The sequence below is a fragment of the Trichomycterus rosablanca genome, chromosome 26 (assembly GCF_030014385.1).
Source record: "Trichomycterus rosablanca isolate fTriRos1 chromosome 26, fTriRos1.hap1, whole genome shotgun sequence".
Taxonomy (NCBI): Eukaryota; Metazoa; Chordata; class Actinopteri; order Siluriformes; family Trichomycteridae; genus Trichomycterus; species Trichomycterus rosablanca.
In genome coordinates, this window is record NC_086013.1 from 6,865,301 (window position 1) to 7,009,479 (window position 144,179).

Here is a 144,179-nt window from a genome sequence, read left to right on the forward strand (position 1 = left end):
CCCACTTTTTCCACTCAATTCAGTCACAACCAATTGTAGCTTCTCTCGTTGCTGCCGCCACTCCCAACCCCTAATTGAGGAGGGCCGAGGATGTCTCTGACATGCGCATAGCCACTGATCCCTTTTTTACCTGCCAGGGGCAGGGTCTTACAGAGTACAGTATCACATGTGGAGAGCAATGCAATGCCATCCATGATTAGCTACAGCTGTAGGCCAGCACTGGTGAAGTAGAGTGTGCTGTTGGGCTTGCTTAATGTATTGTAACTCAGGGGTTTTAAACCTTTTTAGGCATGCGCCCCCCTTTGTGTGCCAAGCGTGGCTTGCGCCGCCCTCGCGCCACGCCCCCTCCCCTTGGTGAGACAGCGCTCGATTGCGCATGCCACACTCAGCTTCCTTCCGCCGCACCCCCCTCCCCTTGATGAAGCACGGCTCAAACGCGGATACCAAGCGCGGCGGATTCCTCCACGCACCCTTCCCCTTCATGAAGCACGGCTCGGACGCGTATGCCGGGCGCGTATCCCTCCACGCCCCCTTCCCCTTTGTAGGGCACGTCTCACGCCCCCTCCCCTTCGTGACGCGCGGCTCAATCTCGTGTGCCACCGGTTCATAGTAATAATCCACCCCCCCCCAGTCAGCCACTCGCGCACCCCCGGACAAGTACTCGCCCCACAGGTTGAAAACCCTGTTCTAACTTATAGTCAGTGAATACCAAGAAAGAATGACCAGCTCCCTCCGGTCAATAATGCAAATCCTATAAGGCCTAACTTCAAGTAACCCCTGTAACCCATATCGTAGTTCCTTTCAGCTGGAGTAAGCTAGGTATTAGGTAATGGGGTATAACTTTTTAGTGTCCATTTGAACAATCAACAGGTGTGAAGGATCTGTCTGTTGTAGAACAGGAGCTGTGGTAAACTGATGCTTGAGACAGATTAACTTGCATTGGTCAGCAGCAAATGACCAGGTGAGTTGGCATGGAGCTCCCTTGCATTGGCAGTGCTAAGATTTTGAATTAAGCATCTATAGAAATTAGCACACCAAAAGTTCTTGTACAGTATTGTACAGGTTAAGACCATTCCTGAACTGCCTAAAACTTTTTGTCCTCCATTAATACAGTATCTGGGAATAAGTACATATCCATGTAAGGAGGCTATAAATAAATGAAATTGCCACTTGTTCAGCCTTTACATACAGCTGATTGAATAAGAATGGCCTCAGTACCTCCTTAACATGACTAACATTCTCCTCTAGGTTGTGGGAGTACACTAAAATTTCATCACTGTACACCAAAACATTATGAAGCAGGTCATGAAGGATTGGGATGTTAGCAAGACCATAGGGCATACCAATGCATTCATAGTTACCAGAAGTTGTAAAAAACACTGTCTTTTACTTGTCCCTTTTTTGGATGCAGATTAGATTGTACGCAGTCTACAAGTAGAGTTTTATGAAAAATCTAGCTCCACACAGTTGTTCCAGTGTGGCTGGTATCAAGGGCAGGGGTAATGGAATGCTCTGTAATCTATGCATGGTCTTAACCCACCATCCCTTTTGTCTACAAAGACAAAGCCAGCAAAAGTGGAAGACTTGGATGATCAGATTAACACATGCCCAAGTACTTTTTTAAGTTTAGAGAGAATGGGTATACTCTGGATCTGGGAAGAGGAACCCTAGGATAGAGATTTAAAGAAAAATCCCAGTGTCTGTGAGGTGAAAGTTGAGATGGTTTCTACTAGCTGAATACATGAATCTCATGGAGTATTGAGTATTGTTATTTATTGTGGTTCGTTTGATATAATGGTTTCCAATTTGATCTACCTCAATACTTGCAGCGTTTATTGTGTTGTGGTACACAATTAACCTGTTGAGGCTGCTTGGGAACTTAATTCATTACATAAGTAAAATCAGTACCCCCTCTGTTAATGCCAGTGGAATGTGCGACACATCTAAAACATTTGTTCTAAAAAATATTGCGTATATACGAGGGATCTTCAAAAGGTTTCTGCACTTTTATATTTTCGTTGGAAACAGTGAGGGTGGGCGGAGTAGTATTTGGTAGTGTCTGAGAGACTGAGAGAGAGCGTATAGTCTGGATTTAGCTCCATCTGATTTCCACCTTTTTGGACCACTCAAAGAAGCATTAAGGGGAAGAAAATTTTCATGTGATGATGATCTGAAAGCAGCGGTGCAACAGTGGCTATGTGCTCAACCAAAATTATTTTTGCTGATGGCATGAAAAAGTTGGTAACATGCTGGAAAAAATGCATTGGAAGGTGAAGTAGAATAGTGATGTAATTTTTTTTCTTTTCTTAATAAATAGAGTTAAAAAAGTGTGTAAACATTTTGAAGAACCCTTGTATGTTTCTTGAATTACCAACAATGACATCTTATTCTGTTTTAGATATTGCAGACTGAAGACATTTCAAAAGATTAGTAACAAATCCTGGGTTATGGTTACCAAAAAAGAAGCAAACAACCATGTGAGAAAACTAAATACAGTGGGGCCAAAAAGTATTTAGTCAGCCACTGATTGTGCAAGTTCTCCTACTTAGAAAGATGAGAGAGGTCTGTAATTTTCATCATAGGTACACTTCAACCATGAGAGACAAAATGAGACAAAAAAATCCAGGAAATCACATTGTAGGATTTTTAAGAATTTATTTGTAAATTATGGTGGAAAATAAGTATTTGGTCACCCACAAACAAGCAAGATTTCTGGCTCTCACAGACCTGTAACTTCTTCTTTAAGAAGCTCTTCTGTCCTCCACTCGATACCTGTATTAATGGCACCTGTTTGACCTCGTTATCTGTATAAAAGACACCTGTCCACAGCCTCAAACAGTCAGACTCCAAACTCAACCATGGCCAAGACCAAAGAGCTGTCGAAGGACACCAGGAAGAAAATTGTAGACCTGCACCAGGCTGGGAAGAGTGAATCTACAATAGGCAAGCAGGTTGGTGTGAATAAATCAACTGTGGGAGCAATTGTAAGAAAATGGAAGACATACAAGACCATTGATAATCTCCCTCGATCTGGGGCCCCACGCAAGATCTCATCCCGTGGGGTCAAAATGATCATGAGAACAGTGAGCAAAAATACAAGAACTACACGGAGGGACCTGATGAATGACCTGCAGAGAGCTGGAACCAAAGTAACAAAGGCTACCATCAGTAACACACTACTCCGAGAGGGACTAAAATCCTGCAGTGCCAGGTGTGTCCCCCTGCTTAAGCCAGTACATGTCCAGGCCCGTCTGAAGTTTGCCAGAGAGCATATGGATGATCCAGAAGAGGATTGGGAGAATATCATGTGGTCAGATGAAACCAAAATGGAACTTTTTGGTAAAAAGTCAACTCGTCGTGTTTGGAGGAAGAAGAATGCTGAGTTGCATCCCAAGAACACCATACCTACTGTGAAGCATGGGGGTGTAAACATCATGCTTTGGGGCTGTTTTTCTGCAAAGGGGACAGGACGACTTATCCGTGTTAAGGGAAGAATGAACGGGGCCATGTATCGTGAGATTTTAAGCCAAAACCTCCTTCCATCCGTGGCTGGGTCTTCCAGCATGACAATGATCCCAAACACACCGCTCGGGCAACGCAGGAGTGGCTCCGTAAAAAGCATTTCAAGGTCCTGGAGTGGCCTAGCCAGTCTCCAGACCTCAACCCCATAGAAAATTTGTGGAGGGAGTTGAAAGTCTGTGTTGCCCAGCAACAGCCCCAAAACATCACTGCTCTAGAGGAGATCTGCATGGAGGAATGGGCCAAAATACCAGCTACAGTGTGTGCAAACCTGTTGAAGACTTACAGGAAACGTTTGACCTCTGTCATTGCCAACAAAGGTTATGTTACAAAGTATTGAGTTGAACTTTTGTTATTGACCAAATACTTATTTTCCACCATAATTTACAAATAAATTATTTAAAAATCCTACAATGTGATTTCCTGGATATTTTTTCTCATTTTGTCTCTCATCTTTCTATGTAGGAGAACTTGCACAATCAGTGGCTGACTAAATACTTTTTGGCCCCACTGTAGATGCACCTCCACCTGGAGCAGTTAATGCTTAATGAGATGCAGAGATGGTTGGTTAAAGGAACCGATCAGCTGTGCCTAACCAAATTGCAGATGGGCATGATTTTGTAACACAAACCCTTAATGCAGATCTCCAGGGCTTGACCCGTTAGTTATTGTTTTCTTACATCCTCACCCAGATGTTCCAATTATGCAGCAATTTTTACATTGTGTACTCACACAGAGCACCACCTATGTAGTACAGTATTTCTCATGTAATCAGCACCATACAGGTTAGCAAAGGAGTTAATTAAGTTTTTATGCATGAATCCCATGAATGCAAGATAACATAATTATTATGATAATATAATATAATTATAGTTTACTGCACCAAATTTTAATGTAGACAAAAAACAAAACAAATTGTGGAATCTAATATATACTGATAGGCCGAATTACCCAGGAATCCTGGAGTATTCGGGACATTACTGGTCCTTCAACTTCTATATGAGGGGGATCATGCATCCTGGAACAATCTGTTCTGCTGGTAATTGATGCACACATGCCCAATGAGTCTAGGCTGCCCAACCAGTCAACAGTTCTTGACTAGTCCCTACTTGGTGGGTACTTAACCACAGCTGTCCCACCTAACAGCTGTGAACAAATCTTGTTGTTTTTTAAGATACTTCAACCCAGTCGTCTGGCTGTAGTGATTTGGCCCTTATGAATTGTTTTATGTTTATCATGTTTCCTGCCCTCATCTGCTGCATTTAACATGTCAGCCAAACATTTAATATATCCCTAAAGCACTTATTGGTGGGTAGTCCTAATGTTTTGACTGATCAGTGAATATACTGTACAACCCCAAATCAGAAAAAGTTGGGACAGCATTGAAAATGCAAATAATAAAAAACACAGAGTTTCTAACATTTACTTTGACTTTTATTTCATTGCAGACAGTATGAACCTGAGATATTTCATGCTTTGTCCAGTCAACTTCATTTCATTTATTAATAAACATCCATTGCTGCATTTCAGGCCTGCAACACATTCCAAAAAAAGTTGGGACAGTAAAGCATTTACCACTTTGTAATGTTGCCATTCCTTTTCACCACACTTAAAAGAAATTTTGGCACCGAGGACACCAGCGATTTAGTGTTTCAGGTTTTACTTTGTCCCACTCCTCCTGCAAACACGTCTTAAGATGTGCAACAGTACGGGGTCGTCGTTGTCGCATTTTTCATTTCAAAATTCTCCACACGTTCTCTATTGGGGACAGGTCAGGACTGCAGGCAGGCCAGTCCAGTACCCATACCCTCTTCTTCCACAGCCATGCCTTTGTAATGTGTGCAGCATGTGGTTTTGCATTGTCTTGTTGAAAAATGCATGGACGTCCCTGGAAAAGATGACGTCTTGAAGGCAGCATATGTTGCTCCAAGATCTCAATGTACTTTTCTGCATTAATGCTGCCATCACAGAAATGTAAATTACCTTTGCCATGGGCACTAACACAGCCCCATACCATGACCCTGGCTTTTGGACTTGCAGTCTGGATGGTCCTTTTCGTCTTTGGTCGAAGCACACGGCGTCCATTTTTTGCAAAAGAGTTCAAACTGGAGATCCTCTGGCCATCTTTGCTCATCAAAGCAAATACTCAGCCTTTCCTGGATGCTACTGTTGTACCAAACCATAATTACAATCACCAGTTGACATCACCTGTTTGGAATCACATCATTATTTATTTAGTTATTCATTTTTTACCTCATTACTAGCCCTAAATTGCCCCCATCCCAACTTTTTTTTAATGTGTTGCAGGCCTGTAATGCAGAAATATTAATAAATGAAATGAAGTTGAGCAGACAAAACATTAAATATCTTGGGTTCAAACTGTCTGCAATCAAATAAAAGTTGAAGTAAATGAAAGGAACACTGCATTTTTATTTTATTTGCATTTTCCATACTGTCACAATTGTGGTTGTACAATAACTCTCTATTTTATGGAACCAGTTTTAAACACGTTTTTAAAAAGGTTTTAAGATGACTTGCGTATATTATCATGCTCTAAGTAGCCAATATACATTAAGTAAATGGAACCCAGTGGTGTATTCTGTTGTTGTAAGCTATCTATCGCTATATTTGATATTGGTTTTATAAAACCAATAGTTCCGGTCCTAAAATCTGATTGGTTGAGCCTGCCTAGCAACACTGATAACGGACTACCTGATTTCGAGGAAGAATGCTTTTTGTAAGTGTTTTTGTAAATAAAAACATTTATAAATTGAACACTATTGTATTTTATTATATTTTATGTTGACCGCCGTTTTATAAAAGCAATAAGCCACTCGAGACCGTGCGTTACTGCTATGATTTTTATCACCCCTTGATAAAATCGCAGTAACGCACAGTCTCTATTGCTTTAAAAGAAATTCTATTATTCATATCTTTAACCTCTCTCATCAACAAGACATATCTGTTTGCAGAACTGCTACTCAATGGTTTTTCGACCCGGAACAAAGGAACAATTGAATTACACAGAGGAAACGTACGAAACTCCCCACATTGGCCGTCAGCGAGGATTGAACCCAAGGACTTCAGGAATCATGTTTCCTTGCGGCATCAACTTAAATAGATCTTCTTTTGTGCTTCCACATTTTAATGTTTTTGAAATGCAAATAGTATACATTTTATAAGCAGCACATCTCGACCAACATCAGCTTTATGTGTTACAGTCGAATGGGTTAATGCTGCCAACGTCATGGCTTTTGTAGCGTAGCAATCCAGAGCGGAAACCCCTCCCGTATCCCAACTCCGGCAACGGAGCGAAAGAAAAGAGGAATATAAAGACATTTATAAACACGGTGAAACGCTACAACAGCTAGAGTAAGTGTTTAAAATATATTATTGTATCTAACTGTAATCATATTAAACTTGGGTTTTGCTAGATAAAAATTTAGGTTAAGCGTAAAGTTGTTTTGTCCACCGCTTTGCCTGATTTTCCAAAAGGAAAGGCCACACAACATTAGCAGGTCGCTAGTTAGTTGTCTTATCCAAACACTTATCCAAAGTTTATATTGTAGTGAAGTAGTAAAATAATTGTTCAATAGAGTAGCTTACTTAATTTGATTTACATACTATGTCAAAAATGCCAAAATTCCCTTTAGTGTAGTGTACAAAAAAGGAGAGCATTGAGAGTCTTTGTCCGTCACTTTTGTTGATAAACTTCGCCAAGGTACAATACACAGGTGAAATGTTAAAATGGCCAATATTGTTGTTTTATTTTCCCTCCTCGCGCATTTACACCAAAAATACCAGGTGTTATGATTGCTTAACTGTTTATACAGTATACTGTAGTGACATCAGTGATTTCAGAATCAAATAAATTAAACATACTTGGGTAGACTAGCTATATTTTTAAGGTGAAGACATGAAACCTGAAACTCCTTACTGGGACTGAAAGCATGAGTTAGTAACCCCGTTGTTTTGCGGCACCAATTCTACAAATCCCTAAAATGTGTTGATTTTTTTTCAAAACATGATGGAAACATTTTGCATGCAGCTTTGAAGTAAATTCAAAGTAAATGTTTTTTAACCTGATATTCAATACTAAATGTACAACATAAATGTATTATTAAATTTTAGCTTCTTAATATTGCATGTTTTATACATATTTATTTATGTAACCACATTCAGAACCACATGTAACCGCAAGAATTAGAACAGTACTTAATATTTACTAATCAATACATTGTTTTTTATTAGACAGACCTGGCAATAAAACTAACAGTGTCAGCATCAATCATCAAAAAGTACTTTGTTTCATTAAATTATTCTAAAATCAGAAATCAGTATTTTAAAAAACATTAATGACAAATGAAATAGTGGGCCTTTTTTACAGTTTCACAAGCTGATCAGAAATGTAACATTTCCTGTTACTTTAACCAGCAATAAATGGAAAGCTAAATGCTGTAACTTCTGTATGACTAAAGCACAATATACAACCTATTAAACATATCATAATAAAAATGATTGGCAAATCAGGCAGGAGTGTTGAGAAGAACAAAAAATAGTTACAATAACATGACACATCCCCTGCTACCCAGTTTAATACGTCAAAATCTACCCATACTTAAATTGTGCAGGCTTACATTTTAGGGGTATTAAGGTAGTGTATTTCAAACATGTTCTACGTTAATGCATACAGACCTGAGCTTACATGATTTTAAAACTCATAATTTATTACTCATTCCAGCTTGATTCAAAACTACAAAATTTGATGACTGATTACACTAAGTTTGAAGCAGATCTGTTGTGGAAACTTTGAGTTTTGAATAGTTGATGTTAATGTATACAGTAATTATTAATGCATGCTCATGGACCTTATTTGTTCATTGAAGCTGATAATACCTCACAAATAAGTGTCCACACCAAGTTCAAAGCAGATCTATGGTAAATGTTTATTTTGGCAAATTTAACATGCCTCATTTTAGCCTTGTTATGAAAGCATTCATGTACACTATGTTCACAAACATTTCCACACAAAGAAGATCTATGGTGTATGGACACTGAGTTAGGGGGATTTAACACACACACACACACACACACACACACACACACACACACACACACACACACACACACACACACACACACACACAAACACATAAACACATACATACGTACATACAGGTCTGTTAAATCCTCTCCCCCCAACTCACTTGGGGCTGTATCTGTGTTAGTCATTTCAGAATGTTATGGCTGAAATGCATAGCATTAAAACCACCTCCCTGTTTCTATACTCAGTCCATTTTTTCAGCTCCATTTACAATATAGAAGCACTTTGCAGCTCTACAATTACTGACTGTAGTCCATCTGTTTCTCTGCATGCTTTGTTAGCCCCCTTTCATGCTGTTCTTTAATGAGCATGACCCCCACAGGACCACTACAGAGTAGGTATTACTTAAGTGGTGGATCATTTGTGTGTGTTAGTGTGTGTTGTGCTGGTATGAGTGGATTAGATACAGTAGCTCTGCTGGAGTTTTTAAACACCTCACTGTCACTGCTGGACTGAGAATAGTCCACCAACTAAAAATATCCAGCCAACAGCGCTTTGTGGGCAGCATCCTGTGACCACAGCAGCAATAGATGAGTGATCGTCTCTGACTCTGAAAATATTTATTGAAGTAATTTTGTTGTGTAATAAGCTAAGGATACAACATTTGTCCCAAGGATATGTTGCAAACTTGGTAAGGTTAAGTTGGAATAAGTGATGCATCATGAGCTTTAAGAAACATAATGCCCAGGTTTATATGCATGCATTGATAATAACATTATGTATTAGGATGGTTAAATTTCCAAAACTCAACATTTTTACCATAGATATGCTTTAAACATGGTGTGGTCAGTCATCAGATATTGTAAAACCAAATCAAGATGGAATGAGTATGTGCTTTAATTAATATATAACCTCTAGTCTATATGCATGCATTAATGTAGAACATGTTTGCAATGCAATACCATAATATCCCTAACATTTAAGCCATTTAGGTGCAGACTGCTTGAGTGCAGTCGAATATTTCAGGTGACTTTGACGTGATTGAGCTGGTTAGCAGGGGATGCATCATTGTTATTATTATTGTTTTGTTCTTTTTAACAATTCTGCTAGATTTTCTGTCTTTATAATTTTTAACTGCAATGTGTGTAATAAGCCTGTATTGCATACATCAGTCACCATACAGAAGTTATGGCGTTCAGCTTTCAGCTTATTTCCGGAAATATTAAATGTGGATAAATAAAATAAAATCTGTTATTTATGTTCTATTTGTTATTCATTTGTGAAATAAATACATATTTTTTTGTTTTTCAGTAATGTTTTTTGAAATAAAATTAAATGACCACATATTAAATGAATGCATGTTAAACAGCTTCACTGTTTTAGGTTTAAATGTTCTAGATGATTTCTTATTTTTGATTTCACAGTGTCATTGTTCATAAGCTCCACTTGTGTTTTGGATCCTGCTCCATCAAAACTTGTTAAGGGTTGTTTTCCAGTTATCTCATCACTTATCACAAAGATAATCAATTCCTCTCTTAGTTCTGGCTCAGTCCCTCAATCACTCAAATTGGCTGCTGTTACTCCCATACTTAAAAAACCTGGACTTGACTCTAACATTATGAGTAACTTTCGGCCCATTTCCAATCTTCCATTTCTGTCGAAAATACTGGAACGTGTTGTTGCCTCACAGCTCAAAGATCACCTAAATTCCAATAATCTATTTGAATCATTTCAGTCTGGTTTACGCCCCCAGCACAGCACTGAGTCAGCCCTCCTCAAAGTCACAAATGACCTTCTTCTTTCCTCAGACTCTGGACAAATTAATATTCTCGTCCTCCTTGATCTTACTGCAGCTTTTGACACCATTAATCACTCCATTCTTCTGTCCCGCCTTGAATCCTCTGTCAACATCACTGGTACTGCCCTTTTGTGGTTAAGGTCATATCTCGTAAACAGACAACAGTTTGTTAATATCAACAATTAACAATCAACAAGTAGTTCTGCCATTGCTCCACTGTCCCAAGGCGTTCCCCAAGGCTCAGTGTTAGGTCCCCTTTTGTTTATTCTTTATATGCTCCCCCTTGGTGACATCATACGTCGGCATGGTTTACATTTCCACTGCTATGCTGATGATATTCAGCTTTACATCTCCTCCAAATCCATTAATACTGAACTTCACTCCACTCTGACAAATTGCATCACTGAAATGAAATTGTGGATGAAAGCTAATTTCCTCAAATTAAACTGTGAAAAATCTGATATGATCATCGTAGGTCCTACAACCCTGGCAAAAACCACAAAAATTTTTCAAATTACCATTGATAATGACACTTTGTCTTCGTCTTCTAACATCCGAAATCTTGGTGTAATTTTTGATAGCAACCTCTCTTTTGACCTCCATGTAAATCACATCACCAAAACTGCTTTCTTTCATCTAAAAAACATAGCACGTCTACCTCTCCTTTCCTGCCGCCGAAACCTTGATTCATGCTTTTATTACATCCAGAATTGATTATTGCAATAGCATCCTTTATGGTACATCTAACAAAATCCTAAAAAAACTTCAGTATATCCAGAATTCAGCTGCTCGCCTCCTTACTCATACTCGCTCCCGTGATCATATTACACCTGTTCTCCAAAAACTTCATTGGCTTCCCGTTGCTCAACGCATTCAATTCAAAATTCTTCTATTCACTCACAAAGCTCTCCATAATCAGGCCCCATCCTACCTCACCGACCTGCTCCATCAGCACATTCCCTCCCGTAGCCTTCGCTCTTCTGAGGCTAACCGACTGTCCATACCCTCTAGGACCAAGCACCGGACCTGGGGTGACAGGGCCTTTTCCATAGCTGCTCCATCTTTATGGAATGCTCTCCCCAAACACCTACGAGATTGTCCTGACCTGTCCAAATTCAAGTCACTTCTCAAAACTCATCTATTCAAAATGGCATTTAACTTGTAACAACACGAAATAAATGCTTTTATTTTTGCTATTCTTTTTAATAGTTTTTATACTTAGATCACGACAGAAAAGTCCTAGATCCTAAAACTTGTAAAGTTTTCAGTTTCCTGATTGCATGTGAATCTGTCCTGTTTCTGTCTAATTTTAAGAATTTGTTCTATATTTGTTGTTCTCTCTCATAATTTAGCTAATTTTTAATGAATTTTATGCTGCTCTCTTTGTTTTTATCTTAATTATTCTTGATGTTGATGTACTATTTTGATTTTGTACTATGATTTGTATGGTGTATGTATTTGTTTTGATTATTTGTCTTATGTAAAGCGTCTTTGAGTATCTTGAAAAGCGCTATATAAATAAAATGTATTATTATTATTATTATAATTTAATGGACAAATGTAAAAAAGGTTTCATGTTCAAGTTAGAACCGCAGCTGCTCTGAGAGTGAGTGAGGTCAAGTCAGATTTTGACACTGATTGTTTTTGTGGGGAGGCAACTTTTGCCTGTTGAAAATTAATTTAAATGACATCCTAACTGACAGCATGAATTAAACATGCCTTATTTGTTGATTATGGATTATTCGGTCAGTTGTTAACATTGCTATATTAGAAACATTACTCATTGACAATAATTTAGTGATCTTTAATAGAGAAAGACGTTAAAGACATTTAATATTTTGACTGTCCAGCTTGATTGAGTAAATTTTGAATCGTACTGCAACACACTCAAGAAAAGTTGGGACAAGGCAAAATAAAAGTAAAAAGTTACATGGTACACCGTGTTAAACATTCCACAATAAGCAGTTGAATTTGTACGAGGTACGGGTGTCAAGGGTACAGATGCAAAACCCTGCAACACAAAGATTGTGCCAAACTTTCTGAGAGAATTTGTATTTATTTTAAGTCTTTAGCTTTATTGCACTGTTTTTGTCTGTACTGTTTTATATTAAATTGTTTGCACTCATGTTCCGTGTTGCACCATGGTCCAGGAGGAATGTTGTTTCGTTTTAGTATATATTTCTTTATAGCTGAAATGAAAGAGCAATTTAAATTTCATTACGAGTGCTAATTAAACATGATAATCATAATAATGATACAGTCTGTATTAGGGCTTGGCAGTATGACCAAAAATTTGTATCACAGTATTATTTTTTTTTAATGCATTTTTTCCATATTTTCCTCCCGCACTCAATTTTGTCTTCCGCTGCTACCAGAGATACCAGATTGTATCCGAGGAGAGCACGTCACTGTACACGCCTCTTCCGACACATGTACAGCCCTTAGCACAAGTTTAGCACCAGGTTAGACAACTTGTCTCTTGCAGCTTTAGAGCCAACAAGTAAAACCTCAGTTTTATCTGAATTAAGTAAAAGAAAATTACACGACATCCAGTTTTTTATGTCGTTTACACAATCTTCTATCTTACTGATTGTGTCAGTATCATTTGGTTTGGCTGATATATACAGCTGTGTGTCATCTGCATAGCAGTGAAAGTTTATGCCATGTTTATGAATAATTTCACCTAGTGGAAGCATATAGAGTGTAAATAATAGCGGTCCAAGTACCGACCCCTGTGGAACACCACACTTTACTTTTGTAGTTTCTGAGCATTTATTATTTACATAAACGAATTGAGAGCGGTCAGTCAAATATGATTGAAACCAAGAGAGTGCGAGTCCTTTAATACCTACTGTATTTTCTAGCCTCTCCAGTAAAATGTTATGATCGACCGTATCAAACGCTGCACTAAGATCTAATAGAACAAGAAAAGAGACACATCCATTATCAGAAGACATTAACAACTCGTTAACTACTCTAATTAATGCGGTTTCGGTACTATGGTTGGGTCTAAATCCTGATTGAAATTTTTCATGAATACAATTTTCATTCAAATAAGAACATAGCTGTTTGGAAACGACTTTTTCTAATATCTTTGAGACAAAAGGAAGGTTTGAAATTGGCCTATAATTAGATAAAACATGTGGATCAAGATTAGGTTTTTTAATCAGGGGTTTAATAACAGCACTTTTAAACAATTTAGGTACATACCCAAGGCTAAGGGATGCATTGATTAATGTAAGCAGGGGCTCTACAATAGCTGGGAGTAAGTCTTTAAGTAAACGAGTTGGAACAGGATCGAGTATACACGATGATGACTTCGATGATTTAATCAACACAGTTAGTTCATTTTGGGAGATTGGATTAAAGGAATTTAGTTGGATTAACTCGTTACTATTATCACCAATGCTGCTCGGAGTGAGTCCATACTTAACATTGGCAAGTGACACACTCTGACTCTGAAGTCGTATTTTTTCTATCTTGTCATTAAAGAATTTTAAAAAATCATCACTGGTACAGTCAGGCGGTATATTAGATTTAGTTTCATTGACGTTTTTAGTTAATTTGGACACTGTCTCAAAAAGGAATCTAGGATTGTTTTTATTTTTCTCTATTAGGGATGAATAATATACAGATTTAGCTTTTATAAGTGCATGTTTATACTCAGTTAGAGCATCTTTCCAAGCAATCTTATACACCTCCAGTGTAGTGTGACGCCACTTACGTTCTAATTTCCGTGCTGCTTGTTTAAGTGCGCATGTGTGGTCATTGTACCATGGAGCAAGTTTTTTCTCCCTAATCAGTTTAGTTTTGAGTGGGGCTACGTTATCTAAGGTTGTGCGCAGTACGGTCTCTAGGTTTTGAGTTGCCTGATCTAGTTCTTTAGGTTCTGATGCTGATATATTTGGTAATTCTGGTAGGCAGTTTATGAACGCTGCTGCAGTTGCAGATGTAATAGTGCGCTTACATTTAAAACGATTTGGTTGCTGTATATTATTGGACAGGGACACTTCATATATTAGTAGGGAGTGATCAGAGATTAAGTCATTCTGTGGTATAATTTCCAGGTTGTCTATGTTTATACCATAAGTAAGTATTAAATCTAAGGTATGTTTACAGCGGTGAGTGGGTCCTGTTACATTTTGGGTGATGCCTAAGGATTCTAAAATAGAATCAAACGCAATTTTGAGTGGATTACACTTATCCTCATAATGAATATTAAAGTCACCAACAATTAGAGCTTTCTTAGTTGATAAGACTAATTTAGAAAGAAAATCGGCAAATTCGTTAAGAAATTCTGAGTAAGGACCAGGGGGTCGATAAACAGTAACCAGTTTAAACATACTATTTTTATCAGATGAACATTTATTGGTTATGTCAGAGATAAGAACTTCAAACGAGTTTGTTATGGGAGTTGATTTTACAGTAAGACCTATGTCTTTATCATAAATTGCGGCTATTCCTCCACCACGACCGCTAAGACGTGGCTTATGTTCATAACTGTAACCCGGAGGAGATGCTTCATTTAAACCTAGATACTCATCAGGTCTAGCCCAGGTCTCGGTTAAACACAGGGCACTAAGACAATTATCTGTAATTATTTCATTTACAATTACTGTTTTGCATGCAAGTGACCTGATGTTTAGAAGTCCTAACTTTAGTTTAACTTTACTAGGGTTTTCATGATGCTCATTTAGATTAATTTTAATTAAGTTATTATGACATACTTTTTGATTTTGTTTTGGCTTACACCTGCCACGGTAAACAGACACAGTCTCAATGGTTTGTGACCTAAGGATTCCGGGTGACGTCCGATGGCGACTCGCAGACAGTCGGTTAGGCCTGTTAGTCTGCTGCCTGGTCTTGGCTCTGGATAGTCATTTAACACTATCTGCCGCTACACTAACGCGGTGGTAAAGCCTGTCACCTATGCTGCAAGAAATGCGAGCAGCACCCTCCCACGTGGGGTGGACACCATCCCGCTTCAAAAGACCAGGCCTTCCCTCAAAGGTGGACCAGTTATCTACAAAATCGATGCAGTTTTCTGAGCACCATTTAGACATCCAGCGGTTCAGCGACAACAACCTGCTGTAGGTTTCGCCACTGGGTCGAATCGGTAAGGGGCCAGAGCACACTACTGCCTCAGACATCGACCTAGCTAACTCACACACCTCTTTAACATTACTCTTAGTAACCTCAGACTGCCGTAAACGAACATCATTAGTGCCGACGTGGATAACAATCTTCGAAAATCTACGATTAGCATTAGCCAGCACTTTCAGGTTTGCTCTGATGTCGGGCGCCCTGGCCCCCGGAATACAGGTGACTATGGTTGCTGGTGTCTCTATGGGGGTTGCAATACGCACGTGTCGGAGCTGAGAATCTCCTATAACCAGAGCACTTACATTAACAGGCTTCTCAGCGGGTGGCTCACTGAGTGGGGAAAACCTGTTGGACACGTGCAACTGAGATGGTCGGTGCTTTTCCCTACGACTATGTCGCCGAGACGTCACCCAGTCGCCCCGCTGTGAGGACTCTAATGCCGGAGTCTGGGGTTCTGTACCTGAACTGCTGGCATTCGGGACTGCTACAGCTGAATCTAAGCCCTCACTAGTAGTAGTCTGTTCTAACGCCCGAATGCGCCCTTCTAACACTGAGATCTTCTCCGTTAGACTAACCACTAATCTACACTTATCACATGTAAAGTTATCACTAAACACGGAGAAGGAATAACTGAACATATTACACTCGGAACATGGATACAAAGCTCCTGCTGGGGCCATAGTAACAAAGTAATATACTTAGCTTTACAAGATGAGTTGGAGATGATGTTTATGTTGGATTCACCGGCGCTTCTGCTGGTAGTCACAGAAGAACGGCTTTAATTCCGGATGAAACAGGCGATGATAAGCTGGAATACAAAAACCACCAACCAAAGCAACACAAATGCGCTTCGTTCGGACAAAAGCGGCTGTAATTCTAAAGGAAAACGGTGTTATGCGCTGGTGTACAAAACAAATAAACGCGCTTCCTACGAACAGAAACGGTTATAACTCCCCACAAAACAGAGGTGTTTTAAGAGCTGAAATACAGAACACAACCAAACACAAACGCGCTTCGTGCGGACCGAAAACGGTTTTAATTCTGGATAATTATGATGTTTATGCGCTGAAGTACAAAAACAAACAAAACCGGCTTCGTTCGGATGCCGGTAGCAGAAGTTTCCTAGTTTCCAACACAGCACGAATTTACGTTAGTAAACACAAGCGCTTTTTTACGATAAACAAAATAAAACTAAAACTAAAAAACAATTATGCCCGCTAGATGGCGCCCAGCCGACCGGAGGCAACACTGAGTTTCGAACCGAGGAGAAACTCAGTGTTAGTGTGCAAGCGGAATATCCCGCTGTGCCACCTGGGTGCTGTATCACAGTATTTTTTAAGATTCTGACGGTTTCACGGTATATCACTGTATGTTTTTTTTTTTTTTGTATGACTGGGACTTTTTATGTCTTATTCTACTGTCATAAGTACATAAAATATAATAATTTTTAATTTCACTATGTATATAATGAAGGTTTTGAGTACTATAAACTTTACTTGGTTCCACAAAATGACACAATATATGATGAAATCAGTATGTGTGAAACAGTTGCAATAAATAAAATTTTTATTGTTTATTTAATATTTAAGTATTGTACAATTACTTAATTAGAAAAATTGTGTCCTTGTATATGTGGATTGTTACTGCATTTGTAATGACGTTGTTTGTAACAGCCGTGGCTCGACAACACCATACAGTATATAGTGTTTTAGTCTGTTCTAAACTGCTGACACGGCTCATTTCTTCAGCAGGTTCTTCTGGTGCATATTTGGTCTTCCTCTCTTCATTCTCCATCTGTTTTTGTTTATTTTTTTCACCATATAGAGGAAGCCTTTCTCATCTGTAAACACGGTCATGCTAATGCTACCTGGCTAACTCATGAGCTGTATCTAATCTGCACAACACTCCATAGCGCTTTTAGTGGCAAACAATATTATATTAGTATTTGCTGCCTACTGAAGCCTACATCTGTTGTATTAACTAGCTACGGAATGGCGATATTTAAAAAATCAATATACTGAATGTACTGTCATATCGCCCAGCACTAGTCTATATATTAAAGCTTTTTAGCATTTTTAGAGTAAGTGTATTTTTATAGTAGAGTTTTACCTTTAAACTGGACAAAATGCAAAGTATCTACATCAATTCTGTAATAAAAATAATGTTACATACAGATGTTGCTTGTACGCGTGTAGGAATAAGCTATTTATATACTGTACATATACTGTTGTTTGCACTACCACACACACTTGTGTATCAATATACAAATGTATGTAGTAGTGTATATAATGTATGGGAATGCTATTGTAGTGTATTGATGTGATGCAGGGTTTAATAAGTTTTTGGACAAAAACAGGAGTAGCTGTGGGCTAGCATGAGATTACTGCTCAGTTGTTTAGGAGGGTGATGACAATGAATGAAACCACGCCAGTGTCTGGTTGTTCTAGTATACAGAGCTCAGTGGCATCTGCTGGAGGGCAGAAGTTGAAAAAGTTTGTGTTTGCAATACCACATGTTTGCAATGCAATACCATAATATCCCTAACATTAAAACCATTTAGGTGCAGATTGCTTGACTGCAGTCGAATATTTCAGGTGACTTTGACGTGATTGAGCTGGTTAGCAGGGATGCGTCATTGTTATTATTATTAAATTTTATACAAAAAACACTTTGCACTAGGGCTGGGTATCGCCATTAATTTCACAAGGTCCCGATTCGATCTTCGATTTTTGATTTTCGATTCAATTTCGATTCAACACATTTAGGCATATTTGAGTTACATTAACAGGTTTTGTTTAAATATGTACAGATGTTCAGAGAACGAATGTGATAATTGTACAGTACAAAGAACACTCATTATTAAAAATATTTGTGTATTTTGTTTACATAAATAATTAATCCAAAACAGAAAACGGTAACATTCATTTTTTATTATTATTTTATATGTCTGACACGCTACAACATTGTAAATGTAATGTAAACATACACCTGGCTGTTGAACAGCTTATGCCAAGTTTACACTACACGACACTCTGATTAACACCTGGTCGCTGTAATGTTCACACTACACGACTGATCGGCGATGGGGGGTTTTACACTACACCATCTATCACCAGGGGGAATCACAGGCGAGCTTCTCTGGTCTCCAAAACTACATTTTGTCACGAAAACACACGTGAGAAGTGATGAAAGGTTTAATGATACCACGTCCAAACATGCACATCAATAAGTAGCGAGAGATCAAAGTTTGTGCGCTGATGAAATAAATGAATCTGAGTGGATTTGGCAACACGAGCTTGTTCTATAGAGAGTTGGAGGTTAATAAATATTTTGTTTTGTAGAGAACGATCAGGTCAGAAATACTGTAAAACTCGCGTGTGCTGATGTATTCTGATAGAAACTATATTGCGCTCCACCACCTGTTTACAACCTCGCCCCTGTGTTTCCCCTCGCTGTTTCTCACATTGATTGAGAGCCGAGTTTTGATCGCAGAGCGAACACAGAGTTCCTCCCGAATCCAGCACCGTGCAAAAAATTGTGTAGTGGTCATAACTTGAGCTTCTGCCATGCTAAACTGATGTGCAGGTCAGATCTCGTTGCATTAAAAACACACTGGCTGGTCACGAGAAATTAAAGGGGGTAACAGATTTCCGTGTGCACCGTAAAAAGGGGCATATTTAAAAGATCGATCTCGCGTTTATATGAATCGATATCGAATCGTTCAAATAAAGATTGATTAGAATCGAAAAATCGATTTTATAAACCCATTCCTACTTTGCACACATTAATTACTTATCAAAAAAAATTCATTGCAATTTATTTTGCAATCACAAAATAATCTGTATATGTGACTTTGAATAACTCAGTCTATTGTCTCGTCAAAAGGTCTAAAATTCTGTGGCTAATAGATTTTTTGCTGTTGAATTACAAGCATATTTGGCTTTTTTTCCAGGAAATATTACAGAGATTCTTAATTAGAAATGGTTGTTTGAGATACAAACAAAGGACTTAATGTTGGAACTTTTTAACCGCTTTTCAAATTTTTTCCCAAAAGTGTTGCAAACAAGGACTAAAACTCTGGTAGTTAACAGCAGTATCAGCTTTTTATTGTTTTTAGCACAGATTTGGAGATCTATCTAGTGGAACTCGTTCATGTTTAATTTCTGTTTCGTCATTTGTACAAATGGCAGCAGCAAGTATACACTGAAATGTGCATTGTGAGTTTTACAGACATTACTATTGTGATATGTAAAATTGAGCTCATTATCATAAATTACTCTCAAGATTCTTAACACATTGTTTGGCCTCCAAATTCATAGGTTCTAGGTAAGCATTTTATGTCGTTTGTGTCTTTTATCTGTTTAACTGCAGGAAATTGTATGACATCAACTTATTGACAAAGGATTCGTATTCGTATTGATATCACTTATGCAATTGAACAGTGACCTAATAGACTTGCCATCATTTGGTGCTAGGCATACAAAAAACTGAGTATCACCTGCATACTGATGATAACAAATGTTTTGCGTTTAGGCGGTGGTAGCATATACAGGTTAAATATCAATGGCCCCAAGATTGATCCTTGAGCACTCCATAGATAATTGCACAGATGCCCAGTGCATCATGGTAGTTACAGCCACTTAAATATCAAACCAGTCTAAGACAAAGTGAGACCCACCCAGTTTTAAACCTAGTCAGGTTAAATTTCATGATCAACAGTATCAAAAGCATTACTTAAATCCAACAGAACCAAAACAGTGATGCTACTCATGTCTCAGTTGTTTTTTAAAGCTGGTTGGCTAGATTAAAAATTGGCCTGTAATTATTAAGCACAGAGGTGTCAAGACTTCTATTCTTTAATAATGGCCTGATAACTACAGTACTAAGTATTTGTGAAAAGAGTCCCTGCAGTGACTGACTGACATTGTGCACAATATCTGCAGATAATGAGCCTAAACCAGTGAGTAGGCAAGGGATCAAGAGCACAAGTTAAAGGGTTTAGTGATAAAACTACATCTAAAAGTCAATTAGTTTAAAGTGTGACATGTTGCTGTTGGTAGGGCTATTATTTGGATTTTTAATCAGACCAACAGTGTTAGTGCTAAAATATCTTCTTCTTAAAAATCAGTGATCTTATTATTAAAAAATGTTTCAAACTACATTTAGCAGACAAGAGTAATTCTGGTCTAATTGGCTAACCCCCAAATGTCCATGTGTTGACCATGCAGTAACCTAAATGTAGGACCCTTAGAGTGAGCCCAGTTGTAAATTCCAACCATTTGAGTTTTCCAAGTTAAAACTTAATAAACGTGAAATGAAACATATTATTGTATATTTACATTTTTTACATTTTCAGCATTTAGCAGACGCTTTTATCCAAAGCGACTTACACAATGAGCAACTGAGAGTTAAGGGCCTTGCTCAGGGACCCAACAGTGGCAACCTTCTGTTTACTAGTCCAGTACCTTAACCACTGAGCTATCACTGGCCCCACTGGTATATATATTATATTATATATTATATATATATATATTGCAGTGTTTCCTCTAGAATTTTTTTTTAGCAGCGGTGGCAGGCACCCTCAACCCCCCACAAGAATAATGCAGAGCGCTGACATCTAAAGCTGCATGCAAAAATGCAAAAGCAACAAGGAAACAACAAACTTTTATGCTTTACACATCCAGGACTGAAGCAGTCAAGACCAGCTTTGTGATTTCTAAAAAAAAAAATCCAACAATAACAAATAACTGAAAACAGCAAATAAGGTCATTTATACAACAGGTAGTTCCGACCTTACAATCTGATTGGTTGAGAAGCGTTCTAACTGTGCTGATATTTGTGATAACAGCACGGCCTTTTCACACCACAACTGTATTACTCCGCTGACGCGTTGCCAGTAACGACAGCTTCATGCCCACAAACGCGCACGCAGGCGACACAGCCTTTTTTTCCCGATCACGTTTTAAATCCGTAAACTGATATACTAGATTGCGCACTGTGTAAGGATCATAAATCCGCGATCTGATACACAATCTAGCGCACTATGTAGGGAACATAAATCCGCGATCTGATACACAATCTACCGCACTGTGTAGGGAACATAAATCCGCGATCTGATACACAATCTAGCGCACTATGTAGGGAACATAAATCCGCGATCTGATACACAATCTAGCGCACTATGTAGGGAACATAAATCCGCGATCTGATACACAATCTAGTGCACTATGTAGGAAACTTTAATGTGTTTGTAACGCGAACAGTTAGCTTAATAGCCCAGTTAGCAGCTCCTAAGAGTTCTGTTATCACCCATAATCCTTTGGTGTGTGTGAGAGGTTTTTTATTTCTTTTTTTCCCTTCGGAGGTTCTTGCCTTCTTCTTGTTGTTGTTCTTACCTCCCTAAAATGAGTTTTTGCAACTTGGGATGTCTGCTATGTAGTGTTAAACTTTATATTCGTTGTGGAACTACGAACTTTTTGGCGGAAGGTATTGTCAATATTAAAGCATATTTAATATGAAATTCAGGGCTTCTTTGATTTATTTTCTTTCTTTCTTTTGTAAAAACTGTTGTATAAAAGTTTGCCTGCCGGCTCGTGCCTGCGACCGAATCACAGCCGTGATGTTATTCGCGATAACACACTCCCTCTCATGTTCTATTGCTTAATTAAAAAATAGCAATAGCAGTGTAGTGTATTTAAAACCTGCACTTTTTGTTCACACCTATTTTAAAGTTCAAATTATGATTAAATAGTGAAATAATGTTGATGTTTTTACTCTGTCTGCTTCTCATTTTCATTGCCTGATTGTAACATCTACTCTAAACATTGTCTTTTATATTGTTTACGTAATACTCAGTTTTACTGACTGTGTCGATGTTGTCGAGGTTGGCTTATACATATATACAACTGTGTGTCATCTGCATGGAAGTGGAAATTGATGCCATATTTATAAATAATTTGTCCTAATTGTAGTATGGCTGGGCGGTTTGACCAAAATTTTTATTACTGTATTTTTTAAGATTTTGACGGTTTCACGGTATGTTTTATTTTTTGTATGACTGGGACTTCTTATATGTCTGTGGCTGATTTTACTGTCATAAGTACATAGAATTAGGGCTGGCACCGATATTGGCCCAAATCACTGGATTGGATATCGGAAGGAAAAAAATGTGTAATCTGATCCGATACTGTTGCTTAATGTAAATAACACTTAATGTAAATAAGGCCATTCAGAAATTAAAACACACTGATCTACTTAAACTTTTAGCATTTTAAAAAATCATCTACTACTGCCACAACTAAAAACACTGTTTTACGGCATGTCGTCCAAAGTGTCTACAATTGAAAGATGTGGATGTCAATCAAACGCGATGAACCAATTAGAATTGACGCAGTGCTTGGTTGAGATTTTCCATTGAAGTTCTGTCACATTTTTTGATTTTTTTTAAATTAAAAACCAATGCGCGCATATTAAAAAACAGTGCTGGATTTTGAAAAGGACATCTGTGGCTAAACAGGAAACGGTGTAGTTCATAACACTAATGGATTAATTGTTGAGGATGTGAGAGATCTCCAAGCAAGGACAAGATAGATACATTTGTTTATTTTTTATTATTTAATTGTTTCATTTTTATTGTTTATAAATAATATTTTTTATCATTTACATTTACACTTTCAGCATTTAGCAGACGCTTTTATCCATCATTTATTTTATAATTTTTTCGCTGCCTCTTCAAGGTGTAGACTTGGGAGTTGACAGATCATGAATTTTACATTGAAATTATTTATTTATTAAATACAGATAAAGTTGCACTTTAAATTTTATTTTAAATGTTTGTATGGTGCTGTTAAACAAGTCAGAAATACTGCTAAATGTTCTGTGTGTAAAAGTTAAAATAAAAACAGCAGTTTTGCATAACTGATGTTGTAGGTTTTGTATTTATTCCTTTAAAATATTTGTTTCACAGTCTGAGCATTGTTATTTAGATAGCTAGTTTAACCATGGTGCTTTGAGACACGTATTATTACTGCTTAGTTGTTTGAGAGGAGAAATGACGGTATTGGATTGGTATCGGCAGATAATAAATTTGCGGTATCGGACATAAAAAGGGGTATTGAGCCAGCCCTACATAGAATATAAAACATTGTCATTTTGCCATGTATATAGTGAAGGTTTCGAGTACTATAAGGTTTGCTTCGCTGCTGACACAGCTCATTTCTTTGCTGTTTTTGTTTATTTTTTTACACCATATTGAGAAAACCTTTCTCATCTGTTAACACTGTTATGTTGGTGCTAGCTGGTTAACAATTGAGCTGTATCTAATCTGAACAGCGCTCCATAGTGCTTTTAGTGGTGAAGAATATTATATGATTTGCTGCCTATTGAAGCTTACAGCCGTTGTATTAGCTGTGCTACGGTATGGCTGTATTTGAAAAATCCATACCGAACAAGAAAATCAAAGACGGTATACCGAATGTACCATCGTACCACCCAGCTCTAAATTGTAGCATGTATAGTATTAATAATAGAGGTCCCAACACTGTTCCCTGTGGAATTTTCCAGTGGCTATGAGTGGCTCATAGCCTAGCCAATTTTCCAAGTGGCTAGGCTGTGAGACACCTACAATCCTAAATAAGAAAAGGTTGGGACAGTATGGAAAATCAAATAAAAACATTTACTTCAGTGTAGAGGTAATATGTTTTGTAATGTTTTTAATAATAGCTCATTTAAAAGTTCTTTATTAAATCTTTGTAATGTACAGTGGATTGAGAAGGTATTTGAACCCCTTGAGTTTAACACACGTTAATTTGTACTGTTATTTCATTTCTTTAATATAATTGCTATTTTTACCTATTAATTTACATGTAGTTATCCATAAAGATAAAGTAAAAATAAATAATAAAAGTTTTAAAAATTCATGTATTGTTAGTCTAGTTTTTGGTTAGGTTAGATTCTAGTTATTCTTGTTAGTTTTACCTTTATCCAATGGTTGTTTCAACTGACATACTAACTTTTTTCCAACCCTATGCAGCACAAGAAATGCAGACCTGAGGGCACACCCCCTGTGCGTGGAAAATACGGTGTATATTGTGAGATGGGGTTTGGCCGAGACTTGAGGAACTCCCATGAGGTCCTAATCAAGTTGCAGGACTGGGAACTGAAGCTGCTGGAAACAGTGAAGCGCTTCATGACACTTCGTGTAAAGAGTGACAAGGAGTATGCCTCACTCTTGTTCAACATAAGCCAGCAGGTTGACAAGCAAGACAACTGCACGCAGATTCACTACATAAGTACTGTCTCCAAGGTGACCATTTTAATTTTGACTTTTTTATGGTGGTATAAAACTAATTAAAGCATTTGTTACATACAGTGTCACGTGACTGCTATTATTTGACCTAACCATAAATATTTCTTGTTTCCCCTTTATATGTTTACTGTAAAACAATGTTTCTTAGGTGTTTTTAATGATAAAGCTTGGGCAAAAAAACTACCTAAACATGATACACATAAACTAAACTGTTAATAAGTCATGTATTATTTCTTATAAACAAGAAGACATACATGAAGAAATATACACCCTATGTAAGGATGAACACTCTAGACCTAATATATATATGTATTGTTATGGTACTGTATTTTTAGGCATGGAACCATATGGTACAACAGACAGAGCAACTGAGTAAGATCATGAGGTCGCATGCTGAGGAGCTGAACTCTGGCCCACTGCATCGCCTCACAATGATGATTAAAGATAAGCAGCAGGTAAAGAGGAGCTACCAGAGTATCCACCAGCAAATTGAGTCTGAGCTTAATAAGGTAGGTGCAGATATAACTTCTAGTTTTCTGAATATGGAATAGAACTGGACAACATGCACTACAAAGAATTTAGAAAGTATTCAACACCATTGTGCTGTGAATTTGAATGAAATTTTGATTGGACAAAATTTTATCTTTGAGGTAAATATAGTCACATGGGCAGAGGAGTACTTCAAAAAACCATTGTCACTTAACACAGTCTGTCTCTGCATCAAGAAGTGCAACCTGAAGCTCTGGTACACAAAGAAAAAGTCGTACATTAATTTTTTGCAGAAACAAGTAGTGTTCTCTGGCCCAAAGCTCATCTCAGATTGACCAAAGGACAGTAGAAACATGAGGAGATGAGTCCACTGTTCTGGAAAAACAAACGTCTAGTTCACAGTTCCCAAAACATTAAAAAAAAAGTTACATTAATAGTAAAGGAGATGGATCACAGGGGTAAACATGCCTCTTTCCCAAACTTTTTCTGAATGTGTTGCAGGCATTAAATTCTAATTGTGTCTGTGAAATAATTCTTTATTTACAAAATACAATTATGTTGATAAGGAAAAACATCTTTTTTGTACTTATATCAAAGGAATAAATATTCTAGAGAATGAACAAATGACAATTTATTCGCTTTATTGCATTTTCCAGAGCGTCCCAACATTTCTGAAATGGGATTTGTACCTTTACATTTTTGAACATTCATCTTTTTAAGAAGTATTTAGACCATTTGCTGTGGCACTTCAAATTGTGGACGGGGCACCCTATCTGCTTCATGAAGTATCTAAAATTTAGTTGTGTATATTTGTTTCAAATTACATTGACTGGACATGGTATGGATAGGCACATAGCTGGGTTGATAGGGGTCCATTGTCTGAACATAAAACAGGCTTTTAAGTCCAAGGAACTGTCTGGGGATTTTCCTGATCAATTTGTGGTACACCATTGATTAGGTACAGTATATAAAACAGTATCTATGTTTTTGAGTGTTCCCTGGACCACAGTGGCCTCAATAATGATAAAATTGCAAAGACGCTTGGCACAACCTTGGAAGGAACAGAGAGACTTTATAATTAGGGACAAATTAACTCATACAGGACCCTTCTTGAAGAAAACCTTCTCCAGTGTCCAAAACAAACTCTTGGGGTGATTGGTCAAAGACAAAACAACATTGGAGTTGCTTAAGGCCACGTTTCTAAATGTCATTGAGTTGCCCAGCCAAAGCCCAGACCCTTGCAACTGTAATAAATGTCAAAGGAGCTTCCACAAAGTATTCAATAAAGTTTCTAATCGAGTTCAAGTGTTTCAGCCACATCAGTGTAAATAGGTGTATGTGTACACCGATCAGCCATAACATTAAAACCACTTCCTTGTTTCTACATACATTGTCCATTTTATCAGCTTCACTTACCATATAGAAGCACTTTGTAGTTCTACAATTACTGACTGTAGTCCATCTGCGTCTCTGCATGCTTTGTTAGCCCCCTTTCATGCTGTTCTTCAATGGTCAGGACTCTCCCAGGACCACCACAGAGCAGGTAATATTTGGGTGGTGGATCATTCTCAGCACTGCAGTGACACTGACATGGTGGTGGTGTGTTAGTGTGTTTTGTGCTGGTATGAGTGGATAAGACACAGCAATGCTGATGGAGTTTTTAAACACCTCACTGTCACTGCTGGACTGAGAATAGTCCACCAACCAAAAATATCCAGCCAACAGCGCCCTGTGGGCAGCGTCCTGTGACCACTGATGAAGGTCTAGAAGATGACCAACTCAAACAGCCGCAATAGATGAGCGATCATCTTTGACTTTACATCTCAAGGTGGACCAACTAGGTAGGAGTGTCTAATAACTCCAGCAGTGCTGCTGTGTCTGATCCACTCATACCAGCACAATACACACACACCACCACCATGTCATTGTCACTGCAGTGTTGAGAATCATCCACCACCTAAATAATATCTACTCTGTGGTGGTCCTGTGGGGGTCCTGACCGTTGAAGAACAGGGTGAAAGCAGGCTAAAAGGTAGAAAAATAGATGGACTACAGTCAGTAATTGTAGAACTACAAAGTGCTCCTATATGGTAAGTGGAGCTGATAAAATGGACAGTGAGTGTAGAAACAAGGAGGTGGTTTTAATGTTATGGCTGATCAGTGTATATATTTTCTGCTTTATAATTTATATCCTGGCATGTTAAAAGAAGTTATGGACAGATGTCCATATTTTTGACCATATAGTGTATTGTGTTAATATTAAAATTGCATTCTTTCATTCTTTGCTTCTGCAGTGATTACAAAGTTGAGTTAAAACCATCAATACTAAATGAGTATCACTGTACAAATTTTTATCACTAACATTCAAAAAATTTGTGATAAAGTAACTTTTTTTTTTCTTAACTGTATTTACCATGTCATTAATATAATTGCTTTTAGTATCCAGAGGAAACCCTCATGAAAATAGGCAGAACATGCAAACGTTACAGACAGACGACATTTAAATCCAATTAAATCCAAGTATCTCCAATTTACCTTGCTTGCATGTCTTTGGACTGTGGGAGGAAACCAGAGCACCCGGAGTAAACCCACGCAGACACGGGGAGAACATGCAAACTCCACACACAAAGGACCCGGACTGCCCCACCTGGGAATCGAACCCAGGACCTTCTTGCTGTGAGGCGACTGTTCTACCCTCTGAGCCACCGTGCCGCCTGTTTGGTTTGTTTAATGTTGTTTATTGTTGCAGCATGGAGGTGCAGCAAGTGCTGTAGGGATATTTGTTTAATCCTTGTCTCTGGTCACTGTCACAGTAGTTTGGTTATTTGGTTTTTACCAACCCAAAATGCATTAGCTGCTCAAAATTGCCCTTAGGTGTGAGTGAGTGGATGGGTAAGTTGGTGATGCGCTTTGAGGAATTGGTGTCATGTTCAGGATGTATTCCTGCTCTGCAGGGATTTTAGGGTCATCTTCGGACCCACAGCAACCCTGATCAGGAAAAGTTGTTGATTTTTGTTGAGGAAAAAAGAAAGCTTAAAATCTTTTAAATTTTGGAACTTTAATGACACAGTGCATTTTCTTACAAAAGTATATACACTTGTGACTATATTAAAATACAAGTGTTGAATGTTACTGTTACTGTTGGATCGTGATCTAGGTGGGTGCTTTGTTTGCAGGTTACGAAAACTGACCTTGAAAAGCTGAAGACGACTTACAGACAGTTAAGTAAGGAGGCTCATTGTGCCAAAGAAAAATACAAGGAGGCAGTTGTAAAAGGTAAGGACCTCAGATTCATTACTATGAACTATTGGCACAACCTTATATTTATAGCAATTTTTTCAAAAACTTAAAATAAACATTCTTAGAAATCTCTTAAAAGTCTTAAAATAAAAATTCAAAAAAGACATTTGCATTAACCTAAAATTATTTTAACACAAAAATGCAAATATGCCGTATGCATTTTATCACCTACACTTTGATGAGTGCAGTGCAGCTCAGCATAGTGTATGGAGAGGACACACCCTGAGAGCACCCTTTTCTCATCTCTGTGCAGGTGCCACCAATCAGCCAGCAGAGGTTGTAATTGCATTAGTCATGGGAGAGAGACCCCATCCGACTTAATCCCGCCCACATCTGAACAACAGGCCAATCGTTGTTTATGTGGCCACTCAACCTCAGCCGATAGGCAGAGCTGAGATTCGATGCATTTTTTAATATGCAAAGAAAAAGCCAAACATTTGGTACAAAAGCAGCATCCACGAAAGGCTGCGTCTTTGAGGAGCAAAGATGAGCAGAAGATCAAAGTGTTTAAAAACATGAAAAAATGTTACTCGAAGTAAGATTGAAGGGGATTTGCATATTTCTCCTTTTATAGTGCATAATATCATTATGCTTCAAGGAATTTGGAATAGCTTTAATATGTAAAGGGCATGGGAGCAACACCCGTGATCTCTAATCCCTCAGACAACACATATACATAAATACATAAAGAACCAGTATTCATCAGTAGCTAATAAGGGATTACCTTGGGCAAACTTTTTTTAAGTACTACAATACGGAGTTACATTCACACATGCTACTTAAAACTTTACTGTGCAAAAAAGTCCAGAAGCAGCATTGAGGTTTTGGGATTGGGATTGACTGTCACACAGTGGAAACCTGTATTGCGGCCAGACATAATAATAATAATACATTTTATTTATAACGCACTTGAACATTTGAAAACAAATCTCAAAGTGCTACAGAAAAAAAGTAATATAAATCATCATGAAATATAAAACAAATATAAACATCATAGCATCATGAGACATACATCATAAAATCAGCAGTTAATTAAGAGTCATCAAATCTGGTAAAAAGAAACGTTTTTAGACCCTTTTTAAAATTCTCAATCGTCTGTGGTGCCCTCAGATGGTCGGGAAGGGCATTCCATAGATGAGGAGCAGCAGAACAGATTTATTCCTTAGAATAAACAAGCTTTCTCCGGGAGCCCCTGTGAATATAACGAGGACGGCGAAGGAGTCCAAGCTGTTTGATGACTAGAATACACGATGGAGTAGTGTAATTGTTGAACTTCATCAGCTGGTCAACGAAATAGTTCAACATTGTGCCGATCCCAGGAAAACTCACCCACCGTTCGCCACCAGCCGCAGACGCGATGCACAGTAGAAAGAACAAAAGTATCAAAAGAATAAATGAAAGTATCAAAAGTAACATAAAATGTATCATAAAGCTTAATACAACTTCAGTAAGCTTCAATAAGAGTCAGTAAGAAATTAAAACATTGATAAAAACACTGATAAAAACAGGTGGACTTGGATAAACTTGGAAAAGCGGCGAACAGACCACTCCAGCGTCCTCTCCTCTTTCTAAGTTTCAGTTCTGAGTTTTAGATAACTCGATGTAAGTACAAAGCCGATGGCGGCTCGGGGGAGGGAAGTCGGGGTTTAAGCATTACCATAGCTGTATATTGTAATCCAGAAATCACCGTTTCAGTATGTGAAGAGAAAAAAAAAAAAAAAAACAGACTAAAAACCGACCACATTGCAACACAAAAGTTAAAGATTAAGAATTATGAAGGTAGAGCAGCGGCCAAACGTGCCAGCGTCCGCATCTTTTAAAATTATCCAACACACGCCATAGTCATTTAGTATCCAACAGGGCGCTGAGATCATCTGATAAAAAAAAGAAATAGAGCAACAGGAGCGGTAGTGATCACAGGAGTGATCAGAAGATGAAAATTAAAAGAAAATTATGATACAAAATACAATAAAATATGGTAAAATACGTTAAAATACGGTAACGGTAGCGGCAGCCAAATGCACCTGCGTTCACCATCACCATGATAACCTAAAAATTATCAGTATTTCAGGTCTTTTTTGGAAGAAATGGATTGTGTGCTCTGGACGAAAAGGTCCACCCAGAGTATTATAAGTCCAAAACCAGGGTCTATCATGGTATGGGGTTGTGTCAGTGCTTTTTTAAATAATAGAAGGTAATTTACACTTCTGTGATGCAGCATTAATGCAAGAAGTACAGTACCAGTCAAAAGTTTGGACACACCTTCTTATTTAGTGGTTTTTCTTGATTTTTTAATTTTTTAATTTTTTTTAAATATGATTAAAAAAATTTGATGGTTTAAGTGGCTATAGCTGCAGATACATGTTCTGGTGCATCAGCTGGTGAGAATAGAATTATCATACACTTTGACCAGTTGATGGCCGTAGGTGGTTATACGATGTGTACAGGAGCTACCTTGACCTACCCCCACTTGATTGCGATGTGCGGGTAGTCAACAGCTAGTCAACAACGGCTGTTGTACCCTAGTCCAGCGGTCCCCAACCTTTTTTGCACCATGGACCGGTTTCATATAAGATATAATTTCACGGACTGGCGGGGGAGGGAGGATTTAATTATACTGCTCACAAATAATGTAGAATTAGCTTTTTTTCGCTGCAACGAGATGCTGCTTCCACCTAGTGGTGATATGAGACAATAACACCCGAAATATTAGCAGTGAAAACTGCTTTTCTAGCGATCTCTTTATTTATTCTTTCTGTGCGGCCCGGTAATAAATGACCCACGGATCGGTAGTTAGGGACCACTGCCCTAGTCGACACAGGGTACGTTGCATGGTCATGGCCGAAGTTGGCTTGGTCAGTGTTGCCCTCACATGGCTGATAGGTGTCAAGTCAAGTCAAATTTATTTGTATAGCGCTTTTTATAATGAACATTGTCTCAAAACAACTTTACAGAATCCAGGACCAACAGACCAAAAACCCCTGTTGAGCAAGCCGAGGGCAACAGTGGCAAGGAAAAACTCCCTTAAAAATAAAGGAAGAAAACTTGAGAGGGACTAGACTCAGGAGGGATCCATCTTTCTTGTGTGACCTGGAGGATAATTTGAATAAATAGGATTTACACAAATCATACATACACAAAATTAAACAAAAAGTTATAACTAGTAAAAAATAATTGGAGTTCTTCATCATTTGTCTGTGATAAAGTCCGTAGTGAGTTCTTGACATTTTTGGTGCAAATAAGCCAGGTTTCCATCACATCTAGCAGGAGCAGCATTGTTGACACAGCAGTCTCGACGTGCAGTCTTTAACCTTGGGGTAAAACAACAGAAGATGTAGTTAAAATGTGAAATCATTAAGATTAAAATGTCAGTTTTGCAGAGAGTAGCTTTAGACTATGGCACCCCTAATTATTACAGAATAACTAAAAGGAAGAGCGAGCAGGTAGTGGGCAGCTCCGGTCCTAGAGGTCATAAATCAGGCGCAGCCAGAAGTCAACACGCAGCGCCAGCAGGAGGTGTAAATTAAGATAACAGAAATATCACAAATGATTGGCACAGCCTTACTGTACGTGTTCCAAAATGTAGCTATCATTTATATACAACCCCAAATCAGAAAAAGTTGGGACAGCATGGAAAATGCAAATAATAAAAAAACAGAGTTTCTTACCTTTACTTTTACTTTTATTTCATTGAAGACAGGATGAACCTGAGATATTTCATGTTTTGTCTGGTCAACTTTATTTCATTTATTAATAAACATCCATTTTTTGCTGGGACTAAAAGTTTGGACAGTAAAGCATTTACCACTTTGTAATGTTGCCATTCCTTTTCGCCACACTTAAAAGATGTTTTGGCACAGAGAATACCAAGCGATTAAGTGTTTCAGCTTTTATTTTGGCCCATTCTTCCTGCAAACACGTCTTAAGATGTGCAGCATTACAGGGTCGTCGTTGTCGCATTTTTTTGTTTGAAAATTCTCCACACATTCTCTATTGTGGACAGGTCAGGACTACAGGCAGGAAAAGTCCAGTACCCATGCCCTCTTCTTCCGCAGCCATACCTTTGTAATGTGTGCAGCATGTGGTTTTGCATTGTCTTGTTGAAAAATGCATGGACGTCCCTGGAAAAGATGACGTCTTGAAGGCAGCATATGTTGCTCCAAAATCTCAATGTACTTTTCTGCATTAATGCTGCCATCACAGAAGTGTAAATGACCTTTGCCAAGGGCACTGGCACAGCCCCATACCATACCATGACCCTGGCTTTTGGACTTGTTGCTGATAACAGTCTGGATGGTCCTTTTTGATGGTCTATCTCCCCAGTAGTCTCACCCCCTGCGCCCCTAAGCCCCGCCCCTGCAGCTACAGGTACAGATCAGTTTTGCAACACGCTGACTGAGATATTTGTTGCAAAACTCGTGGCGGGCAGATTTGAAACTGCTGCAAAGTTTTTATTCTCACATCAAAAATAAAAGTACAAATTTATTTTTTACAGGTACAAATCTTTTTTACAGTTACAGATTTATTTTTTACAGGTACAAATCTTTATTACAGTTACAGATTTATTTTTTACAGGTACAAATCTTTTTTGCAGTTACAGATTTTATTTTTACAGATAAAAATTTTACGGATTTTTTTTACAGGTACAAATCTTTTTCACAGTTACAGATTTTTTTTTTACAGGTGCAAATTTTACAGATTTCGTTTTCACAGGTGCAAAACTTTTGCTACATATTTACCTCCATAGTTTATTAACAAATGAAATGAAGTTACAAAACATGACATGACAAAACATGAAATATCTTGTGTTCAAACTGTCTGCAATTAAATAAAAAGCAAAGTAAATGTAGGGAACACTGCATTTGTATTTTATTTGCATTTTCCACACTCTTCCAACTTTTTCTGATTTGGGGTTGTACAATGGGCATAGCAGGGCCAATGGACCCATGTGAAAAAGCCATATCTTTGTGGGGGTCCCATGCTGACACATTGGACAGACGACTGGGTGTCATTTTGTCCCAGGTGGTGGAGAAAAAGAATATTCTGGTGCTCTCCAGTACTACCTGCTGTGACACTTGTTCACCCTCTGTTAGCGGTAGGTAGGTCTGGGGAATTAATTGAATGATAATGAGTGAGTGGGTACACCTGAGGTACTATGTCTTACCAGGTACTTACTCCTGTGTTTTCTTCCTTGTTTATTTATACCCCTGCGGTCATGCTCAAAGCCCTTTTCACAGATAGGCTATTTCTTTGAAATGTAAAAGTATTCATTGAAATATCATAGCCAACCAGTCTAACTGCATAAATTAGATTCTTTTAACATTCCAGATTAACCCCATAGGTTTTAAAGATGGTCTTTACCCATATGATTCTCTTTTCAGGTAAAGAGCCAGAAAAGGCTCGTGAGCGCTATGACAAAGCCAACATGAAACTGCACAATCTTCACAACCAGTATGTGCTGGCAGTGCACAGTGCACAGCTACACCAGGAACACTATCATGAGAGCACACTACCTTTACTGCTTGATTCACTACAACAGATGCAGGAGGAGATGGTCAGCTCCTTGTAAGTCTTATGCATCATCTTTTTTTTTTTATTTGCAATTAATTACGATTTCTTGATTTGTTGTCATATTACCAGTTTGCAAGGTTTAAATCAAAAGTCTTTAGGTTCTTAGTTGCTTCTGACATTTTATATTTATCTTTAATAAACCAAAGGTTGCTGTTGATACATGGAAAGATATCCTGGCTTAGTACCATTGCCATTATAGAAACAATTTATTCTTAAATTGAAAATAATAAGTGTCCAAACTTACTAAGAATGTCACAGAAACAGAATCTAATATTCCACTTGTTTGTATTAGATAAGATTTTCTTATATTCTTTAATGATAAGATATACAGCTTCAAATTGTGCTACGTCTCCCTATTAAGCAGCAGCTTGGAGCAGCATAAGTGCTGATGCGGCAATGTTATCCAACCAATTCTTTAATCCAGTCTCCCAAATTAAGCAGACTTTATTGATTAAATCATCAATGACGCTTACTTAAAGAATTACTCTCTTCATAGAGCCCTTGTTTGCCATCATTTATACATCCCTTAGTCCTGGTTGTGTACCTAAATCTTTTAGGTGCATTTATTAAGCCCCTGATTTAGAAATTTAATCTTGATCCATATGTGCTCTTATTATAGGCCAAAATCAAACCTTCCTTTTGTCTACAGGATTCCAGTAAAAGCCGATTCCCAACAATTTTGCTGTCATCTGCACAGAAACAGTATTAAAAATGTCGGCCAGGATTTACCCATAGTACTAAAACAGCATTAATTAGCGTAGTTAATGATCTAATGTCCACTAATAGTAAATGCGTCTTTTCCCTTGTTCTTTTGTATCTTAGTGTAGTGTTTGATACTACAGATCATAATATTTTACTAGGCTAGAAAATACAGTAGGTGTTAAAGCACTGGGACCCTCTAGGTTTCAATCCTATCTGACTGACTGCTTCCAATATCTCCATGTAAATAATAAATGCTCTAAAACTACAAAAGTAAAGTACAGTGCCATCAGAAAGTATTCACACCCCTTCACTTTTTCCACATTTTGTTACGTTACAGACATATTCAAAATCCGATTTGAGTATAGTTTTCTTTTTAGTTTTTAGACATTTTTGTAAATCTTTTAAAAATGTAAACATTTAAACATAATAGGTACATAAGTATTCACACCCTTTGCTATGACGCTCAAAATTGAGCTCAGGTGCATCCAGTTTACACTGATCATCCTTGAGATGCTTCTACAACTTGATTGGAGACCACCTGTGGTAAATTCAGTTGATTGAACATAATTTGGAATGGCACACACTTGTCTATAAAAGGTCTCACAGTTGACAGTGCATATCAGAGCAGAAACCAAGCAATGATGTCAAAGGAATTGTCTTTAGACCTTCGAGACCGGATTGTGTCAAGGCACAAATCTGGGGAAGGATACAAAAAAATTTCGGCAGCATTGAAGGTCCCGAAAAGCACTGTGGTCTCCATTATTCGGAAATGGAAGAAGTTTGGAACCACCAAAACCCTGGTGACCAAGAACCCAATGGTCACTAAGGCAGAGCTCCAGTGTTCCATTGTGGAGATAGGACAACCATCCAGTAGGTCAACCATCCAGTAGGTCAACCATTGCTAACACACTTTACCAATCAGGCCTTTATGGTAGAGTGGCCAGATGGAAGCCACTCCTCACTAAAAGGCACATGGCAGCCCGCTTGGAGTTTGCCAAAAAGCACCTTAAGGATTCTCAGACCAGAGGAATAAAAATTCTCTGGTCTGATGAAACCAAAATCGAACTTTTTGGCCTGAACTACCAGCGTCATGTCTAGAGAAAAACAGGCACTGCTCATTGCCTGGCTAACACCATCCCTACTGTCAAGCATGGTGGTGGCAGCATGGAAAGAAAGACCTAAAAATGGCTGTTTACAGACGCTGCCCATCCAACCTGACTGAGCTTGAGAGGATCTGCAGAGAAGAATGGGAGAAAATGCCCAAAAACAGGTGTGCCAAGCTTGTACAGACATACCCAAGAAGACTTGAGGCTGTAATTGCTGCCAAAGGTGCTTCAACAAAATATTAAGCCATGGGTGTGAATACTTATGTACCATTTATGTTTAAATGTTTACATTTTTAATAAATTTACAAAAATGTCTGAAAACATCCTTTCACTTTGTCATTATGGGCTATTTCATGTAGATTTTTTTTAAAGAAATCGGTTTTCAAAAATGTCTGTAACGTAACAAAATGTGGAAAAAGTGAGGGGGTGTGAATACTTTCTGATGGCACTTTATGTCAGTGTTGGGACATTTATTATTTACGCTGAACATGCTATTATTCATAAATATGGCATTATTTTCCACTGTAATGCAGACCACACACAGTTGTATAAATCAGCCAAACCTAACAACATACACACAATTAGTAAGATCAAGGACTGTCTAACCTTGTGCTAAACCTTAATGTTTTCTCTATGCCGCTTAGTGGTAAAGAACTTGGGCATCACAATAAATTCAGACCTCTCCTTTGAGGCACATGTTAATACTATTACCAGAGTTGCTTCCCTTCTATCTGCAGAAAGGAATTCATATCCTTCCAGAACACATGAACCCCACCAAAACACATGCATTGTTTGTGGTCGTTGCTATTTTTTTAATTTTTTGTATATATGTTACAAATGACTTGAGCTGCTGCTGCTACATATTGCGAAATTTCGGGTATTTTAAATAATAATTTTTGTTTTCAAAAAGTGTGAAAAATCATCACTAAACTAAATTACAGTCATTAATTGACGCTTTAATATCATCTTTGGTCAACTTTATTACCTAACTTTATTTTAAATGAATTTGGATGTAAAGCTCATAGACTGTACACGGAACATTACAAACACTGCTGTTAAATGGATCACAATGGACTGTATAAACGCTTTAACATAGTGAACTATGTGGGTTGACAGGACGTTATACGTTTTGCACAGGGGCGTAACTACAGGGGGAGGGGAGGGGGTCCCATGGCAGGGGCCCATGGCGGGGAAGGGAGGGGGTCCTCCATGACATGAACTCAAGTACTCACCTCACTGCCCCCCCCCCCCCCCCCATTGGCTGCACTTGCCAGGTCGTTATTATTATATTACAGTATTTTTTGTTAGGTAAAATTAAAATAACTAAAACTGCATTAAAAATACCAGAGGCAGGAATTTGGACTTGAGTACTTTTAATTCATTCTGATCAGCTATATGCATATGCAATTTGTTGAGGGGGCCCAATTTGTTTTTTCGCACTGGGGCCCATGAGCTCCTAGTTACATCACTAGTATTTTGAAATGTTTTCAGTGGCAGGATTATGAACTTTTGTCAGATAATGTGAACAGACATTTTAAATAACTGGCTGTAAGATGGGTAACAACTCTATATAGGCATTGGCTGGCTTTCTAAAAATAATTTAGATTTAATAATTTCACCATAATTGTATTAATTTTTTATTGGTAAACATGTTCTTGCAATAAAAATGTGCATAACTGTTCAAAATGTGCTGTTATTTTTGCATGCGATTAATTGCGATTAAGTTGGTTCTTTAATCTTGATTAAAATTATTAATCGCGTGACAGCCATTTTTTTGGTACTTGGAACACCCTATTTGTCTTTCATGGGTGAAAGACAAATAGGGTGTTCCAAGTACCAAAAAAATAAAATGGTTAAATTGTATAATTTTTTCATTTAATATTGTGCACAAATATATATATATAGATATAGATATAGATATAGATATATATGGGTGAAAGACAAATAGGGTGTTCCAAGTACCAAAAAAATAAAATGGTTAAATTGTATAATTTTTTCATTTAATATTGTGCACAAATGTGTCACCTATGTAAATATGTATTTTTTTTCTCAGCATTTTGCTTATTTGATAGTTTTAGTGTTGTTGACACACAACAAGGGCACAAAAATGTCATTCAGTGCAACGACTAATTTATGAAAAAATACACACACAAGGAACAATCTTAGCCATTTCAAATTTATAAGTTTAGTATATCTCTTACAAAAGATTTAAACCCTCAGAAGAAACTATACTTACTCTGTTTTGAATTTTCTGTGCATTGTTTGTACTCTAATGCGTCTTGGGATTTTGTTTATTTGTATACAAGACGTTTTTGCTACACATTCTATTCTATTTGAAACCTAATCAAACTCCGTTTTCTATGAAGCAGGCCTGGATTCTCTTGCATTTACATGAAAAAAAATATATAATAATTACTTGTTACAGTTATTTTAAGCAAATCTTTTTGTTGCACTGTATGATGATTTTATGCTGCACTGAATGACATACTCCAAATTATCCTGTTACATCAGAATATTCATGACTTAATTTGTTTTTAAGTTCTTTATTGATTAAAGAAGCAGTAGTAGAATGAAATTATGCCACACCAGTGGCAAGTATGTGTTATAATATTACTACATCATGAGTTTGCATGTTCTCCCCGTGTCTGTGTGGGTTTACTCCGAGAGCTCCGGTTTCCTCCCACAGTCCAAAAACATGCAAGTGAGGTGAATTGGACATGCTAAATTGTCCATGACTGTGTTTGATATAACCTTGTGAACTAATGAACCTTGTGTGAAGATAAAGTACCGTTTCTGTCATGAATGTAACCGAAAGTGTAAAACATGACGTTAAAATCCTAATAAACAAACAAACAAACTACATCATGAAAAAAGTAAGGCAATCAAAAACGTTAACTTTATTCTGAAATAAAACAAGAAACTTGCATAAAAGTGATGAAGTGATAAGATCATTTGAAGTCCTGTCATAGCATGAAAAAATGGTTGCTGTTAAAGCATTTCAATATATTCATAAAGCATTTTAATATTAAAACATAGCTAATGAAGCCATCATAACAACTTGTAAGGCACCAGAACAGTGTGGAAGTGTGGAATTTGTGTCATAACACGTGAAAAAGTTGCTGCAGTAAATCTAAATTCATTCAGCAGTGAAAACCATTTGAAGTCACATTTTATCTTTTGTTGTTAACCTTGAGGTTCTTGCTGTACATGGCTTTGGTTCTGCGATTATGATTTTGACATCAGACTTAAGGTAGTAAATTTCATCAGGTGGATTTGGCCACACAAAGGAATTTCTGTTTCAATTTTGCTTTAAAAAATAATTTTAAAACATTAAAAAGTCAGTATAACAATGTCATTGTCAATTTAGTGCAACAGTTAAATTCTGTTGCACTGAATGACTGTTGTTGTACTGAATGACAGAAATTTTACTTTAGCACATTTTGCAGTTATCCCAGTGGTTAGCCAAAGCTAACATTGACCTTAACTCAAAGACATTTCTACACATATTCACATTTAAATGTTAATAACCTTGTTTGTTTACAAGAGTAACCGTAATATTACATTTTCTGTGTTGTACTGAATGACACTCAGTTTTGTTCTTTAATGTACTATGTCAGTAAAAGACATTTTTATCAAATAATGTTAAAATGCATTGACCTTGTGTGTGCGCTGAAGGGTCCCCAGGTGTCTTCTTTTGTTGTTATAATTGGTCACATGACTGCAGTAACTTGATCAAATATTAAAATAATGCTTTTTATTAACGTTGTACTGAATGACAACTGAAGATTGGGAAAATGGGGACTGAAAGTGTCCTGAATATTATTAATATTAAAAAAACACATCTGATTGAATATTATTTAATATGTCACACATGACATTTGTACAATTATGCCAAAGCAGTAAATTTTAAGTTTTACTTAAGATTAATTAGTTTTTTCTTAATGTTTTATTACTTAAAGAGGTAGGGGGACCATTGCACTAAATGACATTTTGGGGGTTTCAAGGGTTATTTTTTCAAAAATCATACATTTTCTGTAAAAATTACTTCAAGTTTCAGTAAACATGTACAAATGAAGTAGATTGAATGTATATCCACTTATATTAATATAATTGTATATTATTTTATTTATTATTATTTATTATTTATTATATATATATATACATATACACAGTATATATATTAGGGCTGTCATGCGATAACAATTTTTAATCGAGAGTAATTGCGATTAAAGAGCCAAATTAATCGCGATTATTTGCAATTAATTGCAAACTTAATAATTAAGCAAAATTTGAACAGTTATGCACATTTTTATTGCAAGAACCATTTCTAGATGCAACACCAGTGGTGTAACTAGGAGCTCATGGGCCCCAGTAAAAAAAAAAAAAAAAAAAAAGTTGGGCCCCCTCAACAAATTGCATATGCTGATGGCTGAACAGAATGAATTAAAAGTCACTCAGAAGTTACAATTCCTGCCTCTGGTATTTTTAATGCACAGTTTTAGTTTTTTTTAGTTGTACTTAACGAAAAAATTGTAATATAATACAAATGACTTGGTGAGTGCAGCCAGGGGGGAGGTGGGGGGGTTGGGGGGGTGTTTAGTGAGGTGAGTGGTTGAGTTCATGTCGTGGAGGACCCCAGAACCCCCCCCCCCCCCCCCCCCTTCCCTGGGCCCTGGTGCTTAAGCTTTCTGGCTAACCCAGAAATCATGCTTTCAAAATATTTTAATCTAATATTATGCATCAATAACAAAAAACAGATATGATTATTTCATAGATCTATTAAGAAAAGCTTTTAATACTGTGTTGTGCGGAAACATGACTGGGAAATATTGTTCTAAATTACCATTTAAACACCTACAGTGGGGCCAAAAAGTATTTAGTCAGCCACTGATTGTGCAAGTTCTCCTATTTAGAAAGATGCGAGAGGTCTGTAATTTTCATCATAGGTACACTTCAACTATGAGAGACAAAATGAGAAAAAAAAATCCAGGAAATCACATTGTAGGATTTTTAAAGAATTTATTCGTAAATTATGGTGGAAAATAAGTATTTGGTCAATAACAAAAGTTCAGCTCAATACTTTGTAACATAACCTTTGTTGGCAATGACAGAGGTCAAACGTTTCCTGTAAGTCTTCACCAGGTTTGCACACACTGTAGCTGGTATTTTGGCCCATTCCTCCATGCAGATCTCCTCTAGAGCAGTGATGTTTTGGGGCTGTCGCTGGGCAACACGGACTCCAAAAATTTTCTATGGGGTTGAGGTCTGGAGACTGGCTAGGCCACTCCAGGACTTTGAAATGCTTTTTACGGAGCCACTCCTTCGTTGCCTGAGCGGTGTGTTTGGGAACATTGTCATGCTGGAAGACCCAGCCACGTTCCATCTTCAATGCTCTCACTGATGGAAGGAGGTTTTGGCTTAAAATCTCACGATACATGGCCCCGTTCATTCTTCCCTTAACACGAATCAGTCGTACTGTCCCCTCCTCCAAACACGACGAGTTGACTTTTTACCAAAAAGTTCCATTTTGGTTTCATCTGACCACATGATATTCTCCCAATCCTCTTCTGGATCATCCATATGCTCTCTGGCAAACTTCAGATGGGCCTGGACATGTACTGGCTTAAGCAGGGGGACACGCCCGGCACTGCAGGATTTGAGTCCCTCTCGGCGTAGTGTGTTACTGATGGTAGCCTTTGTTGCTTTGGTCCCAGCTCTCTGCAGGTCATTCATCAGGTCCCTCCGTGTAGTTCTGGGATTTTTGCTCACCGTTCTCATGATCATTTTGACCCCACGGGATGAGATCTTGACCCCAAGGGAGATTATCAATGGTCTTGTATGTCTTGCATTTTCTTACAATTGCTCCCACAGTTGATTTATTCACACCAACCTGCTTGCCTATTGTAGATTCACTCTTCCCAGCCTGGTGCAGGTCTACAATTTTCTTCCTGGTGTCCTTCAACAGCTCCTTGGTCTTGTCCATGGTTGAGTTTGGAGTCTGACTGTTTGAGGCTGTGGACAGGTGTCTTTTATACAGATAACGAGGTCAAACAGGTGCCATTAATACAGGTAACGAGTGGAGGACAGAAGAGCTTCTTAAAGAAGAAGTTACAGGTCTGTGAGAGCCAGAAATCTTGCTTGTTTGTTATTGACCAAATACTTATTTTCCACCATAATTTTCAAATAAATTCTTTAAAAATCCTACAATGTGATTTCCTGGATTTTTTTGTCTCATTTTGTCTCTCATAGTTGAAGTGTACCTATGATGAAAATTACAGACCTCTCTCATCTTTCTAAGTAGGAGAACCTGCACAATCAGTGGCTGACTAAATACTTTTTGACCCCACTGTATAAATACCTAAAACAATCAAGTTACCAGACATTATATATAAGTTATTGACTGTAGCTATAAAAAGTGTTAATTAATACAGTCCATGTAAACGCTTAGTCCATATAAATATAAGATACAAATGTGTTTTTTTAAAACTACAAACATCACAAATATAAATCATGTTTATAGCCATGTGATAGAATAACCTAAATAAACTGTAGAGATAAAGCATTTCGCAGTTTCACTTCTGTCTCAAACAGTACAGAGGTAAAGGAGGTGGAGATATGAGGTTTTGATGGACAGGTCTAGCAGGCAATGGAAATACTCGTTACAAAGATTGCGTGATTTCATTCATCTTTTCATCAACACGTAAAAATAGTGAAAACCGCTAAAAATAGTTTTTCATCGGACAGCGACGATAATTTATTACTTTTTTCTGTTTGACTGTGCTGGCGGGTCACAAGTACTGCAGTTTAAAACAGAAGATGCGGGCCGTATAAAACCAGATCCGGTGTCGACAGAACACTCCGGACTTTGGACATACTGCTTTATACAGTCCAGTGTGATCCATTTAACAGCAGTGTTTGTAAAGTTTTGTGTACAGTTCATGCGCTTTACATCCAAATTCATCTGAAATACAGTTCATTACCACAGAGACACAGATGCACGTGGCACAAACAGCCAAATAAAAATAGTTAGATAAAAAATTGTAATCTTAATAAAAAAATTTTTATCGCGTTTAAAATTTTTACGCGTTAATCGCGTTAATTAACGCATTAAATGACAGCCCTAATATATATATATGTATATATATATATATATATATATTTATACAGTGTATCACAAAAGTGAGTACACCCCTCACATTTCTGCAGATATTTAAGTATATCTTTTCATGGGACAACACTGACAAAATGACACTTTGACACAATGAAAAGTAGTCTGTGTGCAGCTTATATAACAGTGTAAATTTATTCTTCCCTCAAAATAACTCAATATACAGCCATTAATGTCTAAACCACCGGCAACAGAAGTGAGTACACCCCTAAGTGAAAGTTCCTGAAGTGTCAATATTTTGTGTGGCCACCATTATTTCCCAGAACTGCCTTAACTCTCCTGGGCATGGAGTTTACCAGAGCTTCACAGGTTGCCACTGGAATGCTTTTCCACTCCTCCATGACGACATCATGGAGCTGGCGGATATTCGAGACTTTGCGCTCCTCCACCTTCTGTTTGAGGATGCCCCAAAGATGTTCTATTGGGTTTAGGTCTGGAGACATGCTTGGCCAGTCAATCACCTTTACCCTCAGCCTCTTCAATAAAGCAGTGGTCGTCTTAGAGGTGTGTTTGGGGTCATTATCATGCTGGAACACTGCCCTGCGACCCAGTTTCCGGAGGGAGGGGATCATGCTTTGCTTCAGTATTTCACAGTACATATTGGAGTTCATGAGTCCCTCAATGAAATGTAACTCCCCAACACCTGCTGCACTCATGCAGCCCCAGACCATGGCATTCCCACCACCATGCTTGACTGTAGGCATGACACACTTATCTTTGTACTCCTCACCTGATTGCCGCCACACATGCTTGAGACCATCTGAACCAAACAAATTAATCTTGGTCTCATCAGACCATAGGACATGGTTCCAGTAATCCATGTCCTTTGTTGACATGTCTTCAGCAAACTGTTTGTGGGCTTTCTTGTGTAGAGACTTCAGAAGAGGCTTCCTTTTGGGGTGACAGCCATGCAGACCAATATGATGTAGTGTGCGGCGTATGGTCTGAGCACTGACAGGCTGACCCCCCACCTTTTCAATCTCTGCAGCAATGCTGACAGCACTCCTGCGCCTATCTTTCAAAGACAGCAGTTGGATGTGACGCTGAGCACGTGCACTCAGCTTCTTTGGACGACCAACGCGAGGTCTGTTCTGAGTGGACCCTGCTCTTTTAAAACGCTGGATGATCTTGGCCACTGTGCTGCAGCTCAGTTTCAGGGTGTTGGCAATCTTCTTGTAGCCTTGGCCATCTTCATGTAGCGCAACAATTCATCTTTTAAGATCCTCAGAGAGTTCTTTGCCATGAGGTGCCATGTTGGAACTTTCAGTGACCAGTATGAGAGAGTGTGAGAGCTGTACTACTAAATTGAACACACCTGCTCCCTATGCACACCTGAGACCTAGTAACACTAACGAGTCACATGACATTTTGGAGTTAAAATGACAAGCATTGCTCAATTTGGACATTTAGTGGTGTAGTCTCTAAGGGGTGTACTCACTTTTGTTGCTGGTTGTTTAGACATTAATGGCTGTATATTGAGTTATTTTGAGGGAAGAATAAATTTACACTGTTATATAAGCTGCACACAGACTACTTTTCATTGTGTCAAAGTGTCATTTTGTCAGTGTTGTCCCATGAAAAGATATACTTAAATATCTGCAGAAATGTGAGGGGTGTACTCACTTTTGTGATACACTGTATATATATATATATATACAGCGGTTGGACAATGAAACTGAAACACCTGTCATTTTAGTGTGGGAGGTTTCATGGCTAAATTGGACCAGTCTGGTGGCCAATCTTCATTAATTGCACATTGCACCAGTAAGAGCAGAGTGTGAAGGTTCAATTAGCAGGGTAAGAGCACAGTTTTGCTCAAAATATTGCAATGCACACAACATTATGGGTGACATACCAGAGTTCAAAAGAGGACAAATTGTTGGTGCACGTCTTGCTGGCGCATCTGTGACCAAGACAGCAAGTCTTTGTGATGTATCAAGAGCCACGGTATCCAGGGTAATGTCAGCATACCACCAAGAAGGACAAACCACATCCAACAGGATTAACTGTGGACGCAAGAGGAAGCTGTCTGAAAGGGATGTTCGGGTGCTAACCTGGATTGTATCCAAAAAACATAAAACCACGGCTGCCCAAATCACGGCAGAATTAAATGTGCACCTCAACTCTCCTGTTTCCACCAGAACTGTCCGTCGGGAGCTCCACAGGGTCAATATACACGGCCGGGCTGCTATAGCCAAACCTTTGGTCACTCGTGCCAATGCCAAACGTCGGTTTCAATGGTGCAAGGAGCGCAAATCTTGGGCTGTGGACAATGTGAAACATGTATTGTTCTCTGATGAGTCCACCTTTACTGTTTTCCCCACATCCGGGAGAGTTACGGTGTGGAGAAGCCCCAAAGAAGCGTACCACCCAGACTGTTGCATGCCCAGAGTGAAGCATGGGGGTGGATCAGTGATGGTTTGGGCTGCCATATCATGGCATTCCCTTGGCCCAATACTTGTGCTAGATGGGCGCGTCACTGCCAAGGACTACCGAACCATTCTGGAGGACCATGTGCATCCAATGGTTCAAACATTGTATCCTGAAGGTGGTGCCGTGTATCAGGATGACAATGCACCAATACACACAGCAAGACTGGTGAAAGATTGGTTTGATGAACATGAAAGTGAAGTTGAACATCTCCCATGGCCTGCACCAGATCTAAATATTATTGAGCCACTTTGGGGTGTTTTGGAGAAGCGAGTCAGGAAACGTTTTCCTCCACCAGCATCACGTAGTGACCTGGCCACTATCCTGCAAGAAGAATGGCTTAAAATCCCTCTGACCACTGTGCAGGACTTGTATATGTCATTTCCAAGACGAATTGACGCTGTATTGGCCGCAAAAGGAGGCCCTACACCATACTAATAAATTATTGTGGTCTAAAACCAGGTGTTTCAGTTTCATTGTCCAACCCCTGTATATATATATATATATATATATATATATATATATATATATATATACAGTGTATCACAAAAGTGAGTACACCCCTCACATTTCTGCAAATATTTTATTATATCTTTTCATGGGACAACACGATAGACATGAAACTTGGATATAACTTAGAGTAGTCAGTGTACAACTTGTATAGCAGTGTAGATTTACTCTCTTCTGAAAATAACTCAACACACAGCCATTAATGTCTAAATGGCTGGCAACATAAGTGAGTACACCCCACAGTGAACATGTCCAAATTGTGCCCAAAGTGTCAATATTTTGTGTGACCACCATTATTATCCAGCACTGCCTTAACCCTCCTGGGCATGGAATTCACCAGAGCTGCACAGGTTGCTACTGGAATCCTCTTCCACTCCTCCATGATGACATCACGGAGCTGGTGGATGTTAGACACCTTGAACTCCTCCACCTTCCACTTGAGGATGCCCCACAGTGCTCAATTGGGTTTAGTCCATCACCTTTACCTTCAGCTTCCTCAGAAGGGCAGTTGTCATCTTGGAGGTTGTGTTTGGGGTCGTTATCCTGTTGGAAAACTGCCATGAGGCCCAGTTTTCGAAGGGAGGGGATCATGCTCTGTTTCAGAATGTCACAGTACATGTTGGAATTCATGTTTCCCTCAATGAACTGCAGCTCCCCAGTGCCAGCAACACTTATGCAGCCCAAGACCATGATGCTACCACCTAGGGCTGGGCGATATGGATCAAAAATAATATCTCTATATATTTTAGCTGAACGGCGATATACGATATATATCTCGATATTTTTTCATCCCATAAGGTAATAACAAAAAGACACTTCTGAGACAAAGTATATGTTCCAAATGTTATACAGGCACTTTTATTAACATTCAGCTGTAGATGAACATGAGAAATTCCTCAAAAATAAACTATTGGCATATATTAAATCAGGGGTCACCAACCTTTTTGAAACAGAGGGCTACTTTAAGGGTACTGAGTAAGCCAAAGGGCTACTTGTAGGATACAAACTTGCTGAATAACAAAGTTGCATGGTTCACCTTCAATGATAATATTATGATTAATAATAATAATAATAATAATAATAATAAATATTCATATGTGAAGAGACTGTCTGATCACATGTTAATTATTTCTTGCAATAATTATTAACAATGATTTACCATGGCAGGAAACACAGACATATTTAAACAATATTTCTGTTCATCTCAATCAGTTTCAATATTTGAAAGTCAGTGATCACATCTCTGATATTTTTGTAAATATTGTTCCTGACGGTTTTGTATGAATGAGCATATTTGTAGCATTTTGATCAAAATCACAAAATTTTTATTTATTTTTACAAATTATGACTTCTGTAGCATTTTTTTTTAGGAAATCATTAACAGTCCCATCTTCAAATAATGTCCCGTTTGTACTGATCACTACTTTTGTTTTAGAACAAATCATGAACTCTGTCCCATGTTTATACAAATGATCAGTTAAGTAAGATTTTTTTAAAGCTACGATTTAAATGGACGTTTCAGTGACACGTACTGAAGCCACTCTCCACATTGTGCCGCTCTCTGTCGTCGTCCCGCGAATGAAACACTTTTCCTCCCAATCATTGTGAAAATATTAAGTTCTCTTTTGCTTTTCTTGTGTGTGTTTTCATTATTATTTTTTCGGGGTAAAACCCGCATTTCGCTCCCCCCATCTCGCTCCCCCCATAGTAGCTGCGCTCGCTCGCTCGTCTCAGCGTTCTGCGCCCGATATAAAACTCCGCACCCAGACCAGATCACAGTTTTGTTCTTGAAATGTTATATTCAGTATTGTCATTTTCAAATCTACAGCAATGCAAGTGTTATAGATTCAAAGAGATCAACAACGAAAATATCATTTTTAGACGGAGCTCTGTAGTCACTAGAGCTGTTTAGAACATGCCCTGCGGGGGAGTCACGTGGTGGGGAGGGAGGGGGGAGTTGTGTTCAGTGAGGGAGAGGGGCGGGGCAGGTGAACATGTGCAGAGAAACTGGGAGAAGAGAAAGACGAACTGTCGGATCTAACTGGAACGCAACATCTATATCGATATATGCGATATTGTCTTATCTTATATCGCGTATGAAAATATATCGATATATTATAAAATCTCGATATATCGCCCAGCCCTACTACCACCACCATGCTTGACTGTAGGCAAGATACAGTTGTCTTGGTACTTCTCACCAGGGCGCCGCCACACATGCTGGACACCATCTGAGCCAAACAAGTTTGTCTTGGTCTCGTCAGACCACAGGGCATTCCAGTAATCCATGTTCCTGGACTGCTTGTCTTCAGCAAACTGTTTGCGGGCTTTCTTGTGCGTCAGCTTCCTTCTGGGATGACGACCATGCAGACCGAGTTGATGCAGTGTGCGGCGTATGGTCTGAGCACTGACAGGCTGACCTCCCACGTCTTCAACCTCTGCAGCAATGCTGGCAGCACTCGTGTCTATTTTTTAAAGCCAACCTCTGGATATGACGCCGAACACGTGGACTCAACTTCTTTGGTCGACCCTGGCGAAGCCTGTTCCGAGTGGAACCTGTCCTGGAAAACCGCTGTATGACCTTGGCCACCATGCTGTAGCTCAGTTTCAGGGTGTTAGCAATCTTCTTATAGCCCAGGCCATCTTTGTGGAGAGCAACAATTCTATTTCTCACATCCTCAGAGAGTTCTTTGCCATGAGGTGCCATTTTGAATATCCAGTGGCCAGTATGAGAGAATTGTACCCAAAACACCAAATTTAACAGCCCTTCTCCACATTTACACCTGGGACCTTGACACATGACACCAGGGAGGGACAACGACACATTTGGGCACAATTTGGACATGTTCACTGTGGGGTGTACTCACTTATGTTGCCAGCTATTTAGACATTAATGGCTGTGTGTTGAGTTATTTTCAGAAGACAGTAAATCTACACTGCTATACAAGCTGTAAACTGACTACTCTAAGTTATATCCAAGTTTCATGTCTATAGTGTTGTCCCATGAAAAGATATAATAAAATATTTGCAGAAATGTGAGGGGTGTACTCACTTTTGTGATACACTGTATATATATTGAAGATGGAACGTGGCTGGGTCTTCCAGCATGACAATGATCCCAAACACACCGCTCGGGCAACTAAGGAGTGGCTCCGTAAAAAGCATTTCAAGGTCCTGGAGTGGCCTAGCCAGTCTCCAGACCTCAACCCCATAGAAAATTTGTGGAGTCCGTGTTGCCCAGCGACAGCCCCAAAACATCACTGCTCTAGAGGAGATCTGCATGGAGGAATGGGCCAAAATACCAGCTACAGTGTGTGCAAACCTGGTGAAGACTTACAGGAAACGTTTGACCTCTGTCATTGCCAACAAAGGTTATGTTACAAAGTATTGAGTTGAACTTTTGTTATTGACCAAATACTTATTTTCCACCATAATTTACAAATACATTCTTTAAAAATCCTACAATGTGATTTCCTGGATTTTTTTTTCTCATTTTGTCTCTCATAGTTGAAGTGTACCTATGATGAAAATTACAGACCTCTCTCATCTTTCTAAGTAGGAGAACCTGCACAGTCAGTGGCTGACTAAATACTTTTTGACCCCACTGTATATACAGTGTATCACAAAAGTGAGTACACCCCTCACATTTCTGCAGATATTTCAGTATATCTTTTCATGGGACAACACTGACAAAATGACACTTTGACACAATGAAAAGTAGTCTGTGTGCAGCTTATATAACAGTGTAAATTTATTCTTCCCTAAAATAACTCAATATACAGCCATTAATGTCTAAACCACCGGCAACAAAAGTGAGTACACCCCTTAGTGAAAGTTCCTGAAGTGTCAATATTTTGTGTGGCCACCATTATTTCCCAGAACTGCCTTAACTCTCCTGGGCATGGAGTTTACCAGAGCTTCACAGGTTGCCACTGGAATGCTTTTCCACTCCTCCATGACGACATCACGGAGCTGGCGGATATTCGAGACTTTGCGCTCCTCCACCTTCCGCTTGAGGATGCCCCAAAGATGTTCTATTGGGTTTAGGTCTGGAGACATGCTTGGCCAGTCCATCACCTTTACCTTCAGCCTCTTTAATAAAGCAGTGGTCGTCTTAGAGGTGTGTTTGGGGTCATTATCATGCTGGAACACTGCCCTGCGACCCAGTTTCCGGAGGAAGGGGATCATGCTCTGCTTCAGTATTTCACAGTACATATTGGAGTTCATGCGTCCCTCAATGAAATGTAACTCCCCAACACCTGCTGCACTCATGCAGCCCCAGACCATGGCATTCCCACCACCATGCTTGACTGTAGGCATGACACACTTATCTTTGTACTCCTCACCTGATTGCCGCCACACATGCTTGAGAACATCTGAACCAAACAAATTAATCTTGGTCTCATCAGACCATAGGACATGGTTCCAGTAATCCATGTCCTTTGTTGAGATGTCTTCAGCAAACTGTTTGCGGGCTTTCTTGTGTAGAGACTTCAGAAGAGGCTTCCTTCTGGGGTGACAGCCATGCAGACCAATTTGATGTAGTGTGCGGCGTATGGTCTGAGCACTGACAGGCTGACCCCCCACCTTTTCAATCTCTGCAGCAATGCTGACAGCACTCCTGCGCCTATCTTTCAAAGACAGCAGTTGGATGTGACGCTGAGCACGTGCACTCAGCTTCTTTGGACGACCAACGCGAGGTCTGTTCTGAGTGGACCCTGCTCTTTTAAAACGCTGGATGATCTTGGCCACTGTGCTGCAGCTCAGTTTCAGGGTGTTGGCAATCTTCTTGTAGCCTTGGCCATCTTCATGTAGCGCAACAATTCGTCTTTTAAGATCCTCAGAGAGTTCTTTGCCATGAGGTGCCATGTTGGAACTTTCAGTGACCAGTATGAGAGAGTGTGAGAGCTGTACTACTAAATTGAACACACCTGCTCCCTATGCACACCTGAGACCTAGTAACACTAACAAATCACATGACATTTTGGAGGGAAAATGACAAGCAGTGCTCAGTTTGGACATTTAGGGGTGTAGTCTCTTAGTGGTGTACTCACTTTTGTTGCCGGTGGTTTAGACATTAATGGCTGTATATTGAGTTATTTTGAGGGAAGAATAAATTTACACTGTTATATAAGCTGCACACAGACTACTTTTCATTGTGTCAAAGTGTCATTTTGTCAGTGTTGTCCCATGAAAAGATATACTTAAATATCTGCAGAAATGTGAGGGGTGTACTCACTTTTGTGATACACTGTATATATATATATATATATACAGTGTCTAGCAAAAGTATTCGGCCCCTTTGAACTTTTCAACCTTTTGCTACATTTCAGGCTTCAAACATAAAGATATGAAATTGTAATTTTTTGTGAAGAATCAACAACAAGTGCGACACAATCGGGAAGTGGAACGAAATTTATTGGATATTTAAAACTTTTTTTAGAAATAAAAAACTGAAAAGTGGGGCGTGCAATATTATTCGGCCCCTTTACTTTCAGTGCAGCAAACTCACTCCAGAAGTTCAGTGAGGATCTCTGAATGATCCAATGTTGACCTAAATGACTGATGGTGATAAATAGAATCCACCTGTGTGTAATCAAGTCTCCGTATAAATGCACCTGCTCTGTGATAGTCTCAGAGTTCTTTTTAAAGCGCAGAGAGCATCATGAAGACCAAGGAACACACCAGGCAGGTCTGAGATACTGTTGTGGAGAAGTTTAAAGCCGGATTTGGATACAAAAAGATTTCCCAAGCTTTAAACATCTCAAGGAGCACTGTGCAAGCGATCATATTGAAATGGAAGGAGTATCAGACCACTGCAAATCTACCAAGACCCGGCCGTCCCTCTAAACTTTCAGCTCAAACAAGGAGAAGACTGATCAGAGATGCAGCCAAGAGGCCCATGATCACTCTGAATGAACTGCAGAGATCTACAGCTGAGGTGGGAGAATCTGTCTATAGGACAACAATCAGTCGTACACTGCACAAATCTGGCCTTTATGGAAGAGTGGCAAGAAGAAAGCCATTTCTCAAAGATATCCATAAAAAGTCTCGTTTAAAGTTTTCCACAAGCCACCTGGGAGACACACCAAACATGTGGAAGAAGGTGCTCTGGTCAGATGAAAATTACAATTTCATATCGTTATGTTTGAAGCCTAAAATGTGGCAAAAGGTTGAAAAGTTCAAGGGGGCCGAATACTTTTGCTAGGCACTGTATATATATATATATATATATATATATATATATATATATATATATATATATATATATATATATATATATTACAGTCATATGAAAAATTGAGACACCCCATTGTCTTTTTAAAGATATTTAAACATATGGACATTTGACCTTCATTTCAACAGTATTGAGAGATGGAGCTTATATCATTAAACAAATAAAACTGAAAAAGTATTGTGAGGAAAAAGTTAGGACACCCTATGCCCTAATAGCTGGTGTTTCCCCCTTTGGCTGAAATAATCTCAATTAGACGTTTCCTATAATCATCTACCAGTTTCTGACAAATGGGAGAAAGTTTTTCTTACTCCTCCATGCAGAATTTCTTCAGCTGTGTGAGGTTTGAGGGGTTTCTTGCATGCACAGCCTGTTTCAAATCACCCCACAGCATCTCAATAGGATTAAGATCTGGGCTTTGACTTGGCCGTTCCAGAACTCTCCATTTCTTTCTTTTGAGCCATTCCTTGGTTGATTAACTGGAATGTTTTGCGTCGTTGTCATGCTGCATGGTCCACTTCTACTTCAGCCTGAAAACACTAGTTTTCACACAAAGGAGCAGAATCTTCTCCATTACTTGGGCTTGTACACAAAAAAGTAAAAAAAAAACTGCTTTTCATTTAAAACATGGCTTCTTGTCTTTTGTGTTGTTTTTAATTACAGGAAGGGTATTCTCGAAGAATACAGTGAAATCACAAGCCTCTTAACAGATGAAATAGTGAAGGTCCATAAAGAAATACACACTTCGATTGACCAAATCGATCCTTCTGCAGAGTATGATAACTTCATTGAAGTGTATGGGTATGTAAAAAGACACAAGGGGTAATTTTTTATAAAAAGTCATGTTTTTTTCAATAATTATTTCTATTATTTCTGTAGGTCACCTGAAACCAAAGAACAAAATGTAGAATTTGATGTTTTGCTTTTGGAAGAAACAGAGAATCTTCAAGCCAATGAGATTCTGTGGAATAAACTGACAGAAGACAGTTTACAAGTGTTGTGAGTCCAACTTTGTTCTTAATAAAAAAAATTTTTATGTAGATCCACATGTTTTATTTTTGCATGATATGTCATAATATACTGCACATAACACTATCTAGCAAATTGGTTCCCAAACTTTTCATAGTCACTGAATAATTTTCATGTTTATGGCACCTTAAAATGTTTGTCATAACAAAATAATTAAGTTGAACAGCAATAGTAGTAATATTACAACAATAGCTAATAATAATTATACAAATCCAATTCTAAAATAGCTAATTGTTGTTTCTATTAATATTGTTGTCATTTTCAATTTAGTCATATTCATCACAATTAAATAATTATTACTTTAGTAAAATTATTTTTTAATTTATATATTGTTTTATTATTGTTATTATTATTAGTAGTAGTAGTAGTAGCAGTAGTGGAGTGACGTTGCAGCCTCCACTTACAAAACCACCTTTTTTTTACTGTTCAACAGATCAACAGTTTCACACTTGTGGTCCTACAGTGCATCCGGAAAGTATTCACAGCGCTTCACTTTTTCCACATTTTGTTATGTTACAGCCTTATTCCAAAATGGATTAAATTTTTTTCCCTCAAAATTCTACACACAATACCCCATGATGACAAAGTGGAAAAAAGTTTGTTTGAAATTTTTGCAAATTTATTAAAAATAAAACACAAAAATATTATGTACATAAGTATTCACAGCCTTTGCTCAATACTTTGTTGAAGCACCTTTGGCAGCAATTACAGCCTCAAGCATTTTTGAGTATGATGCTACAAGCTTGGCACACCTATTTTTGGGCAGTTTCTCCCATTCTTCTTTGCAGAACCTCTTAAGCTCCATCAGGTTGGATGGGGAGCATCTGTGCACAGCCATTTTCAGATCTCTCCAGAGATGTTCAATCAGGTTCTGGGCTCTGGCTGGGCCACTCAAGGACATTCACAGAGTTGTCCCCAAGCCACTCCTTTGTTATCTTGGCTGTGTAGTTGTGTGGCTGGGAAGGTTCTCCTCTCTCCACAGAGCAACACTGGAGCTCTGTCAGAGTGACCATAGGGTTCTTGGTCACCTCCCTGTCTAAGGCCCTTCTATTCCGATCGCTCAGATTGGCCGGGCGGCCAGGTCTAGGAAGAGTCCTGGTGGTTCCAAACTTCTTCCATTTACGGATGATGGAGGCCACCGGGACTGGGATGGCGCTCATTGGGACCTTCAGTGCTGCAGAAATTTTTCTGTACCCTTCCCCAGATCTGTGCCTCGATACAATCCGGTCTTGGAGGTCTACAGACAATTCCTTGGACTTCATTGCTTGGTTTGTGCTCTGACATGCACTGTCTACTATGGGACCTTATATAAATAGGTGTGTGCCTTTCCAAATCATGTCCAATCAACTGAATTTACCACAAGTGGACTCCAATCAAGTTATAGAAACATCTGAAGGATGATCAGTGGAAACAGGATGTACCTGAGCTCAATTTTGAGTGTCATGGTAAAGGCTGTGAATACTTATGTACATGTTTTATTTTTAATACAGTTGCAAAAATTTTAAACAAACATTTTTCACTTTGTCATCATGGGGTATTGTGTGTAGAATTCTGAGGGAAAAATGAATTTGATCCATTTTGGAATAAGGCTGTAACATAACAAAATGTGGAAAAGTGAAGCGCTGTGAATACCTTCTGGATGCATGGTAAATGAATGTTTTGGAAGACAAGTACAGTCATGTGAAAAAGACGACAGATGGTCTTACATTTTCCTCTGTTACAGTGTAGAATTCATCGTGGATTCTATAATGGAGAGCTTGCCAGGCCCTGCTGCTGCAAAGCAGCCCCAAACCATGACATTTCCACCTCCATGCTTCACAGTTCTTGTGCTTAAATGCTGTGTTTGGTTTGCACCAAACTTGTCTTCTGTTACTGTGCCCAGATAATTCAGCTTTGGATTAATCTGTCCAAAGCACATTGTTCCAGAAGTCCTGGTCCTTGTCTAGGTGTTGTCTGGCAAACTTTAGTCTTGCCCTGGTGTTTTTTTTGATAGCAAGGGTTTTCTCCTTGCAGACCTCCCAGGAAAATCAAACTTGTGCAGTCTCTTTCTGATGGTAGATGCATGTACCTTACAATGAGAAAAACAGTAGTAGCTTAAATAACTTTTTCAAATAAACTTATCCGTAAATATTTAGTGCAAACAGTAATTCAAAATAAAATATAGCAGCTAAACATGAGTAATAAACATGTTGCCATCGAACTTGTTAGCATAGCAAGCATGAAATACCTCCATGCAGCTGACTCTTTGGCTCGCTCCATGTTGCTCTTTTTGTTTGTGTTATACGCCATACGTCAGCAGCGCGTCCTGTATGGGCTTAGCATGCGTTGCAAACGAACTAAAGTGAACGTATCGGACCCATGGATCGGCCTGATTATCCGATATCCAATCCATCTCATTTTGGTAATATCGGGACCGATATCCGATCTTAATATCGGATCGGTGCATCCCTATTCATTACGCATCTTGCGGTCTGCTCTTGGGCTGAACTTGCTAGGACGGCCTGACCTGACCATGTTGGGAGTTGTTTTAAATGTTCACCACTTGGAAATTATTTTCCTGAAAGTGGAATGACTGATTCCTAATTGTTTTGAGATCTTTTTAAATCCCTTCCCAGACTCATATGCATCTAAAACCTAATGTCTGAGGTTTAAATAGGCTCCATCTCTCAATACTGTTCAAATGAAGCTCAAATGTTCATATGTTTAAATATGTTCAAAAAGACAAAGGTTTTAATGGGGTGTCCTAACTTTTTCACGTGACTGTATTATGTTATTAAAATGTTAGTATTAACATTTTAAAGCATGTTAATGTCCAAATACTAAGGTTATCTGTGAATGTTAACTGTTCTAAGGTTAAAGTCGACAACAGAGGAGCTTTTGTTGACCCAAAAAAGTCTCAGAAGTAAAGAAGACCTCATGCTAGACCTGCAAAGCAAAATTGAGGAATACACCAAAAGTTGCCAGAAGAAGTCTGAGTACGTAGAACACCAAACTCAAAATGCTATTTGATCGCCATTTTGTACAAACCTTTGTGTATATTTACACATGATGGCCAAAATATCAGAAATAGGTAATGCTTAAATCTGGTAATTAGTTAAGCTGACTTTATTCTGATGTTTATCAAACAGCCAAAAAGTATTTTTAGCAGTATGTATGAGCATTATCATACTGGATAATGTAATGATTTGTTTGGGAAGAGAATTTGCACGATGGGGAGAATCTGGTTTTGTTAAATTGCCTTATTTCTTGACAGTTAAACGACAATGGAAAGAAATTAGTTAGCCTTGTTAGAACTCTGTGTTAGTTGCTTCATGTTGCGTAAAAGTCTTTCATATTATAATGATAATTGTGAAAGCTGTTGAATTTGGTAATAATTAATTTGTCCTGGTCAGGTGTACAATCCAAGAACTATCTGTATGGGAAGCTATGGATTTCTGTTGCCTTCTTCTGCCAAATTTAACTTGCATTTGCAGTTAAAGTTAAATGGTACATTTACATATTTACCTGCTTTGTAAAATTTGACTTTAAAAGTCATCACTTCAAGCCCTTCTTTAGTTAGCAAGGGCATCTCACTTTACAATTCTTTTTTAGCCTTAATTCTTTTGTTCTTGATTTTTATTTTTGCTTCTTCTTCACATTTTCAAAAGGAGGAGTTAAAAATCGGAGTAAGGATAGTACAAACTCCATTTTCTGAAATGGTTAGGAAAAAGTTGGGGAAAGTTGTCTGTACTTCATTTATTTTTTCCAGAAAACAAGTTGAAATGTGGACTCATCTGACCACAGAGCATATTTATCACAGTAGCATGATGGTTTCTCACGCAATGTCATTTGAAGGCTTGAAGGTCACGCACATTCAGTAGTGATTTCCATTTTTTGCCCTACACAGACTGAGATTTCCCCAGTTTCTGTAAATCTTTTTACAATATTACATAAGGTTCATGGTGAAAGACCTAAATTATTTGCATTCAGAAATGTTCTTTTTGAACTGATCAACCATTGCTTGCACAAACTAAGTGAATATTTTTGTTATACACAATCATGATTCCATCAGCTGTTACCAATTAATCTGTTTATTGTGGAATGTTTCAAAACACTGTACCTTTAATATATAACTTTTCACTCTTATTTTGCCTCTGTTCCAACTTTTTTGGAAGGTGTTGCAGGCATCAAATTCTAAATGTGTTTGTATTTACAAAATACGTGAAGTTCAAATGCCAGGACTCTCAATCAAATCTTTTTGCTGTCAGTTAAATACTCAAATGAATGAACATATCACTGATTCTTCTTTTTATTGCATTTTATAATATGTCCCAACTTTTCTTAAAATGGGCTTTGTAAATGAGGAAATCACATACAGTGGGGCCAAAAAGTATTTAGTCAGCCACTGATTGTGCAAGTTCTCCTACTTAGAAAGATGAGAGAGGTCTGTAATTTTCATCATAGGTACACTTCAACTATGAGAGACAAAATGAGACAAAAAAAATCCAGGAAATCACATTGTAGGATTTTTAAATAATTTATTTGTAAATTATGGTGGAAAATAAGTATTTGGTCACCCACAAACAAGCAAGATTTCTGGCTCTCACAGACCTGTAACAACTTATTTAAGAAGCTCGTCTGTCCTCCACTCGTTACCTGTATTAATGGCACCTGTTTGACCTCGTTATCTGTATAAAAGACACCTGTCCACAGCCTCAAACAGTCAGACTCCAAACTCAACCATGGCCAAGACCAAAGAGCTGTCGAAGGACACCAGGAAGAAAATTGTAGACCTGCACCAGGCTGGGAAGAGTGAATCTACAATAGGCAAGCAGGTTGGTGTGAATAAATCAACTGTGGGAGCAATTGTAAGACAATGGAAGACATACAAGACCATTGATAATCTCCCTCGATCTGGGGCCCCACGCAAGATCTCATCCCGTGGGGTCAAAATGATCATGAGAATGGTGAGCAAAAATCCCAGAACTACACGGAGGGACCTGATGAATGACCTGCAGAGAGCTGGGACCAAAGTAACAAAGGCTACCATCAGTAACACACTACGCCAAGAGGGACTCAAATCCTGCAGTGCCAGGTATGTCCCCCTGCTTAAGCCAGTACATGTCCAGGCCCGTCTGAAGTTTGCCAGAGAGCATATGGATGATCCAGAAGAGGATTGGGAGAATATCATGTGGTCAGATGAAACCAAAATGGAACTTTTTGGTAAAAAGTCAACTCATCGTGTTTGGAGGAAGAAGAATGCTGAGTTGCATCCCAAGAACACCATACTTACTGTGAAGCATGGGGGTGTAAACATCATGCTTTGGGGCTGTTTTTCTGCAAAGGGGACAGGACGACTGATCCGTGTTAAGGGAAGAATGAACGGGGCCATGTATCGTGAGATTTTAAGCCAAAACCTCCTTCCATCAGTGAGAGCATTGAAGATGGAACGTGGCTGGGTCTTTCAGCATGACAATGATCCAAAACACACAGCTTGGGCAACGAAGGAGTTGCTCCGTAAAAAGCATTTCAAGGTCCTGGAGTGGCCTAGCCAGTCTCCAGACCTCAACCCCATAGAAAATTTGTGAAAGTTGAAAGTCCGTGTTGCCCAGCGACAGCCCCAAAACATCACTGCTCTAGAGGAGATCTGCATGGAGGAATGGGCTAAAATACCAGCTACAGTGTGTGCAAACCTGGTGAAGACTTACAGGAAACGTTTGACCTCTGTCATTGCCAACATGGGTTATGTTACAAAGTATTGAGTTAAACTTTTGTTATTGACCAAATACTTATTTTCCACCATAATTTACAAATAAATTCTTTAAAAATCCCACAATGTGCCGCTCAGGTGGCGCAGCGGTAAAAGAGACGCGCTGCAACCAGGGCTGGATTCAGATACCTGGTATCGAATCCAGCTTTGCTTTGCCGGTTTGAAGCTGAGTGGCTATATGAGCAACGATTGGCCGGTTGCTCATGAGGGGGGTGGGACAAAGAACCGGATGTGGGTCTCTCTCTGTCAGAATGCGATTACGTTCTCTGCCGGCTGATTGGAGGCGCTTGCACAGGGATGGGAGAGGGTGCCCTTAGGGTGTGTCTCTCCGCATGCAACGCTAGGTGGCGCCAAACTCATCAATGTGTGGGTGGCAAAGATGCATCTGGCTGCTGGTCGTGTTACGGAGGGGATACGGGTTAGCTTCAATCACCTCCGTCAGGGCAGGGTTCGGCATAGACAGAGAGAAAGCATGATGCTAATTGAACAATTGGATGCGCTAAAAGGGGAGAAAAGGGGTTAAAAAAAAAATAAACATTATAAAAAAAAAAAATCCCACAATGTGATTTCCTGGATTTTTTTTTCTCATTTTGTCTCTCATAGTTGAAGTGTACCTATGATGAAAATTACAGACCTCTCTCATCTTTCTAAGTAGGAGAACTTGCACAATCAGTGGCTGACTACATACTTTTTGGCCCTACTGTATGTGATTTGAGTATTATTCTTTGATTTTTAACTAATGTTTAATTCAGTTTTGAGTGGTAACAATTACTTCAAGTATTAGTTCTCAATTTGTCATACCAACATTTACCCTACCTACCTACTTTCTTTTTTCATTATTGTTTTGCCAGCTAAAAGTTTGCTTGTATTCTGTGTAAGTTAAGATAAATATCCACAAAGGCAGGCATTTTACAATGTGACTTTTTTATAGCATGGTGTTGTTGCTGGGTCAGAAGCAGTCTCTAGAAGATTTAAAGCAGATGGTACAATTTCTGCGCTGCTCAGAGACCAAACTTGGCTTCCAGAAAGAGATATTGGAGAAGAAAATGCAGGAGAATGAAGGCAAAGAGCCTTTATCTGTGATCAACTATGAAGAGGATGCACGATCTATAAATTCAGTGGTTAGTACTTTTACTTTCGATAAAAAACACATGGGGATTCTAAAATGTTGTATGCACGTATATTTCTTATGTTTCTTACATTTCATACATTTACTTTGTCTTTTGTTTAGTTGCAGACAGTATGAATCCAAGATATTTTATGTTTTGTCTGGTGAACTTTTTATTTGTCAATATACATCCAATCCTGCAGTTTAGGCCTGCAACACATTCCACACACAGGAATGTTGCCATTTCTTCTCACAGCACGTAGAAGATTTGACACCAAGGATACCAAGCAATAAAGTGTTTTAAGTGTTATTTTTTCCCAATGTTCCTGCAAACACATCTTAAGGTGTGCAGCAGTATGAGGTTGTCGTGGTCACATTTTTTGTTTTAAAGTTCTCCACACATTCTCGGTTTTTCTGTTTGAGAAAAAAATTCAGGACTGCAGACAAGCCAGTCCAGTACTTTTCCCATTCACTTCCCTTTAATTATATTGCCGCACCACCTGAGTGCCAATAATACATTTATCATTTACTTTAATTCATGTTGCAGGATAAAGGTAAAGACAGGATATCAAAGTTTGACACCCTACGCCATTCTATTGCTGGCATCATCCGCTCACCAAAGTCTGTGCTGGGCTCCTCTGCAGTAAGTGCTATGTTTTGGTTCTTGACTTTTTAAACTGGTTGTGATTTACAGTAAATTACATTTTATAATACATTATAGTAATAACTGTAATGAGCCCACCTGCCATGGAGATTGGCAGCATGGCTCGTTTATGGAATCATGTTTTTTGTCAGATTGATGTCTAAGTTCCTCTGCAGCATCCACAGCGTGCAGCAGAGAAAGGTTATAGAAAAGGGATAGTGCATTAATTAAAATGATTAATTAAATTAATTAAAATTAAAATTGTCACATCATGGCAAGATACCTAGAGTACCTGCGACAACACAGTTCTTGAAAAAATGGAAAAAAGAACAAGCCAGGAGCAGCAATGCACGAGTAGCACCCCATCCTACTGGTGCGGCCTAGGGCTTACTCCAGAAAAGGACAGACACCTTTCCTTTGGTTCAATTTACTTGGTGGTTTCCTTGACTAGAGAAAAGCAGGTTGTTAACAGAGGAACTGTCAAATTATGAGAAAGAAATCATGATAAATAGAAACTTCTGCCTGAAGTGAAATAATGCCCAACAAGGCACATTGAGAAAGCAGAAGAAAGTGATTCCATAATTGAGCCCTGCAGCCGATCTCTATGGCAGGAGGGCTTGTTACAATAACAAATATATTGATGATGAATACTAATATGGTAGGTGTTCATAATGAGGTACTTGACTGGATATATCCGCTTCCCCTATTCTCTAGTTTTTTGATGTGATTTCCACCAGTGAAAAGCCGCTAAGTGAACAGGAATGGTATCATGGGGCAATACCCCGCACAGAAGCCCAGGAGCTGCTTAAGCAGCAGGGAGACTTCTTGGTACGGGAGAGTCATGGCAAACCCGGCGAGTATGTGCTCTCTGTCTTCTCAGATGGCCAGCGCAGACACTTCATTATTCAGTTTGCTGACGTAAGTACTGCCTCAGAAGTGTAGTAGAATATGTTCTACAAAATCTAAAAAGTAATAGGGTCATTCGTTTTTTTTCACTGGTCTTACAAACCCGATCTTCGAAAAAGTTGGGACATTGTATAAAAAATGGTGGTCCTTAGCCCGTCGACGGGCTAGGAATTTATATTATTGTGTTTCTCTGTATACTGTTACACCGTCAAATTATCATCGCTGCTAAACAAGGTACCTTTTGATAGCTTAAAATCTCTACTTTTTAGCAACGTAAACATTGAGCTTATTTTGTTTATAAGTTCTTTTAAAAACACAAAATAATTGTAGGTCTGATAAATTTCTGCCAGAAGTACAGCGTTTATATTTTGTAATATTATACTGCGGTACTTACATTAAAACCGACAGCATTTATACCAAACAAGTCAGTACAATCTCACCATCACATTTCTGCTGTTTGTTTTACTTCAAATACATCAGCATCCAAAATATCCCGGAAAAGTTTCATATCTGATAAAGCTCTGCCATCAATGCATAGCATGCAATGCATCAAAGCACTCGGTAAACAACACCACCGCGACAAATTTATAACAAACAAAAGCATGAGAGCTAAACCAGCGCATACCTGGATCTTTTATCTTCAATCTGAGTCCAAATTTATGTTCATTAGTCCTTCCATTCGAGATAAAATCCACTTTTTGTAAATGTTTACAAACACCGGTGGCCATTTTGGATTGTGGCAAGCATGTTTTATAACTTATAAAGTCAATAACACGCAAATATCGGCTTGTTTTGTAATGAGAAAGCACTCACAGTACTCAAAAACCCTCCATCTAACTGATACTGCTCAGTGTTTGGCTGTTATGTTGCGTAATACCTTTACAGCCAATGTAAAGACAGTATTCATCACACCACAAAATACTTGTTTTTCATTGGAGAAATGCAAAAATATTAGCATATTTTGCTTTTGATTGGAGGACCAGCTTATATCCCGCACATCTTTTTGCATTTAGCCTGTCGGATTAGTCTAAACAGCTGTACTTCACCAGCCGTCACCATGGATACAGATTACGCACGATTGAATGTGAACTACTGAGTCAGTAAAAGAGTCATTCTTCCCTCTTAGGGCTGATAATACAGTGTGATTCAATTCAAACGACTCAGGTCGTGAACAGTTCAACCGGCTGCCTGAATCATGTTACAAATGTTTCAGTTTATGTGTGTGTGCGCGCGGGGGGAAGGGAGGGGGGACTGGCTGCCTGTGAGAGAGTTCATCACTCCAAAAAACACTCAAATGTTATAAATAATGACTTTATAAAGTATAAATAATGCATTTTGCACATTTTATCTGCAGTATAATCTGTTTATTCTGAGTTGGAAAGCTTTGGAGAGATTTGGAGAGCAGCGGAGTGTGATGCCACTCCAGGTGCAATAACTCGAGATCAGAATGAGTTAGAGGTTTAAAATCTGGGCTGGTGACAGAAAACCCCTTTGGCTACAACTCTATAGTGTTGTGTAGGTGGTCTGCAGACCTCTGCAGTCCTACTTATACTCACTGAAACTTTGGATTTTCAAAAAAAATTTAAAAAGCGCCTACATTTTGGGGGGGGTTTTGTCATCATTTGATCATTGTAACATAACATCATGGCATTTGGCTGTGTTTTTCTGATACTTTAAAGGGTTTTCTATAACACTGAAGTATAATTTTTGTGTTATCTTATAAACTTTCTGAATGAGAAGCCTTAGAAACTAGGTATGTCTTTCAGGCGAAAAATGCACAAAAATAGGCTGGACTACCAAGGGGTTAAAAGAAGAATGTAATTTGTAAATTTTCTTAAATCTTTATTGAACTGACAAAATTAGAAATAAGATTTCGAAGTGTTTTCACTGATAAACTTCATTGCATTTTGTAAATAGAAACACATTTAGAATTTGATGCCTGCAACTCCACATTTTCAAGTTGAAAAGTTTATTGAACTTTAAAAAAACTGAATGTGTTTGCTTGACTGGCCTGCCTGCAGTCTAGTTTTGTCTCTTATTGAAAATGTATGGTGCAGCATGAAGAAACTGCAACCACGGACTGCAACCATGGAGAACTGCAACAATAAGTGTCCTCAGTTCCCAAATTATTAAAAAGTCTCATTAATAGCGAAGGTGATGGAACACTGGGGCAAACACACATCTGTCCCAACTTTTTTGTTGCAGGCATTCAATTCTAAATGTGTTTATATTTACACAATGCACTAAAGTTGATCACTGAAAACACTGGAAGTCTTTGGTAGATTCTTCTTTTGATTGTGTTTTACGAAACATCCCAACTTTTTGAAAATGGGGTTTGTAAATTTGTCTACATTTGATTGCGTCAGTACTTCTCAGAATACCTTTTTTACTCTCTTATTTTACAGAATCAGTATCGATTTGAGGGCACAGGATTTCCCACTATTCCCCAGTTGATTGAGCACCATTATGCTACAAAACAAGTTATTACCAAGAAGTCTGGGGTTGTTCTCTTAAATCCTGTCTTAAAGGTAAAAACACTCTACGATGAACTATGATGTTTTCTTGAAAAAAATGCTTTACATGTTCCCTACTCACTCTTTAGACCCAGGTGTTCAGATTTCTCTTTAAAGTGGTACAATATCCATATATTGCAGAAACTGTGAAAAGGTCAAAATGATTAACCACAATAGGGCTGCCGTGATTAGTTGACATAGTCGATGACGTTGACGCAAAAAATGTTTTGGAATACTTAAAACTGGCACAAAACAAAAAGGTGGTTTGTACACTGCAAAGCTTTGATGGTACCACAGGAGCACTAGCGCGATGTTGCACGTCTATATTGTTTTATTAAACATTTTAATCGCGGAGATCCTAGAATACCATATTCCCTAGCAAGTTCAGTTATGGTGCATGTTTACTTCTATATTGTTTTATTAAGCTTCTTAATCGTGGAGATTTTGGAATACTGTATTTCTTAGCGAGTTCAGTTAGGGCGCATTCACTTGCGCTGTGCACTTGCAGCGTTGGGCTCGCTATTTCTGCGGTTGCCGCAATGATCAATGTGCAAAAAACTTATCATATGAATTTGCTGTAATGCCGTAACGCTTATCACTTTGTTTACATCGCTTAGAATTTGAAGTAAGTTTTGAGTGAATGTGTAGTTTAGAATCTGGGTTCATTCTGTCTTTACCGTACGTTGGATTTAATGAGATGTGCCCACCTCTATTTTATTTCTGCTATAAGTGTAAGCACTTTGCTTTCTGTATGAAATGCCATAAACACATGTTGCACTTAATATGGAGCACTTGAGAATTTGATAATATGGACATAAACCCTGTGTACATTTAGTTTTGTGCCATATTATTATGCCATACAGTTTGTTGTTAAAATAAAAGAAGCTAAAATGAGATTCTGAATGAAAGTTTTTGAAGGAAAATTAATCGTTTGATTAATCGACTAATATAATAACAATATAATATAATATAATATAATATAATTAATATAATATAATATAATTAATATAATATAATATAATATAATATAATATAATATAATATAATAAATATAATATAATTAATATGATATGATATGATATGATATGATATGATATAATCGATAGAAAAATAGTCGTTAGTGGCAGCCCTAAACCACAATCAGTCTACTTACAGGTTTACTTTGTAATGTGGAAGTTCTTAAATCTGCAACAACCAACTAATAAATTTTTGTGCACAGGTTTTAAAAAACCCATGTCCTGAAAAGATGGGACATTTTGTAAAATGGAGTAAAAACAAGAACGGATGGTTTGCTGTTTCTTTAAAACATATATTTGTATTTTTTAAATCAAAACAAATTTTGAATTTCATGTCTGCAACAACAATACAAATTGGGGAAAGGTGGAAAAATAAAAGTGACAATTTTCCAAATATTCAAGTTACACTATTTTAAAACATTTCACAATAAAAATGGTGCATTGGGAGTGTCATTATTGGGTATAAAAGAAGGAACCATCGTCTTAGCCAGCAAAGTCGTGGCTCAGTACTTTTTTGCTGAAATTTAAGAAAAAATCTCAATGTGTTTAGGGCAAGGCCAGAAGCCATTGTTGAATGTGCCTGGCTTTTGAGAACTCAGTTGGCAATTGCATGTAAAACTGTCATGGCACTGTGATAAATATAATCACATGGGTTTGGGAAAATCATTGTCACTTAACACTGCTGCATCAAAAAATGCTACTTGAAACTTAATTATTCAAAGCCATAGAGAGCTGTGAAAAAGTATTTGCCCCTTCCCAATTGCTTCCATTTTGGCTTCTTTGCCACACTTATGTTTTAGATCATCACACTACTTTTAATATTAGACAAACATAACCCAAGTAAGGTAATTTTTTAAGATGATCTAATTTATTGAAGCTAAAAGTTATCCGAATATAGATGCAAAACAGTCATTGAGCATAAAGCATTGGGACTCCATTGAGAGACATTATTCATGAATGGAGAAAGCTTGGAATTGTGGTAAACCTGATGACACAATCAGGTCATCCTAAAAGAATACAGACAAACATCTAAAGAACTGCTGGCCACACTTGCCTCAGTTATGCTTCCACAGTAAGAAAGACACTGGGAAAAATGGCATCCATAAGAGAGTTACAAGTTGCATAACGCTGCTGACCAAAAAGAACAAAAAGGCTTGTCTCGCACTTGCCTAAAAACATCGAGATGACCTTGAAGACCAATATGTAAATTTTGTGTATGTTTGGTGCTGCTTTGTCTCTGCAGAACCTGGATGGCCTGTCATAATTAAGGTAACCATGAATTCGGCTCTCTGTCAGAAAATCCTGTAGGAGAAAGTCTGCCTGTTAGATCATAACCTAAAGCTTAAGCGCAGTTGAGTTATGCAGCAGAACAATGATCTTAAGCACACAAGCAGGTTCACTTCTAAAATTAAGGTTTAAGAGTGGCCACAGCAAATTCCTGACTTAAATCCCATTAAGATGCTGTGGCAGGTCCTTAAACTGGTAGTTCATGCTCAATAACCCCAAAAGATGACGTCTTGAGGGCAGCTTATGTTGCTCTAAAATCTCCATGTACTTTTCTTTATTAATGCTGCTATCACAGAAGTGTAAAGTAATCTTTAACAAGGGCCCTGGCACAACCCCATACCCTGGCTTTTGCTAATAACAGTTTGGATGGTCCTTTTCGTCTTTGGTCTGGAACAAATGGCATCTATTTCTTCCAAAAAAGAAAAAATCAGGAATACTGATTCGTCTGACCACAATACAGATTTACACTGTGTGATGGTCTGTTCCAGATGCCTCTAGAGTCCAGAGAACCAGACGCCAAATTTAGACCTGGTTGACATAAGGCTTCTTTTCTTCTTTAATTCTTTTTTATTCTTAGCATAAGGTTTGCCAAAGTAATACCCTACCCATGTGATTATATCAGCTATTGATGAATTACTGTTCTTGATGAAGTTCTGTCTGAGGTATTGCACATCATGGGTTTTCAGCTTAGGCCTCCTTCCTTGCCTTTTCACACTGAAGTTACTCCAGATTCCTTAAATCAATTAATCTAATCAATTAATAATTTCAATAATTTGTGTACCACGAACCTTAAATTGCTTCTGTCCCAACTTTTTGGAATGCGTTGCAGGTGTGAAATTAAGGAATGGATGATATTAACAAATTAAATCAGGTCGACCAGATAAAGGAATAGGTAAAATGATTAAAAATTAAAAGTTTAATTCTTGAATGCTTCAAAAAAGTTGTGTGTGTAAACTGTCTATTTCAGATCATTAAAACAAATAACACACAGCACAAATAACATATACTTAATGTTTTATTTTTGTAACATTACAAATTTGATGCCTCAGCATGAACTGAGACAGGACCAAATTAACATTTTACGCCCTAATTAAAATCCTAAAAAGATCTTATGCAAATAGCAAATTGTTTTAACTGAAACTAAAACTAATGGATGTTATGATGCTTATCAGTGTATGTGTGTATGTCTTTTTAGGACAAAAAATGGATTCTTAATCATGAGGATGTCATTCTTGGGGACCTGTTAGGAAAAGTAAGTCATTTTTTGTTATTTAATTAAATATATACTTCTTGCAGCATTTGCCTCTAAGGTTTTTATCTAATAATTTACATTGTTGTCCAATTCAGTCAGTCCAAAGTCAGTTTGGATAAAAATGCCTGTTAAATGTTATAAATGTCAAATGTAACTTTTATAAACTTTGTGTAGGGCAACTTTGGTGAAGTCTTTAAAGGAATGTTGAGAGATAAGACTTCTGTGGCTGTGAAGACTTGTAAAGAAGATCTTCCACAAGACCTTAAGATCAAGTTTCTTTCAGAGGCTAGGTAAATGTACATTGTGCAAAAGTTTTGGGCAGGTATGCTGCAAAGTAAGAATGCTTTTAAAAATAGAAGTGTTTGTAGAAGTATTTAACAAAATGCAAAGTGAAGGAGCTTAATTTAAAAGTTAATTTTATATATAATGTGTCTGAATGAAACACCTAAATACAATGATTAGGAGTGTGTTTATAGTTGTCAGCTTTGGTTTGATTAACTCTGTGCGATTACTGCTACTACTGATTAGTGCAGCTTGTTACAGTAAGTGTAAACACTTCCTTTTAAACTCACTTTCTCAAGAGGTCTCAATCCGCTTGTTTGGTGCGCACCAGTGTTTCTAAACGGATTCTGGTGCCATTTGTTCCAGGTATGAACACAATATGAACCAAAGGCATCTAAACAAACCAAACACAGGACATAATGTCACAAGATGTAAGACTAAACATGCCAGGACTGAAATGTTTCAGTGTATAATTTTTCTGTTTGGTCCAGAACAAGGAAACTGATTTACAATTATAGACACACCCTGTCCATATAGTGTAAGTGTGTGTATGTATACACACATACAGCGGGGACCAAAAATGTATACACACTTCAATAAAAGACAAACCTATATAAATACATTTAGGGAAGGTGCTAAGGTGGGGCAGCGGTAAAACACGCTAGCAGACCAGAGCTGATATCTCGAACTCGTGACTTCAAATCTCAGCTCTGGTACTGGCAGACTGGGCGCCTACATGAACAATGATTGGCTTGTTTGTAGGGAGGGTGCTGGAGAGGATTCCTCATAGCTAATGCAAATACTATCTCTGCTGGCTGATTGATGGCGCCTGCACAGAGATATGGGATAAGGGTGTGACTCTTCATGCACAAAGCTGATCCACATATGAACCCGCCTCGTGCAGAAAAAAAGATGCAGTTGCCTACTGCACACATGTCGGAGGGGGTCACGGCTTTCCTTGAAGTCAGCATCAGTACAGAGAAAGTGTAATGCAATCGGGTAATTGGATACGACTAGATTGGGAGGGGAAAAAAAGGGATAATGTTCCAAGTCACCTTCAAACATCATATCAGATATAGCTACCATACTTTGATTCAACTTTGAAGAAGTCCATATATAACATCTGTAAGTGTGTATACCTTTTTTGTTTCCCAGTGTGTGTGTATTTACACATCTACATTCATTTATTGTTTTTATTTTATTTTATATGGAGCCTGTCTGAAAATTTTTGGTGTCTTAAAATTCTGTATGCTTTTCTGGATTTTTATGTTTGCCACATTTTAATTCTTTTTTAGGATCCTTAAGCAATATGATCATCCCAACATTGTGAAGCTAATAGGTATCTGCACACAAAGACAGCCAATTTATATAGTGATGGAACTTGTCCCAGGTACACTATCATCTCTAAGATAAACATTTTACATGTGTTGTATACAACTTTTAATGATACAGTGAAGTTTAGTTTTTTTTTTTCTTTATGAACAGGGGGTGACTTTCTGTCCTTTTTGAGAAAGAAGAAGGAAGACCTCAAGACAAAGCAATTGGTAAAATTTGCTCTAGATGCTGCTGCAGGAATGGCCTACTTGGAGCTTAAAAACTGTATCCATAGGTAAGAAGCCCTATAGTGAATCATTACAAACCCATTTCTGTATGTTGTCGTCAGCTGTAAATGCCTTTAATAGCAATAATGAACATTGGAAAAATTATAACTAGGTGAAATTAAAATAAAACATGGGATGTTAGCTAATTGCACTGCAGGGGCTGCAGGATATGTGTAGAGGACTCCAGCCTTTGTTTTATTTAGTGTTAATTTTTTTTGCTGAAAAATTCTGACATTGTTTTAGAAGGTTTTTAAATCTTGTCTACAGGGCTGTCTTAGTAACCATAATACCCCAAAATTTGTCACAACAGATTGTTAATACTAATTCTAAACGAACAGCTGTTTTTAACAGATGAATAATAAGTAGTTAATTATATTTATGAACTGCTGTGAAGTAAAAAGAATAAAGGTCTTTGTCCCAAGTCCCTCAAAAGCTTATATATACACTGATCAGCTATAACATTAAAACCACCTCCTTGTTTCTACACTCACTGTCCACCACTTACCATATAGGAGCACTTTGTAGTTCTACAATTACTGACTGTAGTCCATCTGTTTCTCTGCATAATTTTTGCTTTCACCCTGTTCTTTAATGGTCAGGACTCTCCCAGGACCCACGTAGAGCAGGTATTATTTAGGTGGTGGAACATTCTCAGCACTGCAATGACATGGTGGTGGTGTGTTAGTGTGTGTTGTGCTGGTGTGAGTGGATAAGACACAGCAGCGCTGCTGGAGTTTTTAAATACTGTGTCCACTCATTGTCCACTCTATTAGACACTCCTACCTAGTTGGTCCACCTTGTAGATGTAAAGTCAGAGACGATTGCTCATCTATTGCCGCTGTTTGAGTTGGTCATCTTTGAGACCTTCATCAGTGGTCATAGGAAGCTGCCCATGGGGCGCTGTTGTCTGGATGTTTTTGGTTGGTGGACTATTCTTAGTCCAGAATTGACAGTGAGGTGTTTAAAAACTCCATCAGCATTACTGTGTCTTATGAACTTATACCAGCACAACACACACTAACACACCACCACCATGTCACTGCAGTGCTGAGAATGATCCACCATCCAAATAATACCTGCCCTGTAGTGGTCCTGTGGGGGTCCTGACCATTAAAGAACATCATGAAAGGGGGATAACAAAGTATATAGAGAAACAGATGGACTACAGTCACTAATTGTAAAACTACAAAGTGCTTCTATATGGTAAGTGGAGCTGATAAAATAGTAAGTGTAGAAACAAGGATTTAATGTTATGGCTGATTATTTAGTGGTTTTAATGTTATGGCTGATCAGTGTGTGTGTATGTATATATATATATATATATATATATATATATATATATATATATATATATATATATATATATATATATTAGGGCTGTCGAAGTTAACGCGATAATAACGCATTAACGCGATTTCAATTTAACGCGATTAAAAATAATAGTGCCGTTAACGCAAATTCTAGTTAATGTTGAGACTTGACTGGTAGAACTACAACGCTCGGATACATTATGTTAACATTATGTTAAAACAAACGTTTTAATGTCGGACTTGCCACCGTTTTTCATTTGCGGTTTGTTAGCATAATGTAACCGAGCGTTGTAGTGATGCACTTATAAAGAAATAAATACACGCTATATTCACAAGTTGTCGGGAGCAGAACACTTTTATTAACTTATTCTGTTAAGGTACCAAATACCGGAAAGCTGAGTCAAGCACGTTAGTCCATGAACTATGGAAGCCCCAAAGGGTCAAAACACACTCACTTCGTGTAGAAACGGCCATCAAACCATTGTCACAATACAACCACAGAAAAGTCTGTTACAATAACTACGCCTTATCCCACCTAAAGCACCGCTGATCTACAATGTTTGCTGATGGAGAAATTCTAAACTACAATCTGACATTTACTGCCTAGTATGTGAGTGAATAAAACTCCCTTACAGTTTTCTCTTGTCCCAGCAGTTTTTAACATCAGTACATTTAGCATAAAATGTGTTCACCATTTTAATTGTAACATTTCACATAAAAATCCTTGTTTTCTATAACATTTACACAGATTTTTTTAAATGCGATTAATCGCGATTAACTATATGAAATTCTGAGATTAATCGCGATTAAAAATTTTAATCGTTTGACAGCCCTAATATATATACAGGGGTTGGACAATGAAACTGAAACACCTGGTTTTAGACCACAATAATTTATTAGTATGGTGTAGGGCCTCCTTTTGCGGCCAATACAGCGTCAATTCGTCTTGGAAATGACATATACAAGTCCTGCACAGTGGTCAAAGGGATTTTAAGCCATTCTTCTTGCAGGATAGTGGCCAGGTCACTACGTGATGCTGGTGGAGGAAAACGTTTCCTGACTCGCTTTTCACCCTGTTCTTTAATGGTCAGGACTCTCCCAGGACCCACGTAGAGCAGGTATTATTTAGGTGGTGGAACATTCTCAGCACTGCAATGACATGGTGGTGGTGTGTTAGTGTGTGTTGTGCTGGTGTGAGTGGATAAGACACAGCAGCGCTGCTGGAGTTTTTAAATACTGTGTCCACTCATTGTCCACTCTATTAGACACTCCTACCTAGTTGGTCCACCTTGTAGATGTAAAGTCAGAGACGATTGCTCATCTATTGCCGCTGTTTGAGTTGGTCATCTTTGAGACCTTCATCAGTGGTCATAGGAAGCTGCCCATGGGGCGCTGTTGTCTGGATGTTTTTGGTTGGTGGACTATTCTTAGTCCAGAATTGACAGTGAGGTGTTTAAAAACTCCATCAGCATTACTGTGTCTTATGAACTTATACCAGCACAACACACACTAACACACCACCACCATGTCACTGCAGTGCTGAGAATGATCCACCATCCAAATAATACCTGCCCTGTAGTGGTCCTGTGGGGGTCCTGACCATTAAAGAACATCATGAAAGGGGGATAACAAAGTATATAGAGAAACAGATGGACTACAGTCACTAATTGTAAAACTACAAAGTGCTTCTATATGGTAAGTGGAGCTGATAAAATAGTAAGTGTAGAAACAAGGATTTAATGTTATGGCTGATTATTTAGTGGTTTTAATGTTATGGCTGATCAGTGTGTGTGTATGTATATATATATATATATATATATATATATATATATATATATATATATATATATATATATATATTAGGGCTGTCGAAGTTAACGCGATAATAACGCATTAACGCGATTTCAATTTAACGCGATTAAAAATAATAGTGCCGTTAACGCAAATTCTAGTTAATGTTGAGACTTGACTGGTAGAACTACAACGCTCGGATACATTATGTTAACATTATGTTAAAACAAACGTTTTAATGTCGGACTTGCCACCGTTTTTCATTTGCGGTTTGTTAGCATAATGTAACCGAGCGTTGTAGTGATGCACTTATAAAGAAATAAATACACGCTATATTCACAAGTTGTCGGGAGCAGAACACTTTTATTAACTTATTCTGTTAAGGTACCAAATACCGGAAAGCTGAGTCAAGCACGTTAGTCCATGAACTATGGAAGCCCCAAAGGGTCAAAACACACTCACTTCGTGTAGAAACGGCCATCAAACCATTGTCACAATACAACCACAGAAAAGTCTGTTACAATAACTACGCCTTATCCCACCTAAAGCACCGCTGATCTACAATGTTTGCTGATGGAGAAATTCTAAACTACAATCTGACATTTACTGCCTAGTATGTGAGTGAATAAAACTCCCTTACAGTTTTCTCTTGTCCCAGCAGTTTTTAACATCAGTACATTTAGCATAAAATGTGTTCACCATTTTAATTGTAACATTTCACATAAAAATCCTTGTTTTCTATAACATTTACACAGATTTTTTTAAATGCGATTAATCGCGATTAACTATATGAAATTCTGAGATTAATCGCGATTAAAAATTTTAATCGTTTGACAGCCCTAATATATATACAGGGGTTGGACAATGAAACTGAAACACCTGGTTTTAGACCACAATAATTTATTAGTATGGTGTAGGGCCTCCTTTTGCGGCCAATACAGCGTCAATTCGTCTTGGAAATGACATATACAAGTCCTGCACAGTGGTCAAAGGGATTTTAAGCCATTCTTCTTGCAGGATAGTGGCCAGGTCACTACGTGATGCTGGTGGAGGAAAACGTTTCCTGACTCGCTTCTCCAAAACACCCCAAAGTGGCTCAATAATATTTAGATCTGGTGCAGGCCATGGGAGATGTTCAACTTCACTTTCATGTTCATCAAACCAATCTTTCACCAGTCTTGCTGTGTGTATTGGTGCATTGTCATCCTGATACACGGCACCGCCTTCAGGATACAATGTTTGAACCATTGGATGCACATGGTCCTCCAGAATGGTTCGGTAGTCCTTGGCAGTGACGCGCCCATCTAGCACAAGTATTGGGCCAAGGGAATGCCATGATATGGCAGCCCAAACCATCACTGATCCACCCCCATGCTTCACTCTGGGCATGCAACAGTCTGGGTGGTACGCTTCTTTGGGGCTTCTCCACACCGTAACTCTCCCGGATGTGGGGAAAACAGTAAAGGTGGACTCATCAGAGAACAATACATGTTTCACATTGTCCACAGCCCAAGATTTGCGCTCCTTGCACCATTGAAACCGACGTTTGGCATTGGCACGAGTGACCAAAGGTTTGGCTATAGCAGCCCGGCCGTGTATATTGACCCTGTGGAGCTCCCGACGGACAGTTCTGGTGGAAACAGTAGAGTTGAGGTGCACATTTAATTCTGCCGTGATTTGGGCAGCCGTGGTTTTATGTTTTTTGGATACAATCCGGGTTAGCACCCGAACATCCCTTTCAGACAGCTTCCTCTTGCGTCCACAGTTAATCCTGTTGGATGTGGTTTGTCCTTCTTGGTGGTATGCTGACATTACCCTGGATACCATGGCTCTTGATACATCACAAAGACTTGCTGTCTTGGTCACAGATGCTCCAGCAAGACGTGCACCAACAATTTGTCCTCTTTTGAACTCTGGTATGTCACCCATAATGTTGTGTGCATTGCAATATTTTGAGCAAAACTGTGCTCTTACCCTGCTAATTGAACCTTCACACTCTGCTCTTACTGGTGCAATGTGCAATTAATGAAGATTGGCCACCAGACTGGTCCAATTTAGCCATGAAACCTCCCACACTAAAATGACAGGTGTTTCAGTTATTTTGTCCAACCCCTGTATATATACAGTGTATCACAAAAGTGAGTACACCCCTCACATTTCTGCAAATATTTCATTATATCTTTTCATGGGACAACACTATAGACATGAAACTTGGATATAACTTAGAGTAGTCAGTGTACAGCTTGTATAGCAGTGTAGATTCACTGTCTTCTGAAAATAACTCAACACAGCCATTAATGTCTAAATAGCTGGCAACATAAGTGAGTACACCCCACTGTGAACATGTCCAAATTGTGCCCAAATGTGTCGTTGTCCCTCCCTGGTGTCATGTGTCAAGGTCCCAGGTGTAAATGGGGAGCATGGCTGTTAAATTTGGTGTTTTGGGTACAATTCTCTCATACTGGCCACTAGATATTCAACATGGCACCTCATGGCAAAGAACTCTCTGAGGATGTGAGAAATAAAATTGTTGCTCTCCACAAAGATGGCCTGGGCTATAAGAAGATTGCTAACACCCTGAAACTGAGCTACAGCATGGTGGCCAAGGTCATACAGCGGTTTTCCAGGACAGGTTCCACTCGGAACAGGCTTCGCCAGGGTCGACCAAAGAAGTTGAGTCCACGTGTTCGGCGTCATATCCAGAGGTTGGCTTTAAAAAATAGACACATGAATGCTGCCAGCATTGCTGCAGAGGTTGAAGACGTGGGAGGTCAGCCTGTCAGTGCTCAGACCATACGCCGCACACTGCATCAACTCGGTCTGCATGGTCGTCATCCCAGAAGGAAGCTGACGCACAAGAAAGCCCGCAAACAGTTTGCTGAAGACAAGCAGTCCAAGAACATGGATTACTGGAATGCCCTGTGGTCTGACGAGACCAAGATAAACTTGTTTGGCTCAGATGGTGTCCAGCATGTGTGGCGGCGCCCTGGTGAGAAGTACCAAGACAACTGTATCTTGCCTACAGTCAAGCATGGTGGTGGTAGCATCATGGTCTTGGGCTGCATGAGTGTTGCTGGCACTGGGGAGCTGCAGTTCATTGAGGGAAACATGAATTCCAACATGTACTGTGACATTCTGAAACAGAGCATGATCCCCTCCCTTCGAAAACTGGGCCTCATGGCAGTTTTCCAACAGGATAACGACCCCAAACACAACCTCCAAGATGACAACTGCCTTTCTGAGGAAGCTGAAGGTAAAGGTGATGGACTAAACCCAATTGAGCACCTGTGGCGCATCCTCAAGTGGAAGGTGGAGGAGTTCAAGGTGTCTAACATCCACCAGCTCCGTGATGTCATCATGGAGGAGTGGAAGAGGATTCCAGTAGCAACCTGTGCAGCTCTGGTGAATTCCATGCCCAGGAGGGTTAAGGCAGTGCTGGATAATAATGGTGGTCACACAAAATATTGACACTTTGGGCACAATTTGGACATGTTCACTGTGGGGTGTACTCACTTATGTTGCCAGCCATTTAGACATTAATGGCTGTGTGTTGAGTTATTTTCAGAAGAGAGTAAATCTACACTGCTATACAAGTTGTACACTGACTACTCTAAGTTATATCCAAGTTTTATTTCTATAGTGTTGTCCCATGAAAAGATATAATAAAATATTTGCAGAAATGTGAGGGGTGTACTCACTTTTGTGATACACTGTATATATATATATATATATATATATATATATATACTGTATATATATATATATACAGTATATGTGTATATTTACATTTTCAGCATTTAGCAGACGCTTTTTATCCAAAGCGACTTACACACTGAGCGGAACACAATGAGCAATTGAGGGTTAAGGGCCTTGCTCAGGGACCCAACAGTGGCAACTTGGTGGTGGCGGGGCTTGAACCGGCAACCTTCTGTTTACTAGTCCAGTACCTTAACCACTGAGCTATCACTGGCCCTATATATTTATATTTATATATATATCTATATATTTATATATATATGTATATATATACAGTGTATCACAAAAGTGAGTACACCCCTCACATTTCTGCAGATATTTAAGTATATCTTTTCATGGGACAACACTGACAAAATGACACTTTGACACAATGAAAAGTAGTCTGTGTGCAGCTTATATAACAGTGTAAATTTATTCTTCCCTCAAAATAACTCAATATACAGCCATTAATGTCTAAACCACCGGCAACAAAAGTGAGTACACCCCTTAGTGAAAGTTCCTGAAGTGTCAATATTTTGTGTGGCCACCATTATTTCTTAGAACTGCCTTAACTCTCCTGGGCATGGAGTTTACCAGAGCTTCACAGGTTGCCACTGGAATGCTTTTCCACTCCTCCATGACGACATCACGGAGCTGGCGGATATTCGAGACTTTGCGCTCCTCCACCTTCCGTTTGAGGATGCCCCAAAGATGTTCTATTGGGTTTAGGTCTGGAGACATGCTTGGCCAGTCCATCACCTTTACTCTCAGCCTCTTCAATAAAGCAGTGGTCGTCTTAGAGGTGTGTTTGGGGTCATTATCATGCTGGAACACTGCCCTGCGACCCAGTTTCCGGAGGGAGGGGATCATTCTCTGCTTCAGTATTTCACAGTACATATTGGAGTTCATGTGTCCCTCAATGAAATGTAACTCCCCAACACCTGCTGCACTCATGCAGCCCCAGACCATGGCATTCCCACCACCATGCTTGACTGTAGGCATGACACACTTATCTTTGTACTCCTCACCTGATTGCCGCCACACATGCTTGAGACCATCTGAACCAAACAAATTAATCTTGGTCTCATCAGACCATAGGACATGGTTCCAGTAATCCATGTCCTTTGTTGACATGTCTTCAGCAAACTGTTTGTGGGCTTTCTTGTGTAGAGACTTCAGAAGAGGCTTCCTTCTGGGGTTACAGCCATGCAGACCAGTTTGATGGAGTGTGTGGCGTATGGTCTGAGCACTGACAGGCTGACCCCCCACCTTTTCAATCTCTGCAGCAATGCTGACAGCACTCCTGCGCCTATCTTTCAAAGACAGCAGTTGGATGTGACGCTGAGCACGTGCACTCAGCTTCTTTGGACGACCAACGCGAGGTCTGTTCTAAGTGGACCCTGCTCTTTTAAAACGCTGGATGATCTTGGCCACTGTGCTGCAGCTCAGTTTCAGGGTGTTGGCATCTTCTTGTAGCCTTGGCCATCTTCATGTAGCGCAACAATTCGTCTTTTAAGATCCTCAGAGAGTTCTTTGCCATGAGGTGCCATGTTGGAACTTTCAGTGACCAGTATGAGAGAGTGTGAGAGCTGTACTACTAAATTGAACACACCTGCTCCCTATGCACACCTGAGACCTAGTAACACTAACAAATCACATGACATTTTGGAGGGAAAATGACAAGCAGTGCTCAATTTGGACATTTAGGGGTGTAGTCTCTTAGGGGTGTACTCACTTTTGTTGCCGGTGGTTTAGACATTAATGGCTGTATATTGAGTTATTTTGAGGGAAGAATAAATTTACACTGTTATATAAGCTGCACACAGACTACTTTTCATTGTGTCAAAGTGTCATTTTGTCAGTGTTGTCCCATGAAAAGATATACTTAAATATCTGCAGAAATGTGAGGGGTGTACTCACTTTTGTGATACACTGTATATATGTGTGTGTGTATATACATATGTGTGTGTGTCTGTGTGTTCAAGCACATACAGTATATGGTGAAGGTGTGTATAGGTTGCCAACGTTTAGCTCCAGTGCACTTTTTTTATTACATTTTACGTCCTGTACAGAGCTTTGTTACAATACAGTCTTTAGTTTATATCTTAGCTCAGTTTGCATTGTTTTCTACTTTTACATAAAATGTCTTTTAGATGTCTTTAGATAAATCATGTGTAACCTGAAACTACCTGCCTTGTAATAAATGTAACCAAAGTGTAAAACATGACTATACAATCCTAATAAACAAACAAATACAAACACTGATTTATGCCTGTGCCCTGAATAGTGTGAAATGAAACCATTTAAAATAGATTTGCCTTAGTGAAATAACAACTTCAATAAAAAAAAAATTCTACAGGGACCTGGCTGCACGGAACTGCTTGGTGGGAGAAAACAACTTGTTAAAGATCAGTGACTTTGGGATGTCAAGACAGGAGGATGACGGGATTTACTCATCATCTGGCCTCAAGCAGATTCCTATAAAGTGGACTGCACCAGAAGCGCTTAATTATGGTAAATTTGTTTGCATAAATCCTCTAAAGCTAAAGATCTACAGTACTTAGGAGTTTTTTTGTTAATATTCAGTAATAGCATATTTTCTATTTACGGAGGCTAATTAAGCAGATAAGTGTTTTTGGTTACATGTACAAACCTAATTTTCAGAAGAATTGGCGTAGTTTGCAAAACTTTATTTTTCTAATAAAACTACAAAGAAATTACTTTAAATGTTTTGGCTGACCTAATTGATTGTATTTTGTAAATATAAACAAATTATAAATCAGATGCCTGCAACACACACTCACACACAATAGTTGGGACTGGGTTAAAAAAAGAGTGAAAAGTTCAGAGAATATTCACACTAGACCATTTTGAAACATTTTAATAAAAAGGTTCATTAGTGACAGATGAAGGTATCACTATCGCTTATTAAAGCTGAGCTTTTAGTGGATCCTTATTTTATACATAAGGATGGGTTGTGGCTTGCCACGCCAAATGTGAAAGAATTATCAATCAGTTCAAAAAGAAAATTTCTCAACACAAGATAATTCAGGTCTACTGTACATAATGTTCTGAAAGGATTCAGGGAATCTAAAGAAATCTCTGTGTAGGGCAAGACTGGAATGACTGTTACATGTGCATGTGCATTTCAGATGACAGTGCATGAGAAACCGTGATGCTACTGTGATGAACATAGCCCCATGGACTCAGGAGTATTTCAGAAAGCTGTTGTCACTTGCTCCTGCTGCATCAAAAAATGCAACCTGAAGCTTTATTGTAAATATAAAAAAACATAAATCAGTTCTCTGGGCCTAAGCTAATCTCAGAAAGAATGTGAAAACGTATGCTGTGTTTCAGCTTGTTTTCAAGGAAAAACAGATGTTGAGTTTTTTTGTGCCAAACCGTCCAGTCTTTTACTAGCAAAAGGTGTTGGGTATTATGGTGATGTGTCTAAAATAAAAATATACAACTAGAGTTCTCAATAAACAGAGATAGAATATTAATAGAGGCATACAAACAATTTTGATAATGAAAAAAATTTAGTTCTCTAGTTTTTTTAGTTTAAATGAAAAACGTCTAGTTTTCTTGGTAAATAAAATAATTTAACGCCCTTTTTTTGTGAAAAAGCTTTCAGCTTTTTTATATGATCAAATAACTTTCACACTTCACAGAGCTATGTCCCAGAACTCTGCTGGCTTATACAGATACCTTATAGGAGTGGTTAAGTTGTTTAAAATGTACTTATACCTATTGCCCTTTTGGTGCAATAAAAGAGTCTCCTCTCTCAGATACGGTGACAGTTCCTTAGTTCGATACAACCAGTTCCATATATTGAAACCTACTTCCAAATATATTGAAACCTACTGCTAGTCTGATGCAAGTTGGGTCAGCAATTTTATGTAGGGTTTGAATAAATGTGCAATGGCAGTATTAACAAAATGTACTACTTTTAAATTCTACTTTAAACTATCTAAACTAAATTGTTCTGAATTGCTTGCTCCTCACTTGCATGTTCTCCCCGTGTCCGGTTTCCACCGGGTGCTCCGGTTTCCTCCCACAGTCCAAAGACATGCAAGTGAGGTGAATTGGAAAAACAAAATTGTCCAAGACTGTGTTCGATATAACTTTGTGAACTGATTAATCTTGTGTAATGCGTAACTGCCGTTCCTGTCATGAATGTAACCAAAGTGTAAAGACATGACGACATGAAAATCCTAATAAACAAACAAATAATTTGAGTTTTGACATGGATGTCAATTTTCTACAGGGAGATACAGCTCAGAAAGTGATGTGTGGAGCTATGGGATCCTGCTGTGGGAGACATTCAGTTTGGGGGTGTGTCCTTATCCAGGCATGACCAACCAGCAAGCCCGTGAACAAGTTGAAAAAGGTATATGGGGTTTTGTTCAGCCTTTTCAGACACCTTTACATGCAATGGCTTATTTTGGAAAGGCAAATTTCTAAAACTTTAATTTTATCTTGGTGTTTCTTTTGATGTATAGGTTTGATAGTGTTCATCTATAATTTCTGTTTAAAAATGTTTATAATGTTTATGCTGAAAACTTAAAGTGGATTTCAAAAGTCAAGTCAAAATTCAAGCAAACTTTCTGTTGAAAATGTTGTGATGCAGGTTACAGAATGACATGCCCCCAAAAGTGCCCAGAAGAGGTCTACAGGGTCATGCAGAGGTGCTGGGATTACAAGCCTGAAAATCGGCCAAAGTTTGCTGAAATTCACAGGGAACTGTCTTTAATCAAGAAAAAATAGCTGCAATTTTATTAATGGTTAAAAAAGCCACAAGCATACATTTCATCTAAGTGGTTTGCCACTTACTAACAAAGATTCTGTTCTTTTATGTCAGTTTATACCCCTTTAGATTTAACTGTGTGGATATCTTATAATATTACTAAATTACCTTTGCATCTGTGACCTATGGAACAGTTATTTTTAAGCCATTACTCTTAAAATATTGGCTTTTCTGTTCATGTAAAAAAATGTCAGTATTTCTACCAAATACTATCAGCTACATCTTTCTTAATAAATAAATGTGACCTGCCATGTGGGTAATAATTATGGCACTAGAGAACCGCAAAGAAAATGTACAGTTCAGATTGTTTCCAAGTGATTAAGTTACTATCATTTCGGGACACCAAATTGCTTTGTTTAAGCCACTTGGATTTCAATCAACTCACCCTTACTTGTAGTTTTGCTAATACGTTAATTAGTTGACTGAATAATAATAGTGTTTAAACTCAACAAACCACTCTTAACTTAAAAAGACAACCAAGTGTAGTCATTATTTTGAGTTATACTTGCTGCACATACACACATACTAATGCATACCTAAAAGCCCAGTCAGAAATAATGTGGTACAAATGTATGTGGATATCTTATCATACATCCCACATCCAAAAGTGTGTCTGGAACTTTGTTCTCATTTAATCAAAATAGCATTTTTAAGGTCTGAAAAGATGGTGCACAACAAGCTAGACATTCTAGTTTATCTGGGAATTTCATTTCTTTTATATGAAACCACGTCTTGCACACAGGGGCATTGTTATGCAAAGGGTCTTTTCCAAACTGTTGACACAAAGAAACAGTCGCTATTACACACATGTAATTGGGCGATGCTATATGACTAAATTGGGAGTAAAGTTGGGGGAAAATGCAAAAAATAAATATATAAATAAATTTAATAATATAAGGGTTGTCCACATATGTTTGACCATAAAACTTTTGGTATTTTCTTTGTTTTTACTCAAGGTTAATTTTTTAAGGCTGAAGCATACTATTTGAAATATGCAAGTGCTGCCTGACACTTTAGCCAATGTTGAATGCATTTGAGAGCTCAATCTTTGGAAGCCAAAGATTCAGGTTGATTGTATAAACCTAGTAGCTTGTTTGTATTATTTTTACTGCAGTACTGTTCTTTAGGTCCCCTGGTTTTATTTGAAAGGCATTTAACTACATCGATCAACCACAACATTAAAACCACCTCCTTGTTTCTACACTCACTGTCCATTTTATTAGCTACACTTACCATATAGAAACACACCATGTAGTCCATCTGTTTCTCTGCATGCTTTGTTAGCCCCCTTTCACCCTGTTCTTCAATGGTCAGGACTCTCCCAGGACCACTACAGAGCAGGTAAATAATATCCAGCCAACAGCGCCCCGTCGGCACCATCCTGTGACTACTGATGAAGGTCTAGAAGATGACCAACTCAAACAGCAGCAATAGATGAGCGATCGTCTCTGACTTTACATCTACAAGGTGGACCAACTAGGTAGGAGTGTCTAATAGGACTGTGAGTGGACACGGTATTAACAAAAAATCCAGCATCGCTGCTGTGTCTGATCCACTCATAACAGCACAACACACACTAACACACGACCACCATGTCATTGTCACTGCAGTGCTGAGAATGATCCACCACCTAAATAATACCTGCTCTGTGGTGGTCTTGTGGGGGTCCTGACCAGGCTAACAAAGCATGCAGAGAAACAGATGGACTACAGTCAGTAATTGTAGAACTACAAAGTGTTTCTATATGATAAGTGGAGCTGAAAAAATAGTGTTGAAACAAGGAGGTGGTTTTAATGTTATGGCTGATTGGTGTATATATAATAACATTTTAAACAAATTACCAAAACCAACCATTTTGTGTGTGTATAAGAAACACAATAAAACAATGATCTTACAGGGGTGGGCATTTAAAATTTCTAATAGTAATTAAATATTTAATTAGAATCACTTATCATCATTACTATTTTGACAGTTAGATTATCTGTTTTTGGAGCATCCAGCAAAAACACCCAACAGAATGAAAAATAATGTATAGTGAAAATTATTGATGCATATCAAACAATAACTACTAAGAATTTGAAAGAAGAATTTTAATAATATAATAAATTGCCAGTAGGTTCCAAAGAGACTACCACTTCTACCACATTTGCATGGTTGTATGCAAAAGTTTAGGCACCCCATACGTAGTTGTTTTTGACCAGGTAAATAATAGAAAAGATTATGAAAATAATTTAAATAAAACTTAAATGAAAAAAATTGTATGTACAAGTTTACAAGTTGGGGCTTGTTAGACAGGTGAAGAATTGTCATTAATAATTGTTAGGTGATGACAACTTCGAAGCCTAATACGTTTTTTGACTCTAGTATGCAAAGTATGCAAAACTTTTAGATAAACCTAGAGTGTTTGTTGTTAAGTGCTGTTAAATGTGGGGTGGGTCTGTTATTGTTTGGGGTTGTATAACGGTCGATGGTACAGAAAAAAATGTACAGGTGAATAAAAAAGTGACAGGAAAAAATGGTGGCTCCCACACTGACAGTAATCCAAGTATATATCTCAAAATGTAAACTGCTTCAACAAAAGCACCTTCTGACCTAAGCATTATTAAAACCACTGGATAGATAATAAATATGCTGTGCATATAATATTGCCCAATAATATGCGTTCAGACTGGACTGCTGGGTGTAAATTTTTAAACTAAAAATAGAAAGACTTGGCTACAAAAAGCGTTTGCAAGCTGTGTAATCTGCCCAGTGGGTGTTACTAAACGAGTAAATTGTTTGCTACAGAGTTTTTGTTTACATCTTTTCACTTAATTACAATAAATATGTAATTTGAAAAGTGCATCTAAACTTTTGCATACAAGTGTGTTAGGCAAAACATCAGAGTTGAAAACACTTTCTGTATTGGTGGGAATCTGCTGGTGATGTCTTGAGCTGGTATATTTTTTGTAACACCTTTTGTACAAACATTATAACAGAACTATATCAAAGCAGACAAATTACTAGTTCACTAGTACAATTTCTCTTTGCTCTTTGAGCAGCATTGAAATTATTTTAAGCGGAGTACTGATGTCAGAGGTGTTTCAATCTCAGTGTGCCTCACCACTCCTATTTTCTACTGACTGCACTGAGCATCACTGAATGTTGACACTATGTTGTGCTGTGATCTTTGCCTCCAATCAAAAGTGACTGCAATGTTAAACCAGACTGTGATTTTATTTATTTAATATTAGTTGATTTAAGCTCCACATCAGTAAATATAGGTGCCAATGTTAATAAATTGCCTATTTCTTATGCCCATCCCTACTTTCTTGTTTATTTAAATAGTTTTTTGCTTAGCCAGTTCCTGATGGCCATTATTGCTACTTGGTCAAACAGTGCCTTACAATACATTTTCAGTAAATTCTGTATTACATAAATATTTATTATTGTTTGTCTAAGAAAAACATTGAATTGAACAGTTTTGAGTTTTACTCTAAATTCATTTTTATTATTTAAATTGTTTTTGTAGATTTTTTAAAACAGTAATTTAAAGTGTTTCCCCCCCCATTGTAAAAAGTATTTCTCTGGTGTCCTATGTGTCCAGGCTTTAATGTATCTCCTTATAAATCAATGTATTCATTTTTAAAAGACAAATATGTACCTGGTTCATTTTTCTTTCCAATTATTCCAAGTTGTGTAAAAGGATTGGTCATATTGTGAAATACACTCACCAGCCACTTCATCTACCTTGTTTGTACGAACCCCATTTCCAGAAATGTTGGGACATTTTTGTCTGTGAGTCTGTGATGTGTTAATTCTCTTTAAAATTGATTAACTCATAAAAGTACAAAGAAATGTCCAACTTGATTGTTTTTGTATGTATAATCAGATTTTGAATTTGATGCTGGAAACACACTCAGAAAAAGTTGGGACGGAACAAATAAGAGTGAAATGTTTATTGAATATTCAGTTCAGTCTTTTTTGAAACATTGCTCAATATGCAGGTGAATTTGTAACAGGTGAGGTTGTCATGTAAGGGTACAAAAGGAGGATACATCAAAAGCTCATTCTTTGCCAGTAAAAATGGGTCATGGCTTACCACTTTGTGTGAAACTTTATTAGAGAACTAATCAGTTCTAAAAGTACATTTCTCAACGTAAGATTGCAAAAATTTAGTTCCTTCACCATCTACCATATATAATACTGTGAACAGATTCAGGGAGTTCAGAGAAATCTGTCTGTGTAGAGCAAGGCTGAAAACACTGTTAAATGTGCATTTTTTTCAAGTTTTCTGACAGCTTCAGGCCTAGTTGTGTCTACAGTGCTATGTGCTTGCCTCTCCTGCTTGCAGTCCAGATATCTTATATTGCATCAGAATGAGCAGCTGAAGTTCTGTATCAAGCAAGCAAAATACTCTTGGTAAATGAAAACATTGGAAATCTTAGGTTTTTTTTGTTTGTTTGTTAAAATAATATTGAATAAAACTAAGAAATCACGTTTTTTTTTTTTTTTTTTTTTTTTTTTTTTTTACAAATTGTCCCAACTTTTCCAGAAATGGGGTCTGTATATTGATTGGTCATTTTACCAAGTAGTAGTTTCACCTACAATACAGAAGTATTTTGTGGGTATACAATTACTGATTATACCCCATCTGTTGCTTTTTACATTTTATCACCTCCCCCTAGGCCATTAATCAAAACTATATTTTGCAGTATATTATTACTGCAAAAGAGATCCCCACTGACCAGATATTATTTGGGTTCTCAGCACTGCAATAACACTAACATTTGTATTAAGATGGATGTGTGTTGTACGGTATCCAGCAGTGTTGTTACAATGTTTCCATGTCGATGCTGATGGGAGAAAAGTGCTCCAGTCAAAATAAAAAGCCAAGACCATCATATGATCAGAAATTGTTCACTACAAAAGGCTATAGGATAATTAACATGCCAATTGCTAGCTACAGGATAATTAACATAACAGTTGCCAATTTTCTTTTACCAATATCCATAGATGACAGTCATAAACGGACGTCATTAATAACTGACAACCATAAACTAAGCTTACAGCGTATCAAAAAAAATACTAAAGGATTAATAAATAAAATGCTCTTCAAAAATTTATCTAAAATTGACGGTTCTAAAAATTAAGGTACTTATTATGACTTACTGTATCTAATACACTAATACCAGTACAACGCCCCCTGCGATGGCAAAACCATGTTTGTGTTTTACAATTAATGACTGTAGCCAACTGACGAGATGTTATTTGGTTGGTACATTAATCCCTTGGTCTGCAATGCCACTAAGTGTATCAATATTTTAGGTGTACATCTTAAAAGGCTAATATGTACCAGGTAGCATTGGTGTTATTGGTCATTTCTTACTTATTCAAATATCCATCCATTATTTAAAGCTACTGTAGTTTATAGTTCCAGGTTCTTCACTCTTAAGATGTTACTAGTCATAGGGAATTATGTTTTTTGTTAAAGCTGAGCTTGCATTATAAAAACTACTGCCAATTAAGCTCCTAAGTTTTTTTCCTTTCTTAACTTTGAAACATGTCATTTTATTTATTTAATATGCTGATTTTTTTTTTATTTAAAAAAATCTTCAACTTTTTAAACCATTTGTCACAAGTCATACTGTCTATATTTTTGTTGACCAGTATTGTTACACAACATATTGATATTGGTTTTAATTGACTGACCTACAACCTCAATTCCAAAAGAGATGGGGAAAAGTAAAATGCAAATAAAAACATTTACAATTAACATTAAATATATATTGTTTAATAAAGGCTATTTCCTAATTAGATCCCTGCAGCACACTCCAAAAAAGTTGAGAGGGGCAGTGTAAGACAGGTGTTTGTGGAATAATCAAAGCACTTGTTTTGGAACTTTACATAGGTGAAAAGGTAACAGGTTATGCTATTATGACTGGGTATTAAAATTAGCTAATGACTTAGTTGTTTACTAGCATGATGTTGACTAGGCTGAGTCAAGGTTTTGCATCTTTGTTGTAAAAACAGATTGACTATTTGCTCATACAGTTTTTACCAAGATTTCTTGAAGTTTTGTAATGGAATTTAGAGATTTTGTGATCCTTATTAGAAATATTTAGAGAATGTAGAGAAATGTCTTCATGTAAAGATTATGACCAAACAATAATATTTAAAACTTGCAACATTTTATTCTTCAGATGGCACTGCATTTTAAGAAATTGCATATTGAATATAACCACATGGGCTTAAAATACTTGAGAAACTCTTTTTAGTAAACATAGCTTATTACTTTGTCTACAAAGGCAAGTTTAGATTTCACCAGACAAAGCAGAAGCCAAATATTTTCAACAATTAGAAATGCAGTTACTATACAGATTTACCATAGATGGACTGATGCATACTGTTACCAACTTAAAGTTTAAAAGCCAGGATCTGTCATGTTATGGGGGTGGGTTAATGCAAACAAATGGATGTGTAACAAGACTCGGGCAGATGTTGGACTCCAGGCAGTCCAGGAATGTCTCCTATTGAAAATGACTGGTGCATTGTGAAGCCATCAAATTTAAAAAGTGCAAATATACAGTATTATGGATGCAAATTTTCTTTTAACTGGCAATCGACTGTAATTAGTCAACACTGGTAACTGACTACGTTATTATGTTTTATATCAACAGGTCACATATGCCTTGTGTTAGACCTGAACACCTAACAATACAGGCGTTTAGGTCTAACAGAAGGGAAAATCATCTCTGTTTTTATTTCCATTTTCCCTCACTGTCTCAGCTTTTTTGGAATTTTTTTTTTTTTTTAATTATTCAAATGTTACTCTTGCACCATGTGACTACAAAAAATACAAGTATTAAGGTGTTTCAAAGCTGTTTAATCCAATATACACAGTAAATAATTTCAACATTCTTTGTTATATAAACCTATGAAATCTACATATTTTATAAATATTATCTATCTTATCATTCCTATTTTATATGTTCCCATACTGCGTTCACAATTGAACTAGAATATTGTAGAATAGAATTATGTAATTTATGTACAAATTGGTTATCTGTAACATTAAGTCTGTGCAAGAATCTCAAACTTTTATAAACAATTTCTAAATAAAAAAAACATTGTGCATGGGTTGTAAATACTTAAATGTTTATGAAGATTTTTTTATTTTAATTGTATGCTTTTTCTCAGCACATTTTTACAAAGGTTTTTATTCTTTGGGCTGATTACTCTAAAGTATTTATGGATGCATGCTAAATAGTCATGATCAAAATGTATCAAATTCTGAAAAAAGCAAATGACAGGAAGGAGTGAGTTAAAGCATTTTATTATTAGGCTGAAAAGTAACTACATAGTGAAACAATTTGTCTTGTTAGTCATTTTCCTTCTGCATACACACATTTACAAAACACATGGCAGCACCAACCAGTACCAGAGCTATGGAAATCTTTTACTCCTGTTACTGTTGCTAATTATCCTAAAATGAACTTTTATAAAACAGTGTACATTATGTCAAATGAATAGATAAGGCCAACAATTTAAAGGCATTTTAACAATTTACTAAAAACAGCAAGACACATTCCTTAAATAAAGTGAATTGATGCACTGGGGGAAAATATTTTTTGGAAGAACTTTTATTTTAAAGATATTACATGTATTATAAAAAGAGCATTAGATCATGTATTACCAGGGAGTAGTGCTGTTGGATGAATAAAGTAAAATTTAAAGGGTGTATTGCATATGCGTTCTGGTGCTCTGTAAGCCCTTGAGTGCAAGACCATAAATAGATGAGGGTAGGGGTAGAGCTCCACATTTTAGAACTGAAAGGTGTAGGGACAGGTATTTAAATAAATTTAATAAAATTTTCAATTGCATGGTACCCTTAGATACAGTACTTTTTAAATCAGGGATCCCACATTTAGTAGTTGTTTCCATTGGCAAGTGAACCATACTATACCCAATTACCCATGCAAAATTTCTCTGCAACTGGAATAATTTTATTTTGGCATTTTTGTAGTTAGATTTGCAAAAAAATATGCCTCTCTTTGATTGGTCTGTTTTAACCTAATAACGAGCTTTTGTAGAGCAACCTACAACCTAGTCTCTGTTGGATCCAGGTTTTTTTTTTTTTTTTTTTTTTACTTTTAACAAAACCAACTGTCTGCTGGATGCACTTTAATCAGTTAAGAGAGAACAGTTGGAGAGTGTGCCAGAGAGCATTCCTAAAGTTCTGTGGACTGACTAAGGACATCAAAAAAGCTGTTCCACAGATTGGCAATAGCACCATGCAAAGTCTGTTTAATTGTGTGTAAAATGTCTTACTTAATGTATTTGTTTGCCAAAACAAAACTTCAGTTTCTGGTATATATGTACTGTTACAATAAAACTGTATAGACTAAACGTGTATGAATGTTTATTTCTATTACTCATGACCAAAACTTTTGGATATATGTTCTAAACAGAAAATAAAGTTACAACTACAACTTAACCGATAAAATAGTTTTCACAGTCTTCATGCAGCACATTTACACATTATAAATGCTTTTACTGACTCATCCACATAGATGTTATATGTGTACTCATGGCCCAAGTTTACATGATGTATGTATGTATTCACAAAGCATTGTAATGTAAATACAAGTATTTACGGAAATAGAATGCTCACACAGCCTCACCTTCAGTAAAAAAAAATACAGTTTTCAACTGGAAAACGACAAGAGCATATTAGGGATAACATGGATCATTTTAAAATTGGATGCATACTGTTTTGTACTCTAAGATTCCATACAATGGAAAAGGAACATTGGTTTGAGAAAAATTTAATGACTAATAAAATGAATTTAATGAGGCTTATGTGATGTGTTAGATCATCATAGGCTTATTTTACAAATTAATGAGAGTTTTAACTGGGACAAATGTGGATGTCCAAAAAGCAAAATGATGGAAAAAAAATATTTAATTTTTAAATGAAACAGTTTTATAAAGCACAGCAGTATTAAACATGGCATCAGCAAAGAACAAATAGTGGTTAAAATGAAAGCTTACTGACAAAAATAACAGAGCCCTAACAGGATAGTTGCTAAATTCACCAAATGTATTGAAATTGAAACTGATGGTATTGGTGTCATTCATTAATACTTGAGATCCATACTCCACCTGAAAACAACAGCAGCAAAAACTGGTCTTTGGGAGCTTCAGTGATTTGGGTCTGGGTTTAAAAAGCTGTACATACTTTCTTGGGTGCCAACTCAGTAGTAATCCCAATGGAATCAGATCTGAAGTTTGATTTTAAGTGTCCACCAGAAGTATTTTTCTTTGTCTATGTGATCAACAACAACTTTAGTGCTTCTTTTTTAGGCATGTGATACACATCTCACAGTAACACCTATTTTTTTAGTAGTTTGAAGTTTTCTCCTGACTATGGCAAAGAGACCACTGTTCCAAGCCATCTAACTCCATACGAGCGCAAATAAATTACCAGCTGTATTCAATCTAAATAACTAACTACAATTAAGAGGCTGCCCATGCTGCAAAATAAACTAAAAACTTACTCCACCACCAAAATAAACAAAGTCAATATGTGTATTTTCAGCAACGAGCAGATTTTGTCATCACAGCTCAGACTTGCATATGGTAACGTAAAAGTCAACATGTAATTTTGTGTTAGAACTGTAATTGTGAAAATAAAGTAGAAACAAACATGCTTTGGTTAAAATTGGCCAATTTGTGAGTGCTAATTAATCAACTATCCCTAACATTAGCTATCATAACTAAGTTACCTGGAACGTTGTTAACCACACATTGCAGCGACCAACAAGTCACATGTGTATTCAACTAAAGTTAATCTCTTAACATTATATTTATTAGAAAACCCAAGTCTCAGTGATGCATGTGTAAAGTAGTAGAAAGGTAGTACCCTTCATTTATTGCATATTTGTACAGGATAGTGTGTGATTGTACTTGCTTATGATAAATATCAGCATTGGTTTTTACTTAAAGTGCAAGTATTTTATCTTTTACTACATACAGCTTTCATTCACAGTGAGTCATTATGAGCAAGAGGATGGGTTGCTGTTTTTTCAGCAGTCTCTGAAGAAAAAGAAAAGTAATTTGAGAGCAGCAGACAATAAGTATTAGTCAGAAAAGTAGTATGTACAAAACATGTTTCTTGATATGATAATTGGCAGTCAAATCAGTTAGGGTCAATTTTACATTCGTGAACATCATGGTAAGAAATATTAGTTATTTACTGATGATATTTGTTTCATGTTCACCCCTGTGCATTTGGGAGGAGAGCAGAACAGAGCAGTTGGTCCTGCTGCCCATCCAAATATTTGTACATTAATAAAAACAACAATTTCCTGAATTTTGGTCACAATAGCTGCACTTGGCTTCATATAACAACACAGATTTCTGTTTATATAATTATGGTTATGGATGTACTTTATTAAATGTAAGTTCATCTAATGTGTTATTGTTTTTGTTTTTTTAAGTTTTAGAATTGCAGAAAGCCAATACTCCCCCCTTCCCCAGAGTTTGTCCTCTCCAATGTTCAATTCATGGCTTCAGCCTTGCATCAATTCTCACCTGATCATCCAATTATGGCAAAATAAAACATACTTTAAAAGTTTAAAAAACTTAAAAAAACAAATATCTCTAATTTACAAAGTATACATACTTTTTATAGAAGACACTTTGGCAGCAGTTACAGTTGCAATATGTCTGCAGGCTTTGCATACCTGGATTTTAGCAGTTAGTCCATTTCTTATGACAAATCCTTTCAAGGTCTTTCAGTTTGGATATGTGAACTCCCACCTTCTGATCTCTTCACAGATGGTGTGTAAATCTGGGTTTTGTCCAAGCGATAAGCATTGCCTATTTTAAAAAGACAGTGCTTACTATTGTGTGCAATCTGTTTAATTTTAAATAAATCAGACCAGGTAATATTTTTCCTCGTGTTCCTCATGATGGACTGGCATATGCCTTTTACTCTGGATGACATAATTCTCTATGATTAAGTGTAGTTTGATGAGTAAAAATGGCAAGCCAGCACTTGCATGGAAAGTACAGGTGTACTCAGTTTACATGATGTCGACAGCCCCCACTATTTGTGGTCACTGCCACCTGCAGAATCTGCTCTGTCAGCCTAGCAATGAGGAGGCAGCTTTAGTGTTCAGCTTTTGAGTTTGCATGTCTGCCCCACAACAAAACCAAACCAAATCAAGAACTGTCATTCATCTATAGTTGATACAACCACATGGGCTAGGGATTACTTTGGCAATCCTTTGGCAAGCACTATGATCTGGCGTCACATTCACAAATGCCACTTAAAACTTTATTGTGCAAAAAAGAAGCCTTATGTAAATTGTGTCTGGAGGTGGCGTCAAGTTTCCTTGTTTCAAAGGCATTTGAGATGAACAATCACACAGTGGAAACATGTATTGTACTACCTTCAAGACATCTTTTTCAGGGATGTACATGCTTTTTTCAACAAGACAATGCAAGTCCACACACATTACAAAGGCATTGCTGCAGAGTAAGAAGGTACAGGTACTGGACTGTGAATGTTTGAAGAATTTTAAAACAAAAAATGCAAAAATAACAACCCTGTACTGTTGCACACCTTAAGACACGTTTGCAGAAAGAATGGGACAAATCACACCTGAAATACTTTATCGCTTGGTATCCTCTGACCAAAACGTCTTTTGCTGTAAGAAGAAATGGCAACATTGCAAAGTAAAACTTTTTTTCAAATGTGTTACAGGCCTGAAATGCAGAAAAGCTGACCAGACAAAACATTAAATATCTTGGGGTCATACTGTTCGCAATGAAATAAAAGTCAATCTTTCCATACTGTCATAACCTTTTCTGATTTAGGGTTGTGTATATCTAGAGTTTAGTAGAAGTCCATAAGAGTTCTATGTACATTTTCTAATGTTTAGCTGTTTATGGTTGTAACTGCATGTAGGAAGAAGCTTCTCTGTTTGTCTGGCTGTCTTGATCCTTATTTGGCTAAAAATGCCAGCCTGAGGGAAGGCACTGGAACAAGCAATGCATAAGGTGTGATCCTCTCTTTTGATGATGGAGCTGATGTTGCAGTCCCACTTGAGAGCCCTGGTAATTGTAGGACCCAGGAACTTGAAGGACTGCACAGCTGAGAGATGTCAGGGTTTTCACATTTCACATTTTGCCTTTGAAACAATATTTAAGTAATGAGAAAAAAAACTTATATGAAAAGAATTGTAAAAAAATGAACAACTTTGTTGTGCAATTTTGTTGTGACCAGCAATGCACTGCTATCTTTAAGTGTAACCTAAAACATGCTAGTCCTTTTACCACCTAAAGTATTTTTCAGCCTATCCAGTAAAATATTATGATCTACAGTATCAAACTGCACTAAGAGCTAGAACTAGAAAAGAGACATGCATACTAGGTAATGATGACCCATAGCTATACACTTTGGCTATCTCAAATTATTAATTAAAAGGTAACAAAGTACATAATTCTTTCATATTTATTGTACTGACATGGAAAAACATTCTTCAGCTGTGTGGAAAAAAAGGAAACAATATCAACAGTAAGGTATACTAATTAAATACAATAGGCAAGTACAACAAACTGAGTGGGTCTCAAGAATCACTCAAGAGCTGGTTCACAAGTGCATTTTTATACCATCCTCTGTATGAGGGGTACCCAATGTTAATTATCTGACCCTTATTTGCTCCTCTTAAATTGTCAGCACAACATATTTTTTACCTTTATTAGTCACAATTGTTTTTCTTCTCCCCTAAATTTTGCTTGTTTTTATATCAATAAGGACACTTACTTGAATTATCTGACCTTTACTCAGTTCATTTCATCTGAGACAAAAAAACTTACTAGTTACTAACATACTTAGTTATGACTTACAGACATACTTACAAACTTACTAACACATTTTATCTGTTCCCCATATTATTTCATCTTGCTCTTAGCTGACCTTATACATGTCATACACACATCATGTGGTTATTATTTGTTTAACTTATTGTTTATTCTTTTACCACAGTATCCCAAGTGTATGTCAGAAGTTCAAACCTACTTTTACAAGCCCACCTACTCTAACAGTTCTGTTCATTCTAACTTTTCATGCGTTTTTTTCTATTTCCGTTTTTTTTTTTTTAACCACAACACATGTGGCGGTATGAATATCTTAAAATAGTTCACAACCCGTCAAAATAAACATCGAATTAGAAGATTGTGACTCCAAAGAAGAAGATATTAGCCAATAGAGCGATAAAACGTCAGAGCGTACGCAATCGCGGAAATCACCACAATGTGTTTAGCTACTGTTAGCTATGGCGTTTAACTGTATAACATTTTTGCAGCTATAATAAAATGAGCTACTTTACTTTAGCTATGTTAACCGATGATCTTACTCAACCTGAATATTAAAAAAAAAAAAAAAAAACGACGGAGGTATACATAAAGGTAATGTTGGTTAATTTACGACCTCTTAGCGCACACAAGCAACAGTGCTCACATCTGTATTTGTCTAGCATTGTGAGAAGCTAGCCACTGTCTTGTGTTGGTGAGGTTAAGCTTGTTTAATGGGTGAGTTAGCAAATTTATTATGATTATGATTATTCTGTTAATTGTGATGTTATTCTAGGTGTGTTTATGTTGCTTAAGAAAGTTATATTAATGACAAAGCGTCTATTTTAACATGTTCTCTCTTTTTTCGTATGTTATTAAAGGAGCAGTCAGATTTTTGAATTTTGGTCCATACTGTTTCAAAGTTGTTAATTATAAAAAACGTATATAAATAAAATATGGTGTATGGTATGTACGTATGTATGTACGTATGTATGTATGTAACTTTAAATGTAAGAAAGCAATTGTGTTGGCGTGTGGCTTTGAAGTAAAATATATTAAGTATGGGTAACAACCATAGATTTTAAAAAGACTAAGTATATTTCTAAGGTTTTTAAGTAAAAAAACAAAAACTTAAATCCTTTAGAGATTCTGTGACATGACGTTAACATGCAGTTAATGGCAGACAACAACATAACCTACAGCAGAAAATAGTGGTCTCAAGTTCAAGTAAATTCGGTTAGTTAATGGAACAATTACTTACTTACTTAAGTAACTGAAAATGTACATACCTGTTTCTTCCTGGAAAACTGTTTGTTGCTTAACACTGAAATACACTGGTAAGGAAGATGTTATTCACAAACATGGATGTTATTAATGAAAACTTTTATATTTTAAACTAACAATGGCTATCTTGTGTTACAACATAGTCATTGGTTGATGTGCATGAAATTGTTTACCTGTTTCTGGAAAGAGGTTGGCAGCCTAGTAACTAGATACTGACCTTGAGTGATGGCAACCTTAATGATTACTGCTTTTGTTGTGCTTCTTTGTTCATTTATCAAATTCATATCAACTCGACGGATATTGTCTTTTAATAATTTTAAATATGTTGTGAAATGTCTTAAATGTCTTCATGTCGTTGGGAAAAAAATTAACAGTGCAGATTATTAGCATGGTATGAGCACTGAGCAAAGAATAAAATAATAACTCAAAAACTAATGTCACATTTTTAACAGAAAGCACAAATACCCACTACAGAGGAAAGAAAACAAATCTAAAAATAAGAGGACTTTACTGGTGAGGAAACATCAAACATTCAAGTGCCAAAACCTCACAAAAAAGTGGAATGTGACAGGAAAGGACCTGGAAGTTTTACAAAGCAGTTGGAAGTACCACTTAAAATGGCGTTTCTTGACAACCCTACTATCATACTGGCCCACATTCGGCAGTCCCATGTCACAAGTGATGACTCTGGAATGTGTGAGAATGTACTGATTGATCATGATGTGGACTTGGAGAAATGCCATGTTACCAAGTCTGCTGGGTGTGGTCTAGTGGGTGATTTGTTAGTGGATGGCAGTGTTGGAGAAGTACAGACCTGTGACCTCTCTCAATCTGTGGACATCACTTCCAGTTGGGACTTTGACATTCGGCGCCGCTCCAACACTGGTAAGTGACTTTATGACTCTTGAAGATAGTTTCAGTGCAGCTCAGCTGTTATGTTACGTTTAATCTTAGTGATCTCCATGTAATTAAACATATATTTAACAGGTATTACAGTTTTGTAGATTTAAAAGTATAAATATGTGTATTTACATGCACACAAGCATTTCATTTATCAAGTACTTACTGTATTATGATCTTTTTTTTTTTGCAAGCAGGAATACACACTTGATAGGGCTGTGCTAACTTTGTGCTGTGTATGACTTAACCTATAGACTGTGAAAATTATTTTGTTTACTTGTTAGGAGGCCATGACTGCTGTTTTATAATTGAGATGTACCGGTTAGTTACTGTTTGGTATACATTTCTTGATTTTGGTTTAATATTTTGTTGACTAAACATAGTTATAATAATTGATATGGTGCATGCTTACAAAGTTGTAGTTTTAGGTTTCTAGTGTGCTATTGTGGTGGAAATTAACATGTTTTTGCACTCACAAGTCCAGGTAGTTACTCTTATTAATGCCTACAAAATCACACAAGCAAATAAATTATTAAACATTTAATTATTTTTAATAATTTCTTTATTAAGAAAAAACAAAGGCGATGGTGTCAAGGTTGCTGGTTTTACACAGATATCTCCCCAGAACACTTTTAATAACAATAATAATAGTGAATTTGAAACAACCAAGCGTCCAACAGGGTTCTTAAGTGACAAAGTGGTCTGTTATGCTAGACCATTTTTATGTGGAAATGGGAAAATAAAGATCACACTTAAACAATGAATTGCTGTAGAACAGTATCACCATAGTTAGATAATTTTGGGAATATGGCTTTTGGGTCAATAAGTATTTCTGAGTAAAACTAAAGGAATACTTGGATTATTACAATTATTAGATTAGATTATTACAATGCATCCAATCCTTAAAATTAGAATCACATTAGACTAGGTGGTGGCTAAATAAAGACAGCAAAAAATAGCCACAAATTCCATGTTAAATAGCTTGGAAAACTCCAGAAAGTATTTGAGGCATATGTCTTTGCTTGAAATCATGGGAAAATCAAGAGGAATCAGCCAAGAAATCAGAAAAAGAATTGTATAGCTCCTCAAGTCTGGTAAATCACTGGTAGCAGTTTTTAAACACCTAAAGGTACTGTATTCAACTGGTTAAATGATTTGCAAGTTTAAACACAATGGCAGCTATCATACTGTTGTGGAAGGAGTTGCATTCTTTCTCCTATAATTGGATGTATTTTTTTTAGGGCTGTCAAACGATAAAATTTTTTAATCGCGATTAATCTCAGAATTTCATATAGTTAATCGCGATTAATTGCATTTTTTTTTTAAAAAGGAGGTGGTTTTATTGTTATGGCTGTTCGGTGTACATACACTAACATACACAAAAACTCATTCGCAATTAACAGTCTTCCACAAAGTTTGAATCAGTTCATCTGGACACAAGTTTGTTGTAGAGATACGTATCTCTACAACAAACTTGTGTCCAGATGAACTGATTCAAACGTATCTCTACAACAAACTTGTGTCCAGATGAACTGATTCAAACTTTGTGGATTTGTGTACCTGGATTATTGAGCATGCATCAACAGGTAACACAGTCTTGTTCCCTGGGTTCTGACAACTCATACTAGTGACTATATTACTTGCATCTTTGCACAATATTGCATTGTTTTTGCACCTTATTCTCACCTTATTCTCAACTTATTCTACCTGCTGCTATATAAACCCTACGCTGCTAACTGGATATCAGAATACGTTTTTATTAGGGCTGTCGAAGTTAACGCGATAATAATAACGCGTTCCAGTGTTGCCAGATAGCATTTAAATAACACTTCTGTTTAAAAAAAAAATATTCCGTTTTAAGAAGCACCAGCATTGTAGAAGGCTATTAAAAGTAAAGTCAATTTTCAATGCTGATTTGGCTTAATAGTGTTGGTCAGTCTGTATCATATTTTTGAAATGATAAAGTATTGCAAAGGAATATCTTTGTAATTCTTCCTCATAATGTTAAGGTTGCTATATTTTGGTTTTTCACTTGTCATGGAAAATTAAGAGAGAAAAAAGCTTATTATTATCATGCGTGTGATATATCATTTACGTGATCTGCGTATCACGTTACCACTGTGTGTTGTACGTCACTGAGCTGATATGTGTATCAGGTGACCAGCGGGTAACGGCGTGTTATGTTTAAGTGTGATGCTCAAAGTTGTGGATTAAGCAATAAAGACAACACGTTCTCCACATAACTAGTGTCATTTGTATTTCGTGGTTAAGTACAAAACATAACAATGCGGGTCTTCGTGATGTAATTCTACATGGCACTCACTGCCTGTATAAGTAAATTTTTCCTGTATAGAATTTGCGTTAACGGCACTATTTTTTTTAATCGCGTAAAATTGAGATCGCGTTAATGCGTTATTATCACGTTAACTTCGACAGCCCTAATTTTTTTTTATTATTTTACTTTTAATCTAGAGTAGTTTTTGTCAGTATTTCAGTGAAATAGCAAACTGATTAGCAAATACTGTAAGTGTTGGTTTTCCCATTTATGGTTAAACATTCTACTGATTAGTATTTTCCAACAAGTTCATCCAACAAGTCTGTTTATTGATTCTTTAGTTAATCTTTAACATCTCTTATTTGAAACAATGTATAAACATTAAACTATTTTAATAATGTTGTATATTGTATAATTATGAATATCTCCTATGTTTTAAAGCTCAAAGGCTGGAAAGGTTAAGGAAGGAACGACAGAACCAGATAAAATGTAAAAACGTTCAGTGGAAGGAGAGGACATCTTTTCAAACAGGTAAATTTTTTATCTTGTGTGTGGGGTCATTTGTTTTATTTGAATACATTACTGTTTTCTCTCTTTTTATATTACTCTCTAACTTTATATATTACTAAGTATTTTACTTTTAAACCTAAATCTCTGCAGCAGAAGACTTGAGCTCTCTTTTTGAAAAGAAAGACTTTAAGGACAGGACTCGAGGCACAGCTACCAAATCCACCCTCAGTCTGCGCCTAGAACAATGTCCCCAACAGCTCAACAACCCCTTTAATGAGTACTCAAAATTTGATGGCAAGGTATGACATAACACTTTTAATATATTAAAGCTTGTACTTGGCAGAGGGCTTTTAAATACTAACTTAACTATCAATATAACCATGCATATAAAGTTATATCCAGAATCAAAGACTAATACTTTTCAATTCAAAAATTCATAATATATGCTATAACTGCACATCTATAAATCTTGTCAATCTAATGGCAGACAAAGGCAGAGATGCCTAGCATTGTGTGTAGTCTCAAATCTGTGATGCATCTCTGGTTCTTCAGAGAATTTCCAGCACTCCCCTCTGTGTAAAATTAGGCCTCGGTTGTGGCTAGTAACAGCTAGCATAGTCACTCACACCAAATTGGGGGTGGCCTGGTGGCTCAGTGGGTAGCACTGTCACCTCACAGCAAGAAGGTCCTGGGTTCGATTCTTGGGTGGAGTGGTCCGGGTACTTTTCTGTGTGGAGTTTGTATGTTCTCCTCATGTCTGCGTGGGTTTTCTCCCACAGTCCAAAGACATGCTTGTGAGGTGAATTATAAATACAAAATTGTCTGTGACTGTGTTTGACAATGAAACTTGAACTGATGAGTCTTGTGTAACCAGTAACTACCTGTCCTGTCATGAATGTGGTGTGGAAAACATGATGTTAAAATCCTAATAAAGTAAATTAAAATAAATAACTTGCACTAAATTATTTTAGGATAAAACTTGGTTGGGAATACATTCAGATTTCAACTAAAGCTACTAGTACAGTCTTTGAAAATCCTTTTGTTGGCACCCCTAGAAATTTGTGGGAGATAACAAAGATTGTCCTATTTATTTTTTATTTTATATTTTAGAGGTTCACATAAGTGATTAGGAACATGTTAATGATCAGCCATGGCATTAATCAAATGCCACCTACATAACAAGATATTGTTTGGCAGGGTTGCCAGCAAATAAAGCCTTTGCTGTCCAGGACCAACAAAGTCTCGTTATTGGAAAAAAGACAATTATAAAATATGTTGTAACACGAGGTCCCTGTAACAGGATAGTAATGATCACAGAGATATTTCATGTTTTGTCTTGTCAACTTCATTTCATTTATTTATTAAACCTCCATTCCTGCATTTCAGGAAGCGATTTAGTGTTTCAGGTTCTATTTTGTCCCATTGTTTCTGCAAATATGTCTTAAGATGTGCAACACTATGGTGTTGTCATTGTCGCATTTTTTGTATTAAAATTCTCCACACATTCTCTATTGGGGACAGGTCAGGACTGCAAGCAGGCCAGTCCAGTACCCGTACCCTTTTCTTCCTCAGCCATGCCTTTGTAATGTGTGCAGCACGTGGTTTTGCATAAAAACTTGGGTGTCCCAGTTTTGCATTGACGTCCCTGGAAAAGATGACGTCTTGGAGGCAGCATATGTTGCTCTAAAATCTCAATGTACTTTTCTGCATTAATGCTGCCATCACAAAAGTGTAAATGACCTTTGCCAAGGGCACTGACACAGCCCCATACCATGACCCTGGCTTTTGGACTTGTTGCTGATAACAGTCTGGATGGTCTTTTTCGTCTTTGGTTCGGAGTTTTTTTTCCCAAAAAAGACTTGAAATGCTGATTCATCTATTTCATCCCTAACCCAATACACATTTCCACTGTGTGATGGTCCATCATAGATGCCTCCGAGCCCAGAGAATTTGATGCCGCTTCTGGACAGGGTTAACATAAGGCTTCTTTTTTGCACAGTAAAGCTTTAGGTGGCATTTGTTCATGTAATTCTGTATTGTAGTGCTTGACAAAGATTTGTCAAAGTAATCCCTTGCCCATGTGGTTATATCAGCTATTGTTGAGTGGTGGTTCTTGATGCAGTGCCGTGTGAGGGATCGAAGATCACAGGCGTTCAGCTTAAGCTTGCGCCCTTGGCCTTTACGCACTGAAATTCCTCCCGATTCCTTGAATCGTTTAATGATATTATGCACTTTAGAGGGGGAAATATGCAAATCCCTTCCAATCTTTCTTTGAGCTACATTGTTTTTAAACATTTCAATAATTTTCCCATTCATTTGATGACACTGGAGATCCTCTGATCATCTTTGCTCATCAAAGACTCAGCCTTTCCTGGATTCTGCTTTTGTACCAAACCATGATTACAATCACCTGTTGACATCACCTGTTTGGAATCACATTATTTTTAGTTGAAATGGAATTTTAGCTTGAAATGGAGTTATATTAAATGAATGGAGGTATATTGACAAATGAAATGAAGTTGAGCAGACAAAACATGAAATATCTTGTGTTCAGACTGTGTGCAATCAAATGAAAGTCAAAGTAAATGTAAGTAAACAAATTATTGTATAGGTCAAATGTCAGCCTGTCCCACTGTTTAATAAACAGCGAAGAAGGAGTCAGAGAATTGACTTTTCTCCTACAGAGATTCGTTTGCCCGCCTATCCACAGCTTAAGAGACAAAGCACTAACCACTGTCAGCAAATTAGCTACTTGGTCCACCAGTTAACTGACATGCAGTTGAAGCTTCAGTGCTTCCCTTCTTAATGGGCAACAAAAAAGGAAACCAAGAGAGAATTGTGAAGGGGTCTACTACAAGTTAGCAATAGCTGTCAAGGTAACATAGAAAGTTCTGTTCTTAATTTAAAAAAGCAAGGGAGTAAGCACACCGGTCAACTACTTTACCAACTGAGTGTCGACAATGATTCAACCCAGCACTGATCTTTGGGCTTTCCTTAAGTAGCCCCAGAATCAGGTGTGGTTTATTAGCGCTAAAGCCCCTGGTATTTGTCTGGGTGTGATGTGCGCTTTCAGCAGCATGACTGAGCGGAAAGCAATCTAAAAGCAGGGAATTACTTTTCACAGCACTGTAGATTTAAGTTTTAACTGATACAAAAATAAAATGATTTGTTCTATTAAGTTTTTATTTTAATACAAGTTTATTTTTAGTGTAACTATATTGAACTGTATGTGTTGTTCTTTACAGGGTCACGTAGGTACAACAAAAACCAAAAAAATTGATGTCTACCTATCAATACAGTTTTCTCAGGAGAAGTTACAGCCAATGATGGTGGTAACAATGGCCAATGCACGAGTTCATGATCTCATTGGCCTAATCTGCTGGCAATACACCAGCGAGGGGCGTGAGCCAAAACTGAAGTAAGTATAAAAATTAAGAGTAATGTATTAAATAAATCTTCAAATCAGGTAATTGTCATTTGACCACTTGTGGTCAAACGTTTAAAACGTGCACATGAGGTGCACAACTACAATTTTGTACACAAGCATTTTGACAGTTCAGAACAGCTGGAATTATTTATAAACATGTCATCAATTTCCACTGTTATGTAGGTGACAGTTGAATATACCAGCCAAACCAAACCTCATCAAAACAATCAGTGTGATTTGATTATTGTGTACACAATGTAAAAGACTGGATGTCGTGTAACTTTTTTCTTTTTAATTAGGATAAAACAGAGGTATTACTTGTTGGATCTAAGGCTGTGATGGACAAGTTGTCTTACCTATTGCTAAACCTTAATGCATTCTCTGTGACTCCCAGCTAAAAAACTTGGGTGTCCCAGTAGATTCAGACCTCTCACTTGATGCAAACATTCTTTCATCTGTGTAATATATCTAAAAATCTTTAACGCTAAGGTTAGACTATTGCAATGCTCTTCTTACTGGATGTTTTGGTAGATCCATAAACAAGCTCCAATTTGTTTCAAAATGCTAAAAGGTTCGAGAGCTACACCTACAACTACACCTAGAAAGTTTGATCAAATTAGTTCTATAATTTCTGCACTGGCTGCCAATGAAATTCTGCATTAATTACAAAACACTATAAACCTATAAAACACTACAATCACTGAGCACTACAACCTAGCATGTTTATTTCGTTCTCAACTGGCAGGGTTACTTACATTTCCTTGAATTAAACAGGGAGAACAGCATTTTTTTACATAGTCCCACAACTGAATCCTGAACAGAGGTGAGAAGATTATTCCAGTCTCACTTGTCAAGTCCAGATTGAATACTTAATTACTTAGGCTTTTGATTAGTCTTTACAAACCAGACTCCACACCAACTATAGACAGGAATGTTGGGTTGCTGTCATTCAGCCCCTCTCGTGTGATCACTCAGGTTAGTTGACGATGGGGGAGGTAGGCACTGATGCCTTATGAAAGCCCTCATGGCTGTGTTACCTTTTAGTTATGCTGTAATAATTAGGTGTGCCAGAGTCTCATGCACAAATGATCAACATTAGAATTGTTAAAAATATGTAATTTTTTGTTAACCAAACTGACCTAACTATAAAAGGTTGTTATTGCAAAGAAAATATCTTAGTATTCTAAAATTCCTTGCCTCCGCTGTACAGGAGCAGTCACAAGAGCTTCTACCAGCTGTTAATTACAACAGTCCATGTACTGTTTTTAGTTTGGACAGTTTTTTCACTTGTATGTATAAAGAATACAATGAGTACAAAATTAAAAGCCCTTTCTAGTTTTCTGTTTTTTTGTTTTTTTCTTGTTTCTTGTGCATAAGTAGAATAGTGATTGGTCATGGCAGTCTAGGTTGCATGTTTAACCAGGATGATAATGGCTACCAGTTTGAAACTGTATAAGAAGGTTAATGATTTTGGTTCTGGAAGCAAATCAAATGTACGCTGTACATTAGCAGCGTAAAATTGGCAATGCCGATAAGGCACCTTATCGGCATTGCCAATTTTACGCTGCTAATGTACATGTCACTACCTCATGAACCATTGTACCATCTATTCACCATCATGTACTAACACTTGTCTTTAGTCCTGTCTTCGAATTACTTGTTTATATTAGGGATAATTAGGAATATCTTTTGTAGTTATTTATTATAGGATTTTTTGTATTTATTGTTGTATTTTACACTGTTTTGTATTGTCTTGCACTTTTTGTACCGTGTTACACCGTGATCCTAGAGGAACGCTGTTTCGTTTCAATATGTACTTGTATGTAGCTGAAATGACAATAAAACCTCTCTGACTCTGACTGAAATGAGTTTGGCTTTGTCATTTCAGCTATATACAAGGACATATTGGAACGAAACAATGTTTTTTTCAAGGACCAGAGTGCAACACAGAACAAAAGTGCAAAACAACACAATATACACAGTGCAGATAAAAACAGTACAATAAATATGAAGACCTACAAAAAAAATGGGACATTTCTAATCTAGAAGTAATTTAGGGGGATGGGACCAAAAACAAGTGTATGGTTGGCCGGTACATGGTACTGAGTAAATGATAAGTAAAAAAAAACAACATATTCTAATATACATTTAACAGTGTAAGGTATTTGTAGCAGCAGAGATATTAAGAATAATGTGCAAAAACTGATGTTCAAGATGTTAAACAAAGTAATACCTAATAATCTCACCAGTGATTTTAAGTAATTTCTTCATTCTTGTTTTCTTTGTTCTTGCCTTTACAGTGAGAATGTCAATACATATTGCCTCCACATAGCAGAGGATGATGGAGAGGTTGACACAGACTTTCCCCCTCTTGATTCCAATGAGCCCATCCATAAGTTTGGCTTCAGTACTCTTGCTCTGGTGGAAAAGTATGCATCTGCAGGACTGGGGCCCAAACAATCACTTTTTGTCAGAATGTGAGTTGTTTTCATGCTTTTTTGCACCTTGTTTGGTATAAACAGTTATGTTATAGGGAACACATTTTATACTTTTAACAGAGCGAGCAGAAATTTGGCGTTCCAGAAATAATGATCATTAAAAGTCTGGCATTTTTTTTTTTCCTTAATTCTTTTTTGTTTTAATTTTCTTTATTTTTTTCTTTCTACTTATTCCCCACTTTATCATTTCCCACATTTTTTCTTTGCCTTTTCTTTCTCATTGGTTTTAACCTCTTACAGCCTTCCTCCTCATTTTTGTTTCACGTTGTTCTTCTCCAATATTTTTCTTTTATCAACTTTTATCGTTCTTACTTCCTTCCTTATTTTTATCTTGTCTATTTCACCATTTTCTGTTTCTATTTCCCCCAACCAAGGGGATAAACAATATAGGGGGAAATGTATAAAAAAAGAATATGTGGCCTTTTGTGGGCTAGAGCATCTATAACCACTGGTGCACTTTGGTTCCATAGACAGCCATCAGATCTACCGATGTCCTTCCAAATCTGTTCCATCACCTTCGCACTGAGTATCTATTACCCATAAAGGGAATTGCCCCTTGATAGCATGTCTGCCCCTCGATTCAACACTCTCAAAACTTGTGTGGCTTTCTGGGTAAGGAAGTGGTCACTGTTCCATACGAGCAGCTTGCATGTTCTTGTGTGCAAGGGACAGAGTTGAAGCCCTTTCTTCTGATTGATGTAGGCTACCACCATGATTGTGTCTATTCCCAACTGGACAAGCTGGTTCTTTGAATGTGGGTGGAAATGCCTTAGTGTTAGATGAATTGCTTGCGTTTCAAGGCAGTTCATTTGTATTTGGCTCTTCTGTTTGACATTTACTGTTCTGCAGTTGTAGTGATGCATCTGTTGTTACCACATTCTGGGTAACAAGAAAAGGGCATTTCCTCTGTCACAGCTGTCTGTGTCCCTTTTCTCCGTTGTGAGTGACACAGCAGGTCCAACGGGATAACCTGTATGGCTGAAGCCATCAGTCTCGAGAGACAGGTGAAATAGGATTACACTGCCCATCTAAAATGTCCTTTTCCTCACACATTCTGTCAATAGGCCAGGGCTTAGAGACACCAAGTTTAGTGACAAACACAGCTAAGAAACAGCCATGTTGAAATCAACATGCTTTTTTGGTGTTTAATTTAAAACCCCTTTTTTTTTTACCAATGCTTTATAATCTTGGATGTATGCACTGACACTGTGTAATGTGACGTGCATTTTCTGTAAGGCGGGTATATACACATAAAATACGCATCTTTTAGGTTGATAGATCTGAACTAATCACCTGGATGCACAGGTGGATTGAATGGATGAACATTCTATACGTTTAGTTTCTCAAAAGTGTGTGAATCCAATTTAAGATGAAGAGCTTGAGTTCTCATCTTCAGAATGAGTAAGTACAGTTAAAACCCCTTTGTGATTTAGCTCGAGTGGTACTATCCTTACTGCTTTTTTCATCAGCATTGAGGAAATTTCCTTTTGAAGAATATGGGATGCCTCCACTTGTGCTAAGGAAATGAGTTATTCCCCTGCACACTGGACTCTCACTGCTGGATGGCATCACTCAAACTGAACCTGCTGTGTCACTTATAGCGCTTTTCCACCAAAAGAACCATGGTTCTTGAACCAGTTCTGTTCAGGTTTCTTAGAACCTTGGTAGTCTGTAGAGAACCGACGCGCGTTTCCACCAGTTTTTGAGAACCAAGCAGCGGCATCAACGGTGGGGCGTTGCTTAACGAAAGTTAAGAGTAGTAATATCATGGCGGAGCATGTAGATTATGTGCGAGCATTTGTGCTGTTGTTACAGATGTTTGTTTTTATGCTAAAAGCATCGATCGGCTGTTGGTGATAAGAAGACGTAGACGTGTTTGTCGCAGTTGTTGTTTTCTTTAGTTCATTGACTTGAGAAGCGTTTTGCGCTTCGCTTTCACTGCGACTCTCGGCTCAAATAGCAATTTGCTCAGCGCTCGGCTTGAGTGGTGAAACATCACTAAAGTTCCACAACACTAACATCCATTTGTGTTAAATAACCATCAAATCCACTCTACAATACAACATGTATCTATGTTTAGCTGGATTTACTTCACGTGTGGTGTTTATGCAGCTCAGGGTTCTGAATCTTCTCAGGAGAGTTGAAAAAGCTTAACGTAAAAAATAAAGCGTTTTGGGGGTAAAGTGCTTGAAAATGCTTGAAATCGTAACAGTATTTCTTTCACTACAAATAGCTATCTGACCGAATAGTTCGCTTATTAGAAAAATAAAATAAAAAGCCGCAGAGCCTAAAATGAAAACTGCTCTGCCTGCGCCTTGCTTGTGCCTGTGTGTAAGAGTGATGCGAATTCCGTCTCTTTTTGGTGAGCCATTTGGCTCAGCTCACTGAGAAGAGCCGGCTCTTTCTGCTTCAATTTTACCACTTCCGCCTGTGGAGTGCCTGCCCGTGCCGCGGAGAAGATCACCCTAACATTCTGCCTTGTTTTAAGTTACAAAAGGAAATAAAGAAAGTAATGGCTCTTGGACGGGAGTCGGCTCCCATTGTTCATGTAAAAAAATAGTTAGCTCAAAGAGCTTGTTCGCGACCGACAGCTAGTGTGTGACTGCGATCTTCCAGTCTGTTTTCATGTGTGACCCGTCCCCCGAAGAGACAGTGGGTGTTAGTGATGGGTCGCTCGCGAACGACCCGATTCTATTGAACGAGCCACTGGGAGCCGTTACGTGTATTTTTTTTTTTTTTTGCGCAGTTCTTAACGACTGTAATCCACCCATTCAGCTTCACATCAGTAGAGGGAATTAATCAGTCATAATGAGGGTCATAATAAAGAGCGAGCGAGAGACACACACACACACACACACACACACACAGAGAAAGCCGTAATGGAGCTACAGTTAGAACATGCAGAAAAGAAGCAGTGCTCTTAGTGTACCTGCTGTACACTAGGCACCCTGCCGCCAGCAAATATATATACAGTAGACCCTTGAGTTACGAACGGTTTACCATACAAACAAGAGCAAGAGGAAGCTGTCTGAAAGGGATGTTCGGGTGCTAACCCGGATTGTATCAAAAAACATAAAACCACGGCTGCCCAAATCACGGCAGAATTAAATGTGCACCTCAACTCTCCTGTTTCCACCAGAACTGTCCGTCGGGAGCTCCACAGGGTCAATATACACGGCCGGGCTGCTATAGCCAAACCTTTGGTCACTCGTGCCAATGCCAAACGTCGGTTTCAATGGTGCAAGGAGCGCAAATCTTGGGCTGTGGACAATGTGAAACATGTATTGTTCTCTGATGAGTCCACCTTTACTGTTTTCCCCACATCCGGGAGAGTTACGGTGTGGAGAAGCCCCAAAGAAGCGTACCACCCAGACTGTTGCATGCCCAGAGTGAAGCATGGGGGTGGATCAGTGATGGTTTGGGCTGCCATATCATGGCATTCCCTTGGCCCAATACTTGTGCTAGAGGGGCGCGTCACTGCCAAGGACTACCGAACCATTCTGGAGGACCATGTGCATCCAATGGTTCAAACATTGTATCCTGAAGGCGGTGCCGTGTATCAGGATGACAATGCACCAATACACACAGCAAGACTGGTGAAAGATTGGTTTGATGAACATGAAAGTGAAGTTGAACATCTCCCATGGCCTGCACAGTCACCAGATCTAAATATTATTGAGCCACTTTGGGGTGTTTTGGAGAAGCGAGTCAGGAAACGTTTTCCTCCACCAGCATCACGTAGTGACCTGGCCACTATCCTGCAAGAAGAATGGCTTAAAATCCCTCTGACCACTGTGCAGGACTTGTATATGTCATTTCCAAGACGAATTGACACTGTATTGGCCGCAAAAGGAGGCCCTACACCATACTAATAAATTATTGTGGTCTAAAACCAGGTGTTTCAGTTTCATTGTCCAACCCCTGTATATACAGTGAGTGAACATTCAAAGAAGGTGCAGAGGAAGCGCAGTGGTGAGAAAATGAAAAAAAATCACTATTTGTTGTGTTGTATAATTACTCATGCCAGTAGCTGTCACTGTGTATCAGACAGAGGGGACAATGAGTGAGAGAGAAGAAGGAATTCGCTGAGTAAAGTATTCTTTCTTTTGTGCAATTACACCTACAAAATTCAATACTATTGAAATAAAGAAGGAAATTCGTAAGTCAAGGGTCTACTGTATTTAAAAACTCCAGCAGCACTGCTGTCTAATCCACTCATACCAGCACAACATACACTAACACACAGTAATTGTAGAACTACAAAGTGCTCCTATATGGTAAGTGGAGCTGATAAAATGGACAGTGAGTGTAGAAACAAGAAGGTGGTTTTGATGTTATGGCTGATCAGTGAGTGTATAATGCCGTAACGGTGACAAGTTTTGTGAGGTATCCATGGTTATTACAGCACGACAATGTCAGGCCTCATTCTGCACATGCTATAATAGTGTGGGTTTGTCCAGATCAATCTCCTGTTAAAATGTACGGGCCATCATAAGGAGGAGAATCAGTTGATGGTGATCACAGACCAAAGCAGCTTGACTTGTATCAAGCAGAAATGGTCAAAGTTTGTATACAGATTTTACAATGATGTTTTTTATGGCCTGTGTTGTTTTTCTCCATAGAAATGCAGCTCATGGTTTCTCCCTGATTCCAGTGGACAGTTTAAAGGTAACCATGAAGGAGATTTTGCAGAAGGCACTAAAGAGAAGAAAAGGTTCACAGAAGGGATCTGGTATTTACTATTTAAGTTTTAGTATGCTTATTAGAGACAATTGTTTAAAGGTGTAAAAGTAGAAAAGTAATGAAAAAGTTAAACATATGATTTATTCTAGCAGATGCCTGCATTTTTTTTGCAGAAAGTCTTTCTCTATTTCTAGTTTTATTCTGCTTCAAGTACATGTGAATCAGTTGTATATCTGCTCCACATACAGTAAGGGTAAACAAGAAGACTTTTGTTTACGATATTTATTATAATTCCAGTGCATATACCCCTTTTAAATTTACATATAAAATGTATTTGACTATATATATTTAAACTTGAAAATATACTTGGAAACTATACTAAAATATTTATAATTTAAGGTTACATAATAAAAGTTTTAATTAGTATTAAAACCCTCTGGCCATCGGGATTTTCCAATTTTCATAGACTTAATTACTAATTAATTGTTTTATAGTATATAGTAAGTGGGTCCTCTATCTCTGCTAAAAAGTTCAGTGTAATATTATTCCCATTTACAAAAAGGAGTCTAATATTAAAGGGTCAAAGGGAGATTTTGAGACATCCAGGTTGAAATTAAATGCTAAGAAATGTTTATTTTAAATTGATCACTAATAGAAATGGATTCTAAATTGATTCTGATCTGAGTAAACATATGACTGGCAGATACATGTCTGTGATGTTGAGCCAATGCTTTAGTGGTGTTGTCTGTATGCTGCTGAGTATCCTACGGGTGGTTCGTTAGTGTGTGACACCAGCTCTGATAGACCAAAGCAGCCTTTAAACTTAATCCATTTGGTTTGGGATGAACCAGAAAGAAGGGTGAAAGCAAAGCAACCTACGAGTGCATCACTTCTGCAACAGTGTTGACAAAAAAACTTTTTGAACAGTGATTTGTTTCTATTGTGGAATGAATACCTCAAGTGTGTTCAGCTTTCATAACAAACAAAATTTTCAAGTCATCAAAGTTAAAAAATTATCCTGTCTTCTTCTTTTGGCTGCTCCAGTTAGGGGTCGGGATAGGAGTTTCACATTGACTTTTATTTTATTGCAGACAGCATGAACCCAAGATGTTTCTTATTTTGTCTGGTCAACTTCAGTTTATTTGTTAGTATACATTCATTCCTGCATTTCATGCCTGCAACGCATTAAAAAAAAATTGAGATGGTAGAGCATTTACTGCTTTGTAATGTTGCCATTCCTTCTCATAACACTTAAAAGATGTTTTGGCACTGAGGTTACCAAGCGATAAAGTGTTTTAGGAGTTATTTTGTTTATCCTAAGGTATGCAACAGTACAGAATTGTCTTTGTTGCACTTTTTATTTCAAAATTCTCCACACATTCTCTATTGTGAACAGGTCAGGACTGCAGGAAGGTCTTGTACCCATACTCTCTTCTTCTGCAGCCATGCCTTTGTAATGCATAGGATACAGTCGACCTTCACCCCACTCTAATACGCCACTATGTAATTGTAATACCTATTCTGCATTTACACGTATAATATTTAGCAGATTTTTATCCAGAGTGACTTACTGACTTACTTGCTTCCTCAGTAAACATAGCCTTAGAAAAAAAAACTATAAGAGAGAAAGTGATGATGACACTGAGGTCAGAAGCTGAAGCTGTTCAGAAGATTATCTTTTTGTTTGTCAGCTGTTGTTCCAGATTTGGTCAAAAAAGAAAGAGAAAACAGGAAGACTGGAACTTGTCATCAGAAAGGATAGTCTCCAAAGTCTCCAAAAAGTCTCTTAGGGAGCCAGGTGGCCTAGAAATCTGGTTTCTTTTTCATCTCATAACCCACTTTTTGAGCATATGCACTGATGACATTCATCAGCAACCCTGTGGGGACCCGGGTTAGAATAGGTCCCCAGCCTCCTCAGGCAGCTCGTAAGAGGCGAGCAAATGAGGCGCCTTGTTTGCCGTGAGGTGCAACCCTTGTCTGCGGAGAAAGGGATCCTGGTGCTTGAGGGGAGTTGTGGTTGCGACTACCATTTCCCCAACACAGCACTTTGGCCCTGACTTCGCATAGACGGGAGGTTGGAGAGGCCCGCTCCAATCAATCGGCTGGTCAGGACATGCCCTAGGTTAGGCTAACCTAGGTTAGGTTATACTCAGCTGGAAGCTTGAGTATATCACCCCTGTATCCCTGATGCACAACCGCTGGAGATCCGCGGCTCTGTGCATCCCCCTGGTTGGGCTTCAAGGAGGGTGGGGAGCACGGGTGATGAACCTTAAACTAATCAAATATGAGTACCAAACAAAATCCAAAAAGAAGAATGATCGAGAATGACCTAGATATAGACATTGAATTAGACACTTATTCTATAGTGGAAAATTGGCCAAGATTTATAATAATGTAATCTACACAAGCAGAAATACCATTGACAAAATTATCCCCATTTGCAATTCATAAAGGCATCATGGGAATTGCAGGAACTGTCAAAGATGCCAAAAAATTAAGATCAGGGCAAATACTGGTGGAATGTCAAAAAAAAAAATACAAGCAGAAAATTTAATGAGCATTAACAACTTTTTTGGAATCAGCACAAAGACCTTCCCTCACCCCTCGCTAAATAGCAGCAAAGGAGTTATTAGATGTAGAGACTTAGAAGGGATGGAAGATGATGAAATTACCACAGAACTAACCGCCCAAGACGTTACTTACACTAGACGCATTATAATAGAGACAGGACAGGCTGATAAAAACAAACACCTTCATCATAACCTTTAACAAAGCAACTCCTCCAGGAAAACTATTTATTGGGTATCAACGGGTGGATGTAGAGCCATATATACCTAATCCAATTAGATGCTTTAAGTGCCAAAAAATACGGACATGGTTCAGCTGTGTGCAAGAGCCCCTCAGTTTGCTGCAATTGTGGCAAAGAAGGACACGAAATACCCTGCCCAAATCCACCCCATTGCAGAAACTGTGGAGGCATACACACAGCATCTGGCAAATCATGTCCTACCTGGATCAAAGAGAAAGAGATTCAAAGAATTAAATGCGTAAAGAAGATTAGCCATAATGAAGCAAGGAAACTGGTTAATGACTACCCCAGTTTTAAACTAACAAGAACCTTTGCAGCAACAGTAAAATCTAATCGGGAAATGGCTTGCCAGATTGATTTCACATGGTTAAAAAAGAGAAACCACAACTAATCACCACTCTGAAAGAAACCTCGCTTCAAAACACAAAAAGCACAGCTGTTCATTGTCTACCCATGTGTGAACAACCCCCCCACAGGATAAATAAAACCAAAGAAGAACAAAATTGTGCTGATACCAAAGAACCAAACAAACCTGAAACTATACAGCATCAACCAAAACCCATACCAGAACCAAGGAAATCAGACACGTCAAAAGATAGAAATGAAGGAAGACAGGGTACCACGAAATCGAAGCATATCACCCAAACACAAGAATAAACCCCGAAACAACTCGGCCAAAACAAAATGACAAAAAACCCAATACTACAGTGGAACTGTCGTGGACTAAGGGCGAACCTCAATGAACTACAATGCCTAGTTACAACACAAAACCCCAAAATAATATGCCTACAAGAAATCCAAGTATCAGAAGGCAGCAAGGTTACCATGAAGAACTATGTCACCTATCTTAAAAACAGACCAAATACAGGCAGGCCATCGGGAGGAACGGCCATACTTGTGAGAAATAACCTTCCACATAACCAGATACCACTCAATACAAACCTCCAAGCAACAGCAGTTTGTGTATCCAATATCACCACAAAGTCTATAACCCTGTGCAATATTTATATTCCGCCTGATACTTCCCTAACCATTACAGACCTAGACAGACTAACAGAACAGCTTCCCCCACCATACATATTACTTGGGTACTTTAATGGGCATAATCAAATGTGGGGGAGTCGAAATACAAATGCAAAGGGAAAAATAATTGAAGAGTTCATAAACAACCGTGGACTCTGCCTAATGAACAAGGAGGCACATACATATCTTCACCCAGGTCATGGCACCTACTCAACAATTGATCTAACGTTATGTGAACCAAATCTACTGCTAGAATTCAACTGGAGAATCTGGAATGATCTGTGCGGAAGTGATCACTTTCCGATACTTATAACCCCAGTGACAAATCAACCATCACCAACAATACAACGGTGGAAGTTGGAAAGGGCTGACTGCAACTCTTTTCAAAAATTATGCCTGAAAAAACTAAATAAAATACCAGAAAACATCAAGGATGGTTCACTGGCACACTAAAAGAAATAGCAGAACAAACCATACCAAGAACACGATCGGGACCGAGGAGAAAATGGAACCCCTAGTTCAACAATGAGTGCAAAAAGGCAGTAAATGAGCGCAAGCTGACCGAAAAGAAATTTAATCTGCAACCAACCTCTGAAAACCTGAACAAATTGAGGGTTACCAGGGCTGTAGCCTGAAGAACCATCAATGAGACAAAGAAACAAAGCTGGAAGCACTTTGTCAACAATATCACGTCAAGCACTCCGACTACAAAAATTTTGAATCTGCTTCAAAGAATGAAAGGAAAAGGAAACCAACAAAGACTCCATTATATAAAGCAAGGGGATATACTGGCTACAACTGAAGAGGAGATTGCAGAATGCCTAGCAACTGCCTTTGAGAAGGTGTCCACCAGTAACAACTCCTCACTAGTTTTCTGAAACATTCGAAAACAGGCTGAAAAGAAAGGGATCAACTTCCAAACAAATGACCTAGAACCCTACAACCAGGACTTTACCCAGGAAGAACTTCAGATAGCTATACAAAAAGCGCATAACACCGCAACGGGACCCGATGATATACATTATCAAATGATAGAACACCTTCCCTCAACCTCCAAAACGCTCTTACTTAAAATTTACAATCAAATATGGGACTCCGGGGATTTCCCAGAACAGTGGAGAGAGGCAACGGTCATCCCATTTCCCAAACCAGGAAAATATCACAGTGACCCAACTAACTATAGGCCAGTAGCACTAACTAGCTGCTTGTGCAAAACAATGGAAAGAATAGTCAACAATAGACTGGTTTGGCACCTTGAACACAACCACATTATAAACGAATCCCAGAGTGGATTTCGCAAGGGGAGAAGCACTCTAGATAACCTAATGAAGATTGAATCCTTCATCCGAGATGCCTACTTTAGGAAAGAACATGCTGTGGTAGTTTGCTTTGATGTAGAAAAAGCATACGACACAACCTGGAGGCATGGCATTCTGGAGGATATGAAACAGGCTGGACTTAAAGGCAGACTACCAACTTTTATAGCGGCTTTTATAGCAAAGAGAGTTTTTAGAGTAAGAGTCAACAATACACTCAAAATACCATCCCCAGTTGATGGGGGTTCCACAGGGGAGCATACTATCAGTCACCCTATTTAACCTCAAAATGAATGGAGTGGCCAAAGAGATCCCGCGGGACACCCTCTGCAGCCTATATGTAGACGACCTATGTATTGGATATAGAGGAAGTTATATGCCTATTATTGAACGGTGACTTCAATTGAGTATAAATAAAATACAACACTGGGCAGAAACTAATGGCTTTAAACTGTCCAGCAACAAAACATCAAACACACATTTCTGCCGAAGGAGAAATCTACATCCTGAACCGGACCTATATCTAAATGGCACCCCAATAAAAAAAAACAGAAACAACAAAAATACTAGGACTAACACTAGATAACAAACTCTCTTTCGTCCCACATATAAAATCACTTAGGAAAAACTGCTTCCAAAAACTGAATATAATAAAAGTTCTAGCCAGCACAAAATGGGGTGCAGAATTTTCTCCCTTAATTAAAATATATAGAGCAACAGTTCGTTCAAACTTAGATTATGGATGTGTGGTTTATGGGGCAGCAAGAAAGTCATACCTAAAATGCCTAGACTCCATACATCACCAAGGCATCAGAGTGGCACTGGGTGCTTTTCGCACATCCCCAGTGGAAAGCATGTATGTGGAGGCCCAGGAGCTCGCCCTAGAATACAGACGATTGAAACTTACTCTTCAATATGCCATCAAACTCTGCGGAAACCCACTCAACCCTGCATATGAGGCCACTTTCTCCCCCCCCATACACTCATCTATACAACACCAGACCAAACAATATACAACCCTTTAGTCAAAGAATCAAACACCATCTCAACGACCTAAAAATAGAACCAAATAGCATAATCCTCCCACACTCAAATACCCCTCCCCCGTGGAAACTCAAAAAAACAAATATAATAATGGATATGTCTAAACTTCGGAAAATAAATACACATCCTAACGACTATCTAAAGAAATTCCTTGACATCAGAGAAAAATTTCACACCCACACACTACTTTTTACGGACGGCTCTAAAACAGAAAACTTAGTATCATCAGCAATAGTAGCCAAACGACATAAAGAAAAGGAAACACTCCCATTAAACAGTTCAAGCTACACAGCAGAAGCACACGCTCTACAAATGGCGATAACATACATTGAACGATCAGATTTACAAAAAACACTAATCTGCACTGACTCTCAGTCCTGCCTCCAAGAAATGGAAACACTATCACTCCATCATCCAATCCTGAATGAAATACAAAAAAAACTAAAAGAACTTCATAACCAGAATTATGACATCAGACTGTGCTGGATCCCAGGACACTGCAGCATTGAGGGAAAGGAAAAAGCAGATCGCTTAGCAAAAGAAACAACAGGAGGAAAAGCTGTAAACCGCAAAATACCCCCATCAGATATAAAACAAACAATCACTACCTATATTAAAAATATGTGGCAAAAAGAGTGGGAAAAGCAAAAACAGAACAAACTTTACAACATCCACACCAACATACAAACACGACCACAACTACCGACTGGGAAGAGATTGGAACAGACAACATATATAAGATTCGTATTGGGCACGCTCGCCTAACACATACACACCTGTTGAAGGGAGAAAAGCCACCGATATGTGAACAATGCAATACACAAATAACCATTGAACATGTATTGACAAAATGTACTAAATATAACCTAGAACGACAAAGACTTGCAATGCCAAATACAATGACAGAAATTTTTAACAAAACCAAAACAGAGACTGATCAATTTTTTGAAAAATACAGGACTGATAGTACACATCTAGAACTAAACCCAGAAAGGACAGCAAACAAAGAACATTAATAAATAAACTGTACCACTGTTGGGTACCTATCCTGCCATGAGAATAACCAATGTGTAAACATGGCGTTAAACAACAAACAAACAAACAAACAAAACATTCATCAGCATACGTTTTTACCATAATCACTCTGTCTTCACCTCCCCTACATTCTTGATGTACTTTTTCATTCAGGACTACCCCTACCCAATTTCTCCTCTCTTCACCTTGGTAGAAAGTTTTGAAACCACATTCAATGCTCCCTTCCACTTAGTCTTTTGTACACATAATATGTATTCCCTTCTACTTATCATATCAGCTAGGTCTCTGATACCATTCATAGTGCCTACATTCAGTTTCAACTCTCACATCCACCTTGCTACCTTTCTGCCTCAGAATATTTTTTCCTCATTTCCTTCTCATCCTTGGCACAACAGTAGCATTGTTTCCACTTGTACTCTACCCTATCTGGTGTGTAACTCCGATGTATGAGTTGCATATTCTTTTGGTACAGTTTTAATGCTGGATGGACCTCCCTGGACATGGACAGAAAAGAAAAATTGAAGATTGCAACAAAGGATTATTTGAATGGTGGATAAAAGTTCTTCAATCAATCTCCAAACAAGCTGACCTTGCAGAAGCAGGGTGCAACAGTATCAGCTTGCACTATCCATCATCATCTAAATGAAATGGTGCACTATAGTGGGAGACCCAGAGGATCTGATACAGAGACATGAAAAAGCCAGATTAGAGTTTGCTAGAACATACCTGAGGAAACCAGGTGGACAGATAAAACCAAAATGAAATCTAAAGATCACCAAAGAATTTTGGAGCACAATGCAGGGCCCAGTGTCAAAAAGCTGGGACACTGTTACGTCCCTTCTATTTGGCTCTTGGTTTAGGGGTATAGTAGGGACAGTAACTATTGAGTGTAGGTGGACAAAAAGTAATAGGTGAGGCAGTGCACAAACTCAAACAAGTCCAGTATATATAATAATATGCATTTAATCAGAATACCCGTACTGTACAAAACTGTAACTAAGTGTATATACAACAAATCAGTGTATGTACAATAAGTAGTCTGGGGGACAAACCTGAAGAGGGAGAACATGGACAGTACCAAAGAAAAGAAATTAGTAAAACAAGTCTACTCTAAACTGTGAACAAATACCCTAAATTACAGCTAATGAAAATACATGGGGTGGTACCTGCCCTCTTACCTAGTGTTTTTAATACAGGGATAAATACTTACGTGTGCACAGTGTATACACGCCTTACCTGTTCTACCCTCCCGGGAAAGAAAGACCAACACGAACTGGAGTGACATGTACAAAGGGAATTAAAAATCCCTTCAAAGAACTAACAAGACTACTAGACTTACTAGTCTACAAGACAACTAGACTAAACACTAACAAACAGGTGACTAAAGCAAACCAAATAAACTCTGAAGGACAAGGAGATAATAACTAAAGAAACACAAAGGTCTAAATAACCAGAGACAAATCTGAACAAGGCATCAAAACAGCAACCTAGCTTCTATTAGCAGCATTTACAAACATCCAAACAATGGAGCCCCAAAATGGCTGCCATGCAGATCTCAGGAGCAGCTTATAAGTCTTAGGCCTCTCCTCTTCCTGGTCAATAGGCTGCTGTGGCAAGAGTTGATTGGCTGAGGCTGTCTGGAATGCCAACAGGGTCAATGATGAATGACAAACTCCTGCACCTATAGAGAGGCAGAGTGAGAGCAAGAGAGAGAGCAGGTAGAAAAACGACAAAAAAACACACCACTTCTGGTATACATGCTCACATGTAACAGACACCATCAGAGAACATGGGTCTTTTAGCAGAACAATGCACCAAAGCATACATCAAAAAGCACCCAGAATCAAGAATGGATCAGGACAATGTTCTGGAGAGTTCTGAATTGACTTGTGAATACCAAATCATTAGGTATGTTTTATGTAAAGGTACATTTTCTAAAGGAAGTGCCATTATTTTGCTGAAAAAAATTGTCAGTAAAAATTTTAACACGTACTGAAACAACTTTTAAATATCATGTGTAGTGACTACAAAGCTATTTAGAAATCAAGATATTTGTAGTTGGGGCTGCTGCAGCAATCGCTATTAAGCAGTTATTGGTTGTGTCATGAAGGGCATCTGGCTTAAAAACTCAAAAAAAACTTTAAAAAAAAACTGTCAAATCAGGCCTTAACATGGGAGCAGCCAAAAAAATTAATTTAAATTTTTTAAAATCATATATTGATTAAATAATTGTTAAGAAAGTGTATTGTTTGAACAGTAGATAGGCCAATCAAAGTCACAGTTGGATACAAAGTGTTGCATTCACATACAAGAAGTTGCTGCATGGAGGGCAATTTAAAACTTGGTTGTAAAGCACTATGATCCAAAAGCTGCAACAAAATGGCAGGTAGGTTATGAGATTGCTGATATGATGTGCTATCTATTTCATTGTGTGTACATATCATTTTGAATTTCTTAGCTTTAACAAAAAAAAAACATTTGTAAAACAACAAAAACTCTTGTATCACAGAGAACTCTCTGTTCATTTTTCACAAAAACAAGTTGAACCATGGACTCACTTGACCACAGCTGTCCATCTTAGCATTTCTGCATAGAAAGATTTCCTCAATCTTTACAATATTATAAATAACAGATGGTGAAAGACTAAATTGAGAATTTTCTCTTGCATTGAGAAATGTTCTTTTTGAACAGATTCTCTTGCAAAGTCTGGCCCAAATTTGAGCCATGACCCACTATTGTTTGTAATGACTCATCCTTTGGTGGATCTTTCTTTTGTCCCCTCACCTGTTCTCAATTCACCAGCATATCATGGGACACTGTAACTTTTTCTATAAACATTATTCTTAATGTGTTTGTATTTACAGAATTCAATCAATCTGATCAGTAAAAACATTGGAAATCTTTTCTTTCTACTGCTATCAGTTAAACTAAAAGTTAAAACATTCAGTAGAATTGACAAATCACAGATTCTTCTTTTTGTTGTGTTGTACAAAATGTTCAAATTTTTCTGAAAATGGGGTTTGTATTATATTCATTTGACAGCACCCTGTCATCATCCCGCATGCCTGTGGATAAAAACAAACACGTTTCAGAAGCATTTTAAAGTTTCAGCAAATATTGCTAACAGAAATATCAAGTAACTTAGAAATACTGCATGAATCACCTGAAATTGTAGACAAATGTAGACACTCACCAAAGACATGCTTTGAAAAAATACTTGCACCACCTGTTTGATCACCCCCCACACACAACTTGACCTCCACTTGTCAGATGTGTTTGGCTGCAGTTGTTGCTAAAGGTGGAACAACCATTTATTAAGTTTAGGGGGCAATAACATATTCACACCTGGCTAGCTGTTGTTGGATAACTTTTTTTTTTATTATTATTTGTATTTGTGTTAGCTTACTGAAGGCTGACATACAGTGGTGTTCAAAAAAAATTTAAAAAAAGTGAATAAAGCGCAAAATCATTATAATAACTTTTATTTCCATAAATGCAAATGCACTGAAAATACTACACTTTCAATTCTAAATCAAAACATTAACAAAATGTAGCCAGTTTCTGTTAATCCTTTACAGAAAGTTAAGAAAAATGAATATTAGGCTGTTCAAAAAAAATAGCAGTGCCAGCATTTTTCTTTAAAAACTCAAAACATTTATCTACAGTATAAACTGAACAAAATGTTTGAGGTTTCACTTTACTTTAAATTACTGAACTAATATTTAGTGGCAGAACAATTGTTTCTGAGATCTGTGTTGCATGGAGTCGACCAACTTCTGGCACCTCTGAACAGGTATTCCAGTCCAGGATGATTAGACTACATTCCACAGTTCTTCTGCAATTTTGGGTTTTGCCTAAAAAAAAACACACTTCAGATGTCAGAACACAAGTTCTCTCGGGGATTGAAGTCAGGGGATTGGGCAGGCCACTCTATTACCTTAATCTTGTTTGTCTGTAACCAAGATGTTTTGGGTCATTGTCATGTTGAAACACCCATTTTAAGGACATTTCTTCTTCGACATAGGGCATAATCTGCTCAAGTATTCTGATATATTTAAACTGATCCATGATCCCTCGTATGTGATAAATAGGCGTAACACCATGGTATGAAAAACATCCTCATATCATCATTTTGTACCACCATGCTTTACTACCTTCACAGTGAACTTTGGCTTGAATTCAGTGCTCGAGGGTCGTCTGACATACTGTCTATGGCCACTAGACCCAAAAAGAACAATTTTGCTTTCATCAGTTCACAAAATGTTGAGCCATTTCTCTTTGGACCAGTCAATGTGTTCCTTGGCAAATGTTAACCTATTCAGGAAACGTCTTTTTCTTAACAACGGGACTTTGCAATCATCAGAATCAGAATACAAGGAGTTCTTGCTGGTAAATTGGCTTCACTTAATCATCTTCTGTACTCACTGGTAACTCCAGATGTTCCTTGATCTTTCTGGAGGTGATCACTGGCTGAGCCTTTGCCATTTTGGCTATTCTTCAATCCATTTGAACAGTAGTTCCACGCTTCCTTCCGCGTCTTTCAGGTTTTGGTTGTAACTTCAAGGCATTTGAGATCATTTTAGCTGAACAGACTATAATTTGCTGCACTTCTCTGTATGTTTTTTCCCCTCTACAATCAACTTTTTAATCAAAGTACGCTGTTCATCAGTACAATGTCTGGAACAACCCATTTTACCCAGTATTTCAAAAGGAAATGTGCTATGACCAACCTGTGCAACATTTGCCACCCTCCTACATTAAATAAGGGCCAAAATTGACACCCGTTCTTCTGCAGAATGAATGACTTCACCAATTGAACTCCTCACTGCTATTATTTTGAACAACCCCCTTTCAATCAATGCTTCGATTACTCAGAATGAGCGACATGCATGTCCTAATTGTTGGGTTTGTTTTGTTTTCAATACTCTACTACACTTTCAAGTGAATTATTTGCAATGTAGAAATATCTTTTCTACTAAAAACAGTGATTTATCAGGTTAATGGTGTTGGACTGCTATTTTTTTGAACACCACTGTACACTAGATGGACAAAAATATGTCTCATCCCATTTTAACCCCCTAGCTATTAACCTACACTGTTCTATGTATGTGGAAATTTGTGCCTACCAAGTTAATGGACCATTTGTAAAGTCACCCCCGTCTGTTTGGGAAGGCCTGGCATGCAATCCCTGTCCACTTAATGTACAAAAATAAGTTGTTCATCAGATCAGATCAGAGCTCTGTGCAGGCCACTGGAGTTCCTACACACCAAACAGTTTCTCCACACTGTTTTAGTTCTTTGTATAGCTAGTTTTGTGCATACAAGCATTATCAGGAAAGCAGCATTGGAAAGGGTGCCTAACCTAAAATTTTAATTGAAAGCACACCATTTTTATTATTTATTTGTTTTTTTAACCTTTTAGATATTGCTGAGGCTGAAACATCTGCACTTGGAAATGGGTAGCAGCCAGTGGCACAGAAAACATTTATACAAATAATAAGAGTTCAATCAGGTAGCAAATCAGACAGCCATTAAAGCTATATAAACTGCATTTTACAACAGGACAATAAATTTAACCATACATCAAAATCTACCTTTATGCAAGCTCACAATATGTCCTTAGATTGATTTTACACAAACATCATGAAAAATATTTGGGTTTAATTTAAAACATGATGTGCATCTACCAATCCAAAAGAACGTTCTGAACAGGTAGTCCTCTACTAGAAAAAAAAAAGGATAAAATTCCTCTAGCTAAATGCAAAAAGTATTTGCTTGTACTATATTATTTGCGATCTGTGATATTAACTTTTAGGTGTGCCATCGTATTTAATTTTCTCTAGTTTTAGACACCATTTAACATTAACATTATTTGTAAATCATTTTAACTAACTTTGGGTTTGAAAATTACTATCTAACTATATTTTTTATTCTATTTAGGTTTTATTTTAGCCTTCTTTTTTACAATTAAGTTGGTCAGCCAAAACATTAACATTGTTTTTATTGCATTTTATAAACATGTTCCAACTTTTTATTATATGTTTTTTTTATATAATTATTATGCATTTTATTATATAATTTTGTCCCAGGTCATCCCACTTTCCAAGAACATCCAAAGGATTGATTGGGTTTTTTTATTGATTGGGATTTGAGTGAGCTTAAGTAAGTAGGTCAGTGAATAAATCTGTATGTGGTAACCTAAAATGCATTAAATACAGTCAAGCCGGAAAGTCTTCACACCCCTTTCACCTTCTCCATGTTTTATTACATTACAGACTTCTTCTATAATAGATTGACTTGATTTTTTTGTCACACAATTCTACACAAAATAGCCCACAATGACAAAGTGAAAGCAGGTTTTTAGACATTTGTGCTAATTTACTCAAAATTTAAAATATCATACGTACATAAGTGTGCACACCCTTTGATATGACGCCCAAAAGTGAGCTGAGGTGCATTTTGTTTTCACTGATGCTGCTTAAGATGTTTCTACAATTTAATTGGAGTCCACCTGTGGTAAATTCAATTGATTGGACATAGTTGGGGATTACCAAGACCTGCCTATATAAGGTCCCACAGTTGATAGTGCATATCAGAGCAAACTCCAAGCCATGGGGCCAAAAGGAATTATCTGCAGACCTCAGAAACAGGATTGTGTCAAGGCATAGATCTGGAGATGGGTACAGAAAAATTGCTGCAGCTTTACAGGTCCTAAAGAGCACAGTGGCCACCATAATTCGTAAATGAAAGAAGTTTGACACTACCAAAAATCTTCCTAGACCTGGCCGCCCGGCCAAACTGAGCGATCGGGGAAGACGGGCCTTGGCCAGGGAGGTGAGCAGGAACCCGTGGATCACTTTGAAAGAGCTCCAGTGTATCCTTGTGGAGATGAGAGAACCTATCAGAAGATCAACCATCTAGGCAGCACGCCACAAATCACGCCTTTATGGCCAGGACGGCACATGACAGCCTGCTTGGAGTTTGCCAAAAGGCACCTAGAGGACTCTACCTAGAGGAAACTTTTTGGCCTAAATACCAAGTGTCACGTCTGGAGGAAAACAGGCACCACTCATCACCTGGCTAATGCCATTCCTACAGTGAAGCATCATGGTGGCAGCATCATGATGTGGGGATGTTTTTCAGCAGCGGGACCGGGGCAACTAGTCCTGATAGAGGGAAAGATTAATACAGCCCATAAGTACACCGAGATCCTTGAAGAAAACCTGCTGCAGATCGCTCTGGACCTCAGACTGGGGTGAAGGTTTATTTTCCAACATGACAACGACCCGAAGCACACAGCCAAGAGAACAAAGGAGTGTCTTCGGAGAAAGTCTGTGAATGTCCTTGAGTGGCCCAGCCAGAGCCCAGACCTGAATTCAATCGAACATCTGTGGAAAGAGCTGAAAATGGCTGTGTACCGACGCTCCCCATCCAACCTGACGGAGCTTGCAAGGATATGCCAAGAGGAATGGGCAAAAATGTCCAGAAACAAGTGTGCCAAGCTCGAAGCTGTAATTGCTGCCAAAGGTACATCAACCAAGTATTAGGCAAAGGGTGTGTACAGATATATAACCCCTACATTTTTGTCAGTAAAATAAAATTGCATATTTTCTAAACCCTGTTTTCACTTTGTAATTATTGCTGATTGTGTGTAGATGTTTGAGGCAAAAAAAAAGAGCTCAATCTATTCAGTCTGTAACGTAATAAAATGTGGAGAAGGTGAAAGCGGTGTGCAGAATTTCGGGCTAGACTGAAAACCTTTTAAATGCCCAAAACAATTTAAAAAGCAATGTACAAAAATAAATATTAATACTAATCTGAATACTAATGTTAAATCCTACAGTTTTAGGGGAAACCGGGTTTTGTGTTCAGTTTAGACTAAAATAGGGCAATGACATTTAGTGTAAAATGTGGTTAAGGTTCTTTGATTTTTTGAGCTGTCTAAATACGCTGGGGACCTTTTTGGATATATGACATAATAAACTTTATAAAGTGGGTCTGGCACCACCTGAAAACACTATACAAAGGTAAAATTTACAACCTTGACAGGAGCCAATCCACCACACTACCACATTTAATCATTTACCTTCTGTGTGATACCATAGTATGTGGTGGAATCTTTCACAGAGATGTCAAGAATTACTTACAAACATTAAGCAGAGGTGAGAATCGAACCCATATTTTTTGTGGCACCCACTATACCAAAAGCACCACAGTTCCACCCAGTATCAGCCTATTTAAAATACTAAATCTGTCTGTCTTTGTCAAAAAGCTAAAATATGGTCTTGGATTACACTTTCACAAGAGTGTGACAAAAATCCACACAAAATGTTTGGATGAATTATGTTTTTGCCATGACCATGATATGACATTTTTTTTAAATGTAGACTTCCCGTCAAAAGTAAGATGTAAAAAAAATGTTTTATGGTGTTTTAGGTCCTATGTATCGTCTGGAAAAACAAATGGAACCAAATGTGGCTGTTGACCTGGACAGTACACTGGAGGCTCAAAACACACTGGAGTTTTGTCTAGTCCGAGAAAACAGTGAGTATTCACAGTACTTTGCGTTGTAAAGTGTCAAAACAGAGTGCCTTACATATACTTCATTCTCACAAATTTGCCTAACCTTTTTGTTCGCTGTGAGGTTTGGTGTGTGTATGTACTGTATATGTGTATATTAGGGCTGGCTCGATACGACTTTTTCGTCCGATACCGATACTGCAAATTGAGTATCTGCCGATACTGATACCAATCCGATATCATCATTTCTCCTCTCAAACAACTAAGCAGTAATAAAACATGTCTCAGTGCACCATGGTTAAACTAGCTATCTAAATAACAATGCTCAGACTGTAAAACAAATATTTCACAGGAATAAATACATAACCTACAACATCACACTTATACAAAACTGCTGTTTTTATTTTAACTTTTACACACAGAACATTTAGCAGTATTTTTGTCTTGTTTAACAGCTCCATACAAACATTCTCTTCAAAATCCAGCAGGGTTTTTTAATATGCACGCTTTGGTTTTTAATAATCTAAAAACGTGACAGAACTTTAACGGAAAATTTCAACCAAACACTGTGTCAATTCTAATTGGTCCATCGCATTTGATTGACACCCACATCTTCCAATTGTAGACACTTTATACGACACGCCGTAAAACAGTGTTTTTAGTTGTGGCAGTAGTAGATGATTTCTTAAAATGCTAAAAGTAGTTCAGTGTGTTTTAATTTCTTAATGGCCTTATTTACATAAAGTGTTATTTACATTAAGCAACAGTATCGGATCGGATTACACTTTTTTTTTTTTTCCTTCCGATATCCGATCCAGTGATTTGGGCCAATATCGGTGCCAGCCCTAATGTGTGTGTGTGTGTGTGTTTTTATTTCTTTTTTTATATACTGATCAGCCATAACATTAAAACCAAACATTTTGTCCACACTCACTGTCTATTTTATCAGCTCCACTTGCCATATTGCACTTTGAAGTTCTACAATTACGGACTGTAGTCCATCTGTTTCTCTGCACACTTTTTTAGCTTGCTTTCACCCTGTTCTTTAATGGTCAGGACTCTCCCAGAACCACTACAGAGTAGGTATTATTTGGGGGTTAGATCATTTTCAGCAGTGACAATGACATGATGGTGGTGTGTTACTGTGTGTTGTGCTGGTATGAGTGGATCAGACACAGCCATGCTGCTAGAGTTTTTAAATACTGTGTCCACTCACTGTCCACTCTATTAGACACTCCTACCTAGTTGGTCCACCTTGTAGATGTAAAGTCAGAGACGATCGCTCATCTATTGCTGCTGTTTGTCAGTGGTCACAGGACGCTGCCCGCGGGGCGCTGTTGGCTGGATATATTTTGGTTTGGTGGACTACTCTGTCCAGCAGTGACAGTGAGGTGTTTAAAAACTCCAGCAGCGCTGCTGTGTCTGATCCACTCATACCAACACACCACACACTAACACACCACCACCATGTCATTGTCACTGCAGTGCTGAGAATCATCCACCACCTAAATAATACCTGCTCTGTAGTGGTCATTTGGGGTCCTGACTACTGAAGAACAGCATGAAAGCAGGCTAGAAAATTGTAGAGAAACGGATGGTCTACAGTCAGTAATTGTAGAACTACAAAATGGTTCTATATGGTAAGTGTAGTTGATAAAATGGACAGTGAGTGTAGAAACAAGGAGGTGGTTTTAATGTTATGGCTGACCGGTGTATATATAAATATGGTGTACATATATATTTAACACACACACTTATGTACATACATACATACATACACACACACACACAGATCAGGCATAACATTATAACAAAACAGCCCTGACCCATCGAGGCATGGATTCCACTAGATCCCTGAAGGTGTGCTGTGGTATCTGGCACCAAGATGTTAGAAGCAGATCCTTTAACTCCTGTAAATTGCAAGGTGAGGCCATGGATTGGACTTGTTTGTCCAGCACATCCCACAGATGCTCGATTGGATTAAGATCTGGGGAATTTGAAGGCCAAGTCAACACCTCAAACTCGTTCTTGTGCTCCTTAAAGCATTCCTGAACCATTTTTGCTTTGTGGCAGGGCACATTATCCTGCTGAAAGAGGCCACAGCCATCAGGGAATACTGTTTACATGACAGGGTGTATATGGTCTGCAACAATGCTTAGGTGGGTGGTACGTGTCAAAGTAACATCCACATGGATGGCCGGACCCAAGGTTTTCCAGCAGAACATTGCCCAAAACATCACACTGCCTCCGCATGCTTGCCTTCTTCCCATAGTGCATCCTGGTGCCATGTTCATAGGCACCCTGACTGGTCTGCGGCTATGCAACCCCATAGGCAACAAACTGTGATGCTCTGTGTATTCTGACATCTTTCTATCAGAACCAGAATTAACTTCTTCAGCAATTTGAGCTACAGTAGCTCGTCTGTTGGATCGGAACACACGGGCCAGCCTCTGCTCCCCACGTTTATTAATTAGACTTGGCCGCCCATGACTCTGTCGCAGTTTACCACTGTTCTTTACTTGGACCACTTTTGATAGATACTGACCACTGCAGACTGGTAACACTCCACGAGAGCTGTAGTTTTGGAGATGCTCTGACCCAGTCGTCTAGCCATCACAATTTGGCCCTTGTCAAACTCGCTCAAATCCTTACGCTTGCCATTGTTCCTGCTTTTAACACATCAACTTTGAGGATAAAATATTTACTTGCTGCCTAATATATCCCACCCACTAGCAGGTGCGGTGATGAAGAGATAATCAGTGTTATTCAATTCACCTTTCAGTGGTCATAATGTTATGCCTTGTCGGTGTGTATACATATACAATCCCAAATCCGAAAAAGTTGGGACAGCATGTAATAATAAAATAATTAAAAAAAAAAAAATTTTAATAAAAAAGATTTTTCATGTTTTGTCTGGTCAACTTAATTTCTATTTCTGCATTGCAGGCCTGCAACACATTCCAAATAAAGTTGGGACAGTAAAGCATTTACCACTTTAATGTTGCCATTTCTTTTCACCACACTTAAAAGATGTTTTGGCACCGAGGACACCAAGCGATTAAGGGTTTCAGGTTTTATTTTGTCCCATTCTTCCTGCAAACACGTCTTAAGATGCGCAACAGTATGGGGTCGTTTTCGCATTTTTTGTTTCAAAATTCTCCACACATTCTCTATTGGGGACAGGTCAGGACTGCAGGCAGGCCAGAACTGCCATGTAACTCCCTATTGTAGTGCTTGACAAAGGTTTGCCAAAGTAATCCCTTGCCCATGTGGTTATAACAGCTATCGTTGAGTGGCGATGCAGTGTCGAATATTAGGGCGTTCAGCTTAAGCTTGCGCCCCTGGCCTTTACGCACTGAAATTCCTCCTAATTCCTTGAATTGTTTAATGATATTGTGTACTTTAGAAGGGAAATATGCAAATTCCTGCTTCTTTTGTCACCTGTTGACATCACCTGTTTTGAATCACATCATTATTTAGTTTCTTCACCTCATTACTAGCCCTAAATTGCCCTCATCCTTAACTTTTTTTGGAATATGTTGAAGGCCTGAAATGCAGGAATGGAGGTATATTAACAAATAAGTTGAGCAGACAAAACATGAAATATTTTGGGTTCAAACTGTCTGCAATCAAATGAAAGTCAAAGTAAGTGTAAGGAACACTGCATTTTTATTTTATTTGCATTTTCCATGCTGAATTTTCCAGAAACTTTTTTTTGATTTGGTGTTGTATATAGTCAAGTCAAGTCAAGTCAACTTTATTTATATAGCGCTTTTTACAATAGACATTGTCTCAAAGCAACTTTACAAAATCCAGGACCAACAGATACAAAAACCCCTGTTGAGCAAGCCGAGGGCAACTGTGGCAAGGAAAAACTCCCTGAAAATTACAGGAAGAAACCTTGAGAGGAACCAGACTCAGCAGGGCCCATCCTTCTTGGGTGGCCTGGAGGATACTTTAAATAAATACACGATTTACACATCATACAAACACAGAATTAAATGATCTAAAAGTCATAACTGGTAATAAATAGATAAATAAACAATTAAATAATAATAGAGTTGTTATCCGCTCTAGTCTTCAATAAAGTCTGTAGTGATTTCTTGTCGTTGCAATTACTCCAGACCAGTCACATCTGACAGGAGCAGCATCGTTGTCCCGGCAGTCTCGACTTCAATCCTTAACCTCGGCGGGTAAACAGGTTTCCATCAGAATGCCCTCGGGGTAAAACAACAGAGAATGTAGTTAATAATGTACAATGCTAGTTGACAAACAGTTTTACAGAGAGTTTTAGACTCCGGCAGCCCTAATTATTACAGCATAACTAAAAGGGAGAGCAAGCAGGTAACAAGGTCATGAAGGCTTTCACAGGACATCAGCGCCCATCTCCCCACCGTCACCAAACCTGAGTGATCGGACAAGAGAGGCAGAACGACAGCAACCCAACATCCCTGATCACCACAAGTTTCTATGACCAAGAACCCCCAAGCTCTGCGCCTTTGTCTATACTAATCAAAAGCCTGAGAAAATAAATATGTTTTCAGTCTAGACTTAAACATTGAGACTGTGTCCGAATCCCGAATAGAGGCAGGAAGATTATTCCAGAGTTGTGGAGCTTTGTAGGAAAACGCTCTTCCACCAGCCGTGATCTTTTTAATTTTAGGAACTATAAGTAACCCTGCATCTTGTGAACGAAGTGGACGCGCTGGGCTGTAGTGATTAATAAGTTCACTCAGATACTGTGGAGCCAGACCATGTAGCGCTTTATAAGTTAGTAAAAGTATTTTGTAATCAATGCGAAATTTAACTGGCAGCCAGTGAGTATATATACTGTGTATACAGTATATATACACACACAAGGGTTCAGTACTTTTTAAAACTCTATTTATTAAGGGTTTTTTAAAAACAAATCACATCACGTTACCGTACGATATATTTTTCCCAGCGTTGTACCAACTTTTTTATGCCATCAGCAAAAAATGTTTTTGGTTAAGTGTGTAGCCACTGATGCACCACATCATCATCACATGAAAATCTTCTTCCCCTTAAAGCTCCAAAAAAGTGATAATCAGATGGTGCTAAATCCAGACTACCTCTTTCAGACATGACCAATTACTACTTCTCCTGCGCTCACCGTTTCCAACGACAATATAAAAGTGTGGAAACTTTTTGAAGATCCCCTGTGTATTTTTTTTAAATTTTTTTATTTTTATATTTCTTGTTCTAGACTTTGTCCCTCTCTCTTTTTTCACCCACCCCTTTTCTTCTCTTTACAGGCTCCAGAGGAGAGGAAAGCTCAGAGGAGGATCCACCCATAGACATCAGTGCTGTACAAGATATGTTAAACAGTCACCACTACAAATCGTTTAAGATAAGCATGATTCACAAGCTCCGCTTCACCACTGATGTTCAGCTAGGTATGTTACCCTCTGAGAAATTGTGTAAAATACTGCCCCAGCACTGACATGTTGTTATCTATTATATATATTATATATTTATTTAGATTGTTAGGATCTTTTACAAAGCCTCTCACTGACTGTTTGTTAGTGTATTGTCTGTAGTGTTAAACACATTTGCTGTCCTTATTGTATTTATCATCTGTGATAAATAGTTTGTAGTACACCAAAATTAGAATAAATTTTGACAGCACTTTTTAGCAACTACAAACATGATACTGCTCTTATTAACCTTAACATGCTGTGTTTTAGGAATATCGGGTGAGAAGGTGGAAATTGATCCTGTCACTAATCAAAAGACAAGCACGAAGTTCTGGATCCGACAGAAGCCCATCTCAATTGATTCAGACCTACTGTGTGCATGTGACCTGGTGGAAGAAAAAAGTCCAAGTTAGTTATTAATAGTGCTTTATAGTTAGTCTAAATTATGTCCTTTCATTTGGCCAAAATACACTTGATTTCTTTCGATAACCGTGTATAAGATACAATACATTTCTGTAAAAATATATGCACATTCATAACGTGCATAAAATCACTTTTATTGTACAATGTTAAATGCTTACATATTTGGCAGCAGTTTAAGTAAGGCTCTTTACTGTTCCATCATGACTGTGGGTGTGTTCAAAAAGCTAGGGAGCTCTCTACATAGACAGCATTTTACGTCAGCCTATGCACTCCCGAGAATGAGGCTGTTCGAAATCCTAGATGCCTTAATATCCTCACTACTAAGGCATCTTAACATTTCAATGTTATTTTGACTCAAGAAGTAGTGAGCATCGGAAGCGTCCTTAGTGATCAAGGCAATCTCTGCATTCAGTGCGGCAGCTCTTCTCTCACAGAAAAATAATAAAAACATGGCTGACGGGGCAGAGAAACGATCGGAGTTATTTTCAAACGTAAATAAATTATTATTGATTTTTAACTTGTGTAAACTTGCACGAGTGTTTTTATTTGCACGTTTGGGCTTGTCAGCGAATTTAACCGTTTTCGGTACACGAAGGGAAATAGGGAGAAGAGAGTTAGTTGACAATCTAGCACGCTGTGCCACCCCATCCCATTGGTTTGAATGACAAGATGCTAAATGCGAAACCCGATGTAATCGCTGTCTAAGTAGCGTGTTCGAATAACCTGACTTATAAGTCATTGACTTATTAGAATCCTCTCTACTAAGGCAGCTCCCTAGGTTTTTGAACACACCCTGTGTCTGTGTACACAAAGTTCCATAAAGACATGGTTTGACAAGTTTGGTGTAAAGAAACTCCAGGGGCCTACCAGACCTTCTCGTCAAACATCAGTGCCTGACCTCACCAATCAAATGTGAAAAAGCCCCCAAAGTCTTGTCTAAGGCTTTTTCAAAAGAGTGGAGGAGGCTTTTATTGCAGTTTGGGGGGAACACCTAGGGGGTGGCACGGTGGCTCAGTGGGTAGCACTGTCACCCTACAGCAAGAAGGTCCTCGGTTTGATTCACAGGTGGAGCAGCTTGGGTTCTTTCTGAGTGGAGTTGCATGTGTCTGAGTGGGTTTCTCCGGAAGCTCTGGTTTCCCTTCCACAGTCCAAAGACATGTAAGTTAGGTTAATTGGAGATATAAAATTGCCTGTGACAGTTTTTGACATTGAAAACTAGAAGCTTTGAATTTGAACCACTTAGCTCTTTATACAGTTGTCTGTGTTTTTCAATGTTCTGTTGAATGTAGTAATTTTTTATGCTTTCTTTGCAGGTCATGCAATATTTAAACTCACATATCTTAGCAACCATGACTACAAGGCTCTGTACTTTGAATGTGATGCTGCTACGGTCAACGAGATTGTGCTCAAGGTGTAGTTTCTTGTAGTTAATTTATTATCTTACTTCCTTCAAGAACACATTGGAATTTCTAAATGCAGTGTAATCATTGAGTATATAGTAATGTATAATTATTGATGTTTAGCTTATTGTCACATTTTATTCAATTGTTAGCTAATAAATTATATATATGGTTTCTCCTTTGCTTTCTTAGGTAAACTACATCCTGGAGTCCCGTGCCAGCACTTCAAGAGCTGACTATTTTGCTCAAAAACAACGCAAACTGAGCCGACGTACCAGCTTTAGCTTCCAGAAGGATAAGAAGTTAGGCCAGTAGGACATGTAGAAAAAGTGTCTTTCAACAAAGCAAAGCCAAGAAAAAAGATCCCTGTTAAACAAACCCCTGGTTGACATACATTATTCTTGTAAAAAAGAATTACAAAGATGTTTAAAAAAATAAATAAAAATTGATAAAAAAGAAATCAACAATGCAGACTAATGGAGACCAGTCAACCAATGAAAAACAGATAGAAGGTAAGTAGAGGAGGGCTGGCTGAGAGGCTATAGTCATGGAGGAGATTTTATCCCTGCTCTTTGGATGGGAGGAATAGTATTTCTGTCTCTTATATCCATCATTAAGACATTATCCAGTTGTTTGTAAGCACATGTGTATAGAAGGCAGCAAAAAGCACTAGTTTTAAAGCAAGTTTATCTGACCTATGATGTAAATAAAGCTACGACTATTGTTACTTTGTTTTGGGATGAAGCATGTGCTTGTCTTCAAAATCTCAGATTAATTGCTGTTCATGGGGGTGACCAAGAGGCAGGGAATTAAGAATTAATAAAGTAGGAGGGGGAGAAAGATTTAATGGTGTAATAAAAATAGTGTACTTAATGAAATTAATAAAAAACTCAAACTAAAGTCTGTGTACTTAATGTAAACCATGATACTTAATGTCTGTATACTACTTTTTAACCATATCATAGCTTTGATGTAATCTGCTATAAAGGATCTAAAAGTAAAAAAAAAAATAATAATAATTGAATGAAGGTAATATTTTACCTAATCACACATTTTTAGTCTTGGTAATAAAGTAAATGACAAACACACTGCTTGTTGTGCCAGTGTTTTCCCTGTACATAAGATACCTTTTATTAATCAATCCCCATGGGCAAAAATCGAGTGTAACAGCAGCTTTAGGTAAGTACAGTTAGAGAAAATAAAAAAAGAGCAAAATAAATGTATTGACTATGTAGTGGCAATAACTACTATACAGTAGTATGACAAATTCTACAGTATACAGAACTACAGGTATACAAACTATACAGAAAAACTATATATACAGTATCTCACAAAAGTGAGTACACCCCTCACATTTTTGCAAGTATTTAATTATATCTTTTCATGGGACAACACTATACAAATGAAACTTGAATATAACTTAGTCAGTGTACAGCTTGTATAGCAGTATAGATTTACTGTCTTCTGAAAATAACTCAACACACAGCCATTGATGTCTAAATAGCTGTTAACACAAGTGAGTACACCCCACAGTGAACATGTCCAAATTGTGCCCAAAGTGTCAATATTGTGTGTGACCATCATTATTATCTAGCACTGCCTTAACCCTCTTGGGCATGGAATTCACCAGAGCTGCACAGGTTGCTAATGGAATCCTCTTCCACTCCTCCATGATGACATCATCTACTTTTTGAAGCCAACCTCTGGATATGACGCTGAACACGTGGACTCAATTTCTTTGGTTGACCCTGGCAAGGCCTGTTCCGAGTGGAACCTGTCCTGGAAAACCGTTGTATGACCTTGGCCACCGTGCTGTAGCTTAGTTTCAGGGTGGGATATGCATGCTGCTCATTCTGAGTAATCAAAGCATTGATTAAAAGGGGGTTGTTCAAAATAACAGCAGTGAGGAGTTCAGTTGGTGAAGTCATTCATTCTGCAGAAGAACGGGTGTCAATTTTGGCCCTTATTTCTGTTAGGAGGGTGGCAAATGTTGCACATGTTGGTCATAGAGCATTTCCTTCTGAAATACTGGGTAAAATGGGTTGTTCCAGACATTGTTCTGATGAACAGCGTACTTTGATTAAAAAGTTGATTGTAGAGGGAAAAACAGAGAAGTGCAGCAAATTATAGGCTGCTCAGCTAAAATGATCTCCAAAAGTGAAAACCAAAACCTGAAAGACGCAGAAGGAAGCATGAAACTACTGTTTGATTGGATCAAAAAATAGCCAAAATGGCAAAGGTTCAGCCAGTGATCACCTCCAGAAAGATCAAGGAACATCTGAAGTTACCAGTGAGTACAGAAGATGATTAAGTGAAGCCAATTTACCAGCAAGAACTACTTGCAAAGTCCTGTTGTTAAGAAAAGACGTGTCCTGAATGGGTTAAAATTTGCCAAGGAACACACTGACTGGTCCAAAGAGAAATGGCTCAACATTTTGTGGACTGGTAAAAGCACAATTGTTCTTTTTGGGTCTAGTGGCCGTAGACAGTATGTCAGACGACCCTCGAGCACTGAATTCAAGCCAAAGTACACTGTGAAGAAAGTAAAGCATGGTGGTACAAAATTATGATATGGGGATGTTTTTCATACCATGGTGTTACGCCTATTTATCACATACGAGGGATCATGGATCAGTTTAAATATATCAGAATACTTGAGGAGATCATGTTGCCCTATGTGAAGGAACAAATGTCCTTAAAATGGGTGTTTCAACATGACAATGACCCAAAACATCTTTGTTACAGACAAACAAGATTGAGGTAATAGAGTGGCCAGCCCAATCCCCTGACTTCAATCCCATAGAGAACTTGTGGGCTGATATCTGAATTGCGTTTTTTTTAGGCAAAACCCAAAATTGCAGAAGAACTGTGGAATGTAGTCTAATCATACCTGTTCAGAGGTGCCAGAAGTTGGTTGACTCCATGCAACACAGATCTCGGAAACAATTGTTCTGACACTTTTTGAGTTTTTAAAGAAAAATGCTGGCACTGCTATTTTTCGGAACAGCCTAATATTCATTTTTCTTAACTTTCTGTAAAGGATTAACACAAACTGGCTACATTTGTTAATGTTTTGAATTAGAATTCAAAGTGTAGTATTTTCAGTGCACTTGCATTCATGGAAATAAAAGTTATTATAATGATTTTGTGCTTTTTTCACTTTTTTAAAATCACTGCTATTTTTTTGAACACTACTATGAGAGTATATTCTAGTTGCTTTCCACCTGGTCTTAAAAGCAGCAAATAGTCCTAGTACCAGAGCAGATCAGACCAAGGCTGTTGGTCCACACACCATAAAAGAGCTCCACAAAAGTAAAAGCCTGGTCCAAAAAAAAAAACAAAGGCATGTAAAAGAACTAAGACAAAAGGTGCATGGTTTGCTCCTACTCCCAGATCCTGTCTTGCAACAATTGCCATACATAACAAAAGACTGTCGCCTGCAATCAAGAGGTTTACGAATCCTGTTCCCGCTGACTTCAAACAGTTACTACTCCCCACCTAAGAAATATCTGATCTTTCCCACACACCATAACCTTTGTCACCATGTATTTAAGAGATACTGTATCTTTGTTCCGGAGCACACTGCCCAGTTTACTATGTGAGTCAGTGTGTTCCTTCTCTGCAGACAAGAATAAATCTCTTTTTCTACTTATAATCCAGTCTTCAAGGTATTTATTAAAAGGGTTTTCTTCCACCACAATTTTGGCACCCCAGATGGCCAGTTTGGGTTTGGCCTGATGGACAGACAAGCTTGAGGACGCTCGTGGAGATTTAAAATGTATCTTCATCCTTTACTTAATTTTTTTGAGATGAAAGGAAGCATTGTCTGATCGTCAGTGGTCTGCCCTGCGCTACTGTCCGTACTCATACAGGTGAGAAAGAACCCTTCTTTGTTTTAGTAGTAATTCTGTAATGAAATAAGTGATTAAATTAGTTTTGTGGAACTGTGTGTATATGTTGTCCCCTAGAAGCTGACCGAAAACTGGGTTTTCGGGGTCGAGACCTCCCGTCTCTCGACTGAATGGGATTTTTGACCAAAGTTTTTCGATAAAAATTGGATTTACATTGACGAATGTAACTTAGCAGGGGAACGGCAAATAAGTTAAACACTGGGTGTTTAATTGAATGCATGGTCTGGGACCTGCAACTTGGTACGGGTTAACAAGTAGTATTCGTGACGTGTTGTGGCTGCATGGCGCGCATTAGCTCGGGGCGTATAGACAGCACTTGCACAAACTAAAAGACTGGATTCTTAGTAGATTTGAGGATTTAAATGTTGTATGTGTGTCTTGTTACGTGTATTTTGTAGTTGTATGTGTTTTGAAACTTTTGTGACTTGCCATTTGCCATTCTTGGATATATTATTTTGTATATTATTTCTAGTGGTATATTATTATTTGTTTGGATATCATTAAAACTTCTGAGCTGCTACTACAAAGCTGTAATACGTATGTAAGTAGGTATGTAAAAACTAAATAATTATAAATTTTTCTTGTTGAAATTTGACACTTCTGCTAAAATATGAGTCAGAACATGAGCAAAAAACATTCTATGTGATAACACTTATGATTACCCTAATATATGATTAATGCATGTTAAATATTGTTAGAAATGTTGAAGTGACAATTGTATGTAAAAAGAAAAAGAAATGCTGAATTAAAAGCATTTTAGGGAAAGAGAATTTGCAGGTAGGGAAAGAGAATTTGCAGGTAGGGAAAGGAAAAGAAGGTAGTGCAGGCAGGGCAAAATTAATCTGTCTCTCAGTTTGTTAAAATGCAGGCCAACGCTGACCTGGACTCCACCCCAACACGCATGCAACAGAGACGTTCTGCTCAACATCACCACCAGCAACAGGAAGTACAAGACATGGATTCAGACAACCACATCAAAGAGGGAGGAGCAGCAAAAGACAAAGGAGAGACAGACACTTTTAGTGCACAAAGACTCTACACCCAGATCCTCCAACACCTCCACCACTGGCCACAGCAACCAAAGGCCTCATGTCATTTGCTCACTCAAGAGGTGTCAACAGACAAAGCCACCAGACATCAATGATGACTCCGCCCAAGCTTGACACCAAGAGACAGTTGCAATCCTGCTGATATCATCTCATGAAAGACACATCTAAAATGAACTGAGTCCTGAGATTTGAAACACGATAAAAACACTTGCATTACCTGGGATTTTGCCTGATTGAAGATACAGTCTATGCTAAAAAGACTGTGTTAAAATAATAATAATAATAAAATTTAAAAAAAAGAAGAGAGAAGAGAGAAAAAAAAAGAAAGAGGAGCAGGAACCTGCATGCAGCCAGTGGGCGTTACCATGGATTAGGATGGGGTCATGGCGGACATACTGACAGTAGATCCACTGCCTGTCTGGATACAGAGTGTTACAACGCGGGAAGACTGCACACTTTTCAAAGAACTGCCCAAATAATATCAGTCACATGCTATAGCTGTGAGAAGAAGGGACACACAGCCAAGAACTGTTCCAGCGGTGATGAAGAGACCAACCAGCTTAAGGTCCTAAAGGCAGACTGGAGGGTGGAGTCTGGGGAAGCAGCCGACTGATTGAGCAGATGAGTATAGTTCTACACACACACCACCTAAAACTATCTTAGTGTATTTCATAAGTGTGTTTAATATTCTATTTTGTATTTTACTCACTTATAGACCCAAATATAGAAGTGGCTTATAGCCACTTGAATGTATAGAATTGAGAGTATGACACTTACTGCATCTGTGTCTGATTTCTCATGTGATAAATGGAGAATCAGCCCTGATGCAGTAACAAAGGTCACTACATATCTTGTAGGTTTGGCTAAAGAACAAGTCAGGAGTGAGGAAGTAGTTTTCATATCACCAGATGAGCTACATTTTACAGCACGTTCATATGGATCATATGTAGATTTCGAGGCAATATGGTAGGCTAAAACTAATGTAGCTTGTCCAATGTTTTTTGCTCTGTCCTGGTCATTTGTTTGATGTACTAGGTTTCGTACCGCATGTTTTATTAGCAAGGCCTGGGCATGGCAAATGGCAAGCAAGAATTGGGCCCTGAGTTTTGTAGGGCCAACAAGTCAAACAATTGGGAATTAACCAGCAATCCTACATTTGTTTAATTTATTAATCAGAGTGGGTAAAGAATCCAACAAGAGTTAAAAAAAAAAGGCTTTTAATTACTGTGCATGCAATTAGAACAGTTTAAGTTAAGGACTGTGGGGATTCTCACCTTCACCGCCTTGCTAGGTCTGTTGTCTACAGACATACAACCAAGGTTGGCAGAGGTGCCAAGCCATTTGTGGGCTAAGGGAAAAATTATGTTCGGTTGGAGGCTGTGAGAATTAAGCCTCTGAATTTGCCTAAATATTGTTCTTTTCAAACACAGTACCTATTAAAGACTAAAGTATTCAAAGGGATCACACCAAGGTTTAAGTTTCTTTTATAGCCAAGTGTCATTGTGCCTTGAGAAAGTCATAATAAATAAATGAATAAATAACAGTGCTAGGATGACATAGTGGTACAGCTGCAGCACCTCGTTAAAGAGGGCCACAAAGCTAGTTTGTCTAAATTATAATTAGTCAAAAAGCAGGCAATTGTCATGGGATATTGGCATGATATTTCAGCATCAGATAAGACTATTTTACCTGATCACATTGCTGCCATTAAGAAGATTCCTAAACATGCATATTCCTAAACATGTTACTAACAAGCAAGCGCTATCTTTTTGGGCATGTCATACCGTAGAACCTTTATCCCCTAATTATTAGATGTTGGAGGCACCACTGAGAGAAATTGCTCATGGACAAGGCCTCACTGCATACAGTGTATCACAAAAGTGAGTACACCCCTCACATTTCTGCAAATATTTTATTATATCTTTTCATGGGACAACACTATAGAAATAAAACTTGGATATAACTTAGAGTAGTCAGTGTACAACTTGTATAGCAGTGTAGATTTACTGTCTTCTGAAAATAACTCAACACACAGCCATTAATGTCTAAATGGCTGGCAACATAAGTGAGTACACCCCACAGTGAACATGTCCAAATTGTGCCCAAAGTGTCAATATTTTGTGTGACCATCATTATTATCCAGCACTGCCTTAACCCTCCTGGGCATGGAATTCACCAGAGCTGCACAGGTTGCTACTGGAATCCTCTTCCACTCCTCCATGATGACATCACGGAGCTGGTGGATGTTAGACACCTTGAACTCCCCCACCTTCCACTTGAGGATGCGCCACAGGTGCTCAATTGGGTTTAGTCCATCACCTTTACCTTCAGCTTCCTCAGCAAGGCAGTTCTCATCTTGGAGGTTGTGTTTGGGGTCGTTATCCTGTAGGAAAACTGCCATGAGGCCCAGTTTTCGAAGGGAGGGGATCATGCTCTGTTTCAGAATGTCACAGTACATGTTGGAATTCATGTTTCCCGCAATGAACTGCAGCTCACCAGTGCCAGCAACACTCATGCAGCCCAAGACCATGATGCTACCACCACCATGCTTGACTGTAGGCAAGATACAGTTGTCTTGGTACTTCTCACCAGGGCGCCGCCACACATGCTGGACACCATCTGAGCCAAACAAGTTTATCTTGGTCTCGTCAGACCACAGGGCATTCCAATCCATGTTCTTGGACTGCTTGTCTTCAGCAAACTGTTTGCGGGCTTTCTTGTGCGTCAGCTTCCTTCTGGGATGACGACCATGCAGACCGAGTTGATGCAGTGTGCGGCGTATGGTCTGAGCACTGACAGGCTGACCTCCCACGTCTTCAACCTCTGCAGCAATGCTGGCAGCACTCATGTGTCTATTTTTTAAAGCCAACCTCTGGATATGATGCCGAACACGTGGACTCAACTTCTTTGGTCGACCCTGGCGAAGCCTGTTCCGAGTGGAACCTGTCCTGGAAAACCGCTGTATGACCTTGGCCACCATGCTGTAGCTCAGTTTCAGGGTGTTAGCAATCTTCTTATAGCCCAGGCCATCTTTGTGGAGAGCAACAATTCTATTTCTCACATCCTCAGAGAGTTCTTTGCCATGAGGTGCCATGTTGAATATCCAGTGGTTAGTATGAGAGAATTGTACCCAAAACACCAAATTTAACAGCCCTGCTCCCCATTTACACCTGGGACCTTGACACATGACACCAGGGAGGGACAACGACACATTTGGGCACAATTTGGACATGTTCACTGTGGGGTGTACTCACTTATGTTGCCAGCTATTTAGACATTAATGGCTGTGTGTTGAGTTATTTTCAGAAGACAGTAAATCTACACTGCTATACAAGCTGTACACTGACTACTCTAAGTTATATCCAAGTTTCATGTCTATAGTGTTGTCCCATGAAAAGATATAATGAAATATTTGCAGAAATGTGAGGGGTGTACTCACTTTTGTGATACACTGTACAGTAAGTCAAGTGGACAGAAGATGGACTGTGCAAGCTTTTGTTGACTTAAAATTATGCTTGCAGACTACACCTACACTTGGACTGTCTGACCCATCTTGACCTTTACCCAGACTGTGGACGAGAAAACATGACTGTATGATTTCAGTTTTGCTCCAGAAGTACGGTGACAGACGGAGACCTCTGGACTATTTTATTTCATTTTTTTATTTTCAGTTGTTACAATTAATGTTTTTTTTTTTTTGAATGATTAACATGACCATAAATGGTACACTGTCTTGAATCCAGCTACTAGGTTGTACGCAGAAAAGGATGATGAACCACATGACTGTCTTAATAACTAATAAGCTTTCCTCCCCCAGGCCAGATCTGCTGGAAACCTCACCCCTTAATCCTAAACTGGAATTGATTGTTGCTGTATCAGCTTCTCGCAACCCCGAAACTGGCAAGAGACAAGTGAGCATTGTATTGGTCATTGTTCATGATGTTGTTACATTTATGATGTGGTTACTTAATATTATATTATTCTTAATTGAAGTTTGTAAATTTTGTGGAAGGCAAAACCTTATCAATTACATAGACAGTAGGAAATTTGGAGACAATTTTTTTTAATTATTATTAGTTTTGATAATCACACTGCCCACAACTCTTTGGCTTCACAGTTGCTTGATGCTATCTACTTCCAAAACAGGTTGCTGTTCATAAGTGTGGAGTTTATACTAACAAGTTTGATTTTGTTTCACAGGGTAGAGGCAAAGTGGAAGCTGCTGCTAAAATACCATATACGAATGTTTTGTCTGTTGTACATGATTCTAACACCAAACTATTTTTCAGGTTCCTAAAATCCAATAATGAGCTACTTCCGATGAAAAGGCAGAGAGGTGAAAAGCAGGTGGCGTTGTCTCTGGTGGTGTGTGGTCTAGTGCTTATGGTAAACAGTATCTCCCAAAGCATTTGTTCAAAATTGACCCATGGAAAGTACCATATGTAAAAAAGGGGGGGTAGTGCATTTTTTAGAAAACATGGGTTCACTAGAGCCTCTACTTCTTTTGCACATAAATTTTGTCTACAGTTTTGTAACAACACTGTCAAAGGCCAAGTGATGGAACAGGCTGCATACCCTGCTTCAAATAAATGTTTCAATCACCTGTAGATGAATTTCATTTAATTATCACTCAGTGAAGAAAAAATACTGTTTGGTAATCGTGGACATGTTCTCCAAATGGATTGAAGCATTTCCAACAGCCAAACAAGATTCAGAGGCTGTAGCGAAGGCACTGATTAAAGAAATCATCCCTCGATGGGGAGTTCCAGGTAAAATCTCTAGTGATAATGGTACTCCGTTCATAAGTGTAGCATTGAAACAGATCAGAAGATACTTGGGTATTGATCTGAGACAGCACTGTGCTTATCACCCAGCCAGCGGTGGAGCTGTGGAAAGGGATAATGGCACACTAAAAAACAAGCTCGCCCAGTGCTGTGCCGAAACAAAATTGTCCTGGATTAAAGCATTACCTCTGGTTCTCATGCAAATGAGAATGAGAGAAAGGTCAAAACATGGATTAAGTCCATTTGAGATTCTGTTCGGGAGACCTCCAAATACAGGAATTGGGCCAAATAAACCCACACCATCAGATGCAAACCAATGTGATGATGAAATGCTTGATTATTGCGTAAACCTGTCCTCTGCCCTGAATATGATCCATAGGTTGTAGGAGATGAATCCTGTACTTATGTTCCCCCAAATGATGCCACAGATGAAAACATAACTAAAGCTTTGAATATCATTAAGCAGCTAACCAATAGTTTAACCAAGGAAGAAACACTGAAAGACACTTGGGGCATGTGTCCTTAATTTCTAGATCCATGCAAAATCTTGCTGCTCCAGCATATGCACGACTACATCAACAACATCTGGACAGAACTGCAAACCAGAAACACATAATGACATGTTTCATATGGACGTGGATTATTTGTGATGTTACATGGCATATTAATGAAGCAATAACTTAAACCCGAATGGAGTGTTATTGTGGATGTATTCTATGTCATTTTCTTTTTTCTCTTTCTCTTTTTCCTTTTGTTTCCTTTTTATTTTCTTGTTCCTTAATATTTTGTTTCATATGCCTTATGCCTATACACATTTTTTGTTATGCTAACTTTGTTGAGTTAATTTGGTTGTCATAAAATGACAAAAGGAGGGATTGTAAAAGAACAAAGACAAAAGGTGCATGGTTTGCTCCTACTCCCAGATCCTGTGATGACGCCCAGATCCTATCTTGCAACACTTGCCATACATAACAAAAGACTGTCGCTTGCAATCAAGAGGTTTACGAATCCTGTTCCCGCTGACTTTAAACAGTTACTACTCCCCACCTAAGAAATATCTGATCTTTCCCACACACCATAACCTTTGTCACCATGTATTTAAGAGATACTGTATCTTTGTTCCGGAGCACACTGCCCAGTTTACTATGTGAGACTTGTCAGTGTGTTCCTTCTCTGCAGACAAGAATAAATCTCTTTTTCTACTTATAATCCAGTCTTCAAGGTATTTATTAAAAGGGTTTTCTTCCACCACAGGCATCAACATATCAAGTATGGTCAGATGTTGGTTTACTACTTACTGGCCAGCAATTAATAAAGAGAAAGGCAAAAAAATTTATTTGTAAAAATCAGTTAAAAATACAAAGATCAAATGGTGCATAAGAAAGAAAATGTGATTCATTAATGTCAGCCCTAGCTTCCCTGGTTTTTAAGCCCTTAAATGGGATGGTATCATCATACCTGGCAGAACATTTGCAAGTTTGGTTTTCTGTGAAAGACCCAAGGTCTGGTAACCTAATGCTTTTGGAGACACCGAGGTCTCAGCTTAAGAGCAGAGGTGATTGAGCCTTTGCAGTAGCTGATCTGATATTATGGAACAACTTGCCTTTCCACATTAGGACTGCACAATCACTTTTTACTTTGTTTAACACTGGTTGAGGTGTGTAGCGGTTGTAATTAATATTTTTAATAGCTTTAA

At 38.1% G+C, this 144,179-nt stretch overlaps 2 protein-coding genes across 3 annotated transcripts; both read left to right on the forward strand.

Moving 5' to 3' along the window:
• The first annotated feature begins 6,801 nt into the window (after window positions 1-6,801).
• On the forward strand, window positions 6,802-82,467 carry fer (fer (fps/fes related) tyrosine kinase). 2 transcript variants are annotated; one of them, XM_062988279.1, is made up of 19 exons: window positions 6,802-6,891; window positions 24,496-24,768; window positions 25,107-25,280; window positions 28,437-28,536; window positions 33,942-34,125; window positions 52,946-53,083; window positions 53,162-53,281; window positions 56,164-56,286; window positions 59,992-60,181; window positions 60,716-60,811; window positions 61,526-61,729; window positions 64,123-64,245; window positions 67,729-67,785; window positions 67,960-68,075; window positions 69,363-69,457; window positions 69,553-69,676; window positions 78,864-79,018; window positions 80,772-80,894; window positions 81,135-82,467. In XM_062988279.1, exons 2-19 carry the CDS (start codon window positions 24,559-24,561, stop codon window positions 81,269-81,271), a joined length of 2,469 nt encoding a protein of 822 aa, XP_062844349.1. In that variant the 5' UTR covers window positions 6,802-6,891; window positions 24,496-24,558; the 3' UTR covers window positions 81,272-82,467. The 2 variants fall into 2 exon arrangements, with proteins under 2 accessions (XP_062844349.1, XP_062844350.1); XM_062988280.1 differs by lacking the exons at window positions 52,946-53,083; window positions 53,162-53,281; window positions 56,164-56,286; ... (9 more) ...; window positions 80,772-80,894; window positions 81,135-82,467 and adding an exon at window positions 41,847-42,116.
• A 12,237-nt stretch (window positions 82,468-94,704) lies between these two features.
• On the forward strand, window positions 94,705-133,639 carry mapkap1 (MAPK associated protein 1). Its single transcript, XM_062988934.1, has 12 exons — window positions 94,705-94,892; window positions 95,891-96,323; window positions 99,055-99,144; window positions 99,274-99,422; window positions 102,369-102,541; window positions 104,851-105,027; window positions 109,671-109,780; window positions 125,395-125,502; window positions 130,755-130,895; window positions 131,187-131,324; window positions 132,653-132,750; window positions 132,932-133,639. The coding sequence occupies exons 2-12, from the start codon at window positions 96,056-96,058 to the stop codon at window positions 133,052-133,054; spliced, it is 1,575 nt and encodes a 524-aa protein (XP_062845004.1). The 5' UTR covers window positions 94,705-94,892; window positions 95,891-96,055; the 3' UTR covers window positions 133,055-133,639.
• The last annotated feature ends 10,540 nt before the right edge of the window (window positions 133,640-144,179 follow it).

What these genes read in the sequence shown, in the direction of transcription:
- fer (XM_062988279.1), top strand. Translation starts at nt 24,559, where the DNA reads ATGGGGTTTGGCCGAGACTTGAGGAACTCCCATGAGGTCCTAATCAAG. An exon ending in AAGTTTCTTTCAGAGGCTAG is followed by an intron (nt 68,076 to 69,362) that starts GTAAATGTACAT and finishes ATTCTTTTTTAG; the next exon opens with GATCCTTAAGCAATATGATC. An exon ending in CTTAAAAACTGTATCCATAG is followed by an intron (nt 69,677 to 78,863) that starts GTAAGAAGCCCT and finishes AAAATTCTACAG; the next exon opens with GGACCTGGCTGCACGGAACT.
- mapkap1 (XM_062988934.1), top strand. Translation starts at nt 96,056, where the DNA reads ATGGCGTTTCTTGACAACCCTACTATCATACTGGCCCACATTCGGCAG. An exon ending in TCGGCGCCGCTCCAACACTG is followed by an intron (nt 96,324 to 99,054) that starts GTAAGTGACTTT and finishes TATGTTTTAAAG; the next exon opens with CTCAAAGGCTGGAAAGGTTA. An exon ending in TTGTCTAGTCCGAGAAAACA is followed by an intron (nt 125,503 to 130,754) that starts GTGAGTATTCAC and finishes TTCTCTTTACAG; the next exon opens with GCTCCAGAGGAGAGGAAAGC.